The 121,896-nt window shown below is 43.3% G+C and overlaps 1 protein-coding gene and 1 pseudogene across 10 annotated transcripts; both read right to left on the bottom strand.

Annotated features, from left to right (window-relative positions):
• Positions 1–2,880: 2,880 nt before the first annotated feature.
• LOC106611119 (fermitin family homolog 2) lies at positions 2,881–93,361 on the bottom strand. 9 transcript variants are annotated; one of them, XM_045723545.2, is made up of 17 exons: positions 93,067–93,361; positions 91,283–91,440; positions 43,906–44,139; positions 35,135–35,266; positions 30,378–30,410; positions 28,530–28,755; positions 28,252–28,354; positions 27,848–27,955; positions 20,651–20,785; positions 20,066–20,115; positions 10,811–10,935; positions 10,555–10,661; positions 10,076–10,300; positions 6,976–6,996; positions 6,314–6,438; positions 5,935–6,076; positions 2,881–5,723 (listed from the first exon to the last, which is right to left on the bottom strand). In XM_045723545.2, exons 2-17 carry the CDS (start codon positions 91,437–91,439, stop codon positions 5,550–5,552), a joined length of 2,097 nt encoding a protein of 698 aa, XP_045579501.1. In that variant the 5' UTR covers position 91,440; positions 93,067–93,361; the 3' UTR covers positions 2,881–5,549. The 9 variants fall into 9 exon arrangements, with proteins under 9 accessions (XP_045579501.1, XP_045579502.1, XP_045579500.1 ...); XM_045723546.2 differs by having other exon boundaries at positions 93,156–93,328; XM_045723544.2 differs by lacking the exon at positions 93,067–93,361 and adding an exon at positions 91,536–92,219.
• A 2,676-nt stretch (positions 93,362–96,037) lies between these two features.
• Positions 96,038–117,927, bottom strand: LOC106611105 (phospholipase DDHD1-like; annotated as a pseudogene). Its single transcript, XR_014378648.1, has 13 exons — positions 117,477–117,927; positions 114,643–114,669; positions 113,620–113,748; positions 112,826–112,973; positions 102,691–102,800; positions 102,137–102,243; positions 101,764–102,026; positions 101,507–101,582; positions 101,223–101,372; positions 99,636–99,700; positions 99,359–99,531; positions 98,241–98,438; positions 96,038–97,970 (listed from the first exon to the last, which is right to left on the bottom strand). The product of XR_014378648.1 is annotated as a phospholipase DDHD1-like (transcript).
• Positions 117,928–121,896: the final 3,969 nt, after the last annotated feature.

Raw genomic sequence — 121,896 nt, 5'->3', positions numbered from 1 at the left:
CTCTAACAATCACAATCAAACTGTCCGGGACGAATGAGATCCTTAGAAGATTGCACTGTCTCTACAACACAGTTCTTATGATGGCTTTTCCTCCGCTGTCCGTTTCAATGGCAGACACCTCATTTTCAATATGTCACACCAGTCATTCAGCCAGAGGTATAGGCTTACATCTCCCAGTCCCCAGCAAGCAGCAACCCACTCAGTTCTGTCCCCTTTTATTGTTTTGCTGCCAGATAACTGGCCGGTCAGCTAATTTAGCAGACCAATGGCCAGACAGCCCCTGGGTATAATAAAGAGCTGAGGATCCAATTCTATTTTCCAACATCCAATTTGGTCTTTATTGCAGGTGTCACATCGAGATGTTCTCATATCCACACTGCAGGGGGCTAATGTAAGACAGACACAGGGTGCTGGAACCGGGATGAATGGTGGAGACTGAGCTTATTGCCTATTATGTTTCGATGGAGGGGGCTGTTAGAGAGGTTTCTGGATGTGAAGGGGCAGATCATGCATCATAGATCATTGGAAATAGATGATCTGACACAGGGGAGAGTATAGTATTGGGGTGGCAGCATAGCCTAGTGGTTAGACCGTTGGACTAGTAACCGAAAGGTTGCAAGATCGAATCCACGAGCTGACAAGGTACAAATCTGTCGTTCTGCCCCTGAACAAGGCAGTTAACCCACTGCTCCTAGGCCATCATTGTAAATAAGAATTTGTTCTTAACTGACTTACCTAGTTAAAGAAATAGACCCAGGAGGTGGTTGGCTTTGACAACTAGAATAAATGTTTGACTCAATGTTTCTGACTCATTCTCAAAAAATGAAAAGTTGCTTTTTAAGGGCAGTCGCTCTTTAATGACAATGCAATCACTGTATTTACTAAGGGAGCATCTGGACAACAATAAAAACATGTTTCCCCAATATGGGAAGTATTGTAAGATGTGAAATAGTCAGTCCCATGTGAAATAATTTACCAGTTCCAGAGAATTACTGTTGTTAACTGATCTCTCATTTGTCTATAATGGTCTGGTGTAGGTCTATTGACGTAGTCATGAGGGAATGTAAGCAGTACACACATTGGAAACACATCAACTCAAAGCATGGGAGTGTGTGGAGAAAGCTGAATATCTCCAGCCAGCTGATAACAGAAGTTTAGAATGCTGATGAACTTATCTAAAGTCAGGTCTGATACGTAGAATAACCTACAATAAAAACTATGCTATACCTGTAGATGTTTCATAACAAAACTAGCTTACCAGTACGATTTGTTTTCTAGGCTAACAAATATCTTTCAACCATTGATTGTCAGTCAAGTTCCAATGAGTCAACCCTTATGTCCATTACCTTAGCCAGGTATGAAGACAGCTGAGGAGATATGCTTCTTAGAAAGTAAAGAACAGTGGAAGACAGCTGGCACATCAGTGTTACAAGAGGTGTCAGATATTGTCTGTGTGTCATTGAATCCAAGCAGTTTAAATCATTTAAAATCACTTCAAACTCAACTGAGTATTTTCTTTGAGCGTCCTACTCCTTCTGCTCTTATCGTGGTGGACGTCACCCCGTTGTCCCATGAGGTCACAGGAGTTCCTTGACACTAGGTGGAGTGGCGACTTGTTGAGGACAGCCACTTCCCATTCAGCGTCACACACAATGGAAATACTCCCTCTGGAGAAGACCCAGGGAATGTCGGGATAGGAGTCAGGATAGATGCCTCGTTTTGAGATGAGGACAGATGCATGCAGAAGATTCAACACACATGCATATACACAGATAGTAAGCGCACGCTCTCTCATACATGAACGCGCTAACAACTTCTACTTTAGTTAAGTGAGAAACATGCTCCCAACATCTTAAATAAGCAATGAAAGTGCATTGAATAGTTCTTGAAATGCTATTGACATCTCTTACAAGGACAGGATGTTCCTGTAGATTCCATTGTTCCCAAAGCTTCACCATTAACACCACACACCTCAGCACTGGATTGGAGGGTGGATACCGTACCAGTTGACAAGCAGAGGGATACTGAATAAAATTTGATTTGAATGTAATTGCCCAAGAGGGCCATCTCAACTGTCACCATAAAGGATATGACATGCTCAGATCTTACTGTGATGCCGTGAACATGCTAGACTACGGAACGCTACACATTTTGTTTTCTAACTTTACTGCATGATGTGCATGTTGACGATTTAAACAAAAGAAATGTAGAATGACAATGTATAATCAAGAGACATACCCTGACACACAAACCCTCTCACCATGTATCCTCCATGTCACCTGCCTGAGTCACAGCCCACCACCCCTCTCTACAAGATGCCAAGACACCATAGGCACCAGGTGGCCGGAGTGCCATCTCCATGGCAACCCTGTCTCCCTGGCGCGGTGGGGATCGGGCGCCAAAAGCCTGGCTACAGAGACGGACGGTAACACTCTAAACATTTCATCTCCCCATCAATCTGCCGCTATGTTTCTGATGGATGCCAAGTAACGATGGAAGCTGCTTTAAGAACAGTGAGAGTAGACCTTTAGAGTAGTTTGGATCCAGTCCTGGATGTGACTGCAGCAGAGGGTGGAATAGGGGATGGTTACATACTGCCCTCTGGTGGAGACAGGGAACCTTCACCCCATTTCAATTGTCGCAGAAAAGGAAAATACAATACTGTAGCTTTATAGCGAGTATTCGATGTTTTCTGGTCTGTAATGTGTGATCACTGACTCAACGTTTGAATAAATAGTAAGGAGAGGGTTTGTACTTACTGTCAGCAGCATATCAGCATTTCAATTTAAAATCACACTGTCCATGTTATTCTGTATAAAAATAGTCTACGAACACATAACATGTCCTCAATTGGAGTACAATATTATAACTCAAACTTCATTAAATAAAAAGTTTAATTTTATTTTATTTTTTTAAATAAATGCATTTTTTTACAGTCTGAAAATAGCCGGCCATGCACTGCTGCTCTGGACATTGGAGGCAAACAAAACTGTTATAGGAGGAAAAAACTAGGCTAGTTTGCTTCTTTTACTTCAGTTCACTTACGGCTGTTTGTCTCAAACTCCAAGGTCTACTTTAACAAAAAGGGTCTCCTTCATACCAAAAACATTATTCAATTAAAAGCTACAATAGTGATCAAATCTGAAAATGAAGTGATAGATTTTTGAAAAGGCACTGAACAGCAGAGTAAGGGTTTGGCAGCCTAGGGATGTGTCATTGGTGGTAGTTTACAGAGCTAGAGTGTAAGATCAGTGCCAAAAAAATGCAAGAAAATAAAATAACAATGTAATTCAGTTTATAGGAGAGGCAACAAGAAAAAAGTACATTGAAAAGCCCTTTTAGCAATGTTTGCGTAGTAATAATATCTAGTGTGAGAAAAATCTTAATTAAATCCCAACCAACCTGGAGTTTGAGACTAGTGTTATCTTCATATATATATATATATTAAAAACTCAATAAGACCGTAACATTGGCAGGCGCACATTTTCATACTACACAATGTTGACAGATGGCTTTCCCCTCTCCTTTCTGGAAACAAAAACACTTCCCCAAAAAAAACAAGAAAAAAAAGCAGCAACAAAAGAACTGTACAATTCTATAAAACCTGTGTTTTTACATTAGTTACAAAAAACAAATACTTCATTTAATGTTCGTTCATACGGAGGGCAAAGAAAAAAGACGTTGCATAATTAATTCTTCAAACTTGGTGACCCATTGCTGGTGCGTAATAATATTAATAACGGTGCTGAATAATAACACTATACGGTGTAAGATAAAGAATGGCATTTAAAAGAGGCGGCTGCACTTGGGAACGCTGTTATTATTGGTAGTATCCCTCCAGTTGTACTACACATGCACAACGCATTTGCAAGGGTCTGAGTCTCAAGGCAGAGCTGAGGTCTTTCCTTCATGCTGTGGACGCTGGACAACCCTATATGGCTGGCAGCGTGTATCTGTTCCATGACAACATTCTTATTTGCATGTTCAGTAATTGCCTCAGAACTTGCCCATGATACCCATTAAAATTCCATCTCAAACAGAGTATCCTTGAGTGACCCCTTCAACCTTGAGTAGCTATGAGAACTAGGCATGGTTATTCAGCGGTTTACAGATAAGAAACTACAGGATATTCACCCTGCTTGAGCTCCTGTTGTGCTGACATGTTAACTAATGCAGACAGATAAACGCTACTGTAGGTGTGTGCCAAGGCTGTTTAAACTCTCCAGGCACACTTGTTAGCTGTTGCATGTAGTGTTTCACACAGAGGATAGAAGACTCACTGGAGGTATGCTCAGACAAAAAAAAACTATGAATTGAACTACAGCTTATTCATTAAGGGATGCTCTACAGACTCTCCCCTAACCCTAACCTTAATCCTTATCCTAACCCTTATTCTAAACTTAACCATTACCCTAACTGTCACCTCAGCAAGCAGTTGCTTATCAACAGATAGTATGTCCATCTGTAGAGCATCTACAGATGGGAAATCCAGACTATCCAAATAAAGTGTGACCAGGGATCATACATATACTGGAGAAGTGCTTACTGCGGAAGTGTGACTTCATATGGACTAGTTAGATCAAAGTGAGAATCCTTCATCGAGTGGAGAGGACACGGTGCCCAATTCTCTCCATGAGCTCTGGGTTCCTTAGCCTTTCCTTATCGACGGAAGGAAATGACCTCATATCACTTCCTGTCTCCGCTGAGAAAGTAAAAGTGTGTCACTGTTTTGCCGATACTCTTACTTTGAGGATTACTACTGCCTATAGTCACACCAGATGGAGTGAATATGTGGATGTACAATACGTGAGAGTGAGGTGGCACTCTGCAGCATAAATTAGACAGAGTATCATATCACAGGATGTCAGGCAGTACACAAACCACCACACCACTTCAAAGACTCCGAACAGCACCACACCTCACCAAAATGACAACAATAGAACCAGAAAACGAAACAGGGATAAATAAATAATGTGATTCTTCATAAGAACTCATACATGGTTTTGTGGGCTGGTCAGATTATGATGACGCCATAGCTGAGAGCTTGAAGGGTCAATTTGATCAGTTCCTTCAGTGGAGTCGGAGTAGAAGGGGGGGATTAAGAAAGAGTCTTTGGAATGGAGAGGTCTCCTGATGACATGTGATAGGTTCTCATGGACGTAGCTTTGTGATAGCTGCTTGAGGAAGAGGCTGCTGTCCCCAGTGCATTGGAGAGGGATGGGTGAGTGGAGAGGGGTCATGGGGGGGGGGGGGGTTGACGACAACTCCCAACTTCCTGTCAAATAATGTGGGCGATGGGGGAGCCACAGGCAGGGTTTGGAGTTAGTCTGGGCTGCAGCGTTGCGCAGAATATTAGTATTAATGCAACAAAAATAAAGGGCATCAGTTTTTTAACAACAATGGCGATAATGGGTGGCCGCATGGGGCTCTAAAGCATGGTTCCATTTAAAACCACCAAAACTTTATAACAAATAAAATAAACCCATATGATTTAGCCTCCACCCTCCCTCCCCTCTTGACCCTAAACTCTGACCCAGGGGGTCAGGTAGTCAGACCCAGCCGCTGGTCAGCTTGTAGAACATCTCCTCGTCCAGAGACTCGTTCTGGTCTTTGGCGCGTGTGGACAGGAAGATGTAGCCTCCGATGAACTCATGTACCACCTTACAGTCCACCTCCGCACATATGAAAGCCAGGCTAGGCTCGTCTGCAAACTCCACCGTCACCTAGGGCCACAGAATGATCACACAGTCAAAACTATAGGAATCTACAAGGTTCATTTAGTAGAACAGAAATTCTCCTTTTAAAATTGACCAACCATGTGAAATGCCAAGCTAAGATGATGAAGCTAAAACAAATTGGTGGTAACTGTTCAGAGTATTAAATGCCTTGTCTTTAAAACAGTGTATTTTCTGGTCTATAAGCTGAAATCCATACCATCTTGATCTCCCAGTTGACATTCCACTGCTTCATGTTAGCAAACCTCCAGGTCTTGATGGCGTCTCCGGTGCTGGCGTCCATCCGGATGAGACGGTTGTAGGTGATGCCAATCAGCTCGTCCCTCTTCCCACCCTGGAATCTGTGAATTACAGAATTCCAAGTGAGCTCACTGCTTGGGATGTGCTTATTGGAAGTAATAAGCTTATTGGATTTCAACCATGCATCTTTGAAATCTGACACAATCTCTGTTAGCTGTAAAAGAACAATCCCAAACACAGACAGAGGCAGGTGGGCAGACAAGAGAGACCTGGGGGAAGAGATCTGTTATATCAATAAAGGAGTGTATGAAGAGACTGGAGAAGAGAGTGGGACTCACTTGGCCAGGAAGTGAGTGATACCAAACTCAGGCAGGGACTGCCACGCCTGGATGAAGCGCATCTTGGCCTCGATCAGACTCATCTGGGCCACGTTCTGGTGGGCCTCTAGGATCCGGGCCGAAATCTGATGACCACACAACAAAAGACTGTTGAACACACAGGTCACAGACCACCACTCTGAAACCAAGCCCCAGACACACACCCACCCACACAGACATAGGTCTACTGTGCACACATGGCCCTGTCCTATAACCTCCCTATAAACCCCCAAACCCCTCCCCATAGATATAGGAAGGCACAGAAAGTAACCAAATTAAAGTATCAACAAACATTTGAGATATGTGACCCTCCACAGAGGCCAGTCTAAGGGCCCATGAAGTGCCTCCCCACCCTGGTGTATGAGTCAGTGGGATGAGCAGAGAGATGCTGACCTGGGTCTTCAGGACAGACTCACCACTTTACTATATTAGCTTCACATTTAGAGTGTTAGTAGTTGAAGGAGAAATTAGCGGGAATGAGGATCGGACAAAACACAAGCTAGCAATCACCCTTGACCGGGCAGTTTGTTTTTCTAATGTTAAAGGTGAAACTAACTATTGAGACTGTTACAGATCTACTGGTAAATCAAACACGACCCGAAGACAAACCCATCTCCACTTACCAGGTCCCTGATATAGCCTGGCTGAAGAGGGAGGGAGGCAGACGGAGGGATGGGAGGACAGCGCAAAAGGAGGGAAGACAGAAAACAGAAGGAAAGAACAAAGAAAAACAAGCAAATGAGAACAAGGCCAATGAGCAAAGAAAACAGCTTCAAAACAACATAGCATAATCAGAACAGGCTAAATTAACAGGAACATTTTGATCTCTCCATGGGGAGAGAAAGCAGCAGCAGACTCCATGGGGAGAGAAAGCAGCAGCAGTCTCCATGGGGAGAGAAAGCAGCAGCAGCAGCAGTCTCCATGGGGAGAGAAAGCAGCAGCAGCAGCAGTCTCCATGGGGAGAGAAAGCAGCAGCAGTCAGTGTCAGTATCTGTCAGGGCAAGCAGAGGGTTTAGGACACAAATTATTACAAACTGATTTAATTGATTTACAAGTTTGAAACATTTCATTGGAGCTATTATGACAGTAAATCTTGTTTATTTTAGACTTAAGTAGCTACTGTACTGTAGGGCAGGCCATTCATCTTGTGTATGCAATTCCTTTCATGTCCACACGGTGGGAACACATACCAAGGTACCACACAGCTCAAGTAAACACCACTACAGCCCTCTGCATTAGGTTATTTAACAATATCCTGTTGTTTGTTATTGTGCCTGCCCAGTTTGCTTTCTCTTATGTAAAACTATGTTTAGCTAGGAAGCTAGGAATCCATCTAGCCTAACTCCCAGTGATCTATAAATTCCTTTGCATATCTGCTGGGAATTGCAGCGTGAAAGTCACATCGGGGGAGTCGGAGGAGAGGAAGTAAAGTATGGAGAAAAAAAGGAAAGAGCAGAGGCAGCACCCTGCAAGCATCTCTCCCACAGCACAGCTGACTGACGCAGTGGCAGGTTGACCTTTATTGTCATGAGTCATCATGAACGCAGAACTGAGCAATTTGCCCTTAAATAGGCCAGCTGCAATGAAAACATTTGCTATTTTGTATAAATTCATGACAACAAAAATGTGCTTTTTGGTCTTAATTTCAGGTTAGGGTTAGACATTAGGGTTAGCAGTGTGGTTAAGGTTAGGTTTAAAATCAGATGTTATGACTTTATGGCTGTGCCAGCTAGTGACCACTCTGCAAAGCTTTCACCAGAATAAGATTCATGACGAAAAACATTGACCTGCGACTGAGTAGCTGAAAGAGTGGCTTTTCCCAGCCTGGTTTCCCGCTCTGCATTCCCAGACAGGACTCATTTCCTGAAGCTCCCAAACAAACAAACTCACAAACATACTGTATGTCCACAAGCATACAATACATGCACTCTCTCACATACACAACAACTACAGTACATACACACAGTTGCATGAAGGACACACACACACACACACACACACACCTTCTCTGAACACACTGCCAGCGGCCTTGTCCAGGCAGAGAAGTTTCATGTGGTGCCTTAGGGACATCCCCTGCCTGCCTGGCTGGAGCTCAGAGCCCCAAACTGAGACTGGAGCTGGGCCAGAAGCGCTGGGCCAGAACCACAGCCCCATACAGACAGACCCGCAGGCCTGGGGAGAGAACCTAGGAGGGGTGCTACTATGAGATCTGAGGGGAGGGCCATTTTTTTCCTCACACATGCATACTACACACATGCATACTACACACACACACACACACACACACACACACACACATCCTGTTTTTGTGCAGCAATGCAGAATAAACCAGTCTGTCTCCTTCTTTGGGACAAAAACACCATTCCAGTGTGATCCAGCAGACACGGTGACTGTTTTTAGGATGTCGACCCTGGATAGACATTTCCTGTTTGATTAGCTCTCTCCTCCCTTCTCACTCACACTATGAGTGGTCTTTCCCTATGCTCTTCTTCTAGACGACCCAGATTCACGTCAGGCTGAAGCTATGGTTACAGTCCAAACCCAGACTAGTACCGAGACATCACTTAACCAACACACACCAAAAGAACCTCCCACTTTTCCTATACAGCTTAAATCAGAACCACATTGAGTGAGTAAGCGTGGGAAGACCACTCCCCCTCTCATTGTTACCGGTATACGCATCAGCCTGTTATTTATGTTGGAATTTTCTAAATAAAGAGCACAATTTTACTGTTACTTAAAAATGTAAGTTCATCTCTGCCTATGAGGGCCTAATGCGTAAATGTGACTTCTCGTCATTGGTTGGCTTTTGGTGGTTTGTTCGGATTTCTCAGTAAGACAACTCCTTTAGGTTGCGTCTCTTTCTCTGGCTGTGACTCGCAACCTTTAGTAATATATCCGTTTCCTCTTCTCCTTTCCTTATTGTGTGTAACTGGTGTGAAATGGCTAGCTAGTTAGCGGTGCGCGCTAGTAGCGTTTAAAATCTGTGACGTCACTCGCTCAGACCTTTAAGTAGTTGTTTCCCTTGCTCTGCAAGGCCCGCGGCTTTTGTGGAGCAATAGGTAATGATGCTTCGTGGGTGACGGTTGATGTGTGCAGAGGGTCCCTGGTTCAAGCCCAGGATGGGGCGAAGAGAGGGACAGAAGCAATACTGTTACTTGAGCACAGATCTGGCAGGATATGGATGGGTGAAATTAACATGGTGGACCTTTATCCAGTCAACTAGCTTCCTTTCAGAGGAAAATGACAGAAGGGAGACTAGGGAAGGAAGCTGATTAGAGTAAGGAGAAAGCCTTTGAGCGTGACTTGTGGTAATCCTCTCTTTTAGACTGCTGTCCTGGGTTCCCCTTGGAGAGGGAGGGATAGAGGGCGGTTGCATTCCTGTGCAGGACAACCCAGATGCCAGGAGGCACCCCAGGCCAGCTGGGAAGTAAACAACAACCTCCACCCTGAACACTGCTCTGCCCACCTCTTCCCCCTTCGTCTCTCTCCATCCTACCTCCATGGAGGACCAAGACTATCCTTAAACCTTCACCTGACTAACATCAACTCATCTGAACATGATTAAGTGTTGTTTTTTGTTGCCATAGCTTTTGTCAGTTCCCTTGCAGTGTAGCAATATGCATCTGTATGCATGCGTATTTGAATCCAGGGAGTGATGGGCCAATCATCTATTGTCTACATTGATGGGGTCTCCTCTCCACACAGCCCCTGGCTAGTTACCTGCTTGTTCTTGTACTTCTTCAGGTAGCGCGGCGACACCAGGCACTCAGAGTTGATGTCATTGGTGACAGCTGGCTCAGCGATGAACTGCGGGTCAGGGTTCATGTGCTGCATCTTGAGGAAGGACAGAATGTTCTGGACCTCCAGGTTATAGGAGCTGTCTGCCATGGTCTTCCCCTTAGAGGCCAGGCGGCACGCTGCCATCCAGTGGGCATATGGCTTCTCCTGCAAGGGAAGGAGGGAGGTGGTGGTTATGCTGAGGCCAATGACGTACAAGGCTTTTCATTAGGTCCTAGAGTACTTTCCGATGTGGTAACTGCAATATTTTCACCTAAACTCCAACTATTGACACAAATCTGATCAGTCTTAATATGTTTCTAAGTCGCTTTTAAATGTAACATGAGTAAATGTATTGCATTCTTGACATTGGGACAGATGGTCCTCCATGCAACCAGAGGAAGCCAGAGAGCCACACTCACAGCGTCACACCGCAGCCAGATCTCGTTCATGCCGTCAGCCACTGGGATTAGCAACTTGATGTTGAATTTCTGACTGGAAATGTTCACATCTGGTGTTACCTCGCAACCTACAAAGACAAGGAAAAGTTCTGAGGAAGGGGACAGGAGGGGGTCAAAACCATCCATCATACACCACTGGGGATCACACACACTTAGGTCATAAAGGAACTGTTGCCTTCTTCAGTGTGTGTGTGTGTGTGTGGGGGGGTCCTGGTACCTCTCAGATTCATTTGGAGGGAGGGTGTCCCATGAGCCTCCTCTTTGCTCTTGTAGCAGGAAATTGTGATGTCCTTGAATGTGCACCAGTACTGCTTGTAGCCTTTCAGTGTCAGTTTTTTGGGCCTGGAAAATACATAGAAGAGGGAGAGCGATAGAGGCAGAGAGAGAGCGAGCGAGAGGCAGAGAGAGAGCGAGCGAGAGAGAGGCAGAGAAAGAGAGAGGCAGAGAGAGAGAGAGGCAGAGAGAGAGAGAGAGGGGCAGAGAGAGAGAGGGAGAGAGACAGAGACACAGAGAGAGAGACAGAGAGAGAGACAGAGAGAGGCAGAGAGAGAGGCAGAGAGAGAGGCAGAGAGAGAGGCAGAGAGAGAGGCAGAGAGAGAGGCAGAGAGAGAGGCAGAGAGAGAGGTACATGGGAATAGAACCGCAAAAGGTATTTTTATGTGCACCAGGTCATCAAGCACAGACTTATCTGCAACGGGTCAATTTGATGGAAACATCTCTGGTGGGAAAATGTTTTCATGCAGATTTTGGAATATTCGCATGAGAATCTGTCGCCAGTTGGATGGAAACCTAGTTCGTCATCGGTGTTTTTCAAATCAAATCAAATTTTATTGGTCACATACACATGGTTAGCAGATGTTAATATGGGCGTAGCGAAATGCTTGTGCTTCTAGTTCCAACAGTGCAGTAATATCTAACAAGTAATCTAACAATTCCCCAACAACTACCTAATACACACACAAATCTAAAGTGGTGAATGAGAATATGTACATAAGTATATGGATGAGCGATGGCCAAGCGGCATAGGCAACGTGCAATAGATGGTATAAAATACAGTACATACATGTGATGAGTAATGTAAGCATAATAATATAATACGTAAACATTATTAAAGTGGCATTATTTAAAGTGACTAGTGATCCATTTATTAAAGTGTCCACTGATTTGGTCTCAATGTAGGCAGCAGCCTCTCTGAGTTGTGGATAGGGGGGTGCTCCCTCTGCTGTTTCCTGAAGTCCACGATCATCTCCTTTGTTTTTTTGACGTTGAAAGAGAGGTTGTTTTCAAGACACCACACTCCGAGGGCCCTCACCTCCTCCCTGTAGGCTGTCTCGTCGTCGTTGGTGATCAAGCCCACTACTGTTGTGTCATCTGCAAACTTGATGATTGAGTTGGAGGCGTTCATGACCACGCAGTCGTGGGCGAACATGGAGTACAGGAGAGGGCTGAGCACACACCCTTGTGGGGCCCCTGTGTTGAGGAACAGTGAAGTGGTGTTTCCTACCTTCACCACCTGGGGGCAGCCCGTCAGAAAGTCCAGGACCCAGTTGCACAGGGCGGGGCTGAGACCAGGACCTCCAGCTTGATGATGAGCTTGGAGGGTACTATGGTGTTGAATGCTGAGCTGTAGTCAATTAACAGCATTCTTACATGAGTATTATTTTTGTCCAGATGGGATAGGGCAGTGAGCAGTGATGGCGATTGCGTCATCTGTGGACCTGTTGGGGCGGTATGCAAACTGAAGTGTGTCTAGAGTGGCTGGTAAGGTGGTGGTGATATGATCCTTGACTAGCCTCTCAAAGCACTTCATGATGACAGAAGTGAGTGCTACGGGGCCGTAGTCATTTAGTTCAGTTATCTTTGCCTTTGTGGGTACAGGAACAATGGTAGCCATCTTGAAGCATGTGGGGACAACAGACTGGAATTGGGAGAGATTGAGTATGTCCGTAAACACACAGCTGGTCTATGAATGCTCTGAGGACGCGGCTAGGGATGCCGTCTGGGCCATTAGCCTTGCCGTCTGGGCCAGTAGTCTTGCGAGGGTGAACACGTTTAAATGTTTCACTCACGAGAGGGGGCGCAGTCTTTGTTAGTGAGCTGTGACGGTGGCACTGTATTATCCTCAAAGCGGGCAAAGGCGTTTAGTTTGTCTGGAAGCGTGACGTCAGTGTCCGCGACGTGGCTGTTTTTGTAGTCCGTAATTTCCTGTAGATCCTGCCACATACGTCTCGTATCTGAGCCATTGAATTGCGACTCCACCTTGTCGCTTTACCGGCATTTTGCTTGTTTGATTGCCTTGCGGAGGGAATAACGACACTGTTTATATTCAGCCATATTTCCAGACCTCTTTCCATAGTTAAATACGGTGGATCGCGCTTTCAGTTTTGCACAAATGCCGCCATCCATCCACAGTTTCTGGTTAGGGTAGGTTTTAATAGTCACAGTGGGTACAACATCTCCGATGCGCTTCTTTATAAAACGCACTCACCGAGTCAGCGTATAGGTCAATGTTGTTCTCGGAGGCTGAGCGGAACATATTCCAGTCCGTGTGATCAAAACAATCTTGAAGGGAGGCTTCCGATTTGTCAGACCAGCGTTGAATGGTTCTCGTCACTGGTACATCCTGTTTGAGTTTCTGCCTATAAGACGGTACCATCTGGATGCAAACCTAGCTAGTTGTTACAGCGGGACGCAAACCTAGCTAGTTGTTACAGCGGGACACAAACCTAGCTAGTTGTTACAGCGGGACGCAAACCTAGCTAGTTGTTACAGCGGGACACAAACCTAGCTAGTTGTTACAGCGGGACGCAAACCTAGCTAGTTGTTACAGCGGGACGCAAACCTAGCTAGTTGTTACAGTTGGATGCAAACCTAGCTAGTTAGTGTTTTTGCTACATTTGTAAATTGTGTAGCTGGTATGCACTCAAAAGGGAGATTGAAGTTTTCTTTTTTGTATTAATTTCATTCAGGGGTAGGTAGATAGACGTTTAGGTCTAAGCCGTGAATGACACTGACGAAGGCTTAGGCCGAAAGGTTTGTTGTCCATCTACCTACCCCTGAATGAAATAAATATTAAAAGAAACCTTGAATCTCCTTTGAGTGTGTACCAGCTACATAATTTAGGAATTCTATTACATTTTGGTTGACACACCTGCTCTGAGCGCAGTGGCCACACAAACTTTGTTACATCTTCAGCCTCACCAATCAGCTGGCCCTGTGAACAATCCCATCCACAAACACAATCCACACAGCCTAGCTTGATACCGAACAGACAACAGCTCTCCAATTTGGGTCCAAACCTTGTTTCCTGCTCCCCTAGTATTAGATTTAACATCCCAGGGACAATGCATTCTTTAAAGGAGCATGGCCTGTCATTAGAAGGCATCAAGGAAAGACGAAAGGAATTCAACAGAGGCAGTCTGGAGCGTTCGCAGGAACTGGCTAGTTGGCCTGTAGCCACTGATCTAAGGTCAATTTATTTTCTTCAATTTAAAGTTTTATTAAGTTCTTGTTTTTCAAATCAACCAACAAAACACATTCCACGTTCACAGATGTGACAGACTTAAAAAAAAAATATAATAATAATTTAAAAAACCTTGCAGCAGCACTATCAAGGTTCTTAGTAGCCATTTCCAGCCTTAGCTGAGACGACGAACAAATAATTTGTTTTTCCAGCACCTTACACAACATGCATCTGCTCATTTCCCTAATCACCCCATTCACTCTGTCCAATTTGAAATATAGTTGCGTAGTGGAGACCAGAGTCTATCAAACTTGGGATGTCTCTTGCGGAGGTCATAAGTGAGCTTTTCAAGAGGAAGAAAGACAACAATCTGGTCAATCCACATTTTAAATGTAGGAGAAGTATTAGAAGCCCACAATAGAAGAATACATTTCTTAGCAAAGTATGTGACAGTCAAACAAATTTTCTCTGTCAGGATCAAGAACAAAGTCCTTCTGGGCATTAAGAAGATAGATACACAGGGTCATATCAAAGTGTACATCAGTATTTTCTGTGCAGCAGTATGTATAGATTGCCAAAATCTGGCACTCTCTATAACTCCAAAATACATGCATATACGTTCCACTTTCAGAGGTGCATCTTTTACAGTTAAGAGAAATGTACGTTTTCATTCTATGGAGTCTCATTGGGGTGTAATAAAATGTGTACAAAAATGTGTAATTAGATTTTCATTTTTACATTAGTAGAGGAGCAGTATACCCTGTCGCAAACCTCCGCCCATAAATCATTACTGATAGTCCTTTTCCCAGATTATTTTCAAAGGAGTAAAGGAGGAGCCTCCTTTCTCAGAAAGTAGTCTATAGATATAGATTTTGCCTTTATTGGATTGTGCTGTATCAAGAAGGGTCTCAACTTCATTCAGCTGAGCTCTAAACCTCCTCTTGCAAGTAAATGAGGAAATGATGTGTCTAATTTGAAGATATAAAAAAAATTGATCTTGGCACATTGAATTCACTGCAGAGCTCTTGAAAGGATTTCAGTGTAGTGGTTTTCTGATGAAATAGGTCTGAAAAGATCCTGATTCCTAGAGTATGCCAAAGATTAAAGTTGGCATCACTCAGGGCTTTTGGCAAGTCTGGGTTGCATACTATAGGCGAGTGAGAACATATTGGGGAGGAAATGCCCAGGTATTTCTTGCAGTCCCTCCTCACTAGTAGGGTGCTGTAAATCAAAGGTTTTGGCTATGTTGCCCTCTTCACTAAAGTTATTAATGAATATAATTGAGCTTAGGGGCAATGAACAGGATTGGGCTTCTATCTGAATCCACGTTGAGTCTTGTCTGTTTGTGATCCATGTTAGCATTTTGCGGATTTGGGCAGACCAGTAGTACAATTGAAGGGAGGGAAGGGCAAGACCACCCTTAGATTCAGGTTTCGATAGAGTGGAGAACTTGATCCTAGGTTTTGTATTGCCCCATACTAATTTGGTGATGCTTTGGTTAGTTTCTTTGAAAAAGGAAACTGGGAGATAGCATGGGAGCATCTGAAATAAATAGTTCAATCTAGGGAGGATGTTCATATGGATGTTAATTCTTCCGACTAAGCTAATTGGGAGGGAGATTCAGGTTTGGAGATCATTCTTGATTCGATCCAGGAGTGGGAGATAATTTTCCTTGAAAAGGCAATTCGGATCTGGTGTTACAAAGATCAAGGTATTGAAACTCCTGTCTTCCATTGGAACGGACAGAGTGTCATCATAGAGCTGGTGATTGTAAGATTGAGAGGGCAAACAGTGGATTTGTTAAAATGTATCTTATATCCTGAAAACTTGCCATACTGAGCAATTGTGTCTAAAATTGGAGGGATTTATCAGGTTTGGATATGTAGAGCAAGACATCATCCGCGTAGAGCAAAATCTTGTGCTGCAGGCCGCCAGCAGAAAACACCCACAACACTTGGATTGCTCCTTATCGGCTCCGCCCCCAACAAGTAGAGCAGGGGGGACAGCGAGCACCCTTGTCTTGTACCCCGTCCCAAAGGGAATCTGTCAGAGTTCAGACCGTTAGGAGTCACCATGGCATTTGGATGAGAGTATAGGGACTTTATCCATTTAATAAAGTTTGGGCCCATATTGAACTTTTCTAAGACTGAGTACAGAAAGCTCCACTCAATCCTGTCGAACGCCTTCTCAGCATCCAGTGGTCTTCTGTTCGTTTACTTGATCAATAATATCAAAAAGACGGTGAATGTTATCAGAAGAGTACCTGTAATAAATCCAGTTGTTTGGTCCGCTTTTATTATTTTTGGAAGAAGAGTGTTTAGACTTTTGGCAAGCAATTTGGTAATTATTTTGTTGTGGAAATCCAACAAGCTTATGGGCCGGAAGGACGAGCAGGATAGAGGGACCTTGTCTTTTTTGAGCAGCACTGTAATGAGGGCTGTGTACAAAGAGTCTGGGAGAGCTCCGTTTTTGCAAAAATCATCCAGCATTGGCATGAAAATAGGGCTAAGCTGGGGCCAAAAAGCTTTGTAGAACTCTGGGGAACCCATCTGGGCCTGGGGACTTATTAGGTGGCATGGAGGTAATTGCCTCCAGGACCTCCTCAGGAGTGAAGGGGGAGTTGAGATCTTCTTGGTCAGTCTCTGATAGTTTAGGTAGCGAGATTCCCTCTAGGAAGAAATGGAGTTCTGAGAGAAAACATACGGATGCAGAAGTATATAGTTTGCAGTAAAAATCATGAAAAGTATATTTTTTGGCTCATATGTGACCTCGTCCTCTGCTGCTCGAATGGCCATGATTGTACGCTCGGACATATATATATTTTTTAAATTGGTAAGCAAGCAATCTACTATGCCTATTGCTATACTCGTGGTATTTCTGTTTAGTAAAGAAAACTTATTTTTTCAGTTTGGCTTTGGCTGCTTTAAGTTGACTCCAGGAGGTGCTGTCCGGGGATTGTTTATGTACTTCTTCACAGCGTTCCAGCTCCCTCTCATGATGTAGCCTGTGTGCTTCCATTGCTTGTTTCTTTGAGGAAGCATATGCATTTAAATGACCTCAGTGTGGCTTTGGCAGCGTCCCACATTGTGGCCGGAGAAACAGGAGAGTCTTTGTTGTCTTGTGTGTAGTTGTCTATCCATGTAGTTACCAATGTATGGAACACTTCGTTTGAGAACATGGAGATGTTGAATTTCCAGCTCTTTGCCCTCGGGATGTTTTTGCAGAGGTCAAAGCAGAGGTGAACAAAGGCATGATCTGAAAGTGCTATGGGTCCGATTGTACACGTGGCTGAATTTATGAAAATCTTTGGGATAAAAATGTAGTCTATACGGGAGTAGGTGTTATGGACATTAGAGTAGTATGTACAGTCCATAGATGAGCTAGTCTCTCTCCAGATATCTATCAGTCCCATCTCTTTAGTAAGAGAGTTCAACATCTTTGCAGATCTAGGATTTGTGGTGGGGACTTGATGATTTGTCCAGGGTTGGGTTGAGGGTACAATTAAAATCTCCAGCCACACTCCAAAGGAAACACAATGCTCATTGAGCAGGGTTATCATTTTGGACATGAAAGCAGGAGTATCTGTGTTAGGGGCGTATATGTTTAAGATAGTAATTGGTTACCCATACAGTGACCCAGTTATCAAAGTAAATCTCCCCTCCGGATCAGATATGTTTTTGTCAATTATGAATGGAACATGCTTATGGATACTGTTTGATTTGAAAGATGAGAAATACACCTGTCCCACCCAAGCTCTGCAGAGTTTAGCATGTTCAGCATCACAGAGGTGTCTCTTGTAATAGCGCAATTTCAGCTTTTTCCTTTTTTAGAGCACATAGTATTTATTGCATGACCTAGACCATGGCAGTTCCATGTCAATAGATTTAAGGTACTAGTCAACGTCATCGAACAGTAATTAAACTCTAGTGCAAGTCATCTTATGGGTAAATGTGGATAATAGTTACAGCTGCAATCACATAAAAGAAAAAGAAATGGTGTACATAAAAGAACAATCTCTAAACACCCCAGCCGAGTTCCCAAACAACTCGACATATCCTGTTGGATCTATTAGCCCCACCCTCAGTCTCAATTCTATGTTCCGAAAAAAAAAGGGAACAGTTAGCAACGCACAACGTCTCCCCCTCCCCACTAAAGAAATGCCTCATCTCCGCCCTGCATTGAGTAAGTGACAACGTCCAGACCACATAAAAAAAAAAAAAAAAGAGGGCGAAAACAAAATCAACAGCCCAGCCTACATATATCTACCCCAAAAGGACATAGGGCTAATCGTTTGGACCAAATAAAACAGAAATGTTAGGGAAAATCCTTAAGAGGGATCTATAGGATAAGTGGTTTGTTTTTATTAAAACGTAATATCAACAGGATAAGGCAGTAGACATAAAATTGACACATTGAGCTTCTAGCTAGGTCTGTAAATGTATTGTAATCGACAGCCTATAAATGGTGGAGGCCTAATATATATTTTTTTACATTTTTAAAAAGGCTAAATAAAGTAGGCTGAAACGTTAGTAGGCCTAGGTTAGGCTATAGAGCCTATCCCTCTCTCAGCTAAAAGAAAATAAATACAAATTAGACGGCTATAATGACATTTAGTGGGGCGGGTGGGTCTTTGGATGGCGGCTATATGTTGTCTTACCTCCATCAGTAATAACAGTAATCGCTTTTAGTCATTGGTCCATTTCTCGATGACCAGGATTGTCCTTCAAAAAACATTTAGCAATCTTCTGGAGTTTTGAAGTGTCGCAGGGCTCCTTGGTGAAGAATCCTGAGCTCGTTTGGGTATTTGAATCCCTAAAGATGCCTCGGTCAATGGAGTATTTCTTCACGTCGTCAAACAATCTGCGCTTTTGGCATATTCCAGCTGACAGGTCCTGGTGTAAAGCGAGTTTGGCATTTCCCACTGTAATGGTGTTGATTTTCACCGCCTGTAGGACTCGTTCCTTGTCAGTGAATCTCAGGAAACGTAAGTGATTGGGCACGGTGGTTGTCTGGCTGCTGGTGGGGGCCTCAGTGCTCAGTGAGCTCTCCAGTTCTATAGGCCTGTCGGTGGACAGGTGGAGCCACTCGGGGAGTTTGTCTTGCAGGTAGCGGATCGGTGGCATGTTTCCCTCTTCTTTTTCACCCAGATTTAATAGAACACAATTATTCCTTCGCCCCGCTTTCCAGGTCCTCTGTTTTCTCTTCCAGATGCTCCATTTTCTTTTTAGCATATGCTATGGTTTCCATGGTGTTGGTCAGTGAGTTTTCCATGGATAGCATCCTCTGCCTCATCCAGGCACCCCGCGTTGATGCTTATCTTGTTGTTGATGTCAGGCAAAGCATTTTCCAGGGTTGTCACCTTGCCCCCTATCGCACTGAGCTGAGACTTAATGCAATCTAATTTGATGTTGAGCTCTGTACATTGGGATCTCAGCTCAGAAAGGATGTCTTCGTCAGAGTGCGAGGTTGGCATTTGTTAAGCCTCGGGGGGGATGGGTCCTCTTGCTCCTGGCTAATGTTTCTTGGAGGCTTTTTCCGCGGCTAATGTTCGAGTCCTGGTAAAAATGTCACCTGTAATGTCGCCTTTTGTAGCCGCCATGACTTTTTGACTAAAGCTAAAGGAGTTAACTTGAAGTAGAGGTAAGATTAAGAATTGGAAACTACTTGTGTGGAGCTCTTAGTTCATGCGGCCATCTCGTTCAAGGGTCACGTGATCCCCCCCTAAGGTCAGTTTTGAATTACTCCCTAATGGTTTAGATTAGGGTTGCAAAATTCTTTCAATAAATTCCCTGGTTTTCAAGAACTCCTGGTTGGAGGATTCCGGATTTCCTGCTTATTCCTTCCAGATTCCGGGAATCCTCCAACCGGGATTTGGGAAAATCAGGGAATTTAATTGTAAATTCCTGGAAATTTGCAACCTTAGTTAAGATTAGGATTTCAGGATGATACACTTATTCTAGAGCTGTGATTAAAGACAACTTCTACAGCAGAAGCAGTTACTGAACTTACTTGAAGACTTTGACGTAGTCGGCCAGTTCAGGAATGGACGTGATATCACCCTGAGAGGAAGAGAAGAACCAACACCTTTATTGATGAAAGGAGAAGGGCAGGATTCTGCACAACTAACAATGACCTCAAGTTTGGCTTCAGCGTCGCATATAAAGGAACAGTTGTGTAATCAAGCTTTAACTTCCTCAGATAAGCTGTATAAACTACAGTCATTTGGGGAGGGGTACGTTTAACAATGGCCACGTGATACCAACTACAGTATTTAGCCTTCTGAACAAGCCTCTTGCATTGCAGTAAAGTAACATTCAGTGAACTAAAGTAGTACCAGGGTGTTGTAGGCCTTTCCTCCCTCCCTCCAGGGTGATCTCCAGGTCTGACAGGGTTAGGGTTAGTATAGGACAGTAAGGTGTAGTACCAGGGTGTTGTGGGCCTTTCCTCCCTCCCTCCAGGGTGATCTCCAGGTCTGACAGGGTTAGTATAGGACAGTAAGGTGTAGTACCAGGGTGTTGTGGGTCTTTCCTCCCTCCAGGGTGATCTCCAGGTCTGACAGGGTTAGGGTTAGTATAGGACAGAAAGGTGTAGTACCAGGGTGTTGGAGGTCTTGCCTCCCTCCAGGGTGATCTCCAGGTCTGACAGGGCAGCGTCCACCTCATCCACCTCCTTCTCACTGTTGTTCATGTGGTTTCCTGACGACATGATGGACAGCTTGTTGATGTGGTACTGGGGGACAAATAGAGAAGGGGTTAAGGTTTAGCTTACAGTCCTTTACCCTATATGCCATGAAGGTGACATGTCATTTCAATACCACATGATCAAATAGTCTCTTGTTTTATATTGAGAACGTCAATAGAAAAAAAGTAAACTTACATTTCACTTTTCTGTTTTGCGCCATTGGGTTTTGTTTCTATGTACACTACCGGTCAAAAGTTTTAGGGCTCAAATAAGCAAAGAGAAACAACAGTCCGTTTAAGACATGTAGGTCAGTCAATCCGGAAGATTAACAATTTTGAAAGTTTCTTCAAGTGCAATCGCAAAATCCATCAAGCGCTATGCTGAAACTGGCTCTCATGAGGATCGCCACAGGAATGGAAGACCAAGAGTTACCTCTGCTGCCGAGGATGTTCATTAGAGATACCTGCCTCAGAAATTGCAGCCCAAATTATTGCTTCACAGAGTTCAAGTAACAGACATGTCTCAACATCAACTATGCGTGAATCAGGCCTTCATGGTCGAATTGCTGCAAAGAAACCAATACTAAAGGACACCAATAAGAAGAGACTTGTTTAGGCCAAGAAACACAAGCAATGGACATTAGACCGGTGGAAATTTGTCCTTTGGTCTGGAGTCCAAATTGAAGATTTTTGGTTCCACCCGCCGTGTCTTTGTGAGACGCTGTGTGGGTGAACGGATGATCTCTGCATGTGTATTTCCCACCATAAAGAATGGAGGAGGTGGTGTTATGGTGTGGGGGTGCTTTGCTGGTGACACGGTCTGATTTATTTAGAATTCAAGGTACACTTAACCAGCATGACTATCACAGCATTCTGCAGCGATACGCCATCCCATCTGGTTTGCGCTTAGTGGAACTATCATTTGTTTCTCAACAGGACAATGACCCAACACACCTCCAGGCTTTGTAAGGGCTATTTGACCAAGAAGGAGAGCAATGGAGTGCTGCATCAGATGACCTGGTCGCCACAATATCACTGTAAAACAAAGTATGTGTACAGTGTGTAGCAACCATGTCGAGACACAGTGGCTTTGGGGGGGAAGGGTATGATTTAGTAGAGAAAATGGGTGGGAGGGTCTAGATGCTGCAATCTCAGCAGTAACTGTAAATGTGTCTTTAATAGAAGCACATGTGAGTAGTGCAAACTTGGGACATCGCGTGCAACATTTCTACACTGATTCACAATGGAAATACCATCTCGTCTGTTCCGAATCCTGTTTGTAATATTGGGGAGAGTCCCTGACCTTGCCTGGCCATTCACTCATTATCATGTGGACCAACGAGAGTCAGTCTCAGAACGGTCTGATCCACCCCACAGTGGCACTAAGCCTATGACTCACCAACACTCAATACAACTTGTTGACAAATGGTATTTATACTTTCAAGCCACCCCACCTCCCACTAGTCCCCTTCGATATATGAATGAACAGCTGCCTGGAGGGAGTGAGTGAGTGAGTGAGGTGGTGTGGGGGTGAGAGAGGTAGAGGGGGCTGGAAAGGAAAAGAGGCGTATTTCAGGACGCTGTGGCGGAAGCGCCCATAGCCAGCTAGGGTTTCAGAATGTAGGACAAAGGCTTCTCCCTCAATGTCACCATGGCCTTTTCTCAATTAGATTTGCTCACCTCCTGCGTCCTCTCTTGCCTCCTTTTGAAAAAGGTCAAAGTTAATCGAGGAGAGTCGGCGAGGAGAGTGAAAGTGGTTGGAAATTTGTTTGCTTGAAATGAGATGGTCATTCTCCACTCGCACGCCATTACACAAATTATGTTTACAGGGGGTGGATCCCAAAATAAATGTGTAGAGTGATCCCAAAAAAATTGTTAGGATAAACATAAGTATCCTCAATGAAAAGTGGCTATCGAGAGGGGAGGACACTCCTGTTTACCTACTAACAAACTGCCACAACACTCAACCACTTATCGGTTTCCGGGTGACAGAGGAGAGAGGACAGTCTTTTGCCCAAATGAGAATCTCCCCATACATCTACCTCTGACACCCACACTACACTGTGTTTCTGGTGCACGCATGTGTTTCTGGGATGTGTTTTACTGGTGTGTGCGTTGTATGTATAGGGTTGGAATTTGGAGCAGAAGGCTGATTGGCAGACCATGCCCTGTGCTTTTATTCTCCACCCTATGGGCAGGACTCCAAATACAGGCCTGTTTACTGAGCTGGACATGGCGGGCTAATCGCTATACTTAGACACGCTGACATATCCAGGTGATAGCCTGCGAATGCCAGCCAGCTCCCTGGACACAGACCACTTAATGTAATAAACCCACCCCTTCTCTTCAGGGAAACCTTAGGCATGACTCCAACAGCTACCTTTAACTTAGCACAGCTATCGCACTCTCTTGCTAACAGACAGGTAGCGACAGGCTAGCTGTTAATCCAAACAAACTGCAGATCAGCATCTCCTCATAGGGGTCGAAACACTAAACCCTCAACCAATGGTGTATTAATAAACGTCTCGGCCCCTGTCGGAAAACGTAGCATGGAAGTTAACAGCTTTCAGTGTAAATGGGGATAGAGGAATGTGTAGGAGGCTACAGGTCCGGTTGGAGTGGGTGGTCCATCCGGTAGTTGTGGGGTGAGTCCAGTAGCCTTAGTGCTGAGCAAATAATAAAAATATATGTTATTTTTCGGTTTTTAAAACAACTCATTCACTGATGTCGGTTCAATTAATTGAATTCCATATTTTTTTTTTCTCTAAAGATAAATCTGATCAAGCCCGAACTGTGTGATGCAATAGGGAGTTGTAGTTTCCAACAGGCCAATACTCAAAATAGTTTAGCACAGAAAATGTGGTAATTAACTCCCAATGACCAGTGGCGACTCGTCATTCAGCAAACTGGTCATTTTTTAGTAACTGCAAAACACCCGTCTCAACGTCAACAGTGAAGAGGCGACTCCGGGATGCTGGCCTGGGGCCCTGGGGTCATCCTTATGACATTTTGTGCTGCCATCCTGCCCTGGTTGTCATGTGGTGACAAGGACCATATTATTTTTCTGTTCTTTGACAAAAATGTCTTTCAGCTTGGGGGATTTCGTTATCTGAAGATGATGCATCGGGCTCTGGGTTGTATTCTTCCTCATCTTCTTCTTCAGATACCTCTTCTAAATCATTGTTCACTTGTTCCTCCTGGACATCTGAAAAATATCTAATCTACGTCCTGTAGGGCACTGAAACGTGCACTCATGGCTTCAGTAAAGAGAGAACTGGAGGGACTGTCATCTGCAGCACCTTTATAGCCTCCGACTGCATTCCCCGTTAGTAAACAATGCTTTCAAGAAATGTTTGTCTGAAATTGTTTATTTAGTCTGTGAACTTCAGTCATATGTGGGGTCGTGGAGGGGAGATGCTGCACATGCACAATAAAGTTGGGTCTGGGTTCAATCAGTAGCACACAATCTCAATTTCTCATTGTGTGTGTGTGTGTGTGTCTTTGTGGTGTGTCAATTATTTTATAACTGACAGGTCAAAAATGACCCTAAGACAATCTTTGTACCCTGGTGGTGTACAGCTTTCATGAAAATATGAACAAAGGCGATGTTTCACTTTTTCTAATGTTGGGGTCACTCTAGGAAAAGTCATCAAATTTCAAGTTTAAAAAATATATAATTTAGGGGGTTTTCTCTGCTGTTAAACATGGTGTTGTGTCATTTTTTACCCTTAAGACAACACAAAGGTTAAGCAAGTCAGCCATATCAGCTGTTTATTTTTTTAAAGGCAGTAAATGAGGATGAATTAACTGTTTTTCCTGCCAGACAAGGCTCCGCTGATAGCCAGGTATAGCAGTGGTAAGGTGTTGGGACTGCTGTTGGGACAGCTTTGCCCCACCAAGATTTACATGCTAAAAATCACCACTGACAATGACCATAATCCACTGTGCACCTACTTGTCCAGTCTGTGCATTTATTGTACGCCTGCTATGTTAGGATAGCGTGGGGCAGACACGGAGAGGTTGAGAAAAGAGAAGAATGCAGGGTAGAGAGCAATTGCCTCGCAAGGTATCTCTACCTGAAAAGACATGATCTAAGTGAATGATAGCTGGTGTTCAGCAGTCATAAAAGTATGCCTTATTTACATTGAATAACTACTAAAATAGTGATTTTATCAGACAGCATACAGTAGGCAGCAGCTCTATAGAGATCAGATGATGACTTGGAATGAAATAATAAAACTAATGTAATATACACAACTGAGATATTTTATTCAAATAATGTAAATAAATGGTCAATAAGAAGTAATGGGCTGACTACCATCATGGGACTTTAATTCATTGTTTCATTCTGTGTTGCTACAGCATTCAACCCACTTGATGCATTATACATTTCATATAAAAATGTATCAAAACCCGAAAACCATGTTTATTTTGTAATAACTGAACCCGAAAGCACTAAATCGCTCAGCACTAGTAGCTGTGGTTACTGTAATTTCCGGACTATAAGCCGCAACTTTTTTCCCACGCTTTGAACCTCGCGGCTTAAAACAATGACACGGCTAATATATGGATTTTTCCCGCTTTACATTTTTTTTGAAAGGAGATGACTTCAGTGGTTTCAGTGCACAGGAGGAGGAAGATAGTGACCAATGACTTTCTTGGTAGGCTACTGTTTACTGCAATGTTTTTATTTATTTAGCCGTTTCGTTAAAGCCTATTTATTTTTGTTACTAGCCGTGTTTTGTTAAAGCCTATTTATTTTTGTTACAAGCCGTGTTTCGTTAAAGCCTGTGTAAAGTTAATTTGTTTCAATGTACCGGTAGGCACCTGCGGGTTATAGACATGTGCAGCTTATTTATGTTCAAAAGAATATATATTTTTTAAATTCAGTGGGTGCGGCTTATATTCAGGTGCGCTTAATAGTCCGGAAATTACGGTACTCTATAATTACCCGTTGGGGTGAGGACACGCTGGTACCCCCAGGTCCTGTCACTCAGGCTTTACGAGGGTCGGAAATAGCAAGGGGCTAAGGCCCAGGCGTCACAGACAGGATCATTTTGGTTTCATTGCAGTTGTTCCATGCAAACATACAATATTGCATACAGTTAAAAGGACAATCGTGCCACTTTTCAACCTCCTATTCATTATCGCCAGCACCAAACAAGTGTCTATATACAATACCAGTCAAAAGGATAGACACACCTACTCATTCAAGGGTTTTAATTTATTTTTTACTATTTTCTACATTGTAGAATAATAGTGAAGACATCAAAACTATGAAATAACACATATGGAATCATGTTGTAATAAAAAAAAAAGTGTTAAACAAATCAAAATATAATTTCATATTCTTCAAAGTAGCCACCCTTTGCCTAGACAGCTTCGGACACTTGGCATTCTCTCAGCCAGCTTCACTTGGAATGCTTTTCCAACAGTCTTGAAGGAGTTCCCACATATGCTGAGCACTTGTTGGCTGCTTTTCTTTCACTCTGCGATCCAACTCATCCCAAACCATCTCAATTGGGTTGAGTTCGGGGGATTGTGGAGGCCAGATCATCTGATGCAGCACTCCATCACTCTCCTTGGTCAAATAGCCCTTACACAGCCTGGAGGTGTGTTGAGTCATTGTCCTGTTGAAAAATAAATGATATCCCATCTGGTTTGCTCTTAGTGGGACTGGCATATTGCTGCAGAATGCTGTGGTAGCCATGCGGATTAAGTGTGCCTTGAATTCTAAATAAATCACAGACAGGGTCACCTGCAAAACACCCCCACACCTCCTCCTTGGTGAGAACCACACAAGCGGAGATCATTCATTCACCTACTCTGCGTCTCAGACACAGCGGTTGGAAACAAAAACCTCAAATTTGGACTCATCAGACCAAAGGACAGATTTCCAACGGTCTAATATACATTGCTCATGTTTTTTATCCCAAGCAAGTCTCTTCTTATTGGTGTCCTTTAGTAGTGGTTTCTTTGCAGCAATTCAACCATGAAGGCCTGATTCCCGCAGTGTCCTCTGAACAGTTGGTGTTGAGGTGTGTCTTATTTGGGCTGCAATTTCTGAGGCTGGTAACTCTAATGAACTTATCCTCTGCAGCAGAGGTAACTTTTCGCATTAACTGACCTTCATGTCTTAAAGTAATGATGGACTGATGTTTATCTTCGCTTATTTGAGCTGTTCTTGCCATAATATGGACTTGGTCTTTTACCAAATATGGCTATCTTCTGTATACCACCCCTACCTTGTCACAACACAACTGACTGGCTCAAACGCACTAAGGAAAGAAATTCCACAAATGTACTTTTAACAAGGCACACCTGTTAATTGAAATGCATTCCAGGTGATTACCTCATGAAGCTGGTTGAGAGAATGCCAAGAGCTGTCAAAGCAAAGGGTGGCTACTTCGAAGACTCAAATATTTTCTGATTTGTTTAACACTTTTTTGGTTACTACATGATTACATATGGGCTATTTCTTAGTTTTGATGTCTTCACTATTATCCTACAACGTAGAAAATAGTGAAAAATCCTGGAATGAGTAGGTGTGTCTGAACTTTTGACCGGTTTTGTATGTGCTAAAAAGATAAATGTCCTACAAAATGCTTCTCTGTGACGTCACAGGGTAGGATTAAAAGTAAGAATAACTGATTTTCAAAACCTGCAACGAGTTTCTAGCCAGAGGGAGGGTATTTTCTCTCCCCACGTCACTGTGAATCTCAGTGTCTTAAAATCACGTTTTTTAAAATGTAACGTTTTCACATATGTAGACACTGGTATTGTGCAGGAGATAATGAAAACGAGGTTGAAAAGTGGTGGATTTGCTGAACCATGTTTCTGAGTTTGAGTACTGAAGCAGACCAGACACCCACCACATCCAAGTCTAACCCCTGGGCAACGCGCCCATTCAATTCATTAGTTGTTCTGCCGTGTTCTGTTCAACGGGCAGTGAGCCCATAGAGAAGATAACTACTGGAGGGCTTAGTAAGCAGTCCTCAACCAGGCCAATTAACATCACACGCGCGCGCATATATACACACACACACACACACACACACACACACACACACACACACACACACACACACACACACACACACACACGTCTCACCTGCAGGGCGGCGAACATCATCATCTCCTCCTCAGTGCACTCTATTTCCTCCAGCAGGATGGCCCACTTGGCCTGCTCATAGAGCTGATTCACCCTGATGGCATCGTACTGCAGGGGGGAGAACACATAGCACTAAGCCTGCCTCTTCACAAGTACATAGCATAGACCCACACACAGCACTCAGACATTCCAGCTGAGAAAACAGGACGGCCCAGAGGGGTACTTCCTCTCCACTCTACGCCCCCCAAAATCTGCCAGCTGCAGATGTAAGCTGGTGGGGAGTGTGTGTGTGTGCATATTTTGTTTGTGGTGTGTAAGCTGTTACACAATTCAGAGAAACGCAATAAAAGTTAAGAGAAACCCTAAAGTCTCATCTGATGGAAAAACAAGTCCATGTACTGTACCTTGGGGTTGAGGTCGAAGAAGCTGTGGTATTTAAACCGCAGGAGGAGCACCTCGTTCTCCTTGACATCCTGCTCCATCAGAGACCTGGATGAGTCCAGCCACCTTCACACACAGGAGAAATAAAACACACCATATTTGACAGAACAGTGACTGTCACACTTCTGAAAGAAGGTTCCACAAACAGAATGACCTCAAAGTCTTAAAGTTGTGAAACAGGGGCCAGTTGCACTACAGCAGAGAAGACTGGTGCTAGATGGTTATTATTAGGGCGACTCACCCCTGGTTGATCTTGGCCTTGTCCAGGAGGGACTGGGACTTGTAGAGTTTAGCCAGGATATCGGGTGAGGATATTGGCTGGCTGACAGCAAGGATGCTGGGATTGCCCTCAGAAAGGGGGCTGTCTCCGAACCAGGCGGTGGTGGGGGACAGAGGGCTGCCGTCTCTGGAGTCATAGGTGGGGGTCATGGTCTTACTGTACAGGCCTGGACTGGAGTAGATGCTCCCTGCAAACCAGACAACACGTTTTGTACCCTGGGTTAGACTGAGGAATGTTGGGCACAATTCCATTTCAGTTTGAGAGATTGATTGAAATTCCAATAAAAAAAAATATTTTCAATTCTTAGATTGGAATTTCAATTCACTTCCTAAATTGATCCCAATTGTGTAAGTGACATCCACCAAGACAAAGACACACATCACAAGTACCATACCCGCAAAACACTGAATATGATAAAACACGGTCACAATACAGTCCCCTGCAACAGAAGGTACTAAATGTGTGAGTGTCGTGCAAAGCACAAGTGCCTCCAAATAAAAAAGTGAACATTGTTCCACAACACACACTTGCAGCCTGCACCGATCTGACAGGTGCTCTTGATGCCCTGCCAATGCTGTTGATGATGCGCTTTATGCACATGGTCCACAACCTGAGAGGTGCACAGAGCAAACTATACAGCACAACCAGCAACATATGGGAGGGGCAGTGGAGGGTGTTACACGAAAGTGTAAAAGCTAGCATCTCTGATTTGTTTGTGTTCCATTTAGGGGAAAACGGTGGATGTGTGTTTGGAGGGAGATATTGGGCTCCCTTGGCTGGAGGAGAAGTGCTCATGTATAAATAGTTTTGTGTGTATGAAAAAATAGAGTTATATTCAGATTTAAGCTATTGATAATTGAACTAAGACATAAATAACCAATGTGAAACCATGACATTTCCTGTTGGCTAGCCTGTCCAGAATGTTTGGCTGTAGTAACAGCCCACACGCTGACCAGGCCCCATTGGCCTGAAAAAGCAGGCAGGCCAAACCACTAACCACAATCTCAACAAGAAATGGCCTGTGTGTGTGTGTGTGTCTAATACAGTCAAAGTAATGAGAACAGCAAGGGTTTCTAGAAGGCTCTATAAAGGTTGACTCGTAAATGCAGGGAGGGAGGCAAGGCAGGTCAGCTAGAGTGCTGCTCTCCCATACGGTCACAGGAGGAATCGCAAACATCTAGGGAAAGCTGATAAGAGTATATACTGTCAGGCTAAAGTGGTTACTCCCAGCCGTTGACTTTCAGCGGGATAGTGCAAATGGGCTGGAGGGCACCAACTATGTTAACATTTCCTAATCCTTCAACCCCTTTCACTGGGGACTGCTAGGGTCTGGAGGGGTAGACCACCCAGCGCTTTGTCACCTAGATGTAAACTAGGAGGTATCGTCACCATATAAAAGTGTCTCTGTTTCTACACATGGCTTCTGTATGGATTTGGGATGGTCCATTTGAAATTGGGTGAATATATTGCAGTGGACATACCATCCTTCTTCCAACCACTTAATCATTTTATTTCACTCTTCCTGGTACCTGCTGAGCAAAACATGAACAGATTTCTAGCAAAACAAACACATAGTGAGCAAAGCTTGTTTTAGTGAGCTTGATTCTGTTGGAGTGAGGCAAAGCCTATCTTGTAACCAGAGTCAGCTGATTTCCTCAGTCAGGTGACAAGGGCAGCAGCTGGCTTCCTATGGATACAGCCTTGTCAGGTGACCAGACCATCACTCCAGCTGAGGGGTGAGGGGGGTAAGGGAAACGGGAGGCCGCGAGGAAGGGGAGAAAGCAGACAGAAGACCAGGAGAAACCTTACCTTTGACCGGCCCAATGTAAATTATCTCAGAGGCTGGAGTGGGAAAAGAGAAAGAGAAAGGAGGAAGGGAAGGAAAGCAGAGGAAAAGGAACAAAAACAAGAGGACAGATTAAAGAGATTTTAATATCTCTTGTTTTAATAAGACAAGAGGAAAAAGGAAGAAAAAGTAGGGAGTATAGTAGGAGTTTTTTTTAAAGAACATGGATGAGAATGAGTACCAGGGAAGGGCACTGCCAGTATGCCAATCTAACCAGCCCTAGATTAGATGAGGTCCCTTTGCTCCCTCAGCAGAGGAGAAAGGAACGTGGTATGACAAACCATGGACAGGTCCTATCAAATCTCCAATTGAAAAGCCAGGCAGGGCAGGGTGTTCGTTAGAATGACCCAGTGTACATAACACACCTACTGACATTAAAGTCCTGGACATAACTTTACATGATGAGAATATTGTAGAGCTGATCATCTGAGAGGAACAGCAGAGTAGCAGACCCCATGGCAGAGAAGGAGCAAGCATGGTCTTAGTCCTAGTTCTGTGTCATAGTCAACTGTTAGTAATATGGATAGTAACAACATTCATGTTTCTGTTAATGGAATGTGGGTGGGGGGTCTGGGATTTTCCAGTGACACTGTAGACGTGGGTGGAGATGGGTTGTGGTTTTAGAGTCAGAACGGACTCGTTCTAAACACGATCTGGATCAACCCCATACATCCTGCTTGGTCTAGGGTGAACTTTGAAGTCATATCTTGCCAACTGATCTTGACCGCAGTATAGCCCATTCACCCGGTTTCCTCTGTGGTCCAGTGAGTGTGTTGGGAAGGAGATAAGGAGTTATCAGGTCAAGGTCAGAGGCAACAGAGGGCCTCATTCAGTATGGGTGGAATGGGCAGGACTGTAGGGAGAGGCAGTGGCTGAGCACCATACAGATAGCATCAAGTGTAAGGAAGAGGCTGTGTGTGCATGTGTGTGTGTATTGCATCGAAAGCCTGGACCTTGTGATTCCCATCAGGCGGCCACAGCCCTTCCCAGAGGGGAAGCAACACAAGTCAGCAATTAACTCCCAGCAGCTCGGCCATGAAACACTGCACATTAAACATTTACTCACTCCTACCATCTGAGCTGGGGGGAGGTGTGTGTGCGCACACATTTTTCTGCAAGTCTTTTTTATCCTAAAGCGATTTTGACTCTTTGCATAGAGTTATAGCTTGGCCTAATTCATTTTAGAAACCCCTGGCGAACAACTAACATAGATAAATAGAATATCAGTGTGAGTAGTACACAGCCACTGCCTCTCCCTACAGTCCTGCCCATTCCACCCATACTGAATGAGGCCCCCAGTACGAAATGTTTTATTATAAAAAATAAATTTAAAAAAAACAAGAAAATTATATATATATATTTTTACAAACCAAAAAATGTATGCAATGCAATTCACTACTGTAAGTCGCTCTGGATAAGAGTGTCTGCTAAAATGACTAAAATGTAAAAATGTAAATGATATTTGGGGCAATACCAGTCACACCCACCCCTGTTCAAAAGAATGGGGGTCACATAGAAATGTCCTTGTTTTTGAAAGAAAAGCAAATTTTTTGTCCATTATTTATCAGAAATGCAGTGTGTTGCCAAGAAAATGAAGATCTCATACAACGCTGTGTACTACTCCCTTCACCGAACAGTGCAAACTGTCTCTAACCAGAATAGAAAGAGGAGTGGGAGTGCTACCAAATACTAATTGAGTGCATGTAAACTTCTGACCCACTGGGAATGCGATGAAAGAAATAAAAGCTGAAATAAATAATTCTCTACTATTATTCTGACATTTCACATTCTTAAAATAAAGTGGTGATCCTAACTGACCTAAGACATGGCATTTTTACTAGGATTAACCTCTCTTGGGTAGGGGGCAGTATTTTCAAGGCTGGATGAAAAACTTACCCAAATTAAACTGCCTACTACTCGGGCCCAGAAACTAGAATATGCATATTATTAGTAGATTTTGATAGAAAACACTGAAGTTTCTCAAACTGTTTGAATAATGTCTGAGTATAACAGAACTCATATGGCAGGCAAAAACCTGAGAAAAATCCAACCAGGAAGTTTGACCTCACATGGTTGTAGTCATTTCAAATGATGTTCTATCTAAACTACAGTGGCTGTGATGTCATATTGCACTTCCTAAGGCTTCCACTAGATGTCAACAGTCATTAGAACCTTGTTTCAGGCTTCCACAATGCAATGTGATTGAATAATACCCGGAACAGTAAGTGGTCGGGCTGGGGTCATTGACTTACCTCGTGCGCGCTCACATAGGGCTAGCCATTTTTCTTTTTCTTCTGTAATGAATCTGTTATTGTCAGGTTGAAATATTGTTGAAATTCTACGTTAAAAACACCCTAAAGATTGATTGTGAACATGGTTTGACATGTTTCTACAAACGCTGAGGGAACTTTATAACTTTTCATTGACGGTGGATAGATGCATTTTGGAATGGTGATCTGGACGCGCCATCAAAACGGATTTATGTCGATATAAATTATGGACTTTATCAAACAAATGAACATTTCTTGTGGGAGACCTTCCGAGTGCATTTAGCCGAAGATCAGCAAAGGTAAGATAATAATTTGTACATATTTCAGCGTTTTGTGGATGCTGTGGCTGGACGGCTAACTGAATAGCTTGGGGCTCAGTACTCAGAATATTGAACAATGTGCTTTCTCCGTAAAGTTATTTTGAAATCTGACAAAGCGTTTGCATAAAGGAATAGTTCATCTATACTTCTTTAATTAATTGTTATATATTTTGTCAACGTTTATGATGAGTATTTCTGTAAATTATGGTGCACATGCACCGGAAATTTTGGAGTGAATACATTTTCTGAATGTCACGCGCCAATGTAAAATGTGTTTTGGATATAAATATGAACTTGAGGGAACAAAAAAATGCATGTATTGTCTAACATAATGTCCTAGGAGTGTCATCTGATGAAGATCGTCAAAGGTTAGTGCATAATTATAGCTGGTTTTGTGCTTTTGGACGGCTACCCTTGCTTGGAAAATGGCTGTCCTTGCTAGGAAAATGGCTGTGTTGTTTTTTTGCTGTGGTGGTATCCTAACATAATCTAATGTTTTGCTTTCGCTGTAAAGCCTTTTTGAAATCGGACAACGTGGTTGGATTCAGGAGAAGTGCATCTTTAAAATGGTGTAAAATAGTCGTATGTCTGAGAATTGAATTGTGGTATTTTACTTGTTTTTGTATTTCGCGCCATGCGATCCCATTGGCTGTTGGCTAGGGGTTCCGCTGGTGGAACGGGGTTCCGCTAGCGGAACGCCTAGACGTAAGAAGAAGTTAAGGAGAAGTGCATCTTTAAAATGGTGTAAAATAGTCGTATGTTTGAGAAATTTGAATTATGAGATTTTGGTCATTTTGAATTTGCCGCCCTGCTATTTCACTATCTGTTGGGAGTGTGTCCCGCAGGTGGGACGGTCACGTCCCACATTCCCAAGAGAGGTTAAATGTCAGGAATCGTGAAAAACTGAGTTTAAAATGTATTTGGCTAAGGTGTATGTAAACTTCCGACTTCAACTGTATAATATAAATAAAAGGTGTAACTCAAGGAATTAGGGAAACTCTGCTTTTATTCTAATACTCAGGAAAAAGTCAGACTACTTCACAGGATCACCCATGGAGTCAAATGGCAATGGGAACCAACAAGCATAGAGTTGACATAAAACATTGGACAGAGAGCCAAGAGTCAGAGGTTGTTGACTTAATGTCCCTTCACTTTTTTTCCCCCTCACTCTGCCATTTTTCCCCTCTCCTGCCACTCTCACCCCTTCTGTCCCCTTTTCTCACATTCTCACCCCCTCCTTGAGCCTACAGGCTGTGTATGTATGTTTGGGATGGTGGGCCAAGTCGATACAGGGGCAGGGCTGGGACAATGGAGGCCCATTCACACTGCCTTAGCATTATCAACGCTGGCTAACACTGCATAGATACCACAGCACAGCCCCATGTTCCTCCTCCTTCCTCACATCACTGTAGCAAATTCACTGACAGGGCTAGCAGGTGGGAGGATGAGTGGTGGCATGTAGCTATTGCTCTGCAGCCTGGTTTGGGTTTAAAATGGCAGGATGACCAACTATGCAAGGAATCCCAACCATTCACTCCCTCCCTGTCAAGGAGTAAGGAACCCAGAGTCTGCAAATCATACCCTTACTCCTCAAACTCAGTCTTATTTAGGCAGATAATACCAACAAAAAAACAACTCATTTTGTTGTTGACTGTTTTTAAAACCCTATGGGTGGTTACAAGTAGAGGGATTGATAGATGCTCCAAGAAAGACAAAGGATGCTGCTATTCAACCGGTTATTGGACTGTGAAGACATGATTCCATCGTGGACATTCCAGGAGTGGAAGTGTAACCAGAATTCTCCAGATTTACACAGACCTTTCATGGTGGTGTAATGAAAGGATTTTCCTCCAATCAAGGTAAGATCCCTGGTACAGTAGCATCCCTTATATTATTAATGTCTTTCATCAGAACAGCATGTGAGAGCCACAGAGCCAGGCCTGTGTTAAAGACATAGATTAGCCCAGCTGCTAACCGCTAACAGGGATAGTATTTAGACAGTATCCACAGGCTGGACAGCATATGCTAACTGGGTTAGCATCCATAGGCCCAGCCAGTAGGACACTATGGAGTAGAAGGCTGTTGGAGATGGGGTTCAGGGTGTGTTTGAGGTAAATTTGTGAAACTTACTACCTGATCCAGGGGTGAGCAGTGGCCCCTCCAGCTCCAGAGCCGCCTCCTCAGCCTCCTCCAGCTTTTTCTTCTTCTTCTTGGGGTCGCGGGGCTTACGCAGCAGAGACGCCTCTTCTGGATGACGGATGTCTAGAGGGAGAGCGCGAAACAGAGACTGAGTCACAAGAAATCCCCAAAACAGTGTCCCGGTGCTTCAAGTCTGACACCTACAGGCTCCTGAACAGCTTATCCCCATGCCATAAGACTGCTAAATAACTAACTAGCTAACAACATGACTACACAGACCGAGTTGAGCCCTGTATTTTAATTCTTATGTCTCGATGCACACTAAAAGGGCACTACACACTTACGCACCCTGACACCAACACACTCCATTTGCTCTCACACACACACACAGCCACATACAATCATCATATACGCTGCTGCTACTCTGTTTATCATATATCCTGATGCCTAGTCACCTTACCTCTATACATACAGTGCATTCGAAAGGTATTCAGTCCCCTTAACTTTTTCCACATTTTGTTACAGAAATACCTTATTTACATACGAAATCAGACCCTTTGCTATGAGACTTGAAATTGAGCTCAGGTACATCCTGTTTCCATTGATAATCCTTGAGATGTTTCTACAACTTGATTGGAGTCCACCTGTGGTAAATTCAGTTGGACATGATTTGGAAAGGAACACACCTGTCTGTATAAGGTCCCACAGTTGACAGTGCATGTCAGAGCAAAAACCAAGCCAGGAGGTCGAAGGAATTGTTTGTAGTGCTCCGAGACAGGATTGTGTCAAGGCACATATCTGGGGAAGGTACCAAAAAAAGAATGTCTGCAGCATTGACGGTCCCCAAGAACACAGCGGCGTCCATCATTCTTAAATGGAAGAAGTTTGGAACCACCAAGACTCTTCTTAGAGCTTGCCGCCGGGCCGAACTGAGCATTTGCGGGAGAAGGGCCTTGAACCCTGAGTAAAAAAGGCACATGACAGATTCTCTGGTCTGATGGAACCAAGTTCTAACTCTTTGGCCTGAATGCCAAGCATCACATCTGGAGGAAACCTGGCACCATCCCTACGGTGAAGCATGGTGGTGGAAGCATCATGCTGTGGGGATGTTTTTCAGCAGCAGGGACAGGGAGACTAGTCAGGATTGAGGGAAAGATGAACGGCGAAAAGTACAGAGAGATCCTTGATGAAAACCTGCTCCAGAGCTCTCAGAACCTCAGAAGTCAAACCTTCACCCCAGTCTAACAGGACAACGATCCTAAGCACACAGCCAAGACAACACAGAAGTGGCTTCGGGACAAGTCTCTGAATGTCCTTGAGTAGCCCAGCCAGAGGCCGGACTTGAACCCGATCGAACATCTTTGGAGAGACCTGAAAATAGCTGTGCAGCGACGCTCCCCATACAACCTGACAGAGCTTGAGAGGATCTGCAGAGAAGAATGGGAGAAACTCCACAAATACAGGTGGAGTTTGTAGCGTCATACCCAAGAAGGCTCAAGGATGTAATCACCGTCAAAAGGTGATATCAGTTTATTTAATTTGCAAAAATAAAAAAATACACATTTTGCTTTATCATTATGGGGTATTGTATGTAGATTTATGAGAGAAGAAAGTACATTTTAGAGTAAGGCTGTAACATTACAAAAGTCAAAGGGTCTGAATACTTTCTCAATGCACTGTATCTACCTGGATCACTCCAGTATCCCTGCCCATTGTAAATATGGTACTGGAATTGACCCTGTATATTGTATGCTTACTTGGTGTTCTTATTTCTATTTTGTTGTTTCAGCATTACATTGTTGATTACTGCAATGTTGTGTTAGAGCTGGCAAGAAAGGCATTTGACTGTACTTGTGCATGTGACATTAAAACTTGCAACACTAACCCAATCCAGAGACCCTGTGGAGAGCATTCAATGAGAGAAAGAATGAAATATGGGGATAGCCAGAAATATAGTGAGATAAAGAGGGGGGATAGAGAGAAGTGGGAGAGCCCAAGAATCAAGGCGGTTGTCAGAGTTCAGCTTAAATCCCCAAAACATAGCCTTGTAACAAGGCTAACCCAACGCAGACCAAGTGATTGTTTACAGATTGCAGGTAGGAGTCTTTCAACTCCAGGCCTCACATGAACCACACCGTTGACTTAAAGAATTAGAATAGGAGGTAGGCAAACCCAGCACAAAGACGACATGAGAAAGACAGAACTAGAAAGAGAGCGAGATGGAGAGCATCAGAGAGCTGTGCACAAGGGGAGGACCCCAACACCCCCCTAACCTTCCCCAAACATAAAATAACAGTTAAATTAATAATAAATACTTTTTGGGGGTTTTGTTCCACAAAAACCTGACTGAAGACGGGACAGCCGGGCATTCGTGCGGTTGAGTCCGTTTCCGCGGTAACAGACTCTTTACAAGGTGATGAAACTTTGTTACTCCTTGCTGAAAAGTTAGTGCTATACGGTATCCTTGGTACATCTCTAAACCCTACCCATTTTAAATTTCAACTTCAAAATGGGGTAATGTCAGAGTGGTGAGGTCCCAATAATCACAGATAGCACGGACCCTTGCTGAAACAAACATGTTATAGCAAACACGTATTTGGTTGCCTCGGCAACGTCCCCCTCCCTGCAGCAGTAGCAGCACATGCAGTCAGGAAAGGAGAAAATGTGCGTCATAAAAAAAAGCTAGCAATTAAAACAAATAGAAAAATGCTCTTCAAACAATTATACCGGTGAGCGCGGTCATGTCACTGACCAATAACAGTCATTCAAAATTCCATGACCGTCACAGCCCTACACGTACACACACTAAATATGCTGCAGTGTGAAGTGCAGCAGCTCCTCTGATATCACACAATGTCAGTGTTTAGCAGCAGTCACTAAATAATGAGCTGGTTGTACTAACAAACAGCGCATGTCATAACACCATAGACTCTAGCCTAGCACTTCTTCACAACATACTGGATGAGAGACTAGCTGAGAGGCAACAGATGGCATAAACAACTACATATCAGATCTTGTGTGTCTGTACATGCGTGTGTATATCAAAAGACTAGCTGAGAAGTAAACAGTCACATTGCAGTTCACAGTTTGAGGGTGCGTGTGTAGGACTGTATCTGTGTGTGTGTGTGTGTGTGTGTGTGTGTGTGTGTGTGTGTGTGCGCAGATGCAATTAAACTATGCTGGGAGCTCTGTTTAAAGTCTCCTCTGACAGACACAGATACTGCAGACCTGATATAATGACTAAAACAGAGCTGCATACTCCTCCCTCTGTGTTGGCTGAGGAAAACAGGCAACCATCACTCAACATTCATCTCCCTCGTTCAGGACATTTTTGGGACGGCTCTGAGGAGCTGGCTGAATCTGCCAGAATGCATCTGGAAAAGATAGATGTGCACTGTCTAGATTCTAAAAGCACAGCTGGGGTGAATGGCTGTGCTGTCTGTTTTCTATGCTTCTACTCTCATTTAAGAGATGGGTGGTTGTGACTGGAATTTAAATGTCATTTTGTCCTATATTTGGCAGTTTTAAAACTCACTCCCTATTTTCCATTGCTGGGGAAGAACATGCATGTGTAGGATTGAGGGAGAGTGTAGTTTGTTTAGTTTGTGTTACTATAGCAAAAAGCACTAAGGTTTTAAGAACTACCAGATGGTAGCTCACTCACCCCCTCTCTCTAGCCTTTCCTCCCTCTCTCTTGCATTGCAGCACAAGCCCTGTGCCCTTATACAGCCATTTGAGTGCAGGCGGGCTACCTAGCCTTAGCACTGCTGAGCACAGAGGAGTGAGTCAACAAGTGTGTCAATGGGAGTTGCACCAAAGCTTCAAGTTCTGTTGTTACCCACCTAACTGTTTGGTATTGGAAATGGCTGATTGCTACCTTTGACCCCAGCACCTGCAAGAGATGGGCTGAACAAAGAATGGACAGAGCCCTTCTTTTCATCAGTCACATGAAAGGAGGAGAGGAATGCAGGCCCCTGATGCAGCCTGCCAATACTGAGAAGGAGGAGAGGAGAGGGGGAGGCAGAAAAAGGATAGGGTGCAGGACGAAGTGATAATGCCATACCAACCAGAGCTCTGCAGGAGGTGCTGAAGTTGACGAAAGACACTGAACTACGGTCAGTTTTGCATTCTATGCACTAGTGTGACTTCGGGTAGTTGAGCTGATCCTAGATCTGTGGCTAAGGACAACTTCTACCCAGAGCCAAGCAGAATGGGGTCCCAGAGCAAGGCTGCAAAGCTCGATAAGTGGTTCAAAAACATGACACTCACAAAATAAGAAACATCTTAAATCAAATCCTTTTGACAATATCCAGGGTGCCAGCTCAGCAGTAGAGTAGTAAGAATAGATGTCTCATCGCTATGGGAGTGAGACCCACCCCACACAACCATTTACATTTTAGCAGACACTTATCCAGAGCGACATGCCCTTTCTGCATTATGACTAGGGACAGGAGCTTTTGTGGATGGACAAACTAACAATACAATGTTAATAGATTAATATTCAAGCTAGTGTGTTAATTGTGGGTAGAAATAAAGCTGAGGTCAAACCACACTTATATTTTAATCAACATCCAGGCCTTGACACTTTGGACAGTGAACCAGACCACAGTGTGACGGTCCACAAATGAACTGGACCACAGTTGACCGCAGTGAACTGTTAATAGAACGCTGGTCAACTACACCAGAGGACAGAGCCTGGGAACTGACCTTACACATCTCCCTCTTCTATATCTCCATCCATCCCCATCAGTTCCACGCTCCCTCCCTCTTGTCATCTATGCAGCTTCCCCATAGGCCCACTTCAGGGCAGGGCCGACCTACAACACAGTGACTGGACAGTGACAGACTCAGCAGCAGTCTCTATAGAACCATAAACTGAGCAGGGTGGGGTGGGGAGGCTAAGTGAAGCAGGCCAGCCAGCCAGCCAGCACTGAGCAGAGTGGAGAGCCTAAGTGAAGCAGGCCAGCCAGCTCTGAGCAGAGTGGAGAGGCTAAGTGAAGCAGACCAGCCAGCTCTGAGCAGAGTGGAGAGGCTAAGTGAAGCAGACCAGCCAGCTCTGAGCAGAGTGGAGAGGCTAAGTGAAGCAGACCAGCCAGCTCTGAGCAGAGTGGAGAGGCTAAGTGAAGCAGACCAGCCAGCTCTGAGCAGAGTGGAGAGGCTAAGTGAAGCAGACCAGCCAGCTCTGAGCAGAGTGGAGAGGCTAAGTGAAGCAGACCAGCCAGCTCTGAGCAGAGTGGAGAGGCTAAGTGAAGCAGACCAGCCAGCTCTGAGCAGAGTGGAGAGGCTAAGTGAAGCAGCATGACTGACATAACACTAACTGCTCCTCTAGACCGTCCCATTGGTCAGAACCTGATAGAGACTAAGGCCTACCTCTAACACCTCAGGCTGCCAGGCTGCCAGGCCAGCTCCCACAGTCAGTTATGTACAAGTCAGATGTGATGGCCAACATTTCCTTGGTGGAATGGAAGAGGTGTGAGTGCTGTGTGAGTGCTTGAGGGCCCTATAACAATCACGCTCTCAGTGTGCAACACCTCCACTGTAAACTAAATCAGCATGAAGGAAACAAACACCTTGTCGAAGAGGACAGAATGTAACCATACATTTAAACCAGAACCAGGGAGTGTCTTTCCACTTATATCAAGAGGTCACTAGCTATAATAATAGTGCATCAATCCAATTCATCTAACAAACCACCAGTAGGCTAAAGCAGTCCCCTCCCTACACCCTTGTGTAGTGCCCATACTGGGCTTCCCTTTGCAGACAGACAGGGTGGTAGAGATGCGCACCAACATTTTTGCTGCGGACTGTGATCTTGCCGTCTCTCCTGTGAGGCAGATGTGCCGCACAACCGTGTCATGGTTGATACCTAGTCTGTCGCCCACTATAGATCAGTTTTACACACCTGGCCCAGGTCTGTCCTCTTGGGCAAAATCGGGTAGTAGCACTACTGGCACATAATGCCAGCTTTAAACAAATCAGGAAAAAACGTTTACTAGATTGGCTCAGAGTATGAAGGATAAACATGGTATTTCACCATCCAAATTCTGAAAATGTCTCCCCTTCACTGACTGAGACAAGCCAAATAAACAACATTGTGCAGGATCACAGAGCTGCCAGTGACTCATTGATAGTACTAAGACAGTTAGAAAGCTGGAGCAGAGTGAAGGGGTCATTTTACTATGGTATTCTGATGAGTCTCACTGCCTGCACCATCTAGATGGACTGTCTGTGGGCTTGGCTGACTGGCCTCTAGCCAGCTGCTGTGGACAAGGGAGTAAAGCAGCAGTGCTGTAATAATTTGATTGATCCCCCCTCTCGAAATGTGTGTGTGATTCACATGGCTAGAGACTCCAGCTCTGTTACGCATCTGGTAAAGGGGGAAAGAGAGAGGAAGGGAGCGGGACAAGAGAGAAAGAGGGGGAATGAGAAGTCGAGAGAGAGAGCGAAAGAAAGAATGTGTTTGGATGTTAGCAATGCGTGTTCAGATCGTGTATATTGTTTATGACGGGAAAAAGACAGAGGGAAAGAAAGACAGAACTCCTGTGGTGAAGGCCTGAACTTGGTCTGCACCAGGAAACAGCTACTGCATGACCGAAGTCAAAAATATAAAAAAATCCCCTGCCTCCAAATCAATCATTATGAGGAAAGCGAGAGATAGAGAGGGGGAAACAGACAAGAGTGGGAGTCAGTCTGAATCGTCAGTGTCTTGTACAGCTGCAAAGATAATACATCTCTAAACCCGCTCCCTCTCCCTCTCCGCCTGTCTGCAGTGTCAGCCAGTTGGAAAGGCCTCCAGTCTTCCCTTCTTGGCCCTGCTTATTCCTCATTTCATTCCCCATGCTGTGCAGCACTCTGTCAGTCACACACACACACACTCACAGGAAATGATTAAACTGAAAGTTCCCTAGATAATGAAAAATAAAATAGTTCCAGAAGAGGTCACCATAAGAATGATATGATTGAAAACTTCCCAGAGAGAGACGCACCGCGTGTACCTCCCCAGCCACCGTAAGTCATGCGCCAAGTCAGCCAAGAGAAATTTGTCCTGAATTTCTCAAAAAGGAAAAACAGATTTATTGTGGCAGAGGTAGACACATTCCTAATGAGGACTGAACAGCAGAGGGGAGGGTGCTGCTACTAACCCTTTTCATTTAGTTATTTAGCCATCTCTGAATAAGAGTCACCCAGTTTATTTATACTCGAACAAATGTTATTTGTCCTTTCTCATTTCAAAGAAAAGGAATTCATAGAAGGCCTCTTTTTGACTCTATAAATAAAAGTTCTCGTTTAGCAAAATAAAAAACAAGGTTCCAGTGCTACCTGGGAGAGCCAACCATAACAGTAAAACAGCCATAACTTCTGAACAAAGGCCAGAAAGTGCCTGATGGAGGTTTCATATAGAAATCCTCACCTGCAGCTGCTGTCTTCATTGAGACAGAGGGCTCTGGTTGGAGCCGACATGGAGTGACCGAGATCCGTGTTACAAGGTCAGGAGGGCATTAGGCTCCGATGTTCGACCTTTAACATTAGCTGACAGGGCCATAGGGCAGAGATATGGATAGAGGAAGGCTGTCTGCTGACCGCCCTGTAGCCGTCAGGGAGCAGGGCCTTGAGGGCTAAATCTAGACAGTAGCGTGTGTGTATGCGAGACAATATCCATCTCTGAATGTTTGAGTCAGTCAGGTGCGTTAGACTGATAAACTTTGTTGACTAAACAGGATTCAGGCAATTATTCACAGCTGTAGTTCAAGGACAGGTCTAGCAGAGGCAAGGTGCCTCTGCTAGGAGAGGTGACGCAAGCGTTGATTGCTGATAGCTCAGGCTCTGTTTGATAAACACAACAAAAAGCTAACGGAAAAAAAAGAGGAGCAGCAGCAGACATGCCTGGCTCAATGGGAGGCGGAAACACTTCCACTAGTTTACCTAAAAATATCAACAGTCAGTATTATGGCAAGGTTAGAAAGAGTACATACTGTACAGCAGGGATCATCAACTAGATTCAGCCACGGGCTGATTTTTCCTTGAGCTGATGGTTGGGGGGGGGGGAGAATATAATTACAAATCATTTGTAGACTGCAAGAAGCTCAAACAGTGGCGCAGCGGTCTAAGGCGTCACTACAGACCCGGGTTCGATCCCGGCCGCGACCGGGAGACCCATGAGGCGACACACAATTGGCCCAGCATCGTCTGGGTTAAGGGGGGGGGGTTTGGCTGGCCAGGATGTCCATGTCCCATCGCACTCTAGTGACTCCTGAACGCTGACACGGTCGCCAGTTGTACGGTGTTTCCTCTGACACATTGCTTGCTTAACCCAGAAGCCATCCGCACCATTGTGTTAAGAAGCAGTGCGGCTTGGCAGGTTCGTGTTTCGGAGGACACACGGCTCTCGACCTTCGCCTCTCCCGAGTCCGTACGGGAGTTGCAGCAATCACGAAATTGGGGAGAAAAAGGGGTAAAAAGTATTTATTTTTTATAAAAAGCCCAAACAGATATGTTTGACTAAAACATCATTTCAAACCGTATACGATCACGTCTGTCTATTATGCGTGGGAATACTTGAGAACAGATTTCTTCAATTAAAAATCACTTTCCTAGCATTTTTAAAGTCTTATGTCCAACAATGTAAATGCAAAAAATATATACTTTTTTTTGCTCAGAAAACTTGGGGGGACCGCGGGCCGCCAGTTGGGGAACGCTGCTGTACAGGACCATTGGTAGGATAGGTGCATTATTGAGTGTTGACAAAATGACTGGTGACTTACTGAAAGTCTTGCAGATGTCAGAGACTGCCTTGAAGACACGGTCGGAGAAGTTGACCTTGACCTTCATGTGTTTCATGTTGGGCAGCTGCAGGCGCAGCAGCTTGTGCTGGGGGGTGAAGAGGAGCCGGGCGTCTGCCTGGATACCATACTTGTCCAGGGTCCAATGGGTCTTCAGCAGCCACGTCTTCTTTTTCTCCCACCACAGGGCATGGTCCGACCAGTCCTTCTTCACATCTGATGGACGAAAAGAGAGGGTATTAGTTTGTCAGTCACTGACCAGCACAACATTTATTTGTTTGTTGCAGTGACTAAAACAAAATCCTGAGTCGAAACACTTCAGAGCAGCTGATAAGAAACTGGATGACAGTTTCTTAACTATCAAAAGTTGAGGAACACAAACCTGTAATGTGTATGGAATTCACTGACTGGAATGACTTATGTCCTGCCTATGGCCAAAATACTATATTCATTCTAAACGTATGACACTAACAGGCGTCATTATGATCAAACTAATTGAGACAATGCAAATGAAAGGAGAGCCTTGTATATGTGTCACTCTGACAGGGTGATGTGACAACACCAAATGTGTCCCTCACGGGCAGAGTGTCACGTTTATGACCAGGGGGGTGAGGTTGAGAGAGAGGGCTCCTGAGGTATTTAGAGAAAGAGGGGGTGGGGAACTCAGTGAGTAGGAGTGGAAGTGTTTGAGGAGAAGGGGAAGAGTGTGAAAGAGGACTGCTGTTTGATTGAGGGCATTTCCATCGAAAAGGACCAATGAGCACCATCATGTGAAGTTTATAGCTTTCATTTTGATATGCTCCTAAGAATCTATATTTTGGTGAAATGAAGGCATAGATAAAAATGTAAAAAAAATAACATTTCCCCCATCTTAAAAGCGACTGGGAGACTAGTCAGGATCAAGGAAAAGATGAGCTGAGCAATGTACAGAGAGATCCTTGATGAACACCCCAGTCTGAGGTCCTGAGCAGGTTAAGGTTCAGCTTCATAAGTAAAGGCTTTGATTTCTGGATTAACAGATGAAAAAGGGGTCTTAGAAAACATTACCAGAAAAGGCTTAAAAGGGTATCAGAAATATATCAAAACACAATGTCTACATGTAGGCCCCTGCCAACTAATATATTTAGTTTGATAAATGTTTTACCTTCTGTTAGTTTAAGAAATATTGCCTTATATATTTTAGTAACAGAATTACATCTTCTAATGCCTCTCCCTCACTGAGGGAGGACAATGAAAGTTCACAAAAGTAACAAGTAAATGGTAGACCTACCAATTAGTCTGATTTTACTGTTATCAAATTTGTTTATGAATTATTAAGGGATTAAAATGTGGAATTCCATTACCAAATCAGTATCAGAATTTCCAAAAAATCTGTAGTGGAATTATTGCAACTGAATTGGCTACAATGGGAAATCATAAGTCACCTCCCTTCCGCTGGCATACTGTTATGTTCAGCTGATAACTGTTTTATTTGGTTTTGTTGAATAGTAGTCAAGCCAAGTGTTAAAACAGTCAGTCTGGACAACCGCTCCCCCCCTTCCTTTCTCACTCTCCAGTTAATGTCACCTCTCCCAGCTCTTACAAACACCTACCCATGAGCCCCCTCTCTTTCCATTTACTGTAACCAGCATGCTTACCCACTGTGCACTGACCGACACCGGAAGTCCATGGATGTTGAAAAGTAGTTGAAATTTGGCCAGTAAACCCTGGCCTTGATGTTAACATCGACAGATGGACTGGACCAAATCTGAACCGATCATAGACGTACAGAATAGAGGTCGACCGATTAATCGGCACGGCCAATTAATTAGGGCCGATTTCAAGTTTTCATAACAATCGGAAATCAGTATTTTTGGACGCTGATTTGGCCGTTTTTTTTTTTTGTTTTTGTTTTAGACCTTTATTTAACTAGGCAAGTCAGTTAAGAACACATTCTTATTTTCAATGACGGCCTAGGAACAGTGGGTTAACTGCCTTGTTCAGGGGCAGAACGACAGATTTTTACCTTGTCAGCTCAGGGATTCAATCTTGCAACCTTACGGTTAACTAGTCCAACGCTCTAACCAACTGCTTTACATTGCACTCCACGAGGTTACGCGAATGCAGTAAGAAGCCAAGGTAAGTTGCTAGCTAGCATTAAACTTATCTTATAAAAAATAATCACTAGTTAAACTAGTAATATCGTCAACCATGTGTAGTTATCTAGCCTGTCCTGCGTTGCATATAATCGCTTAGGTACAAGTTGCTCCAACCATAAACATCAATGCCTTTCTTAAAATCAATACACAAGTTTATATTTTTAAACCTGCATATTTAGTATTGCCTGCTAACATGAATTTATTTTAACTAGGGAAAATGTCACTTCTCGTGCAAACAGAGTCAGGGTATATGCAGCAGTTTGGGCCGCCTGGCTCGTTGCGAACTGTGAAGACTATTTCTTCCTAACAAAGACAGCCGACTTCGCCAAACGGGGGATGATTTAACAAAAGCGCATTTGTGAAAAAAGCACAATCATTGCACGACTGTACCTAATCATAAACATCAATGCCTTTCTTAAAATCAATACACAGAAGTATATATTTTTAAACCTGCATATTTAGCTAAAAGAAATCCAGGTAAGCAGGCAAAATTAACCAGGTGAAATTGTGTCATTTTGCGTTCATTGCACGCAGTCAGGGTATATGCAACAGTTTGGGCCGCTTGGCTCGTTGCGAACTAATTTGCTAGAATTTTACGTAATTATGACATAACACTGAAGGTTGTGCAATGTAACAGGAATAACGTTTTGTTTGAGATGATAGTTTCCGGATTCGACCATATTAATGACCTAAGGCTCGTGTTTCTGGGTGTTATTATGTTATAATTAAGTATATGATTTGATAGAGCAGTCTGACTGAGCGATGGTAGGCAGCAGCAGGCTCGTAAGCATTCATTCAAAATAGCACTTTCGTGCGTTTTGCCAGAAGCCCTTCGCAATGAATTGCGCTGTTTATGACTTCAAGCGTATCAACTCCCAAGATTAGGCTGGTGTAACCGATGTGAAACGTCACTCGCTCTGAGATTTGGAGTAGTTGTTCCCCTTGCTCTGCATGGGTAACGCTGCTTCGAGGGTGGTTGTTGTCGATGTGTTCCTGGTTCGAGCCCAGGTAGGAGCGAGGAGAGGGACAGAAGCTATACTGTTACACTGGCAATACTAAAGTGCCTATAAGAACATCCAATAGTCAAAGGTATATGAAATACAAATCGTATAGAGAGAAATAGTCCTATAATTCCTATTATAACTACAACCTAAAACATCTTACCTGGGAATATTGAAGACTCATGTTAAAACCTCTATGGGCTAGGCGGGACGAATTCGTCCCACCTACGTAACAGCCACCTGTATCCAGTGGCGCGATTTTTGAATCGTTTGAAATACTATTACTTCAATTTCTCAAACATATGACTATTTTACAGCTATTTAAAGACAAGACTCTCGTTTATCTAACCACACTGTCCGATTTCAAAAAGGCTTTACAACGAAAGCAAAACATTAGATTATGTCAGGAGAGTGCCCAGCCAGAAATAATCAGACACCCATTTTTCAAGCTAGCATATAATGTCACCAAAAACCCAAACCACAGCTAAATGCAGCACTAACCTTTTATGATCTTCATCAGATGACACACCTAGGACATTATGTTATACAATACATGCATGTCTGTTCAATCAAGTTCATATTTATATAAAAAAACAGCTTTTTACATTAGCATGTGACGTTCAGAAAAAGCATACCCCCCGCAAACTTCCGGGGAATTTACTAACAGTTTGCTAAATTACTCACGATAAACGTTCACAAAAAGCATAACAATTATTTTAAGAATTATAGATACATTACTCCTCTATGCACTCGATATGGCCGATTTTAAAATAGCTTTTCGGATGAAGCACATTTTGCAATATTCTAAGTACATAGCCCAGCCATCACGGCTAGCTATTTAGACACCCAGCAAGTTTAGCCTTCACCATAATCACATTTCCTATAAGAAAAATGTTCTTACCTTTCCTGTTCTTCGTCAGAATGCACTCCCAGGACTTCTACTTCAATAACAAATGTAGGTTTGGTCCAAAATAATCCATCGTTATATCCGAATAGCGGCGTTTTGTTCGTGCGTTCTAGACACTATCAGAATGGTAATCCACGGTCGCGCGCATGGCGTGACAAAAAAATGTCTAAATATTCCATTACCGTACTTCGAAGCATGTCAACCGCTGTTTAAAACCAATTTTTATGCCATTTATCTCGTAGAAAAGCGATAATATTCCGACCGGGAATCTGCAATAAACTAAACAGCCTAATGAAAATACTCCACGGGGGGCTAATCGCGCACGCGCCTCATTCCATTGTCACCTAATGGGACACTTGAATAAGGCGATAATCTGTTTCAGCCTGAGGCTGCCTCGTCAACCTTCATGATTTTCCCGGCTTCTGAGAGCCTATTGGAGCCCTGGGAATTGTCACGTTACAGCTAAGATCCTTACTCTTCAATAAACAGATGCAAGACGCACGACTCCTTGTCAAACAGGCCACTTCCTGCATGAAACCTTGTCAGGTTTTTGCCTGCCATAGGAGTTCTGTTATACTCACAGACACCATTCAAACAGTTTTAGAAACTTTAGGGTGTTTTCTATCCAAACCTGAACAATAATATGCATATTCTAGCTTCTGAGTTGGTGGAGGCAGTTAAAAATGGGCACATATTTTTTCCAAAATTCTAAATACTGCCCCCTAGCCCAAACAGGTTAAAAGGAACCACCAGCTTTCATATGTTCTCATGTTCTGAGCGAGGAACTTAAACGTTAGCTTTTTACATGGCACATATTGCATTTTACTTTCTTCTCCAACACTTTGTTTTTGCATTATTTAAACCAAATTGAATACGTTTCATTATTTATTTGAGGCTAAATTGATTTTATTGATGTATTATATTAAGTTAAATTAAATGTTCATTCAGTATTGTTTAAAAAAAAAAAAAAAATTTTTTAAAATGGGCCGATTAATCGGTATCGGCCTTTTTTGGCCCTCCAATATTCGGTATCGGTGGTGAAAAATCATAACCGGTCGACCTCTAGTACAGAACCAGTCAAAAATGTGGATACACCTACTAATTCAATGTTTTTTTACATTTACTATTTTCTACATTGTAGAATGATAGTTTTGATGTCTTCACTATGAAATAACACATATGGAATCATGTAGTAACCAAAAAAAAGTGTTAAATCAAAATATATTTGAGATTTGAGATTCTTCAAAGTAGCCACCCTTTTCCTTGATGACAGCTTTGCACACTCTTGGCATTTTCTCAACCAGCTTCATGAGGTAGTCACCTGGAATGCATATCAATTAACAAGTGTGGCTTGTTAAAAGTTAATTAGTGGAATTTTTCATTCTTAATGTGTTTGAGCCAGTTGTGTTATAAAGATGGTCTTTTACCAAATAGGGCTAAGTCCATAATATGAAAAGAACAGCTAAAATAAACAAAGAGAAACGACAGTCCATTACTTTAAGACATGAAGGTCAGTCAATCTGGAAAATTTCAAGAACTTTGAAAGTTTCTTCAAGTGCAGTCGCAAAAACCGTCAAGCGCTATGATGAAACTGGCTCCCATGAGGACCGCCACATGAAAGGAAGACCCAGAGTTACCTCTGCTGCAGAGGATAAGTAAACTCAGCAAAAAAAGAAACGTCCTCTCACTGTCAACAGCATTTATTTTCAGCAAACTTAACATGTGTAAATATTTGTATGAACATAACAAGATTCAACAACTGAGACAAACTGAACAAGTTCCACAGATATTTGACTGTGGAATGTGAAATGGAATGTGTCCCTGAACACATGGGGGGAGGGGGTGGGGGTCTAAATCAAAAGTAACAGTCAGTGTCTGGTGTGGCCACCAGCTGAATTAAGTACTGCAATGCATCTCTTCCTCATGGACTGCACCAGATTTGCCAGTTCTTGCTGTGAGATATTACCCCACCTAGAAGTTCCCGGACATTTCTGGAGGGGAATGGCCCTAGCCCTCACCCTCCGATCCAACAGGTCCTAGACGTGCTCAATGGGATTGAAATCCAGGATCTTTGCTGGCCATGGCAGAACACTGACATTCCTGTCCTGCAGGAAATCACGCACAGAACGAGCAGTATGGCTGGTGGCATTGTCATGCTGGAGGGTCATGTTAGGATGAGCCTGCAGGAAGGGTAACACATGAGGGAGGAGCATGTCTTCCATGTAACGCACAGCGTTGAGATTGCCTGCAATGACAACAAGCTCAGTCCGATGATGCTGTGACACACCGCCCCAGACCATGACGGATCCTCCACCTACAAATCGATGTAACGCTCATTCCGTCGACGATAAACGCGAATCCGACCATCACCCCTGTTGAAACAATTTCACGAAGCGTCAGTGAAGAGCACTTTTCGCCAGTCCTGTCCAGCGATGGTGGGTTTGTGCCCATAGGCGACGTTGTTGCCGGTGATGTCTGGTGAGCATCTGCCTTACAACAGGCCTCCAAGCCCTCAGTCCAGCCTATTGTGGACAGCCTGAGCACTGATGGAGGGATTGCACGTTCCTGGTGTAACTCGGGCAGTTGTTGTTGCCATCCTGCACCTGTCCCGCAGGTGTGATGTTCGGCTGTACTGATCCTGTGCAGGTGTTGTTACACGTGGTCTGCCACTGCGAGGACGATCAGCTGTCCACCCGGTCTCCTGTAGCGCCGTCTTAGGCGTCTCACTGTACGGACATTGCAATTTATTGCACTGGCCACATCTGCAGTTCTCATGCCTCCTTGCAGCATGCCTAAGGCACGTTCACGCAGATGAGCAGGGACCCTGGGCATCGTTCTTTTGGTGTGTTTCAGAGTCAGTAGAAAGACCTCTTTAGTGTCCTAAGTTTTCATAACTGTGACCTTAATTGTCTACCGTCTGTCAGCTGTTAGTGTCTTACCGACCGTTCCACAGGTGCATGTTCATTAATTGTTTATGGGTCATTGAACAAGCACGGGAAACAGTGTTTAACCTGTTATGGCTAGGGGGCAGTATTTTCACGGCTGGATAAAAAAACATACCCGATTTAATCTGGTTACCACTCCTACCCAGTAACTAGAATATGCATATACTTATTACATATGGATAGAAAACACTCCAAAGTTTCTAAAACTGTTTGAATGGTGTCTGTGAGTATAACAGAACTCATTTGGCAGGCAAAAACCTGACAAGGTTTCAGGCAGGAAGTGGCCTGTCTGACAAGGTGTCGTTCTTCTTGTCTCTGTTTATTGAAGAGTGAGGATCTTAGCTGTCCCGTGACACTTCCTACGGCTGCCATAGGGTCTCAGAAGGCGGTAAAAAGCTGAATCGTGGCTTTGCAGGCTCTGGCTGAAACAAAGTAGCGCGTTTGGGTAGTGGCTGGTTACAGTACTGTGAGACTCAGGCTCGTGCCCGCATCGACCGAAAGCTTTGTTTACTTTCCTCAGTTTAGCTAAAAGGAGATTCCTGGTCGGAATATTATCGCTTTTTTACGAGAAAAATGGCATAAAAATGGATTTTAAACAGCGGTTGACATGCTTCGAAGTACGGTAATGGAATATTTAGATTTTTTTTGGTCACGAATTGCGCCAGGCGCGCGACCCTGATTTACCATTTCAGATAGTGTCTGGGACGCACGAACAAAACGGCGCTATTCGGATATAACGATGGATTATTTTGGACCAAACCAACATTTGTTATTGAAGTAGCAGTCCTGGGAGTGCATTCTGACGAAGACAACAAAAGGTAATGAAACTTTTATAATAGTAAAGCTGATATTGGTGAGTGCTAAACTTGCCGGGTGTCTAAATAGCTAGCCCATGATGCCTGGGCTATGTACTTAGAATATTGCAAAATGTGCTTTCACCAAAAAGCTATTTTAAAATCGGACATATCGAGTGCATAGAGGTCTGTATCTATAATTCTTAAAATAATTGTTATGCTTTTTGTGAACGTTTAACGTGAGTAATTTAGTAAAATGTTAGCGAATTCCCCGGAAGTTTGCGGGGGGTATGCTAGTTCTGAACGTCACATGCTAATGTAAAAAGCTGGTTTTTGATATAAATATGAACTTGATTGAACAAAACATGCATGTATTGTATAACAATGTCCTAGGGTTGTCATCTGATGAAGATCATCAAAGGTTAGTGCTGCATTTAGCTGTCTTCTAGGTTTTTGTGACATTATATGCTAGCTTGAAAAATGGGTGTCTGATTATTTATGGCTTGGTACTCTGCTGACATAATCTAATGTTTTGCTTTCGTTGTAAAGCCTTTTTGAAATCGGACAGTGTGGTTAGATAAAGGAGAGTCTTATCTTTAAAATGCTGTGAAATAGTCATATGTTTGAAAAATGGAAGTTTTTGTATTTTAGAGGAGTTTGTATTTCGCGCCACGCCCATCATTGGATAATGGAGCAGGTGTTCCGCTAGCGGAACGTCTAGATGTAAGAGGTTAAACCCTTTACAATGAAGATCTGTGAAGTTTTGGATTTTTTTTTTTTTAAAGACTGGGTCCTGAAAAAAGGGACGTGACTTTTTTGTGCTGATTTTACATTAATTAACAGCACCTCAGATTGCAACCCAAATAAATGCTTCAGAATTCAAGTAACAGACATCTCAACATCAACTGTTGAGATGAGACTGCGTGAATCAGGCCTTCATGGCCGAATTGCTGCAAAGACACCACTACTAAATGACACCAATAAGAAGAAGAGACTTGCTTGGGCCAAGAAACACGAGAAATGTACATTAAAATTGGTTGAAATCTGTCCTTTGGGTGAGTCCAAATTTAAGATTTTAGGCTCCAACCGCCGTGTCTTTGAGACGTAAAGTAGGTGAACGGATGATCTCTGCATGTGTGGTTCCCATCGTGAAGCATGGAGGTAGTGTGATGGTGACACTGTCAGTGATTTATTTAGAATTCAAGGCACACTTAACCAGCATGGCTACCACAGTATTCTGCAGCGATACACCATCCCATCTGGTTTGCGCTTAGTGGGACTATCATTTGTTTTTCAACAGGACAATGACACAAAACACACCTTCAAGCTGGGTAAGGGCTATTTGACCAAGAAGGAGAGTGATGGAGTTCTGCATCAAATGACCTGGGCTCCACAATCACCCGATCTCAAACCAATTGAGATTATTTAGGATGAGTTGGACCGCAGAGTGAAGGAAAAGCAGCCAACAAGAAATCAGCATAAGTGGGAACTCCTTCAAGACTGTTGGAAAAGCCTTCCACATGAAGCTGGTTGAGAGAATGCCAAGAGTGTGCAAAACTGTCATCACGGCAATACATTTTGGTTTGGTTAACACTTTTATGGTTACTAAATGATTCCATATGTGATATTTCATAGTTTGTCTTCAATATTATTAATAAAATGTAGAAAATAGTAAAAATAAAAGATAAACAGTTGAATGAGTAGGTGTCAACTTTTGACTGGTACTGCATGTTTCACAAGTCTAGATGGCACAGTACAATACAGCGAGTAGAGCACAGTACTGAGTACAGCAAGTAGAGTACAGTCCAAGACAATATGGTAGTACAGTATAATACAGTAAAGATAGTACAGTATATTGTACTGAACTATACAAACTGTATTGTACTCCACTGTGATTTCCAAACTTGTGAAACATGAGGAGAATGACATTCATATCCATAATTATGCATTTCTGTGTAGTATTTATCAGGGACCATGACGTAATTACGCTACTGTAATTCCATTACCGGGTGTAAATCGACTTAACTTACTTTAGTTCAGTAAGAAAATAGTTTCTTTCAAACTCAAGGGGCCATGTCATGGCTGACACCACATTCTTTCTGCAGAGCAGATATTTAACTCAGTTGCATCTGCACAGAAATTGTTAAAAAAGTAGTCTTTGTGCAGAGAGTCAAAGCATCATTTGTTTACCATGGAATTGCCCATAACACCGTGGGGATATCAGGTTTAAACCTCACTCTTTGTTCCAGAGTCACACAGTGATCCCAGTAATGCCAGAGACATGTCACAAAAAAACCTCACCTCCCAGTACACTGACGGGGGTTCACAACAATGACTGGGTCCTTTGAGCACCGTCTTCAGAAAGAAGGTAAAAACCCCAAGGATTTGAGGCAACTGACAGCAGCTGGTTAAGAGAATTACTTTGCTTTCTATTCTAAATGCAGTATTGTGATGACCTGTGTTCCCTTTGAACCTCTAATACCCCAGAAGCAGAGCAGAGCAGTTTTCCTGCTACTATACAGATGAAAGATGGACAGCCTGCTCTATTAACTGTGTGTGTAAGACGAGTCTGTAATCATGACGTACCCATTGTGAGATTCTTCCCCCCATAATTCTTTTTTTTTTACATGGATGACCAATTTACGGGCGTATCAGATGTTCCCCACAGCAATGACATCACTCCGGGATGCAACCAGAAAGCCACCTCCCGTCACCCCCCCTTCTCTTCCCTCATCCCACTCCCGCTCTCCTGGACGCATTGAGTGAAGCACTGAGTCAGTTTCTAGTGGACTAGGAGGTTGATCCAGTCAGTCTTTTTTTTTTACACCTTTATTTAACTAGGCAAGTCAGATTAATAACACATTCTTATTTTCAATGACGGCCTAGGAACGGGGGTTAACTGCCTTGTTCAGGGGGGGATTCGTTTTTGCAACCTTCCGGTTACTAGTCCAACGCTCTAACCACCTGCCTTACATTGCACTCCATGAGGAGCCTGCATGGCAGGCTGACTACCTGTTACGCGAGGGCAGCAAGAAGCCAAGGTAAGTTGCTAGCTAGCATTAAACTTATTTAAAAAAAACGAACATAATCACTAGTTAACTACACATGGTTGATGATATTACTAGTTTATCTAGCGTGTCCTGCGTTGCATATAAATAATGCGGTGCCTGTTAATTTCTCATCGAATCACAGCTTTCTCATCGTTGCGAACTAATTTGCCCGAATTTTACGTAATTATGATAACATTGAAGGTTTTGCAATGTAACAGGAATATTTAGACTTAGGGATGCCACCCGTTAGATAAAATACACAACGGTTCCGTATTTCACTGAAAGAAAAAACAGTTTGTTTTCGAGATGATAGTTTCCGGATTCAACCATATTAAATGACCAAAGGCTCGTATTTCTGTGTGTTTATTATATTATAAGTCTATGACTTGATATAGCAGTCTGACTGAGCGGTGGTAGGCACCAGCAGGCTCGTAAGCATTCATTCAAACAGCCCTTTCGTGCGTTTTGCCAGCAGCTCTTCGCAATGCATTGCACTGTTTATGACTTCAAGCCTATCAACTCCCAAGATTAGGCTGGTGAAATGGCTAGCTAGTTAGCGGGGTGCGCGCTAATAGTGTTGCAAACGTCACTCGAGACTTGGAGTAGTTGTTCCCCTTGCTCTGCATGGGTAACGCTGCTTCGAGGGTGGCTGTTGTCAATGTGTTCCTGGTTCGAGCCCAGGTAGGAGCGAGGAGAGGGACAGAAGCTATACTGTTACACTGGCAATACTAAAGTGCCTATAAGAACATCCAATAGTCAAAGGTATATGAAATACAAATCGTATAGAGAGAAATAGTCCTATAATAACTACAACCTAAATCTTCTTACCTGGGAATATTGAAGACTCATGTTAAAAGGAACCACCAGCTTTCATATGTTCCCATGTTCTGAGCGAGGCACTTAAACGTTAGCTTTCTTACATGGCACATATTGCACTTTTACTTTCTTCTCCAACACTTTGTTTTTGCATTATTTAAACCAAATTGAACATGTTTCATTATTTATTTGAGGCAAATTGTATTTTATTGATGTATTATATTAAGTTAAAATAAGTGTTCATTCAGTATTGTTGTAATTGTCATTATTACAAATAAAAACAATGTTTAAAACAAAGAAAAATCGGCCGATTAATCGCTGTCGGCTTTTTGTGGCCCTCCAATAAATTGGTACAGGTATCGGCGCTGAAAAATCATAATCGGTCAACCTCTAATTCAGACCCTTTCACTTTTTATTACATTACAGCCTTATTATAAAATATCCCCCCCTCCCCCCTCAATCTACACACAGTACCCCATAAAAAAAACAGAAATATCCCATTTACACAAGTATTTAGACCCTTTACTCAGTACTTTGTTGAAGCGCCTTTGGCATCGATTACAGCCTCAAGTCTTCTTGGGTATGACGCTACAAGCTTGGCACACCTGTATTTGTAGAGTTTCTCCCATTTTTTTCTGCAGATCCTCTCAAGCTCTGTCAGGTTGGATGGGGAATGTTGCTAAACAGCTATTTTCAGGTCTCTCCAGAGATGTTCGATCGGGTTCAAGTCCGGGCCACTCAAGGACATTGAGAATTGTCCTGAAGCCACTCCTACATTGTCTTGGCTGTGTGCTTAGGGTCGTTGTCCTGTTGAAAGGTGAACCGTCACCCGAGTCTGAGGTCCTGAGAGCTCTGGAGCAGGTTTTCGTCAAGGATCTCTGTACTTTTCTCCGTTCAACCCTCAATCCTGACTAGTCTCCCTGTCGCTTCCGCTGAAAAACATCCCCACAGCATGATGCTGCCACCACCATGCTTCCCCGTAGGGATGATATTGGCCAGGTGATGAGCGTGACACTTGGCTATCAGGCCAAAGAGTTCAATCTTGGTTTAATCAGAGCAGAGAATCTTGTTTCTCATGGTCTAAGTCCTTTAGGTGTCTTTTGGCAAACTCCAAGCGGAATGTAATTTGCCTTTTACGGAGGAGTGGCTTCCGTCTGGCCACTACCATAAAGGCCTGATTGGTGGTGGAGTGCTGCAGAGATGGTCGTTCTGGAAGGTTCTCTCATTGCCACAGAGAAACTCTGAAGCTCTGTCAGTGACCATCGGGTTCTTGGTCACCTCGCTGACCAAGGCCCTTCTCCCCCGATTACTCAGTTTGGCCAGGCGGCCAGCTCTAGGAAGAGTCTTCTTCCATTTAAGAATGATGGAGGCCACTATGTTTTTGGGGACCTTCAATGCTGCAGAAGCGGTTTGGTACCCTTCTCCAGATCTGTGCCTCAACGCAATCCTGTCTCGGAGCTCTACGGACAATTACTTCGACCTCATGGCTTGGGTTTTGTGCTGACATTATATAGACAGGTGTGTGCCTTTCCAAATCATGTCCAATCAATTGAATTTACCACAGGTGGATTCCAATCAAGTTGTAGAAACATCAAGGATGATCAATGGAAACAGGATGCACCTGAGCTCAATTGAGTCTCATAGCAAAGGGTCTGAATACTTATGTAAATAAGGTATTGTTTTTTGATACATTTGCAAAAACCTGTTTTTCGCTTTGTCAATGTGAGTTACTGTGTATAGATTGAGGAAAACAATTCAATCCATTTAAGAATGAGGCTAACGTAATAAAATGTGAAGGGGTCTGAATGCACTGTACATCTGTAGTTATACAAGAGCACATTCAGCAAGAACCCACTTCAGCCCTCTCCTCAATGCTGCCCTGCTCTGACCTCTTCTGCCTGTCAATCAATGGCCGGCTGCCATGGCAACCTCAGACCAGCTAGTGCAGTGCTTAGTCACACAGTGGCATACTGTGCTGTGTTGACAACCTTAATCCCTCTCAAGGTGAGTGACATGGGTAAATTTACAGTGTGCACTGAACCAAACTACTGGCTGAGGAAATGGATGTTAGCAGACCAAACCAATCCAGTCTGGGGAGGCAGATTAGGAGAAACTGGTGATTTACCAGGACGATAAGGGAAAGTTAAAGAGAAAGCGGAATCTCAGCGTAAACCTGGTTCAGATACTATAGTGCATGGTATTGTTGTACGGTGTAAGGATACTCTTATGGGGTAGTAAGATACTATTGTTAAGGATAGGTCTGTGTGAATGGATAGGATGATGGGTAGGCAAATTGTTTGTCAAGCTGTTGCTTGGAGTTGTTACCTATAAGGGGGCACTTGACTGAAAACATTCCAAGCTTTCTGTTCTATTCCTTTAAGGCCAGGCTAATAGGGATTTTTCCTTTACTCTCAGACAAACTTAATCAGTTGAAAGTATACATAAATGCAATATATTGTATTACAAGTTGAATTTATTTTAAAATCAAAATATGCAAATTAGGCAACCTCCTTAAATGTGTGCTAATTTGCATATTACGAGAAACCGTTTTTTCAATACATTGCTTCAAGGCTGAATGTTTTTTTTTTAATATAGTGTGATAAGACACTAAAAATGGTCAGGCTTACTGATCAGTTCCTCAAAATTGTCATTTCATGGAATTAGTTAAAAAACACTATTCCCATGTACTGTATGACGGATGCATATCATTTACAGAAAAATAACAAAATGAAAACGACAAGATATCAAACAAGCCTCTAAAGTCTGACTTTAAGATCTAAGAACCTGTGTGTGGAATCATGTGACTGTACGTCCTTTGAAGACAGAAAAACGAACTGGTGCATGGGGAAAACGGCTGATAAAAGATAGGCTGATGCAATTAAAACGTACTTCCAATAAATATGACCATTTAGGTCACATTAAACTGTTGTACATAAACATCAAATACATTGGCACATTTAATACATTTGTTTCAAGCAGTAGAGCATATGCTTAGAATACTGGTCTATTGGGCAAATATGACATTATGGGCAAATTCTCACATCACTTTGTCACATACAAGGATTTTGTATGGCTATTGATGTGCGCAGAACATTAAAAATCAGCCATGCCTGCCCAATATGTAAGGCCATCTGAGTTGTTGCTGGTGCCTCTTTACTTTCTTGATTGTCATAGGACCTGCGCCTACGCTTGACAAACTCAAATGAAGCAGCATCAGCTCTCACAACGCCTCTCTGATTGCTTCCAGTGTCACCAAAGTGCTGTGAAGCCACAATTTGTCCATCACATTTGATATAGCAGTGGCTCCCTCACTGAACGTGGCTACTGCCATACTGGATGCTGTGTCAATGCGGCTTTTGCCCACAGAGGTTTTGGGGGCCATGCGACCATAGAGTTCAGACATTCATTTGCATTCTGGGTTCCTCCATGCTACTTTCTTTTGAAGAGGTAATCATTTGACATCCTATGATATACAGGTACCATTTTCCGTGCAACCTTAATTAAAAAAATGTATGGCCTCCATGGTTTGTGACTGGGTGGATCTTCACCTTTTTCTAGCACCAATGCACACACCTATCCCATAGTTGGAAGTGAATCCTCTAGTGCCAAGTGCCATCAAAGGATACATGAATATCTATGATGGCATCCTCATCCTCCTTCAGCATCTCTGCTATGTCTGGGTCTATATCTGTGTATACTCTTCTAATTGACTCGAGCACTCTCCAAATCCCTGCAACTAAAGTGGAGTGAAAAAGTACTTATGTCTGTCGACATTTAGTCCTGCAGTTACGACTAATATCAGCATGCATTTACTTTATGTAAAGCTAATTTCTCAGTAATAAAAAGTAGGCTACACTGTACGCCTATGTGACAGTCATTTTATAGTTATGTTTTCCTATCACTCAGTTTTAGTCACTTTGAATAAGTTTGCTGGAGCAAGGATATAAATATTATTTATACACAGCAAGTCACCTGACAATAATGGGCTATTCTCCTTTTTATTTATTTACCTATCATGTCTCTGATATGAGCTGAGAAGCAAGGAAGGAATCCCTAGAACATTGCTTATTTCTTTAGAGCTGCTTAACCAAGTCCAAGTTCGTGAGCTAGAAGAACCATCCTCACATTTATATAAAATGCCACATCTCCCATGGAGCACTCTTGCAGCCTGAAGGAAGTGTAAACACTCCTAAATGCACCACGATCACCTTACAGTGTAGTGTGCACATTCTATCATGACAGAATCCCTGGTTGGTGGGGTCTATGGTGATTTTCAGTCCAGTGTTAGACACTTAGGGCAAATCAAATCATGTACAAGTTGGTTTATTTGTGACATGCAGAATATTAGCCACTGTTGGCTGGCTGATCGCTGCCATCCTCATCTCACTTGCGTCGCGACGCGTTGCTGCCGGCTACCTCCTTTTCCTCCTTTTCCTATACTGCCACTGCCTCAATCGCAGTGGTGTAAAGTACTTAAATAAAAATACTTTAAAGTACTAAAGTTTTATTCACAGTGTAGGTATATTCTTCGAGATGTTCCAATTGTCTTTCTTTACGTATTCTCTGCAGGAAATATTTTCAAACAAGGAAGTGCTACGCAGCACGTGAGGCATTGTAACCAATCGGGTTGCCGGAAAGGGCCTTTAAATGCCAGTAACCAATAGGTTGTCAGGAAATTACTCCTCTTTCAGCATGAGGTCTACAAAGGCTATAGCCATGTACAGAATAGCTAACTGGCAGCTTCATTAAATAGTACCCGCAAAACACCAATCTCCACGTCAACAGCGAAGAGGCGACTCCGGGATGCTGGCCTTCTAGGCAGGGCTGCAAAGAAAAAGCCAGACTGGCCAATAAAAATACAATTTAAGATGGGCAAAAGAACAGACACTGGACAGAGGAACTCTGCCTAGAAGACCAGCATCCCGGAGTCGCCTCTTCACTGTTGACGTTGAGACTGGTGTTTTGCGGGTACTATTTAATGAAGCTGCCAGTTGAGGACTTGTGAGGCGTCTATTTCTCAAACTAGACACTGACGTACTTGTCCTCTTGCTCAGTTGTGCATCGGGGCCTCCCACTCCTCTTTCTAGTCTGGTTAGAGACAGTTTGCACTGTTCTGTGAAGGGAGTAGTACACAGTGTTGTACGAGATCTTCAGTTTCTTGCCAATTTCTCACATGGAATAGCCTTAATTTCTCAGAACAAAAACAGCCTGACGAGTTTCAGAAGTTCTTTGTTTCTGGCCATTTTGACCCTGTAAACGAATCCACAAATGCTGATGCTCCAGATACTCAACTAGTCTAAAGGAGGACAGTTTTATTGCTTCTTTAAATCAGAACTAGTTTTCAGCTGTGCTAACATAATTGCAAAAGGGTTTTCTAATGATCAATTAGCCTTTTTAAATGATAAACTTGGATTAGCTAAGAACGTGCCATTGGAACACAGAAGTGATGGTTGCTGATAAAAGGGCCTCTGTACACCTATGTAGATATTCCATTAAAAAAAAGTTTAAAAAAAGGCTGTTTCCAGCTACAATAGTAATTTACAACATTAACAATGTCTACACTGTATTTCTGATCAATTTGATGTTATTTTACATTGTTAGCTTGGAAAGACAGTACCGTGCAGTATCGAAGAGCCCTCACTGCTGCTCGATCATCCTATTTTTCCAACTTAATTGAGGAAAATAAGAACAATCCAAAATGTATTTTTGATACTGTTGCAAAGCTAACTAAAAAGCAGCATTCCCCAAGAGAGGATGGCTTTCACTTCAGCAGTAATACATTCATGAACTTCTTTGAGGAAAAGATCATGATCATTAGAAAGCAAATTACGGACTCTTCTTTAAATCTGCGTATTCCTCCAAAACTCAGTTGTCCTGAGTCTGCACAACTCTGCCAGGACCTAGGACCAAGGGAGACACTCAAGTGTTTTAGTACTGTCTCTTGACACAATGATGAAAATAATCATGGCCTCTAAACCTTCAAGCTGCATACTGGACCTTATTCCAACTAAACTACTGATTAAACTGCTTGGCCCTCCTATGTTGAAAATAATAAACGGCTCTCTATCCACCAGATGTGTACCAAACTCACTAAAAGTGGCAGTAATAAAGCCTCTCGAAAAAGCCAAACCTTGACCCAGATAATCTAAAAAACGAAAAAAAAAATAAAAAAATTTAAAAATAAAAAAAAAAAAAAAAATCCGCCTATATCGAATCTCCCATTCCTCTCAATTTTTTAAAAAAAAGCTGTTGCGCAGCAACTCACTGTCTTCCTGAAGACAAACAATGTATATGAAATGCTTCAGTCTGGTTTTAGACCCCATCATAGCACTGACAGTGCACTTGTGAAGGGGGTAAATGACCTTTTAATGGCGTCAGACCGAGGCTCTGCATCTGTCCTCCTAGACCTTAGTGCTGCTTTTGATACCATCGATCACCACATTCTTTTGGAGAGATTGGAAACCCAAATTGGTCTACACGGACAAGTTCTGGCCTGGTTTAGATCTTATCTGTCAGAAAGATATCAGTTTGTCTCTGTGGATGGTTTGTCCTCTGACAAATCAACTGTAAATTTCGGTGTTCCTCAAGGTTCCGTTTTAAGACCACTATTGTTTTCACTATACATTTTACCTCTTGGGGTTTGTCATTCGAAAACAGAATGTTAACTTTTACTGCTATGCGGATGACACACAGCTGTACATTTCAATGAAACATGGTGAAGCCCCAAAATTGCCCTCGCTGGAAGCCTGTGTTTCAGACAAGGAAGTGGATGGCGGCAAATGTTCTACTTTTAAACTTGAATCTGACAATTAATCTTGACGGTTGTACAGTCGTCTCAAATAAAACTGAAGGACCTTGTCGTTAGTCTGGACCCTGATCTCTCTTTTGACGAACATATCAAGACTGTTTCAACGACAGCTTTTTTCCATCTACGTAACATTGCAAAATTAGAAATATTCTGTCCAAAAGTGATATAGAAAAACTAATCCATGCTTTTGTCACTTCCAGGTTAGACTACTGCAATGCTCTACTTTCCGGCTACCTTGATAAAGCACTAAATAAACTTCAGTTAGTGCTAAATACTGCTGCTAGAATCCTGACTAGAACCAACACATGTGATCATATTACTCCAGTGCAAGCCTCCCTACACTGGCTTCTTGTTAAGGCAAGGGCTGATTTCAATGTTTTACTGCTAACCTACAAAGCATTACATGGGCTTGCTCCGACCCATCTTTCCGATTTGGTCCTGCCGTACATACCTACACATACGCTACTGTCACAAGACGCAGGCCTCCTAATTGTCCCTAGAATTTCTAAGCAAACAGCTGGAGGCAGGGCTTTCTCCTATAGAGCTCCATTTTTATGGAATGGTCTGCCTACCCATGTGACAAACGCAGACTCGGTCTCAACTTTTAAGTCTTTATTGAAGACGCATCTCTTCAGTAGGTCCTATGATTGAGTGTAGTCTGGCCCAGGAGTGTGAAGGTGAACAGAAAGGCACTGGAGCAACGAACTGCCCTTGCTGTCTCTACCTGGCCGGTTCCCCTCTCTCCACTGGGATTTTCTGCCTCTTACAGGGGCTGAGTCACTGGCTTACTGGTGCTCTTCCATGCCGTCCCTAGGAGGGGTGCGTCACTTGAGTCACTGACGTGGTCTTCCTGTCTGGGTTGGCGCCCCCCCTTGGGTTGTGCCGTGGCGGAGATCTTTGTGGGCTATACTCAGCCTTGTCTCAGGATGGTAAGTTGGTGGTTGAAGATATCCCTCTAGGGGTGTGGGGGCTGTGCTTTGGCAAAATGGGTGGGGTTATATCCTGCCTATTTGGCCCAGTCCGGGCTTATCATCGGATGGGGCCACAGTGTCTCCTGACCCCTCCTGTCTCAGGCTCCAGTATTAATGCTGCAGTAGTTTGTGTCGGGGGACTAGGGTCAGTGTTATATCTGGAGTATTTCTCCTGTCTTATCCGGTGTCCTGTGTGAATTGAAGTATGAGCTCTCTAATTCTCTCGGAGGACCTGAGCCCTAGGACCATGCCTCAGGACTACCTGGCCTGATGACTCCTTGCTGTCCCCAGTCCACCTGGCCGTGGTGCTGCTCCAGTTTCAACTGTTCTGTCTGCGGCTATGGAACCCTGACATGTTCACCGGACGTGCTGCCTGTCTCAGACCTGCTGTTTTCAACTCTCTAGAGACAGCAGGAGCGGTAGAGATACTCTCAATGATCGGCTATGAAAAGCCAACTGACATTACTCCTGAGGTGCTGACCTGTTGCACCCTCGACAACTGTGATTATTATTTGACCATGCTGGTCATTTATGAACATTTGAACATCTTGGCCATGTTCTGTTATAATCTCCACCCGGCACAGCCAGAGGAGGACTGGCCACCCCTCATAGCCTGGTTCCTCTCTAGGTTTTGGCCTTTCTAGGGAGTTCTTCCTAACCACCGTGCTTCTACACCTGCATTGCTTGCTGTTTGGGGTTTTAGGCTGGTTTTCTGTACAGCACTTTGAGATATCAGCTGACGTAAGAAGGGCTATATGATTAATTTGATTTTAAAATATAAATGTTCTTGTTTTTGAAAGCAGTTTGTCTAAGTGACACCAAACTTTTTGAACGGTAGTGTATTTGTACATTTTATGAAAGTAATGGTTGTAAAATATCCCAAAATCTAAAAATTAACAGATCGAAGCAAATTCACAAATTTTGCCTGTGGTGTCTGGCCTTAAGGTCCAATGCAGCTGTTTTTATATCAAATAATTTCTGGGTAACTACTAAGTAACTTACTGTGATTGTTTTCAAATAAAATTGTCAAAAATAAACAAAAATGGTTTCTTAGCAAGTGGAGAGGGGAAAAAACTGAAAACTAGATGTATTGGCAGAGGTTTCGAACTCTTTCTTACTGGTCTATTAACTAATTTACTACATTTTTCACCAGGTAGGCCAAAACTCCATCCCACCAAACCAGGCTGAAACTTCAGGCGGTCTTTTCAAACAGCTCTTACACTAAAAAAGGGCATTATCATAATTTGTACAATTCCACAGTATTATTCCAACCTCAGTATATAGATATAACACAGGGAAATCAAGTTTGACTGCACTGAGCCTTTCAACCAGTATGGGGTGCTAGCTGTCATCAGTACGTTCTCGGATGCCTCAGCTGTGGGGCATACAACTTCATTGCCCCAATCCCTAAACCTGTTCCTCTAGTGTATTTTTGAAGTCTGGCTATGCCACGGAGGAAAGAGAAAGGAGGGAAAAATGTACTTGGTATGTCTTTTTAATAGCAAATGTTCCCTCATGCAACCTAGCAATTTCTGGTATCTGTGCACTGTGTGGTCTATGCATTTGGCAACTCAGGTCTTAACCACAGTCCAACTTGTAGCTATAGCAGTTCCTTTTGGCTTAATGTGTATGCAACATATAGCAGTCACCCTCACTCGCCGAATGATGTCAGTTTCTCTCCACTTCCACAGAGGGCTGTGCTGCTGCTGAGGTCCTATCCTCGCCAAACCCAAATTGGTCGGTGTTTACATTATTACTTTGACATCACTGAGCTGAGCTTGGGAGAGGGCTGGTCCTGAGCATCTGGCAAGCAGCCTTAATAAAAAGCTTGGTAATTCAATCTGTAAAGAGAAGAGTGGGAGGAAAGGGGGCCAATGGCATCTCCCAGCTAAAAATACTGCCTGCCTGCCAGGCCTGACGCAACACAGATGAACCAGGGGGCTTAAGTAATTGGGTGCATTAAATGCAGACCCAGAGTCCTTGGGTAGAGGGAAGGAGAGGGGGATGGATAGAGAGAGAGGGATGGATGGAGGGAAAGAGTGAGAGAGGTTGGAGAGGGGGATGGATGGAGGGAAGGAAAGAGAGGTTGGAGAAGGGGATGGATGGAGGGAAGGAGAGAGAGATGTTGGAGAGGGGGATGGATGGAGAGAGGGATGGATAGAGGGAAGGAGAGAGAGAGGTTGGAGAGGGGGATGGATGGAGAGAAGGAAGGAGAGAGAGAGAGGTTGGAGAGGGGGATGGATGGAGAGAAGGAAGGAGAGAGAGAGGTTGTAGAGGGGGAACTCATGTATTATGACCTCGGAGGGCACTTGTCATAAAAAGTGTTTTGTTAAATTGATATGCACGCAAACTATCAGCTTTCTGTACTGTGTGTAATTATGAGAGTCAAAAAAAAGTGCCCCTTTACAGGTAAACACTCCAAAGCAACGGCTTGACAAACAATTTCCCCACCCAAGTTCTGTCAAAGTGCTTTCCATTCACTATCACGACCATGGCAGTGCTAACACAAACTGTTCATAAACCAACCAAGCCCTTCCCTTTCTCACTCTCAAAATGTACCACAAGAACATGAGCCTCCAAATACAGAATTTCAATATAACAGTACAACAAAATAGCCAAGATAGAATGAGATAAAGAAACAAAAAGTGGGTTTTGTTGTAGCATTGATAAGACAGCAGTGCTCTGAAAACATTGAACACTTTTCTCCTTTTCACATTTTAGTCATCTTATCCAGAGCGATGTACAGTTAGTTAGTGCATTCATCTTAAGATTGATATGTGGTTGCCCCACCAAGCTCAGGCATAGTAAGTACACTTTTCCTCAATAAAGTACTTATCAGCAAACTAGGAGAGGGACTCAAGTATCGGATCAGGATTTTATTTGTGTTTTTCAGACATTACTCTGAACAGTCCCCAACTAGGACCGGTTGTTGATTTCATTTCTGAAGCTGGCCCTCCCTTTCTCCTCCCTCCATTCCAGGTAGAGTATCTGTAGTGTTCACACTAGGAGAGACAAAGAAATAAAAAGGAGAAAGAGAAAGGAGGACAGGAGAGAGACAAAGAACATGGGAAGAGAATACTGGGGGATGGCTTTGGAGAGAAGTGGAGGTTTATTATCCTGTCAAGTGATGGTAGCAGATGTCAAGCTAAAATTCACACGGTGTTACTGACAGTTTACAATGCCCATAACAAGTAAACGTAGACATAAGCAAATGCATTTCTGACAGACCAGACATTTCAATTTTTAAAAACACACACATTACACACGTCAGCCTGGGTCACCTCACAAGGGGCGAAGCCAAGCAGCAAAAACGTTCACATAAACATCAAACAAGCTCAAGTACTACCTCCTCCAATTCTGTGCCTTCTGAGTGATGCAACCCGAACGGACCCTCACTACATTACATTAGAACTTAATGGTTTAAAGAACAGCAACAGTCATGTCTGTAAAAAAAAAAGAAGCCCTAAAACAGAGGCCCAGAGTGATGCCCATTGAACCCAATGGCCTTGAAGGAACTGAATCGTCCTACAGTCCAACTAGAGTTAAATGATTGTTCTGCCTCTAGAGAAACATTACTGCTCTATTCCTGGCAGCTCTCTAATGAATTAAGCCTGACCAAGACAACCTAGTCTTTCACGTATACACACACGATGTGGATATTCATAGCAAAAAACATTCATGCACACCATCTTCTCACAAACATTTGTAGATGGCTGTTAACATCATTACAACCTACTTGAGGTTGGTCACGTTGCACGGCGTGCATTTCCCTGGCGACTGCCTTCTCAGAGGCTGTGGTTCCGCAGGGGTAGTGGTGCGAGGCGAGCAGTGTGTTACAGAGGTCGACCGATTAAATTCGGAATGGCCGATTTCAAGTTTTCATAACAATTAGGTAATCTGTATTTTTGCCCACCGATTTGCTGAATGTAAAAAATATATATATTTTTACTAGGCAAGTCAGTTAAGAACACATTCTTATTTTCAATGATGGCCTAGGAACGATGGGTTAACTGCCTTGTTCAGGGGCAGAATGACAGATTTTTACCTTGTCAGCTTGGGGATTCAATCTTGCAACCTTACGGTTAACTAGTCCAACGCTCTAACCACCTGCTTTACATTGCACTCCACGAGGAGCCTGCCTGTTACGCGAATGCAGTAAGAAGCCAAGGTAAGTTGCTAGCTAGCATTAAACTTATCTTATAAAAAACAATCATAATCACTAGTTAACTACACATGGTTGATGATATTACTAGTTTATCTAGCCTGTCCTGCGTTGCATATAATCGATGTGTTGCGCATTTGTGAAAAAGGACTGTCGTTGCGCCAACTTGTACCTAACCATAAACATCAATGTCTTTCTTAAAATCAATACAGAAGTATATATTTTTAAACCTGCATATTTAGCTAAAAGAAATCCAGGTTAGCAGGCAATATTAACCAGGTGAAATTGTGTCACTTCTCTTGCGTTCATTCCACGCAGAGTCAGGGTATATGCAACAGTTTGGGCCACCTGGCTCGTTGCGAACTAATTTGCCAGAATTTTACGTAATTATAACATTGAACGTTGTGCAATGTAACAGGAATATTTAGACTTAGGGATGCCACCCATTAGATAAAATACACGTTTTGTTTGAGATGATAGTTTCCAGATTCGACCATATTAATGACCTAAGGCTCGTATTTCTGTGTGTTTATTATATTATAATTAAGTCTATGATTTGATATTTAATAGAGCAGTCTGACTAAGCGGTGGTAGGAACCAGCAGGCTCGTAAGCATTCATTCAAACAGCACTTTCGTGCGTTTTGCCAGCAGCTCTTCGCAATTCTTCAATCATTGCGCTGTTTATGACTTCAAGCCTATCAACTCCCAAGATTAGGCTGGTGTAACCGATGTGAAATGGCTAGCTAGTTAGCCGCGTGCGCGCTAATAGCGTTTCAAACGTCACTCGCTCTGAGACTTGGAGTAGTTGTTCCCCTTGCGCTGCATGGGTAACGCTGCTTCGAGGGTGGCTGTTGTCGATGTGTTCCTGGTTTGAGCCCAGGTAGGAGCGAGGAGAGGGACAGAAGCTATACTGTTACACTGGCAATACTAAAGTGCCTATAAGAACATCCAATAGTCAAAGGTATATGAAATACAAATCGTATAGAGAGAAATAGTCCTATAATTCCTATTATAACTACAACCTAAAACATCTTACCTGGGAATATTGAAGACTCATGTTAAAAGGAACCACCAGCTTTCATATATGTTCTCATGTTCTGAGCAAGGAACTTAAACGTTAGCTTTTTTACATGGCACATATTTCACTTTCTTCTCCGACACTTTGTTTTTGCATTATTTAAACCAAATTGAACACGTTTCATTATTTATTTGAGGCCAAATTGATTTTATTGATGTATTATATTAAGTTAAAATAAGTGTTCATTCAGTATTGTTGTAATTGTCATTATTACAAATAAATTGTTTATTTTTTTTTTTAAACGGCAGATTAAATCGGTATCGGCTTTTTATGGTCCTCCAATAATCGGTATCGGCGTTGAAAAATCATAATCGGTCGACCTCTAGTGTGTTATCACACATGGCTGTCCTCCCCTCATAGCCTCCAGCTGACCAACTCCTATTGGAAATACTGACTAGAGCTGGGACAATAAATCAAAAATGTCCGACACAGACCAAACTGACTACTTACAGTGCATTCGGGAAGTACTCAGACACCTTGACTAATTGCAAAATGTTACGTGACAGCCTTATTCTAAGATTTATTAAATCAATTGTTTCCCTCAATCTACACAACACCCCATAAGTGAAAACAGGTTTAGACATTTTTTGCAAATGCAGTAAAAATAAAAAGCAGAAGTACCTTATTTACATACACTACTGGTCAAAGGTTTTAGAACACCTACTCATTCAAGGGTTTTCCCTTTATTTGTACTATTTTCTACATTGTAGAATAACAGTGAAGACATCAAAACTATGAAATAACACATGGAATCATGTAGTAACCAAAAAGTGTTTAACCAATCAAAATATATTATATATTTGAGATTCTTGAAATAGCCACCCTTTGCCTTGATGACAGCTTTGCACTCTTGGCATTTTCTCAACCAGCATCACCTGGAATATTTTTCTAACAATCTTGAAGGAGTTCCCAGATATGCTGAGCAATTGTTGGCTGCTTTTCCTTCACTCTGCGGTCCGACTCATCCCAAACCATCTCAATTTTGGTTGAGGTTGGGGGATTGTGGAGGGCAGGTCATCTGATGCAGCACTCCATCACTCTCCTGCTTGGTCAAATAGCCCTTACACAGCCTGGAGGTGTGTTGGGTCACTGTCCAGTTGAAAAACAAGTGACAGTCCCACTAAGCACAAGCCAGATGGGAAGGCATATCGCTGCAGAATGCGGTGGTAGCCATGCTGGTTAACTGTGCCTTGAATTCTAAATAAATCATTGACAGTGTCACCAGCAAAGCACCCCCATACCTCCTCAATGCTTCACGGTGGGAAATACACATGCGAAGATCATCCATTCACCCACATCGCATCTCACAAAAGACCCGCGCGGAGGTTGGAACCAAAAATCTCAAATTTGGACTTGTCAGACCAAAGGACACATTTCCACCAGTCTAATGTCCATTGCTCGTGTTTCTTGGCCCAAGCAAGTCTCTTCTTATCGGTGTCATTTAATAGTTGTTTCTTTGCAGCAATTCGACCATGAAGGCCTGATTCACACACAGTCTCCTCTGTACAGTTGATATTGAGACATGTCTGTTACTTGAACTCTTTAAAGCATTTAGTCAGGCTGCGATTTCTGGGGCTGGTAAGGCTCTAATGAACTTATCCTCTGCAGCAGAGGTAACTCTGGATCTTCCATTCCTGTGGTGGTCCTCAAAAATAAATAAACACCCTTGAATGAGTAGGTGTCCAAACTTTTGACTTGTACTGTGTGTGTAATATTTTTTATTACCTTTATTTAACTAGGCAAGTCAGTTAAGAACAAATTATTATTTTCAAATGACGGCCTAGGAACAGTGGGTCAACTGCCTTGCTCATGGGCAGAACAACAGATTTTTACCTTGTCAGCGCTGGGATTTGATCTTGTAACCTTTTGGTTACTAGTCCAACACTAACACTATTCGCTCTAACCACCACCAGCAATTCGATACTGTAATTTTATTGCAATTAGATCTTCCAAACATATTGCTCATCGTATGTCAACTGGAGAGGGACAAGAGAGCCATGAGAAAATGTTTCAGTCATGGATAGGGCTGTGGCGATCATGAAATTGTATCAGCCAGTGAATGTCAAGCAACTACCTGCCGGTTTCACTGTCATATCATTTAGCATCTCCTGGCTTCCAGACACAGCCTACAAGCCACTGATGCAGACCTTTGGAACATCTACATTTTTAAAAAGCCTAATAAATCCATGTAATATATCCTACACCATCACAATAAATCTATGATTTATTTTAAACAGGTCTAAAGAAACATGATATGAAGACAATTGAGTCTATTTCAGAAGAACAGAACAGCATACTCTGAGTTGTCCTTATGTTAGGTCCTGATCAAGATATGCCATATGGCTGTGGGCTACACTAGTTCATTTAGCAGACAATATTTGCTTATAATTCCGTGGCATTATTTTATAGTATGAAGAACACAATTGAACATGCCCTTTCTATTTTATTCAGCTATGTTCTCCAAAACGATTTAAGTGCGCACATTCTGTGTTGAGCGGTTAACAAAGAAACAGGTCCTCCTATATGCTTCATTTAGAGTTCTTCATGTAACTTTATTTGTGATATAGCCAAACGTTTGTATGTTTTGATTTTCTAATACATTCTAAGGCTGCATGATGTGACTAATGATGACTTGAAAAAAGTCTCATGAAAGGCATGAGCTCTGCTTTGCTTTTTGAACAGGCTGTACACACTTCAGTCTCATTCACAATTTGACAAGCACTTGATAATGTCTTGAATTTCCCGGCTGCATCCCTTTTGTGTCGCCATAATGCCCCCTAAAGAAATCCATGCCTTTTGCGCCTGGGACCGTTGTGCCCATGGGCTGAATATAATAATAATTATAATTCCCTTCTCCTGCCTGCTCACGTGATTGGGTCCTTCTGACAGGCTACAAGTGAAGACAGACACTTCGGGGACTACGCGCGTGCTTATCCAATTCTGGGGCGCATATTGAAAGAACTATCCATATTTACTTTTCATCAGCCAACAAGATGAGGCCTAACAAACAGCAAAAGCACTAGCCTATGTCAATCTAATATCGCCCATAGTACAAAAAGTTGACCGATCCTGTGCAATAAATAAATATTCCAAAACAGAGTCTCTGGGACAGTTGTGGGATGCAATAGATCCCAAATTAATACAACCACTAGCATCAAAAAAACGGTTTTAAGCAATGAGCCTGATGCAACAGATGAGAAAGCTTATTATGTTAACCTGTTAGGGCTAGGGGGCAGCATTTGCACGTCTGGATAAATTTTTTTTACCCGATTTAATCTGGTTACTAATCCTACCCAGTAACTAGAATATGCATATACTTATTATATATGGATAGAAAACACTCTAAAGTTTCTAAAACTGTTTGAATGGTGTCTGTGAGTATAACAGAACTCATTTGGCAGGCAAAACCCTGAGACATTTTCTGACAGGAAGTGGATACCTGATGTGTTGTATTGACTTTAAACCTATCCCATTGAAAAACACAGGGGCTGAGGAATATTTTGGCACTTCCTATTGCTTCCACTAGATGTCACCAGCCTTTACAAAGTGTTTTGAGTCTTCTGGAGGGAGATCTGACCGAACAAGAGCCATGGAACGATGATGTCCCATTAGACACCTGGCGCGCGAGTTCATGTTGGGTACCCTCGTTCCAATACGTTATAAAAGAGTATGCATTCGTCCACCTTGAATATTATTCATGTTCTGGTTAAAAAAGGCCCTAATGATTTATGCTATACAACGTTTGACATGTTTGAACGAACGTAAATATATTTTTTCCCCTCGTTCATGACGAGAAGTCCGGCTGGCTTAGATCATGTGCTAACAAGACGGAGATTTTTGGACATAAATGATGAGCTTTTTTGAACAAAACTACATCCGTTATGGACCTGTGATACCTGGAAGTGACATCTGATGAAGAGAATCAAAGGTAATGGATTATTTACATAGTATTTTCGATTTTAGATCTCCCCAACATGACGTCTAGTCTGTATCGCAACGCGTATTTTTCTGGGCGCAGTGCTCAGATTATTGCAAAGTGTGATTTCCCAGTAAGGTTATTTTTAAATCTGGCAAGTTGATTGCGTTCAAGAGATGTAAATCTATAATTCTTTAAATGACAATATAATATTTTACCAATGTTTTCTAATTTTAATTATTTAATTTGTGACGCTGACTTGACTGCCGGTTATTGGAGGGAAACGATTTCCTCAACATCAATGCCATAGTAAAACGCTGTTTTTGGATATAAATATGAACTTGATAGAACTAAAAATGCATGCATTGTCTAACATAATGTCCTAGGAGTGTCATCTGATGGAGATTGTAAAAGGTTAGTGCATCATTTTAGCTGGTTTTATGGTTTTGGTGACCCTGTCTTTGAATTGACAAAACATTACACACAACTCTTGTAAATGTACTGTCCTAACATACTCTAAATTTATGCTTTCGCCGTAAAACCTTTTTGAAATCGTAAAACGTGGTTAGATTAAGGAGATGTTTATCTTTCAAATGGTGTAAAATAGTTGTATGTTTGAAAAATTTGAATTTTGACATTTATTTGGATTCAAATTTGCCGCTCTTGAAATGCACCTGCTGTTGATGGAGTGCACCACGGGTGGCACGCTAGCGTCCCACCTAGCCCATAGAGGTTAATAAACTAAACAATTAGGCTATTTCTTTACATTATAAGCGCAGCAATGCACAATGCATTAGGCTATATGCGCGAATGTTCCATTATCAGGAAAGCACCATTATCAGATGACAGCAAATGTGATTACTGTTGTTATGCTTATATTATAAAAAGGTGCATTTATATGGTGAAAATTATCTTCCCCAAACTTCAAATTCACGTGTTGCGCATGTATGCCAGTTAGGCTCTACACCCGTTGTAAAGCGGATTAATGTGCTTCATTTTAAGAAGTTATTTGGCCACTTTAGTTGTGACACAAACCTTATCAAAACATATAGGCCTATGGGCTAGGCTACATGTGGTGTGTGACTATGATTTGAGAAATAAAAAGAAAGTATGCAATGTTTCTTTCCTCACGCTGGGCATCATTCACAAGTGACAATATCATTCACAAGTGATGGTGACAATATTAGCCTATCACACTATTCTTGATATAACAATTGTTTTACATATACTAAATAATGTGTGAAATGTTTATTTATGTAGAATGGACCATTATCATGCACCTGTCTCGAAACAGGGGCAGCTGGAAAAAAAAATACATTATGCACTTAAATAGCGTGCATAGATGTAAATAGCTTTTCACGTGGTTCATTTTAATGCCAACCAGGTAGGCAATACTCCTGTTGTAAAGAGACGCAATGTGCTTAATATTAGGAAAGTTGAGTAATATAGTAGTCCTAACCTATAAAAAGCTGATGGGATCCTCCTCTTTTTAAGAGGCCATCACTCTGTTTTCTCACGCAATTGCATCGCCAATAGAAATGTTGCGCAACATGAGCTCACATGAAGTGTTTGATTTGATTTTTGAACACATTTGCATTGATGTCAGAGTGATTAGAGGGACAAGAGTGCTGAGTACCAGGCAGTTAGCAAGTTTGGTAGGTCACTAATAACCAACAGTGTCAGAGCTTGGAAAAGTCTAATTACTGTGACTAAACCATCACGTGGAATTTGACTTATTACCGCCACACCGGCGGTCACACGGTCACAACAGCTCTAGTCATGGAAATAAAAAAGGTGTTGAAAGCAAATTGGCTCCCCATTAAAACAAATAAGATGGAGAACAAGCTATGGAGGAAAAATAGTGGAGTTTTGATGCAGGCACAGCCAACTAGCATAAAAATAATATTGCGAGTCAAAACGATACATTGTCAAAAATAATGTCCCAATATGTAACTGTAGCGAAACCCCCCCCCCCCAAATCACCGAATGCAGTTAAATCCTACAGGAAACCCCTACAATATAGTCTATAAAATAATGTGTGCCTCTGAGCAGTCATTGTGAATCTTTAGACAGTCACAAATTTGATAGGCCTATGCACAATTCACTACATAAGCATCTCGGTCACAGACATGAAGTCTTAATTGAGAGAGACGTGAGGGAAAAATGCTATCTTCTGTCCTAGAGCCTAGGTTATTTTCCAAGCTGCTTATATCAGTTTCATTTGTTCTGAAATCTTGTCAGCGCAACCATGTAAAGGTGGCACAGCACCTCTCTGAGTTGAGGAGAATCCTGGCATAGTGACCATATCTTGGTTTTAAATGCTTTAAATGACAATCTGATTTGTGCAGTCTTTCACAGGATTCTTAAGCTAAATATGAATTATTCCTGATATTGAAACTTGGTAGATTTTTCAGGAAAATATTAATCCCTAGTGCACATTGGAGGTAATGAACTTATTGTTCAATGTATCATTATAATTCAGTCAGTCAATTTATCATGATATGGATTTTTGTCCATATCACCCAGCTCTAATACTGATAACACTTTACATACAGCCAACAGGTAGAACACATTATACATATTCATTTTATCAGCCATAATTTGAGAGTCACGTAGAACTTGCCAAATAGTACCAGTATGGCAATGTGTAACATAACAGCATTATCGATTCAAGTTAAGTGATAGAGCAACATTCAATACCATTGCCTGCTTTACCATGAGCCCCCTTTGTTTAAATATACCCTGACTATGTCTGTAGCAGGGGGAGGGACCAGGTTAGGTCATACTAACCAGCTGAGAGAGACACCAGACAACTGTCTTGCATTGTTGTTCCATTAGCTTAACTGTACACATGGTACGTAGACAGTCTTTACTGTAGCATCTATAGCCAATAGTTCTAGGAGTTCCATGTCACGCAAGTCACCCAACACTAGAATGGTGATAGGGAGATGTGACAACGGTTGTTTTTTTTAAACATTTTAGTCATTTAGCAGACGCTCTTATCCAGAGCGACTTACATTTGAGTGCATACATTTCTTATTTTTTTCCCCGTACTGGTCCCCTGTGGGAATCGGACCCACAACCCTGGTGTTGCAAACACCATGCTCTACCAACTGAGCCACACGGGACCGGGATCTGTTTGTGTGGCATGTAGATAAAATGTCACGACATGGTGTCACAGTGCGAGATGATACTGTGATACATTGTGTTCAATAGCCTGGGCGTTGCAGAATAATGTATTCAGAGATATGGTGCAAGCACGTCAGAAAAGGCTTTTGTGAAAAGATTGGAGCCCGGCAAGCAGACAAACTTGTTTTGGTAAAAAACTAGGAGTGATCTGTAGATAGTGACTGAAGAGTTCTGATAAAACTGAGCAACACTGTTCACATTTGTCACCACACAACATTGCATACAGTCTAAGATGTAGCAGGGTATAAGGTAAATCCATTTGAAGTCAATCCCATTTTGACAGTACGCCTTTGATTTGAACAAAACCTTCCATACCTATTCGCTCATAGTAGAAGTACACAACATTTGACTTTTTAGACCAGAATGCCAAAACATTCAAGAGATTAAACTACTCCATTGACCCCTTTTGCACACCCCACCACACTGGAAAAGAAAAACGCTTGAGATTGACCCAATTTGAAAAGTTTACAAAAACAGGGTTGGCATATTATTTTATAATTTCTTGAAAACATAAATTCAATAATTTATATAAATTAACCTTTAACGTCAATTATCTAAAACGTGTAAACTCTTACAATTATTTTCATATTCACATATGTCGTACCTTAGGCCCTATTTTACATAATCTGAGGTTGTGATGTGCCCACCATCGGTTGAGACAACATGCTCTTGAATACAGGGTGGGTGTCATGTTCAGGCAGATAATTGTACTAAAATGGGAATACAAAAAATAGTAAATTCAACTTTAAAAAAAATTGTAGCACAAAGATGGTTAGAGATCCAGACATCAGAGAACGTTGACTTGAATGGGAATATCTGTTGTTTGAAATTATACTGTCAATCCTCCATAGGAAACCTATTGAAACCATAGACAACCATTTAAGCTCAAATTTGACAGTGGGTAGACCGGCGGCCATCTTTGTGGTAGTAATTGGAAGTTAAAATGTCAAATGGTGTACCAGATACATTGCAGTGGTCTGAAGGGATAGGTCCATTCTATGACACCCACCCTGTATTCAAGAGCATGATGTGTCTCAACCGATGGAGGGCACAACAAGCCTAATGATGCTGTTTTTTAACCGGGGGGGGGGGGAGAACTTAGCTTATTTCTGAAGACCAGCCAGCCAATTGATGAGTGTACTGTAATGGTGTATCATGCACTAATACATTAAATATAGATACTGTATAACCTTTGTGTCAATTTTCTCAGAATTGGCTGTTGCTAATACCTGACCATGCATGTATGTTACACAAAATAACACAGGGACCTTCAGGGCAAGCCTCCTTTTGGCTATGGACATGAGATACACAGTACAGCGTAGCGCAGTCAATGGCTATGAACTGACACACACACACTTTTCTTCAGGAAAGAAACAGAGGGATATATATATATATATATATATATATATATATATACACACACACACACACACACACATCTCTTGTAGAAGTCATGTGCGTCCAGAAGGAACAGAGGCCATAGGCTAGATATTGATCCTGGTGATTTTATTGTCTGACACTCTAACCCTCATCTGGGACAGGTCTGATATAAGACCCTGCTCAACAGAATTACACACACACACTCTCTCCAGGTAAAGTCCCTGGCTACTATACATGGTTGAGCAGGCTCCTGATGCCACTAGCTGCAAGCAGAGAGCCCACGCTCAGCCTTCAGCCTGGCTGCAGCTCGTGGATTAGAAGTGTAGCCGGGAGTATCCAGGAGGATTTTCCTCGCAGGCTCGCCCAGGCTTTCCCCAAAGATGCACTGTGTGTTATGGTCTGGGAGAATCAGTGTAGAAGACCCATGAGCTACATGATACCTTACAGCCCAGGAGGATACGCTCAGAGCTAGAGCGAGACAGAGGAGGAAAGGAGAGTGGTGTGTCCAACTTCTAAAGCCCTGGAGGTTCATAAGGGGAGTGGAATGGCCTTACCTACGGACCATCACTGCCAGGATTCACTGAGTCAGGCCTGTTTCAGAGAGAGAGGTGAGGGGAGACGGAGAGCTCTGCCGTGGGGGTTATTAGATAACAAACGAGAGGCTCGCCCAGTCCTCCTCGGAGACTGATAGTTTGTATCCATTTATGTCATAATCCAAACAAAGCAAAACAATGGGGGTGCTCCACCCTGACGCAGCTTTATACAATTAACCAGCTGGGTTCAGAGTCAGGCCCCAGTCCTGTAATCACGTTATAGCCAGTCTCCTGGCCCAGGATCAATGGAGCACAGAGAGAGGCCATCCAACCCCCCAAGGCACTGAAGATGGATATGGGAGAGATCTGCCACACTCACTGACAACCCATCATCCTAATGTAATGTCCCCCCCTCCATATACTACCACTATGATTTATCAGAAAAAGAAAAATATATATATATATATATATATAAAATCAACCACCTTTGCAAAAGTATCAGTGAAACCCCACAAAAAATATATAATAATAACTATAGGCCTAGCTATTTCCAATAGGCCCTAGGTATCCTGATGTTAACAGGCTAAGGAGTTGCTAGCGTAACAATGTTTCTCTGACAGAAGGGAACAGCTGAGTGGGATGGCTAGTTTGGCTACCCAGGTAAACAGACAATTTTTTCCAGTGATTGCGCCATACCACACCTCACCCAAATAAGAGGGACAGTGAATAGGCTTACAGCTCTTAGTGAGTGACTAACCAACACTGGGGACCAGAGAGGTTGGAGTTTAGAAGCCATCGTTGGTATGAAAGGGAGGGAAAACAGACCAGGGCTGCATATCATCCCAAAGTTGTTACCTCTTCTACCCTCACTCACTCCCAGGTCTGACAGGAGGTGAAAGCAATAGAACAGTTGTCCGATGTATAGAAGGGAGTAAATGAGGATAGAGTTAAAGGTGACAGGGTTTTGGATTGTAACGTAGTTTAGGGACCAAAACGATAAAAGCCATATCGATTTACTTCATTGACCAGCAGGTGCTTGGTGTTTCTCTGACAACGTGGCCTGCAGACAGTTCCTTACCTGGGTGTGAGGATAGCCAGGCAGTAGCGTTGGGGATTGCCAGGGACCTCAAGATACTTAGGTGCCGATACGATATGTATTGCGCTTCGATACTGTGATTTCATTGCAATTTGATATTTCAAACATATTGCTAAACATGTCCGCTGCAGAGGGACAAGAGAGACCCATGAGACTGTTGATCAATCAGGGGAATAAAAGTGCTGAAAACAAGCTATGAAGGGCTTTTGGTGCAGGTACAGCCAACTAGCGCTAAAACAATATTGCGATATTGTCAGACCGACATATCATCAAAAATAATATCCCAAAATGTACCTGTAGCGATTTTTTTCCCCCATGACTACCAGGCAGCACTAAGAGAGGAGAGTGGGACAACGTAAACAGAATCAGATTCCCAGAGGTGGAGCCAGGAAAGGCCTTTCTGCTGCATGTTTGAGATGCCAAACATTATTAATTAAAAAATAAAGCAAGGACACAGAAGGGTCCAAAAACCAACAATTAGTTAACGAGGGAGGGAGAGAATAGAACTGCGAGTACTAGATAGAAATCTTAGGGAATTTTTGGAACCGCATTGCAATGTACGCTCAATTTAGGGTAGTAATCACAATTTGTAGTGTAGTGCTCCGATTTGGGGGGGGGGGTAATGAAGGCTAAATCCCAGCAGGATCTTGCTACGTAACAGGAAGCTCTGGGCAGGGCAGGGCTGTTACTTAGCCTAAATACTTCCTGTAAGATAGATTAGAGCAAAGCAGAGTGGGGCTATCGCCTGGTCCGGTGAGCCCCTCTCTCTGCAGGGAGCTATGGTTGTGGAGGGTTCTGACCAATGGACAAGAGTCCTTCACAGTCACGACTCAAATCTCTACGTGTTACCTCATTTCTGAGTCATGGCAACATGATAAGTGAGATGACAAAGCATGTATATCAAACAGAGGGATTTGCAATACTTCCTGATTCTATAGAAGGGAGATTCTCTCTTTGTAGGTAGTAAAGACCCTCATTCCAAACCAGAGAAAATTCTGGGAAGTATCCGTTCAGAAAGCCCCTAAACAAGGAGAGCAAAGATGAGGGGCTGTTAAGAACAAACTTTCACAGGAAGTCACACATCCTGCGTTAAATCGCGTCCGTTTCCTCACAAACCCCCTAATACATTGTCAAACCCTGACCATCTCCATTGTCAAACACCGACAATCTTCCTCTGGTCACTACCACCAACGGACAGGCCGGTTAGCGGGGACACCACCCAAAACCCCACACGACATCGGACCATTCAAACCTGCCATTCTGATTGGAGTACTTGGAAGTCTAAAGAAGGACAGTTTTATTGCTTCTGTAATCAAGACAACAGTTTTCAGCTGTGCTAACATAATTGCAAAAGGGCTTTCTAATGATCAATTAGATGGGACTCTGTACGCCTATGTAGATATCCCATTAAATCAGCCGTTTCCAGCTACAATAGTCATTTACAACATTAACAATGTCTACACTGTATTTCTGATTAATTTGATGTTACTTCAATGGACAATTTTGTTTTGCTTTTCTTTCAAAAACAAGGACATTTAAGTGACCCCAAATTTTTGAAAGGTAGTGTACATTTCTATAAAAACGGTAGTGTCCATTTATTAAAAAAATGTAAAAAAAGAAAAAAAGGAGGGCAACTACTAAAACAATACCGTACATGGCTTCTAAATATACACCCCAAAAACTATTTCAAGGGACATGGGTTCTCAATAAATAAAACCGCTATAGAAAAAAAGTTGTCAGGGCACAGGCTCCTCATACGCAACACATTTTCCAAAAAAGGGGGTAGGTCGAAAGTGAAAGAAACAGAGTGAACAAAAGAGAGCGGGGCAAAGAGCTGAAGCATGCAGCAGAAGGTATTGGGATGACGGCATTGCAGCTTCCAGAGAACATGCCAAACCCTGGAAATAATTTCATTCTCCACAGAAGACTTTTATGGAATTCTAGCGCCGTCTCACGTCACAAAAACCACCTCCCTCTATCGTCCCCCCCCCCCCCTCCTCTCAGCCAGCCCCCCGCCACTTCTCCATCCCTTACAACACAGATCTAGGATCAGCTTACCCTCGAATCAGAACCACAACCATTAGGATGGGAAAACAGCATTTAAGGGCAGCTGAACCTTACTCCCCTCTACACAGCTGTCAGGATGAAGCTAAGCAGGGGCTACACAACACTGATTGGGTCTACTATTCAGAATCAAAGCCAAAGCCCCTTTGACTCCCAGTGGGAAAGTTCTACACCCACCCAGGTTGGAGGGGCAACGTTACTTTACTCAAACACGCCTTTTACATAAGTGTTTTGATTTTCCTCCATGCTCTCCCCCTCCCTCAGGGTAGTGGTACTGTATACTAACAAAGTAACTCCTCTACTCCCTGAAGTCAGATGTTTGGCTTTTCTCACAAAGCCTTTTCTTGGAGCCCTGATAAAGAAAACAGGGACTTTTTCCAGGATGGTGCAACATTACAATGCATTCTTAGAAAAAAGATTGCGCAGAACAAAAGTTTGCCGGAGTGTTTGCATCCCCATGTTCACAGGAAGGGGCAGGCCATACCGGTGTGTGTGTGTGTGTGTCTGTACAAAATGTGCCTCGCTCAATTCAATGACGTCTGTGTTAGCGCATCAGGATTCCAGGGATTGCATTAGCATTGAGTGCTAGTAAAAGTTGGGCCAACTGCCAGCCAGGCAGGCCTCCACTATATTGGCTAACAATAAGACCTCAAGGCCAGTGGCTGTCCTGTCCCTTCATGGACACTGTGTAAAGGCCTGTGTAAAAGGCCAGGACAGATCTTGGCACTGTTTAAACATTTTGATAATATGGGTATTTTCTGGTACTCATGTCAAAGAATTCAACATTTTTAACCAACAGTTAGTGCTTCATGGTGCTCACTTCAACAAAACCCAAAGAAACCAAAGTGTTTTTTGGACAATAATCATGTTATTACCACCTCATATGCCATGAAAGGGACTGGGCAATCACTACCAACGTACACTACCGGTCAAAAGTTTTAGAACACCTACTCATTCAAGGGCTTTTCTTGATTTTTACTATTTTCTACATTGTAAACTAACTTCATAGTTTTGAAACACCACACATGGAATCACATAGTAACCAAAAAGTGTTAAACAGATTAAAAGATACTTGAGATTCTTCAAAGTAGCCACCCTTTGCATGACAGCTTTGCACACTCTTGGCATTCCCTCAACCAGCTTCACCTGGAATTGTTTTCCAACAGTAACCTCTTACATCTAGACGTTCCGCTAGCAGAACACCTGCTCCAATATCCAATGATATGCGTGGCGCGAAATACAAACTCCTCGAAAATCAAAAAAACTTCAATTTTTCAAACATATGACTATTTTACACCATTTTAAAGACAAGACTCTCCTTTATCTAACCACCCTGTCCGATTTCAAAAAGGCTTTACAGCGAAAGCAAAACATTAGATTATGTCAGCAGAGTACCCAGCCAGAAATAATCAGACACCCATTTTTCAAGCTAGCATATAATGTCACAAAAAACAAAACCACAGCTAAATGCAGCACTAACCTTTGATGATCTTCATCAGATGACACACCTAGGACATTATGTTATACAATACATGCATGTTTTGTTCAATCAAGTTCATATTTATATCAAAAACCAGCTTTTTACATTAGCATGTGACGTTCAGAACTAGCATTCCCACCGAACACTTCCGGTGAATTTACTAAATTACTCACGATAAATGTTCACAAAAAACATAACAATTATTTTAAGAATTATAGATACAGAACTCCTTTATGCAATCGCTATGTCCGATTTTAAAATAGCTTTTCGGTGAAGGCACATTTTGCAATATTCTGAGTAGATAGCTCGCCATCACGGGCTAGCTATTTTGACACCCACCAAGTTTGGTACTCACCAAACTCAGATTTACTATAAGAAAAATTGGATTACCTTTGCTGTTCTTCGTCAGAATGCACTCCCAGGACTTGTACTTCAATAACAAATGTTGGTTTGGTTCCAAATAATCCATAGTTATATCCAAATAGCGGCGTTTTGTTGTGCGTTCAAGACACTATCCGAAGGGTAACGCGCCCGGCGCGTTTCGTGACAAAATTTCTAAATATTCCATTACCGTACTTCGAAGCATGTCAAACGCTGTTTAAAAATCAATTTTTATGCGATTTTTCTCGTAAAAAAACGATAATATTCCGACCGGGAGTCGTTGTTTTCCTTCAAAGACTGAAAATGAAAACATGGAGTCGTCTCGTGCACGGGTCCGCCAGTCTCATTGTTCTCAGATCGACCACTTACCAAATGCGCTACTGTTTTTCAGCCATGGCCTGCAAAGTCATCATTCAACGTTCTGGCGCCTTCTGAAAGCCTATGGGAGCGTTAGAAAATGTCATGTTACAGCAGAGATCCCCTGTTTTGGATAGAGATGATCAAGAAGGCCAAGAAATGGTCAGAGAGGGCGCTTCCTGTTTGGAATCTTCTCAGGTTTTGGCCTGCCAAATGAGTTCTGTTATACTCACAGACACCATTCAAACAGTTTTAGAAACTTGAGTGTTTTCTATCCAAAGCTAATAATTATATGCATATTCTAGTTTCTGGGCAGGAGTAATAATCAGATTAAATCGGGTACGTTTTTTATCCGGCCGTGAAAATACTGCCCCCTATCCATAACAAGTTAAAGGAGTTCCCACATATGCTGAGCAATTATTGGCTGCTTTTCCGTCACTCTGCGGTCCGGCTCATCCCAAAACATCTCAATTGGGTTGAGGTTGGGTGATTGTGGAGGCCAGGTCATCTGATGCAGCACTCCCCTTCTTGGTCAAATAGCCCTTACACAGCCTGGAGGTGTTTTGGGTCATTGTCCTGTTGAATAACAAATGATAGTCCCTCTAAGCGCAAACCAGATGGGATGGCGTATGGCTGCAGAATGCGGCAGTTGGAACCCCAAATGTATTTATTTTTTAATAAAAAAAAATATATATATTTTTTATATAAATAAATCACTCAGTCTCCACTGAACATTTAATGTTGAGATGTGTCTGTTACTTGAACTCGGAAGCATTTATTTGGGCTGCAATTTCTGAGGCTGGTAACTCTAATGAACTTATCCTCTGCAGCAGAGGTAACTCTGGGTCTTCCTTTCCTGTGGTGGTCCTCATGAGCCAGTTTCATCATAGCGCTTGATGGTTTTTGCGACTACACTTGAGAAACTTTGTTCTATATTGACTGACCTTCATGTCTTTAAGTAATGATGGACTGTCGTTTATCTTTGCTTATTTGAGCTGTTCTTGCCATAATATGGACTTGGTCTTTTACAAAATAGGGCTATCTTCTGTATACCACCCCTACATTGTCACAACACAACTGATTGTGTCAAACGCATTAAGAAGGAAAGAAATTCCACAAATGAATTTAACAAGGCACACCTGTTAAGTGAAATGCATTCCTGGTGACTACCTCATGAAGCTGGTTGAGAGAATGCCAAGGCTGTGCAAAGCTGTCAAGGGAAAGGGTGGCTACTTTGAAGAATCTCAAATCTAAAATATATTTTGATTTGTTTACCCCTTTTTTGGTTACTACGTGATTCCATAGTTTTGATGTCTTCCCTATTATTTTACAATGTAGAAAATAGTAAAAAATAAAGCAAACCCCTGGAATGAGTAAGTGTGTCCAAACTTTTGACTGGTACGGTGTATTTAAAAAAAGAAAATCTAGGCACCGTTAATACTTCACTAGGATTTGTTAGGATGACGAAGGCCACTGAAACCCCTTGAATTAGATGGAGGTGATGCCCTGCAATGGAAACTGCTCATGAGGTGGCAAATGATCATGGTTTACTGTGTGACATTGAGTAAGATGAAGATGACGACAATGGTAACTATCAACGCAGCAGCAAAATCTCATGTTTGAGTGTGAAATCAAGTTAGACCATTTTAACCATATTTGATGATGAACCCGAAGTTGATAGTGAGCCAAAGTCTCAGATGTTTTACAGATAAACTAGACGTCCTACAATGGTTGATATAGTACAGTGTGACAATTGTTCCATCTTCGTCAAATAAAGTCCACAGCTAATGTTGTTTAGTCAGATGTTGGTTTCCCTTCTTCGATTCCAACAGAAACGCTTTCAAAAGGAAGCACTTTGGATAAGAACAAAGTAATAATGTCCAAATTTAGCAGACACAAACAAGTGAAGTAGTGAGTGAGGGGGCGATCAGAGGGGAGGGTTCTTCATCATGCAGCCTGAAATACCGTACTCCTCAGATCAGGGGGGAATGAACACTAATCAATGGCAAAGTGCTTTCCTGGCATTTCACAGTTGAATCCATTCTGCTGTACTGTTGTTACTAGCTCCCCATCTGAGCCTCTGATGTAAAGGGGTTAGTCACTGCTTATAGTAGGGGATGGAGAGACTGAGGGAAGACAGAACACATACATGATGCATGTTAACACATGCCCCCACCCACCATACACAACAAAAGAACTGTGCTGGTAAAGGGTTGTGATTTGAATGTGGGCTGTAAACAGTAGCTGTGAAACCACCATGAGGAATCTTAGCTCAGAATGTGAGACAATGCAGTGCAACGCATGCCACGGACTGCACCCTTAGACATGAACAGAATCACAAGGGATTTTGAGAGAGACTGGGACAGGACACCCTTTAAAACAGGCTACATGTGCACCACCAAGTCAGAACAGTAGGCTAAGTTATGAAAAGGGACAAATTATTAGGGTGAGGCACATGGGCTAGTAACAGAACCACCACATGGTGTCTGTGTGCCAGAAGTACGTGGCATCTGCGTGTGTGTGTTGACAGACTACCTTCAAAAGGATGCCCTCTAAATTAACCTCCCTACACCAAGACAACCATCTGACTATCATTCAACCAATCAGAGTCCATATGCCTACATGTGGCCACTTGAATGCAGTTCAGTCTGTACTCAACTATTCAACGATGTCACCAGTGAGAGGTGGGTGGACCAGGAGGCATGAAAAGAGGTCACGTACAGCTGGGAGAAAGTGCACACACACACACAAAAGAGGTGGTGTCTTTTCCCACAATACACCAGTGTCACACGAGAGGGGTTTGTCCACAACAGTTTCATCATATGAGGCTCCCATGGTCCCACTCTATCCAGTGGGAGTTGTTGATTTACACTAAATGTGGATAATACTTGATCATTACGTCATCATCTCATTACCACTACTGGCTATACCACTGCTGGTCATATGTACTATATTTGAACCAGGCCAACAGAGTAGCCATGTGTCAAGTCTGCAGGGAGACTGGGTTAATGATTACAATGGAAAACAACCTGACTAGACCTATTTGAATGTTCCCATGACATCTAAGGTGCACCCAAACACCAACATGTCAACTATGGGGGCAGTTTGAGGATAACCATAGCAGCTACTTGAACTTTTTAACTTGCCAATCATTTAAAATCAAATTGTATTTGTCACATGCACCGAATACAACAGGTGTAGACTTGTAGTGAAATGCTTTACTTACAAGTCCTAACCAACAATGCAGTTAAGAAAAATAAAAAACAATTAAAGAGCAGCAGTAAAATAACAATAGACTATATACAGGGGGTACCGGTACAGAGTCAATGTGCGGGGACACCGGTTAGTCAAGTTAATATGTAGGTAGAGTTATTAAAATGACTATGCATAGATAATAACAGAGTAGCAGCAGCGTAAGGGGGGGGGGGCATTTGACTAGATGATCAGGAGTCTTATAGGCTGGGGGTAGAAGCTGTTTAGAAGCCTTTTGGACCTAGACTTGGCGCTCCGGTACCGCTTGCCGTGTGGTAGCAGAGAGAACAGTCTGACTACGGTGGCTGGAGTCTGACAATTTTTAAGGCCTTCCTTAGAGGGGTAATTGAAACAAACACTACACAACGAGATGGCTTAAGAAGTATATATGACTGGAGGGATAAGTCAGTTAGCTCAACCTGCAGTGCTTCTACAGTTCACGTTGGATTTTACTTTTATCAAGAGGAGATACTGAAGCCACTGGTGATTAACAATTATTTGGACAATCAGCAGATGTGGCTGTTGCTCCTCTCAGATGGGTCTCCTCACATGCAGACAAACACACAACCCCTTTGCTACGCCACAGTGTTGCTTTTACTGCTTTCACATAGGATTTACGGTATGTCTTTATTTTTTTTTATATATGACCCCATTACAAACAGGCCCATTTTTTAACCACATTCTTGCCTGCATATGCTTTTTATACCTTGTGTGCATACCGGTGGCGAGTGGTAGTAGGGGTGTGCAGATGTGGATAATACTTGATCATTACGTCATCATCTCATTACCACTACTGGCTATACCACTGCTGGTCATATGTACTATATTTGAACCAGGCCAACAGAGTAGCCATGTGAAAATACACCATCAAAAAGAAATCCATTATTAATGTGTTTCGGCAGGTCCTAAGAAACATAAGACTAAAAATGTATTTTCAAAACAATACCATATTTTGTTTCATTATGTTACGTCTAAATGAATAAAATCAATAGTTCATTAAAACAGACAAGACAAACCTACCCCAATCAACACATATTTTGTAGTGAGAATAACAAAATACATATTTTTCCCCACACAACTTGCATCATGGGAACATGTAAAACATGTTTGTTTTTTTAAATAGATATTTTGAAACAGAGCCCAAGCCCATGTTTTTTCATCCACGTTTCATCCCTTTACTACCCTCACCCCACTATGTTAGGGAGCAGGCATAGGGTCTTACATTGAGAGTATCTTCATCATGATACCCAGAGAAAATTGTAACAATCCTATTTTCAAAAGCTTGCGACTCATGCTCATATTTCACAACCTTCGCGGGCTTGTGTAGTGGTCTATATGCGATCGATCAAAATAAATAGATCTACACTTGATTTAGGCTACATTATTGCATGCTAAATGTTCCTGATCAGTGAGATGAGCAAACGAATAGATGAGCTATGCCACCTCCACTTATTTTCCCAGACAGAAACCAATGAACCAAATAGCCTATACATATGGAGATTCAGTGAAACAAAATCCCATTGATTGAGACAATTAAGTGGGGCTCCCGAGTGGCACTGCATCTTAGCGCTAGAGGCGTCACTATAGACACCCTGGTTCGAATCCAGGTTGTATCACAACCATCCGTGATTGGGAGTCCCATAGGGTCGCGCACAATTGCCATCGTCCAGGTTTGGCCACTGTAGGCCCTCACTGTAAATAAGAATTTGTTCTTAACTGACTTGCCTAATTAAACACAGGTTACATTTTTTTTTTTATATATATATATGAAAAAGTGAAGTCGCAGGCTTTTGGTAGGGAGTAGGCCAAGGATACTAAGAGACTGCGAGTGAAGAGCAAAATAATACACTTGTTAAGCTATAAAACATGCTGGCAAAACATAATAAATGAGCCAACTAAACAAGATGATCATGAGCAGAACTCACCTCAACTAAGCTAACATTTCCACAGCTTAATTGTAGCCTAACCAATATCCAAACAAATAGTGAAAAAAAATCTAAATAAAATAAAAACAGATTGCTTTGAGACAAGCGTGGGGACTCGTCTTGATAAAGCAATCAAAGCTGTGCTGAAATGATAATCTAGTTCACCACACGTGGGTAAGCTATTCCTTCACATTTATTACAAACGATTGGATAACTGGGAGTTTGGAATTTACAGATACCATCTGTAAATAGCCCATCCAACTACCTCATCCCCATACTGTATTTATCTTGCTCCTTTGCACCCCAGTATCTCTACTTGCACATCTATCACTCCAGTGTTTAATTGGTATATTGTAATTACTTCGCCACCATGGCCTATTTATTGCCTTACCTCATTTGCACACACTGTATATAGACTTTTCCTACTGTATGTTTGTTTATTCCATGTGTAACTCTGTGTTGTTGTATGTGTCAAACTGCTTTGCTTCATCTTGGCCAGGTCGCAGTTGTAAATGAGAACTTGTTCTAAACTAGCCTACCTGGTTAAATATTAAAAATAAAAAAAATACTGTTCAGATATTGAGAAGAGGAGGAAAAAAGGTTGGTGATATGGTAAAGTTGTGGAAAAACATGTACAAAACATTAAGGACACCTCTTTCCATGACAGATTAAGTGAAAGATGTGATCCCTTATTGAGATCACTTGTTAAATCTACTTCAAAATCAGTGTAGATGAAGGGGAGGAAACAGTTTAAAGGTTTTTTTTAAGCCTTGAGACATGTATTGTGTATGTGTGTCATTCAGACGGTGAATAGGCAAGAAAAAAATGGTGCATTTGAACGGGGTATGGTAGTAGGTGCCGGGTTCACCGGTTTGTGTCAAGAACTGCAACGCTGCTGGATTTTTCCACACGCAACAGTTTCCTGTGCATATCAAGAATGGTCCACCACCCAAAGGACATCCAGACAACTTTAGGAAGCATTGGTGTCAACATGGGCCAGAATCCCTATGGACGGCTTTCAACACCTTGTAGAATCCAAGGTGGGAGGGGGATGTAACTCCATATTAGGTAGGTGTTCCTAATGTTTAGTATAATCAGTGTTCGTTTCAGTTTGACAAGAACAACTGACAGTCACGGTCAGCTGAACCAAATTATTATAAACCATGGACATCAAACCACACACACAGCTTGAATCCACTGGAGATAACTCACAAAACCAAAAGTAGCCAGGACCAAGCACAACATGATTCACAGAATCAGAATAGTATCATAAATACAAACTATTGACCAATAACAAGAGCAGTAAATTAATTAAATACTCATGCTGTAACAGAAGGGAAGCCTTCACAAGGGGAACTTACAGCTTCACACATCCACACACACACACACACACACACACACACACACACACACACACACACACACACACACACACACACACACACACACACACACACACACACACACACACACACACACATCTTCTGGTGATGTGCAGTTTGCAAGCGATTCATCCTTTTTGAACGACTCTTTTTACTGACTCGAGAGTCAAGATTTGTTTTTCTGAGTGACAGCAGGATTAATACGCACTCCTCCGGCTCAGCGGCTCCTTAGACTTGCTCCGACCAACAATTGCCTGTCATATATGCGCGCAGGAAAACGGATCATGCTGCCGGCAGCACAGAGAAGGAAAATACACATTTAGAACTGATAATTGATCTCATGGAGTAGGAACGAATGTAATGATCAGATTATTGGATGTTATGAGGGACACAGCTTTGTAAAACCAAAACATACACACAGCCTTTGCTCAACAAACTCAAACCATTGGGGTGCTACAGTTCGCAAACGATAGTGCTTATCACCCTCACAGCAGTCAAGCAATGCATTCCGCCAAGAGTCATTCACAATATAGTCCGGATACGGCCACAACTAGACCTTCTTTGAAATGCATCAAGAAATCATCTTATTTGTATGCCTAGCAATCAACACACGTACATTGTTTAAAGCACCCTTTTACAAGTCTCATTCACAAATGACAGCTCCAATAAGCCCCTTATGGTGAACGAGAGGCTTGTAAAATCATGACTCTTGAGTTTTCAGTTCATCGTTCACCGGGAGGGGGGGTCCTGCGTACTCTGGGCAAACTAACTCCAATGAATGGAGTCAAAAGATTTGTTCTTTTGACTGATCGAGACAAAAACATTTGAGTCAGTAAAAAGAGCCTCACTAATGTTTCCCCACATGGTGCAGCAGCAGTGCTGCATGTGAGCATGGTTAAGATGCAGCACAAACGACCACAGAGAACAAAGGCCACAATTATACTGAGCTTTAACAGAAGGGCTAAAAAAGGGAAATGTGCAGACCAGGGAATAAAATCTTGTGCAATGGAGAAATGTTGGGTATTCGCACGCCTAAGACACTGTCAAGTCCCAAACTGCACTGCCATCATGACGTTTTTCACCATGAAACAACCCAGTGTTCCGCATGCTGAAACAGAGTTCATTCCCACTCGGTCCAATCTCTCACTCAGAAACTTGGAAAATGGCAGCATAATTCCATTGAATGTTGCTAATCATGTGATAGAATGTGAGAAGTTACAGTATATCCATATCATAAAACATTACAAGCCAGATAGATTCTGAATTCCCATTTAAGCCAACAGAGTAGCCTGTATATTTAGTATACGTCGCTCACAAGTTGCTATTATCTGTTCATGGTGTTTAGATGAAGTCACATTCCAGTTGTCAGTTGAGCAACAACTTTGCAAAGAAAATAATTTACTGTCTCACAAATATGACTAGATAACTGGCAGACATAATCCAGCTGCAGATGGGAGGCTGAGGGGACAGGGGCCAAAGAACATTGCCTCGTGACCAACTATGGCCTTCCTCCCCCTTGGTCAACCACATAAGGAAAACAAATGTAGAAATTGGCCATCTGATTAGAAGCACAAATCAACAGAAAATACAAAATAAAACATTGACAAATCAATATGCAAATGTTTCTATTCCAATACTTTGAATAAGATGGGGAATAAAAACAGGACATAAGCACATTTCTTCCAGAAGAAGCTGGACATAAAAAGAGTGCAACACCATTGAACATCTCTTACCGAGTTTCTCCACGAGTTTGAGCATGACCCCACCAATGTGGATCTCGCCGGTGACCCTCAAAGACACGTCCCTGTGGAGGTCTGTCACGTGCATCTTCAGTTCCCACGTCCCGTCCGCATAGCAGCCATCGGGCATCCGTATACCGTCCAGCGCCATCCTTACACAAATCACACAATTAGGAAAAACTGCCCAAGAATAAATACTTCCATTCAACTGGTAAAAAAAGATGTATCAAAATTGTGCTTGCCATACATTTGTGAAGTTTGTCATATGCAGACTGAAAGTGACTTGAGGAAGCACAGGACACCATAGCCGATCTAAATGTTTTGATTAAATGTTGTGATTGTCCATAACTTCAACAGTTTCTGTTTCTTGAATCATAAAATGTAAATTTTCTTATAGGCCATTTGAAGCATGCTTTGGCTCTAGCCAAGGCTTCATTAGCTCTTGAGAACACAAGGGGCACAAGATGGCTCACAGCCGGTCCTTGTCTTTGGTTCTCAGCTGATGGTATGGAGGATAGCTGGCTCCATGTGAACTACAATCCCGACGTTGTTTTAACGTTTAGAAACGTTATTAATCCGCGGTAGCGATACGGTTTTGGAAACCTTTGGAACTTAACTTTCAATTAGGCAACAAAGAATCTTTCAAATAAAAAAAATTAAAAAAAACACCTACTGTGCGCAATTTAGCAGTCGCACGCGGCTGTTTTCACTCACTACCTCAGCTATGACATTCTCTCACCTTGCGCTCGCATTTCCATTGGACCATTCCATCCACATTTGCGGTTGGATGGCATGTTTATCCAAATACAGGCAGTTGTAACTTTCCTGAACTGTGACAGTAAGTGTATCTGTTGTATATGAAAAATGATATGCAACTTAAGTTCCAAATGTTTCCAAAGCTGTATTGCATGCGAGGCATATTTGCGTTTAGACAGAGCATTTGGGCAAGCGTCGGGGCATTTGCCTCACAAGGCTGAAGGGACATCCAATGGCTCAATGTAATTGGAGTCATGAATAAGTCTTAAAGCGGCAATCAGCAATTGAAACACGAAATCTACGCCCCAGATTCGACAAAAAAAACAAGTGGTTGGAGGGATGGGGTTGGAGAAATGTAACCACTCAAATTCAGACATAACTAGAGATGCAAGGACTGACCATCCATGATATCAACATTATAGTTTGAACAATGTTTTGAGGCTATAGAATGTGTTTACTTCAATATTTGGAAACAGTCAAACGTATATTTTGGGTTCTGATTGAGTACGACAGTTGAACTAAGGTCATGAGGCATTACATTATCAATGGGTACATACCAAAAACAATTGATATAACAACTGCAGATTGCCCCTTTAGGGCTACATGTGAAGGTCGCAATTAATCGATAACCAAAAAAGAACAAAGGGTACCGGCCTAAATTATGGCAAGCTGAACTTCAATAAAAATATTCTCCCGTCTGCTTTTTCTAACGGTATAGACATCCTGACAAATATGAAGTTGATTACGTAAGCAGCCCCATACAAGAACTCATGAGAGCACACAATCTGGTCAACCAGTGTAACTCACTTAAATATGTCCATACATGAGAAAAACTAATACGTTTGAACGAGTAAAAGGGAGTTCGAATCATACATTATTTACCAGATATAGCAGGCCTTATAATCTGCAGTTGGCGTACAAAAAAAATCAATGTTATCATATTCCCGAGCGGCAGAGTGCGCAAAAATAACTACAATTATTGAGCTTTGAGGACGTAAATTATATCGGTTGTGTCCACTCACCTTCTCAAATACACCAACCAAATCCAAAAACACACTTAAACTTCCGATGTTTCGATAGTCAACCAGATTTTCTAAATAATGTAGACTACCTGGGTCTTTTCAAAGAGAATATCCCAAAGAACTCGTCCAATTGAAGTATCCCAAAGTGCCTCCTGGCTTCAGCTAATGGAGTCCAGCCGTCTCTCTTTCTCCCTCCCTCTTTCCACCAGATAACGTCACTCACTGCTCCAGCTCCAATCGACTTTTCCTTTCAAACGGTTCAGCAGTTCCCCTCTCCCAACGTTACCCGCCCCGTCATTCCCCTGCTCCTTCCATACTTATTTTATTTTTCATTGGAAAGGGACTTGTGTGACGCGGGAAATTACATACAATGTCATTTTTTATAATCTCGCAGATCTTTTCTAACCCCTAGGTTTAGAGTTTCAATGTTGTCCCCAACCACGCACTCGTATTTAGACATACATTGGAAAAGTTAAAACTATGCTTTTGTATGTCGTGTTTTATTCCATGCTTTCATTCATAACTGACCCACTGTGGAAAATTCAACAGTTTGGTAGGGAATAACAAGCGCATAGAACCGCTGCTGCATGCCTTTTATGGAAATAGTATGGCGTTTGCGGTGGTACATCCGGGGACCGCTATGGGGTCCCCGCCTAGGGAATTACACACAATTACTAATTTAGAACACACCTTCTAAAGCCCCCCATCTACAGTATATAAAATCCAGCGACTGAGCCCACTAGTCTTAAATACGTTGCACTATTAGCTCTCACTGGTAAAGATGTTACAAAATGTCCAGCCATAAATATGATTTGGATATCGGTGCTGATCACTCCTATTGATGAAACACGTAAAAGGTTTAACATAACAGGCATTGCACTTGTTTTCCTTAAACTGTGTCCTACCCTCTTATCAGACCCACACATTCTTTCTGTTCATTCTTTTTCTTGAGCTAAATAAAATAACAAGAGTATCTCTCTCCCTGTATTTTCATTTCTGGTACATCATTAAAATACCAACATCAGGAGTGGATTGTAGGCCTACACTTTGACAGATCAACAGTTTGGCTGTGAGTTATGGCTGACTGAAGTGAAAAATAATCAAACCCCTTTGATGGATCCACAACCTCAGCTTTGAAAGAATACCCTGTTGAGTGTTCATGGATAGTAGTTATTAGTCATTGTAAACTAAATAAAATACACATCAATGTGTGGAATTGTACAGATTTTTCTATCCACACACTGCCTCCACCACTCTAGAGAATTATATATTTAGCCAAACTACTCATTTGTTTGGCTTTGTTGATATGCATTCAAAGCCATAGCAACACAAATGGCTAGTTTGGCAAAGATTGAGCTGCTGTCCATTTTTTTCCATTGCATCTGCTATTCTGTACAGCAGCACGCTCTCCTGCTCCAAGTGGTTGGCGGTAAGGCATGAATCATCAGGGTTTCTGTCTCTCCTCCAGTGTTCTGCTCTCACTAGTGTCAGCTCTCCAGCTCCAGCTAAGGAGTTTGGGCCTCAGACTATGGTCTGCATTGAAACAATGTATAACCTTTCTCTCCTGCTGCTCTGACCCCCTCGTTAGAGTCTGGCAGCCGACCCATTGCCTTATAAAGGCTGTTTTAATTGCCGGGTAAACATTTGAGTCAGATGCAGAGAGCGCAGGAGAGTGGAGCTGGGACTGGTGTTGCAGAGGAGAGGAGAGAGACGGTACACTTAGGTGGAGTGGAGCTTGCTGTGGAGGTCCCTGGTCTGGTTTCGCTGTATAATGTCTGGCTTTCACACAACACTAGTGGTGTCACTAAAATAGTCTCAATCAATTCCAGACAGTTAATTACTGATGAGGAACGTGTACTGCGTCTTCTAATGAAGTTCACAACAGCATCTGTAATCAAGTGGATATGGCACTGTCCAATAGAAATGTTACTTTGTACAAATCAAATGACATATAGCCTACAATCACTGTTACGGAAAACCATCCTAGACATGGACATATAAACATACAGTTAGAAAGTATATTACAGCGTTATAGCATAGTGTACACACAGTAGTTTACAATTCACTGCCAAAGTATTTGCGTGTGATTTAACTAGGAGTTAGTACTGCACAAACTAAGAGAAGGGCAACTCAAGTACATCACCCTATAAATCCTTTCTTATAGCTCAGACATAAGGGCCACGGCAGGGCTGATCAGTAGTAACTAGTAACTGAGTAACTGTCTCATGCTAATTGCCTCATTGTTAATGGAGAGAGGAAATAGACTTGGAGAGGTCTGTGATGACCAGATTGGTCAATGGGGCCATTGTTTTACTACATGGGGAGGTATGCCATCTTGTGGACAAACCTAGAACAATGGGAATTGCAGTTTTTTGTTGTTGCATTCACTTAACTAATCCCATCTCTGCTTTATAGATATTTCTTAACTGCATTTGGATTCTACATCAGTACCACATTAGATACATAAAAAGTGTTAGGTCCACATCTTCAATCACACAAAGCTCTATTCATTAACTATGAATCAGCTATTGTGGTGTGGGTGGAAAGTATGTGTGGGGCCGAGGAAAGAATTTGATGTACGGTTCAAAGGAAACAAATAGCAGTATTGTGCTCCATCAAAACCGGGAGATGGAAACTAGCGAATCTTTCCCATTTAATATTTGGAGAATATCTTCCTGCCTCAGCCTCGTCCCAGACCTCACTCCCACACATTTAAGCACTTTTCATTCAGACAGACCAGACGGTCCAGACGTCAGTACTTCCTCTCAGATATCATCCTTGGGACATGACAGAACAACTTTAGAAGCAGCAGATGGGAGAAGAATACAGAATAAAAGAAGCCATTGTACATAAAACATTTTTTTTTTTAATAAAAAGGAAATAGCGTTTCAGATGGCAGTTTGAATCCATTTCAGGCATGGTGGGTTATTGCCCAGCTCTAGGGACAGTCACTTTTCCAGCAGAAATCCTTTCAAAATCAAACTAACAAAGTTTTAAACAGTCTTATTGAAAAAGGTTTCGTTCATTCAGTCGAGCCAGGCAATGCAGACATTCCTAGATGATGGTACCTCTCATTCTGTGGACATTATCTGAAAGGCGAAAGCGCCAGACCATCTGATCTGATTGAAGCTTCAGGATTTCAGAGGTCTGTTGGGAACACTGCAATAACCCCCAAGAGAGACACATTCACATTTAAAATGACCACATGGGATGCAAAGTGATTCAGGCATCATGTTTCTTTTTGCGAGCCATTAAAAAAGATATACTGAGATTGTTTAGTTTTGCATATTGTTCGTGCAAAAAGCATCTAAAGCTGAGTAACTCTGACCTGAAGCCCTTTACTAGTGGGAAAATGCCCTTGGATTTCAACATGCTCTGTTCATACTAGCTTAGCCACTAAGAGTGAAGCAGACAGAATAACTTAGTGACATTAAAGAGATATTTGGCCACCTGCTGGATTCCGGGATCTACGTTAACACTACTACAGATTTTTAAAAAAATGGTAATGAAAAACGTATTGGATAAAAAAATATATAAATCAAAAAGAAAGGATGTATCTCGGTATCAATGCAAATAGTCGGCACCTGAAGGTCACTTTCTGTTTATTACCTTCTCAAGGTTTCTGAGAAGAGTTTCTACTGGCTTGAACCTCTGAGTGACAGCTCCTCTGTCCAACCACAGACTGAAACATTGACATGATCTCTCTTTTGATTGGACACTTGAATTGCATACAAAAGGAGCTTATCAGACTTCAGACTATCCATCTGAACTGAACTGATTTCACCTGTGTTTTGGTTAGATTGAAAATTTGCCCTGTAACATAAAATAGAGGCTACATTTCAGATCGCCGTACAGGGATCTACATTATTCCTGGTAGGACTAGAAGACAAACTTAATGACAATAAGGTAAGTTACACTTATCAAGCTCGACTTTCACATGGATGTACGTCTGTCACTTGAATGTCCTACTGACATTGTGTGAGCGTCATCTGAACGTCAAGCCGTTGTTCCTCACTCACTGGAGCCAAAGATGTACCTCATAACAAAAACAAACAGTTTGCCACACAGCACCATTCAATTATTAAACCAAAGACACATTTTACACCATGCCCAAACCAGACGCGTCACATGCTTTGCAAAATAAATGTACACATACATGTTATTCAATCATTGCACCCATACTGCCAACAAGCGTCTGCGTTGCCAGGCGCTAAAATAAAAGTTGATTCTATTTGTGATGCAGAACGCGCTGCAAGTTCTGCCTCTCCCATCTTCTCATTGGTTTTTAGAAGCATATACCCACGCGCCATCTTCTCATTGGTTTTTAGAAGCATATACCCACGCGCCATCTTCTCATTGGTTTTTAGAAGCATATACCCACGCGCCATCTTCTCATTGGTTTTTAGGAACATATACCCATGTGGGTGATTGAAAGATGAATTGAGGTCAGTTGTGGTGATGCACCTTATTATGAATGCTAAGTTGCCAATCTCCATATAAAGTCCAAAGAAAAAGAAGCCTGGATTGAGAGATGACTAGAAACGATTCGGTTGACCGTTTTATGTGTGGATTAATTGTAGGAGTAGAGGACCTTGCAATTCAGATCAAATAACAACTCAATGTTTATATCCCAGGACAAATTAGCTAGCAACTGCAAGCTAGCTAGCTAAATTGCCATAAATGTTTAATACTTTCGACCTGTCCCCAAATTAATATAGTTGGTTCAGAGTTTGTTTTGATATTTCAACCTGCGTGTCGTGATTGTGTTTGGTGTGGGGGGACAAAATCAATTTGGGTGATAAAGATGCTGTATTGTGTGAGTGTGGACATGGAGTCTGTGTGTTTACTCTGGGTCAGGACTGTCTTCTGTGGGTGGCGGCACGTTGGCCTGCGCTCTATTTCCACTGTAGAACAGAGATAGATTTACTGTGAGAATACATTTTAGACCATCTACTGTATACTGCACAAACTTAACTGCTACAGATTCAAAAGGGTACTTAACTCTGATGTGAATTAGCATTATGTATTCATTCTCCTTTTTCTATATATAAAAACTCTGGGGGGGGGGGGGGTTCAAGGGTGGCAAATATTATGAAAAGGCACTTGTTATGACATGGACTACAATACAATTATTCCTGAAAGTGTAATTGGGGTTGAAATGTAGCTGAACTAACCTGAGGGGTCTATGAGGGTGGAGGGAGACTGGGACAAGGTGGACGGAAGGCCGTAAGCTGATTGGCTGTCGACTGTCCTCTTCGGCTCCTCTCCCTCTGGGGTCCCGCCCTCGATGCCAAAGGACACTCCGGAGGGCGCGGAGCGGGAGAACCGGGAGAACAGTATCCCTCCTATCCCCTTCCCTATACTGGCCACTCCTAGAGCGAGACGTAAAGGCAGCGAGAGAGAACAAGACACAGAGAGAGGGGAGAGAGATTCATTTTAGACAGGGTGCGACAAAGGTGAGTGAAGTCGACCCTCGACTCTAGACATCCGGGTCGCCTCCCCGGCTCCGGCTTAACGGGTTTTGTAAGTAATAGAACGTCAGTTTGGCATAGAGGAACTATGTCACTACCTTATCCGCTTTGAATAAAATAGTATCTAGCAAGATGAAGAGATTATTTTTAATGAGTGCAACTAACTTCACTAAAACCGCTGCAAAGCTTTTCCCTGCCAAATTTGGTTTCCAATCGTGACGTTCTGGCATGTCTGCCTCGTGATTTGTTGGGAGAGTTGTCTGTCGGAAGAGGATCCACCCTCTTCCGCTTATGAAAGTTGCCAAGAGTCCGTCATTGAAACCAGACCCTAGTCTGTTGCCTAGGGTGGAGGTTTGGAGACTAACCCAGTAGTACGGCTCTGGTCTTTACATGCTCTCTCCACAAGATGGCAGTGTTGCCTATGTCATAAATGATCCAACAGGTGGGTCTGTGATGGAAATACTGTTGAGTGAGTCCAATAATAGACGTCAACTCCATCACAAGATGCTGGGTACATGCTGATGTACTTTTGAATGGAACAATCTGCTTTGTCTGCTCAGGACATGTTGTGGTGTCTAGAAATATCTGCTGTACAAATGATTGACTGTAAAATCTATGGGAACCTGCTGAGTGAGGTAATCTTACAATGAAGTTTAATTATTTCCCTTCTAGCTTTGGACCACCTCGAGTTTGAATCTGCATCATGTGCACAGGTAATGAAGGCACTCATATTCAAATATTTAAGGTAATAATAATGTGCATGGTGATTTAAGGCAAAAAGGTTCTATACAGAGAATCAACCAGAGGACTGACAGACGTACCCAGGATGCTGGCCTTGCCCATGCTGGCGATAGACTCTCCGTAGTATTTCCTGGCCAGAACAGGGGAAGTGGAGGGGCTGGGGATGCTCTCTGTGTCTGACGTCGGGTCCTTCTGTGGGTTGATGAAGGTTGGCCGGATCTCATCATATGGCGTGGGGTCTACAGCACTACACCTGGGAGAAGAAAAACACCTGTCACTGTCCATACAGAAGGTAGTAGTTTCAGCAGTTTATGTGTAACATACAGATTCACCTTGGGAGAATGAATGATCTCTTACCAGTGTATCTGTGCAGGTGTAATGTTGCTCTAATGTTTAAGGATGAGGGGCTTCATTCTGTAGGCCTGCAGCAAGGACAAACCATTCACAGTCAGTCTAGCACCTTGTCTTTCCTCTGGTCAGGAAAAAACCCTGGGTCTAATCCTCCTGTAAGGGAAATGTTAATGTTTGTGATATTCTTATAACTAATTTCTGTGTTCCATTCATGTACTGTTCTAAATAACTCATTTCTGTGTTCATGCAAGTGGCTGACTGTACAAATCCTCACTATCAGTAGCTGCAATTTGGCAGTAGGCCCAGATCTTGTTTTGAGAACAAACGAAAGATCTCAGTTTGAAGGTCTCAGCTTAGAGAGGAGAAGCCTCGTGAGGTATTTGCCTGTCACATGTTCTGAACCAGTATTGGTCGGTCACATGTTCTGAACCAGTATTGGTCTGTCACATGTTCTGAACCAGTATTGGTCTGTCACATGTTCTGAACCAGTGTTGGTCGGTCACATGTTCTGAACCAGTATTGGTCTGTCACATGTTCTGAACCAGTATTGGTCTGTCACATGTTCTGAACCAGTATTGGTCGGTCACATGTTCTGAACCAGTATTGGTCGGTCACATGTTCTGAACCAGTATTGGTCGGTCACATGTTCTGAACCAGTATTGGTCGGTCACATGTTCTGAACCAGTATTGGTCGGTCACATGTTCTGAACCAGCATTGGTCGGTCACATGTTCTGAACCAGCGTTGGTCGGTCACATGTTCTGAACCAGCGTTGGTCGGTTTACATGTTCTGAACCAGCGTTGGTCGGTTTACATGTTATGAACCAGCGTTGGTCGGTCACATGTTCTGAACCAGCGTTGGTCGGTCACATGTTCTGAACCAGTGTTGGTCGGTCACATGTTCTGAACCAGTGTTGGTCGGTCACATGTTCTGAACCAGTGTTGGTCGGTCACATGTTCTGAACCAGTATTGGTCGGTCACATGTTCTGAACCAGCGTTGGTCGGTCACATGTTCTGAACCAGCGTTGGTCGGTCACATGTTCTGAACCAGCGTTGGTCGGTTTACATGTTCTGAACCAGCGTTGGTCGGTTTACATGTTCTGAACCAGCATTGGTCGGTTTACATGTTCTGAACCAGTATTGGTCGGTCACCTGTTCTGAACCAGTATTGGTCGGTCACATGTTCTGAACCAGTATTGGTCGGTCACATGTTCTGAACCAGTATTGGTCGGTCACATGGATGAAAAAAAACGGTAATGATTCATTATGCTAAATCATGCAAATATAACTTGTCTGTGTATAGCCGTATGGGACTGCCCAGACAGAGCTCCTGATTGACATGTGTACTGTGGTGCATTGAGTTGGTTGGAACCTCTCCAGTGTGCTGACAATAAACTGAATGACTAATTTAAGATTGACTTCGAGTGTCCCTGTGTAAGAATTTTCACGACAATCCATAAGATGATGAAGGCTCTTAGATGAGCTGTGAGGTAAGGAGAATGGCAGGGCTAGAGTGAGAGAGACAAAAAACCGAAGTGATTCAGCCCTCCAGGACTGTAAATAATAGTGTGTGTGTTTGTCTCTGTGTCTCACTACGGGGTCTGTGGGGTCAAAGACGTTGAAGAGCCTCTGGCAGATGGACCAAGGCAGAATGTGGTCCTGTTCTCCACTGTTCCCTGGTCTAATCCCTCTCAGGGCCAGGAACACCGCCAGGGGAGAGCCCATACAGAAGACATTCTCCACCTCGGGAAGAGGAGGAAACAGACACCATCTTTCCTTCAGTAATTTGCTTAGTCATCTTGTCACTTTCTGCCATTATCACCCTGGATCTTGTGTCCCGGGTTGAAGGGATTGCTTTTGAGCAGTTAGCAGTGTACCTTCAATTTCAGAGCAGGGGGTGCTAGTGGTTTGGAGGCCTCCAGGCCTTGAAGCTGATCTTCCAGCTCTCGTAACCTGAGGAGTAGAGAGTGAGTTTCAGTAATACTGTTAGTATTCAGACCATTATCAAAATACCTACACCACTCACACCCCACTCCTTCCTACACACACACACTCCCTAACTGTCTGTAGACACAGTTTAGGTGGCAATCTCAACTGTGACAGAGAGACAAACACACACCACCACCCTGCCTACCGGTTCCTAGTGAGCTGCAGCTGCTCCAGCAGGCGTCTCTCCCCGTAGGAGACACATCTCAGGTCCAGCTCCTCCTCCAGCTCCTGGTGCTCCTGCAGACTGAACCTCACCTGGTCCCAGCCTGTCATGATGTCAAAGGTGATCACGCAGCCCAGGGAGTGCGACACCATGGACACCTTGCCCCCCTTCTCCTCAAACTCAGTGTTCCTGGAGCAGAACAGGGCGTAGAGGCGGTTCAGCTCTGATGTTAGGCCCCTGGTGATCTGGAGATAAAGAAAGGGTGGTATCAATTAGCCAGGGCCAATACGGTTGTCAAGTCAGATGAGGGCTTAAACCCAATGTGTGTGTGTGTGTGTGTGTGTTTCAGTCTCACCTCGTCTCTGTACAAGGGACTGGTGTAGTACATAATGTCCATGGCACTGCTGTTGAGCAGGTCTCTCAGTCCTTGCACCTTGTCTGGGGTGATGGAGTCCACCTTATCTACAGATTCACACGATTCAACCATCAATAACATATACAAATATATGTCTGACTGTGGATAGTTTTTATGAGTAAGCCTTTGTTTATCCTCTATACTTCTACAGATCTATTTGTATTAAGATCAACCTTCCATTCACTTGGCTAAAACCGTTAAGGCCTAAGACCTGTATAGATATTGAATACTCAGTACTGTATGTGCATCGTAGACAGAATAGGAAATAAAGGGCGTAGGAGACAGGACAGGAGTAGGGCAGAGGACAGCACATGGAACTCCATGTAAGAGATGTAGCCTAGCCGTCTGGCTTGTGGTTCCACAAGTGTGACCTAAATTCACCATGCCATCACAAGGTGGGTGTCACCTCCTGGAAGCTAGTGGATGACAGCCGCTGCTCTCTCAGCTCAATTGGGATCGAGGACACACTGCGCACGAGCAAACACACCCCTTACCCCCATCCAGTGCCAGTTTGGAGCGCCACTCCACAGGCAGGAAGTCCACATACTCCTCTGTGAGCTCTGAAAAGTGCTCCTCCTCCATCTTCCTTACTGCCTCTCTTAGCCTGGACACAGACACGGATGACAAAGACGACACACACAGACAGTTTACTTGCTATGTGCATAAGAATAGTTTCTTGCTGTTCGGTCTTGAAAAGGGTCTTATTCTCTGGCTAGCCTTTAATCTACGTGTCCTAAATCTCTAAAAACAGAGACAAACAGCGCATCAACCCAACATCACATTTCATTGCAAGTAATCATCCTCGCAGCAGGCTACCAGACGGTACCTCATTACCGCTGGGTGAATGAATGAATAGCTTTACAATGTGGTCCATACACTGTCTAGTCTACCCCTCTCCAAATCAACCAGGGAATCCTTTGTGCCTTGTGTTTGCTCTGCCTTTCACTTAATGACTGTGTTTGAGAGGGATGACGTGTGTCCATTTCACCACTCACTGACGCAGTCCATTTACTCTCAATGGCTGCTAGCAGGCTACGTTAGTACTATGTTAGATACACAAACAATGGGAGAGTGGCTGCTGTTGACATAACAGGGACGACCTGGGAGTGACATCGGCCTTAGGTGAACTGGTCTGTGACTCTGCCTGTCACTAATGCAGACTTTCATGCAGTCTGTCTGGTGGGCTTCTATGCACCTGTATAGTAGGCTTTTATGCTAAAGAGGCTAGCAGGATAACCTAGTGTGGGCTAACACAGTTTATCTCAAGTGGCTAACTGGTGAATGGGGTCACAGTACAGGCTTTAATGGTCTTAACGCAAACCCCCTTTGACACATGAGGATCATACAGAGAGGCTGTCCTTACTGCCCTGCCACCCAGAACAAGCAGCCATTATTGTTAGTGGAGAGGTGAGAGGTATGGAAGGAGAAGTGAGGTGAGAGGTATGGAAGGAGAAGTGAGGTGAGAAGTATGGAAGGAGAGGTATGGAAGGAGAAGTATGGAAGGAGAGGTATGGAAGGACAGGTGAGAGGAGAGGTATGGAAGGAGAGGTGAGAGGAGAGGTATGGAAGGTGAAGTATGGAAGGAGAGGTGAGAGGAGAGGTATGGAAGGAGAAGTATGGAAGGAGAGGTGAGAGGAGAGGTATGGAAGGAGAAGTATGGAAGGAGAGGTGAAACGAGAGGTATGGAAGGAGAAGTATGGAAGGAGAGGTGAGAGGAGAGGTATGGAGAGAGGTATGGAAGGAGAGGTGAGAGGAGAGGTATGGAAGGAGAGGAGAGGTATGGAAGGAGAGGAATGGAAGGAGAGGAGAGGTATGGAAGGAGAGGAGAGGTATGGAAGGAGAGGAGAGGTATGGAAGGAGAGGTGAGGTATGGAAGGAGAGGTGAGGTATGGAAGAAGAGGAGGAAAGAGGAGAGGTATGGAAGGAGAGGTGAGAGGAGAGGTGAGAGGAGAGGTATGGAAGGAGAGGTGAGAGGAGAGGTATGGAAGGAGAGGTGAGAGGAGAGGTATGGAAGGAGAGGTGAGAGGAGAGGTATGGAAGGAGAGGTGAGAGGAGAGGTATGGAAGGAGAGGTATGGAAGGAGAGATGAGGTGACGTATGGAAGGAGAGGTGAGAGGAGAGGTATGGAAGGAGAGGTGAGAGGAGAGGTATGGAAGGAGAGGTGAGAGGAGAGGTATGGAAGGAGAGGTGAGAGGAGAGGTATGGAAGGAGAGGTATGGAAGGAGAGGTGAGAGGTGAGAGGTATGGAAGGAGAGGTGAGAGGTATGGAAGGAGAGGTGAGAGGTATGGAAGGAGAGGTGAGAGGTATGGAAGGAGAGGTGAGAGGAGAGGTATGGAAGGAGAGGTGAGAGGAGAGGTATGGAAGGAGAGGTATGGAAGGAGAGGTATGGAAGGAGAGGTATGGAAGGAGAGGTATGGAAGGAGAGGAGAGGTATGGAAGGAGAAGTATGGAAGGAGAGGTGAGGTGAGAGGAGAGGTGTGAGAGGAGAGGAATGGAAGGAGAGGTGTGAGAGGAGAGGTATGGAAGGAGAGATGAGAGGAGAGGTATGGAAGGAGAGGTGAGAGGAGAGGTATGGAAGGAGAGATGAGAGGAGAGGTATGGAAGGAGAGATGAGAGGTATGGAAGGAGAGATGAGAGGAGAGGTATGGAAGGAGAGGTATGGATAGAGGGGGAGGAAGAGAAAAGATGGTGGTAGGTCGAGAGAGAGATAGAAAGGAAGAGTGTTGTCAATTGAAAGTGTTTGAGTGGTTGTGACATACGAGAGCGAACCAAGCCTTTAGAGATAGAGGAGAGAGAGAAGAGAGCTGGCTAGATGAGGCTGGTCTTTTCTCTAGGCCTGATGGAAGGCCAATAGCCAAATCCCAGCAGTGTAGAGAATGAGGCTTAGAGTGAGCTGGCCTGACTTGGTCTACTTTAGCTACCTGCTTAATGGCCCTAAGCCCGCGGCGGAGAGAGAGACACAGCACCCTCTGTGTTACTCAGGTCGTTGTGTTATTCCAGAACCTGCGGTAATATATACAGCTTGAGAGCTATAAGTAGGTCTCATCTGTCTGGGTACCTAGAATAGGTCTTATACAGTAGTAATAACACAGGAATACTCAGAATACTGCAGGTACAGTTTAATACATTACATGACCAAATGTATGTGGACACTTGTTCGTCGAACATCTCATTCCAAAATCATGGGCATTAATTGTTTCAGGGACTTGCTTCCATTCAGCCACAAGCATTAGTGAGGTCGGCCACTGACGTTGGATGATTAGGCCTGGCTCGCAGTCTGTGTTCCAATTCATCCCAAAGGTGTTCAATGGGGTTGAGGTCAGGGCTCTGTGCAGGCCAGTCAAGTTCTTCCACAGCAATCTCGACAAACCATTTCTGTATGGACCTCGCTTTGTACACAGGGGCATTGTCATGCTGAAACAGGAAAGAGCTTTCCCCAAACTGTTGCCACAAAGTTGGAAGCACAGAACCGTCTGGGATGTCATTGTATGCTGTAGCGTTAAGATTTCCCTTCACTGGAACTAAGGGGCCTAGCCCGAACCATGAAAAACAGCCCCTTACTGTTATTCCTCCTCCACCAAACTTCACAGTTGGCACTATGCAGTCGGGCAGGTAGCGTTCTCCTGGCATCCGCCAAACCCAGATTCATCCGTCGGACTGCCAGATTGTGAAGTGTGATTCCTCACTCCAGAGAACATGTTTCCACTGCTCCAGAGTCCAATGGTGGCGAGCTTTACACCACTCCAACCAACGCTTGGCATTGCACATGGTGACCTTAGGCTTGTGTGAGGCTGCTCGGCCATGGAAACCCATTTCATGACGCTCCAAACGAACAGTTCTTGTGCTGACGTTGCTTTAACCATATCTACATGTACATACTACCTCAGTCAGCCCGACTAAATGTAGCCTCGCTACTGTTATTTTTCACTGTCTTTTTACTGTCGTTTTTGTTTCTTTACTTACCTATTGTTCACCTAATACCTTTTTTGCACTGGTGGTTGCTCTGTAAGTAAGCGTTTCACTGTAAGGTCTACACCTGTTGTTGTATTCAGCACATGTGACAAATAAACTTTGATTTGATTTGATTTCCAGAGGCAGTTTGGAACTCAGTTTGGAGCAGACGGCATGATTTTTACGCATTCTGTGAGCTTGTGTGGCCTACCACTTCGCAGCTGAGCCGTTGTTGCTCATAGACGTTTCCACTTCACAATAACAGCACTTACAGTTGACCGGGGCAGCTCTAGCAAGGCAGAAATTTGACAAACTGACTTGTTGGAGGTGGCATCCTATGACGGTGCCACGTTGAAAGTCACTGAGCTCTTCAGTACGGGCCACTCTACTGCCAATGTTTTCCAATGGAGATTGTAAGGCTGTGTACTCGATTTTTTTTTTACACCTGTCAGCAACAGGTGTGGCTGAAATAGCCTAATCCACTAATTTGAATGGATGGCCTACATACTTCTGGCCATGTATTGTATCTATTAGCTATGTAACGGTTCACCAAGCCCACGGTTCGGTACGCATTGAGGTTTTGGGGGGTCACGGTTCAGTTTCAGGACAGTGGAAAAATTAAATGGCATTCACAATGTTCAGCATTCACAATGTTCAGCATTCACAATGTTCAGCATTCACAATGTTCAGCATTCACAATGTTCCTTGCATTGTCTGTTGTGACTGGAGCATTATGTTGGGCCTCAAGTTTCCACTCTAATGCTGCGTCTGCGACCATGTGGGAGGTGGGAGGTCGTAATATCACTTAGGCGCATTCATGTGATTTGAACTTGTTGAGAAATGCTGATTGGCTAATGGCCAACAAGTTGTGTCAACCACAAACTAGAAGTACAGATATCATGCTTGTAAACAAATTACAGAGTTAAAAAAAATACATTCATAGATTGCTTTTTATAAATAATGTGTTGTTGCATTTAACTGTCAAAAAAGCTGTTAGAGGCCATTTCCTTAGTAGGTGATGTCAGAGGTCAGCATGTGGAAGAAGTGGGTGATAGAGGAGTTTCCCATTAGTTTTAACCAGTTTGAGGCCCATTCAAGTGGATTTTTCCCAGTCGTATGTGGTAAATTCCCACTTTCCACTTGGTTACGAACGCACCATGACACTGCCTCCTTCAGTGCAAGATGCGGACTCTCATAAAGGTGGTGTGTCTGTGGCACGGTACATCTCCCACTCCGGGAAATGTGACATGCTGTCACTGTTAAATAAGCGCAACACAGGGTGCATTGGCCAATTAATTAAAAACTTTGACTTTGGTTTGCTTAGAATAGAGCAGGTACTACCTGTTTGCTGAAATGGGTGCAAGAGGGAAGTTCATAACGTGTCTTAAGCACTTTCACAAGGTGCTAAAACCCCTTTCTCAGCCATCGAGAATGGGCACATATCAGCAGCTATAAACCAAAGTCGGTAAAAAATATAAAACATACTCTACCTATCGCTCTTGTAATTTCTTTGGCCCGGTCAGAATCAGCTGCCAAGGGCAAGCTTGAATGCAGAGGGGAGACAATGTGTTGTTTCTTTGCGTTTCCGTCTTACTCTGATGGTAGGAATACTGGGGTGATGACGTAAATGGGTCAACATGTTTGAGGTGCTGGTAGCTGCATAATCTATTCTCGTTGAGCAACATACTATTAAAAAGGAAAAATGTTGGTATTTGTTTCATTAGTCCATTGTTGACATGGCCTCAAAATGTTTTGCATGTGAGTAATCACGTTTTCAGGATACTGTATGTAACTTTCAAAATACAGAAATCATCCCTGTATGATGCTGCGTTTTACATCATATACGCGGCATAATTTGATGCAAACAGCATCATACGGGGATGATTTCTGTATTTTGAAAGTTGCATATCTTGAAAACGTGATTGCTGACAAGCAAAACATTTTGGGACCATGTTAAATGTGCAACAAGAGGGGAAAAAATTAAATGAAAAAATAACTCTGGACCACCTTTACTCCACACACAGAGACACATACAAAGCTCTCCCTAGCCCTCCATTTGGTAAATCTGACCTCCTGAATTCTGCTTACAAGCTAGAATTAAAGCAGGAAGCAACAGTAACTCGATCAATAAAAAAGTGGTCAGATGAAGCCGATGCTAAGCTACAGGAATGTTTTGCTAGGACGGACTGGAATATGTTCCGGGTTTCCTCTGATGGCATTGAGGAGTACACCACATCAGTCATTGGCTTCATCAATAAGTACATCGATGACATCGCCCCCACAGTGACCGTACATACATACCCCAACCAGAAGCCATGGATTACAGGCAACATACACACCGAGCTAAAGGCTAGAGCTGCTGCTTTCAAGGAGCGGGACCAGAACCCGGAAGCTTATAAGAAATCCCGCTATGCCCTTCGACGAACCGTCAATACAGGACTAAGATTGAATTGTCCTACACCGACTCTGACGCCCGTCTGATGTGGCAGGGATGCAAACCATTACAGACTACAAAGGGAAGCACAGCCGAGAGCTGCCCAGTGACACGAGCCTACCAGACGAGCTAAACTACTATGCTCACTTCGAGGCAAATAACACAAACATGCATGAGAGCACCAGCTGTTCTGGAAGACTGTGTGATCGCGCTCTCCACAGCCGATGTGAGTAAGACCTTGAAACAGGTCAACATTCACATGGATTACCAGGACGTGTATTGCGAGCATGCACTGACCAACTGGCAAGTGTCTTCACTGACATTTTCAATCTCTCCCTGTCCGAGTCTGTAATAACATGTTTTAAGCAGACCACCATAGTCCCTGTGCCCAAGAACACTAAGGTAACATGCCTAAATGACTACCGACCCGTAGCACTCACGTCTGTAGCCATGAAGGGCTTTGAAAGGCTGGTCATGGCTCACATCAACACCATTATCCCAGAAACCCTAGACCCTCTCCAATTAGCATCCCGCCCCAACAGATCCACAGATGATGCAATCTCTATTGCACTCCACACTGCCCTTTCCCACCTGGACAAAAGGAACACCTATGTGAGAATGCTGTTCATTGACTACAGCTCAGCGTTCAACACCATAGTGCCCACAAACATCATCAATAAGTTAAGGACCCTGGGACTAAACACCTCCCTCTGAAACTGGATCCTGGACTCCCTGACAGACCACCCCCAGGTGGTGAGGGTAGGTAACAACACATCCGCCACGCTGATCCTCAACACAGGGGCCCCTCAGTGGTGCGTGCTCAGTCCGCTCCTGTACTCCTTGTTCACTCATGACTGCACGGCCAGGCACGACTCCAACACCATCATTAAGTTTGCCGATGACACAAAAGTGGTAGGCCTGATCACCGACAACGACGAGACAGCCTATAGGGAAGAGGTAAGAGACCTGGCCATGTGGTGCCAGGACAACAACCTCTCCCTCAACGTGATCAAGACAAAGGAGATGATTGTGGACTACAGGAAAAAGAGGACTGAGCACGCCCCCATTCTCATCGATGGGGCTGCAGTGGAGCAGGTTGAGAGCTTCAATTTCCTTTGTGTCCACATCACCAATAAACTAACATGGTCCAAGCACACCAAGACAGTCGTGAAGAGGGCACTGAAAAGATTTGGCATGGGTCCTCAGATTCTCATAAGGTTCTACAGCTGCACCATCGAGAGCATCCTGACTGGTTGCATCACTGCCTGGTATGGCAACTGCTCGGCCTCCGACCGCAAGGCAATACAGAGGGTAGTGGGTATGGCCCAGTACATCACTGGGGCAAAGCTTCCTTGCATCCAGGACCTCTATACCAGGCGGTGTCAGAGGACTCCAGCCACCCTAGTCATAGACTGTTCTCTCTGCTACCGAACGGTAAGCGGTACCAGAGCACAAAGTCTAGGTCCAAGAGGCATCTAAACAGCTTCTACCCCCAAACCATAAGACTACTGAACATCTAATCAAATGGATACCGAGATTATTTGCATTCCCCCCCTTTTACACCGCTGCTACTCTCTGTTGTTATCATCAATGCATAGTCACTAATAACTCTACCTACATGGAAATATTACCTCAATTACCAACTAACCGGTGCCCCAGCACATTGACTCTGTATCGGTACCCCCCTGTATGTAGTCTCGCTACTGTTATTTTACTGCTGCTCTTTGATGACATGTTACTTTTACTTCTTATTTAAAACTGTTGGTTAGAGGGGCTCGTAAGTAAACATTTCACTGTAAGGTGTATTCAGCGCATGTAACTAATACAATTTGATTTGCTGAGGTAGTCACCTGGAATACATCTCAATTAACAGGTGCCTTGCTAAAAGTTAATTTGTGGTATTTCTTTCTTTCTTAATGTGTTTGAGCCAATCAGTTGTGTTGTGACAATGGTAGGGGGCGTATACAGAAGATAGCCCAATTTGGTAAAAGATCAAGTCAATATTATGGTAAGAACAGCTCAAATAAACAAAACGAAACGACGGTCCATCATTAAGGCATGGTCAGTCAATCCATCAGTCAATCCGAAACTTTGAAAGTTTCTTCAAGTGCAGTCGCAAAAAACATCGGGCGCTATGATGAAACTGGCTCTCATGAGGACCGCCACAGCAATGGAAGTCCCAGATTTACCTCTGCTGCAGAGGATAAGTTCATTAGAGTGACCAGCCTCAGAAATTGCACGGCAAATAAATGCTTCAGAGTTCAAGTAAAAGACACATCTCAACATCAACTGTTCAGAGGAGACTGTGTTAATCAGGCCTTCATGGTCGAATTGCTGCAAAGTCGTCACTAATAAAAGGACACCAATAAGAAGAGACTTGCTTGGGCCAAAAAACACAAGCAATGGACATTAGAACGGTGGAAATTTGTCCTTTGGTCTGGAGTCCAATTTGGAGATTTTTGGTTCCAACCGCCATGTCTTTGTGAGACGCTGTGTGGGTGAACGGATGATCTCTGCATGTGTATTTTCCACAGTAAAGCACGGAGGAGGTATGGTGCTTTGCTGATGACATGGTCTGCGATTTATTTTGAATTCAAGGCACATTTAACCAGCATGGCTACCACAGCATTCTGCAGCGATACACCATCCCCATCTGGTTTGGGCTTAGTGGGACTATAATTTGTTTTTCTACAGGACACTGACCCAACACACCACCAGGCTGTGTAAGGACTATTTTACCAAGAAGGAGAGTGATGGAGTGCTGCATCAGATGACCTGGCCTCCACAATCCCCCCCGCACTCAACCAAACTGAGATGGTTTGGGATGAGTTGGACCACAGAGTGAAGGAAAAGCAGCCAACAAGTGCTCAGCATGTGGGAACTCCTTCAAGACTGTTGGAAAAGTATTCCAGGTGGAGCTGGTTGAGAGAATGCCAAGAGTGTGCAAAGCTGTCATCAAGGTAAAGGGTGGCTACTTTGAAGACTCAAATATAAAATATACACTTTGATTTGTTTAACACTTTTTTGGTTACTAAACTCAGCAAAAACTCTCACTGTCAACTCCGTTTATTTTCAGCAAACTTAACATGTGTAAAAATGTGTATGAACATAAGATTCAACAACTGAGACATAAACTGAACAAGTTCCACAGACGTGTGACTAACAGAAATGGAATAACATGTCCCTGAACAAAGGGGGGGTCAAAATCAAAAGTGACAGTCAATATCTGGTGTGGCCACCAGCTGCATTAAGTACTGCAGTGCATCTCCTCCTCATGGACTGTACCAGATTTGCCAGTTCTTGCTGTGAGATACCCCGCTCTTCTACCAAGGCACCTGCACGTTTCTGGACATTTCTGGGGGGGAATGGCCCTAGCCCTCACCCTCCGATCCAACAGGTCAAAGATGTGCTCAATGGGATTGAGATCCGGGCTCCTCGCTGGCCATGGCAGAACACTGATGTCTGGTGAGGATCTGCCTTACAACAGGCCTCCAAGCCCTCAGTCCAGCCTCTCTCAGCCTATTGTGGACAGCCTGAGCACTGATGGAAGGATTGCGCGTTCCTGGTGTAACTCGGGTAGTTGTTGTTGCCATCCTGTACCTGTCCCGCAGGTGTGATGTTCGGATGTACTGATCCTGTGCAGGTGTTGTTACACATGGTCTGCACTGCGAGGACAATCAGCTGTCCATCCTGTCTCCCTGCAACGCTGTCTTAGGCGTCTCACAGTACGGACATTACAATTTATTGCCCTGGCCACATCTGCAGTCCTCATGCCTCCTTGCAGCATGCCTAAGGCACGTTCATGCAGATGAGCAGGGACCCTGGGCATCTTTCTTTTGGTGTTTTTCAGAGTCAGTAGTAGTTTTCAAAACTGTGACTTTAATTGCCTACCGTCTGTAAGCTGTTAGTGTCGACCGTTCCACAGGTGCATGTTCATTAATTGTTTATGGTTCATTGAACAAGCATGGGAAACAGTGTTGAAACCCTTTACAATGAAGATCTGTGAGGTTATTTGGATATTTACGAATTATCTTTGAAAGACAGGGTCCTGAAAAAGGGACGTTTCTTTTTTTGACTTTACATGATTCCATATACATTTTAATGAGGCTGTAACTTAACAAAATGTGGAAAAAGTCAAGGGGTCTGAATACTTTCTGAATGCACTGTATTTGGAAAGTATTTAGACCCCTTGACTTTTTCCGGTGACAGACAGAGACAGACAGACACACACGAGTGCACTCACATGCCAGTGTTCTTGATGATGCGTCCCGTGTCCATCTTCTGTCCAATGCCGTGGACCACGAAGACAATGTATGTGGTCTGGGGGGGCTTGTCCTCCAGTGAGGCCTCCTCCACGTAGCCCCGGTGGAGCCACGTACCACTGCTGGAGGCTGGGGGGTGGCGTGGGAGGGGAAATGGTCAGGAAAATCAAAGGCTCCCAACAGTAGGCAATTGCACATTGCCCAGATTTTACCCAACAGCAGTTTGTTGATGAATGTTTCCTTAATTGCCTTGAATCATAATTACCTTGATTTAAGGAAAGCCTCAATCATAGGAAACATTCAATTTCACCCCCTGCCACAATGAATTGACAGAACATATACTAGACATAGATGGTGATGAACATCGTAGATCCTCCTATATTTGAAAGGAACATTGGGGTGACAGTTTACGTGGGACAGTAGGTGACTCTAGGCCTCCCACTGTGTGTGTGGCCCTGCAAGCTTTCCTTGCTAACACTGCTCTACACACTAAGCCAATGGGATTTTCTGCTTGCCATCTGGCCAGCACAGCGCTAAGGATATTTCCAGCGACCGTGGGTTTGTGTGTCATTCAGAGGAGATTGAGGTAACTCCTGCCAGATCCACCTCTTAATCTTCACCAACTTTGATGGAAATATGGAGCTTCTCCAATCCGGTCTCATCTCCACAAGTGACCGCCGAGGAGGTTGTGTCTAGCTAGGGGTTTACTGGTATTGGGGTGGGGAAGGGGGGGGGGGGGGGGTGTGCAACAGAAGAGTGGTCAGTCAGCAGTGACCTTTGGAGAAGCCCAGTTTCTGGGTGACTGTGCGGGCGATCTTGGAGGTGGTGGCATCGCTGTAGAGGTAGACCTCGTCCACACTGTGCCAGTCCACGTGGGCACGACTCAACTTCAGACTATGGACAGCTGCAGAGGGAGGGAGGGCAGAATAGTGGAAGGAAAGAGGGAGGATTGGGGAAAGGAGGGAATGATGGAGGAACGAGAGAGAGGTAGGAAGGGATGGAGAAAGGGAAGCATGAGAGGAAGAGGGAATGAGAAGAGAGAGCAAGCAGAAAAAGGAGGTGAGGAAAGATGAACAAATGACGGGCGAGAGAGAAAATACACTCATCAAAAGGGTGATTACAAACTCCTAATTTTGCATTCAACTCAACAAGGAGAAAGTTTGGTCTAGTCTAGCGGTCGATCAAGTAAAGACTAGTGCATTGATCTGCAGAGAGTTACTAGAGAACCAGAAAATAACATATTGTAGAAGCACACAGGTTCACAGAGTCTGCATATTTCAACTATTTCCCGCCCATGTATTGCTTGAGTGTCATTGACTGTGTACAATAGACAATGTGAGATACTACAGTACCACACAAGTCCCCAGTGGGGCTCCATGGTAATCTCCGATGTGGATGGGCTACACTGAGGCTGTGCAGAACATATCCTTGACAGAGGACTATATTATATTCCAGCCTTGTTATCTTAGTGGGCACACAACAACAGGGTAAGTAAGAGTGGAAATATGGCATGTATAGTCTAAACAGGGGGAGCGGAATTGGAAACGGTTAGCTGAAAACAAGAAAGATAAATTAAACCAGTTGACTGGGGTGAGCCGGTCACATTGAGGTTTGAATGACACTTCAGACAATGTAATGTGAAGAGGTGACCGGTTATTTTGACACACCAGTCACCAGACCGAACCCTGCGGTGCTCACAGCCAATCAGGAGGGATTAGAAGGACAGTGTTATAGAGTCCAGGGCAAAGGGATTCAAAGGAGAGGTGGACATTAGGGGGACTTTCCCAGTGACCTGTACTTGTGTAGGCCTCATCCTTGATGTGTCCTCTCAGGGAAGAGAAAGACAGAGAAAGAGGATAAAAAGAGAAATGTGAGACATCAAAGCTTCCTCTGTTTGAATTTCTTCTGTGACTGCCGCCTTTACATTGTGCCAGCCTGGGAAGGAGAGACAGAGAGAGAAAGAGGGAAAGAAAAAGAGAAAGGCAGAGAGAGAAATAAAGACACAGAGAGAGACACAGACAGAGTGTGAGTGATGAGGGGGCCACTTCGCATGAGTGTCACGCCGGTATCACTGCCTCTCCAGAGCGTTCGCTTCCTCAGATCGTGTCCAGATCACTGCTGGTGCGGTGTTCAGCAAACTCAAATAATGCACAGTCAGCTCCGTCCGATCTACAGAGCAGGGGTGACCGAAGCCTGAAATCACCTCTTCTTCCTCTTTCTCTCCATCCTACCACCTCCTAATATGAGGCATCTGAGGATAGAGTTCCAGAACCAAAAGGGGGACTAGAAGTGTTTCTGTGACAGTCACACGGTGGAGTAGTAAAGCAGGGCCTTCCAGTTCTAATTTCATCCTCGTGGTGAGGACTGAGGAACAGTCATGGGTACTTCGGTTGATCAGTTTCCATTTGGGGCCCCTCCTGATGAGGGGAAAGTGATTCAGATCCAAAATGACAATGAAATGACAAGCAGAGGCTCAGGAGTTAACCAATGAAGAAGCTGTGTTATAGGTAGTAGTTTCCAGGTAACCCATCAGGGATAAGAGAGGAGGGATGTGCAGAAGGCATGGAACTGAATCCCAAACAAGCATCTTTTGACAAAGTGAAAAGAAAAATCAATCCAGTCGATGGTCACGAGAATCGATTGCATTGGAAAACCTGAGGGTAAAAATATTTCAGCATTACATTACATTTACGTCATTTAGCAGACGCTCTTATCCAGAGCGACTTACAAATTGGTGCATTCACCTATGATATCCAGCGGAACAACCACTTTACAATAGTACATCTATATCTTTTTTTGGGGGGGGGGGTAGAAGGATCACTTAATCCTATCCCAGGTATTCCTTAAAGAGGTGGGGCATTGCAAAACTTTGCACCAGGTTAGAGTAGCACATTTTCATTTGAAATCACTTGGGATAACAAGCATGCTTCACAACAAGTATCACACCAAGGTTGGGATCAATTCCACTTTCTAATTTATATGGAATTGACAAACCTGGTGGCGGCGGCGGGCGGCAGGGATATAATGATCTGGGGAGTACAGCAGGGAAAGACAGAACCTTACCACTTAGCCTACACCTACTGAGTCCACTGTAAAACAGGATGTCTTTAGGAGGCAGGAGGTACTCAGTAGTACCCATCAGCCAGCCATCATATAAATAAGTCATGGCTGACTGGGTGGGGAATGGAAAAGGTGCTCATGTTGCCAAATGAGATGGGAAATGAGAATGACTGAGGCTCCTAGAGACAGCATCCTGTTTTACAATGCAGCCCAGACCAGGGCAAGACAGAGCAGAGCAGGGAGAGATAGGGAGGAGAGCCGGGATCAAAGCACACCAGAGGATCTAGCAGTCAAACACCGAGAGGTTAAGAAGTTTACATGGGAGGCTTCCCAACTACGCCCCGGAGAGCCAGGGAGGGAGAGGGAAAAGAAGAAAGAGTTGTAGATAGATTTAGAGACAGTGTGAGAGACCAACAGCTAGAACTAGAGCGAGAGAGAATGACAGTAAGAAAGAGAGCGAGAAAGACAGCCTCTTGCATCTTTGTACCTGAGGTAGGGAATTATGTCACTAAACTAGGGCAAAAGTGGTGCTATTGTTAGGATGCTACTCTACTCAGCACTGTACTGTCTACTTTAATTGGCATGGGAGAGTTACAGTTTGACAATTATGCACAAGGCCTAACTATGGCCTGCCAAACATCTCAGCTATGTTCCTAGCCTTGTAGAGCCACATAGGGAGTACACTACTCCGTGTTAGTTTTCTACGGTTGCGTTCATTAGGAACAAAAACAGCAGAGAACATTTTGTGCCAACTGAATGCAACCCATGTCTTTCCAGGTTACCAGACTGTAACTTACTGCATGTGGATACTCGGGCTAGTTTAACTGAACTCTGCAGACAGTGCAGAGACTCTTATTGCCAGCGATAGAGGAACCGTTATTCCATCCATAGAGGCAATGTTTGACCTTAGATTGCAGACTGCAGTCTATGGGGGCCCGAATGGCGACTCTGTTGCCTCTAAAAGAGAGTTTCGTTCATTGTCTGTGCTCACACTGCTACAGGGAAGAAAAGGCGGAGAAGGGGAGGATTTCTGGAGAGACAGCTTATTAAGCTCAGATCCATAGTTTTCCTATGTGGATTTCGAGAGCCTGGAAGGATGTTACTAGCTAACTGACGCTCCACCTACTTAGCTCTACCTCCACTAACAGACAGACCGGAGCAAGATCCTCCAAAAGTCCAGAAAGCAGCTGCAGCAGTAATTATGACAAACTCTGCATCACAGAAAGGGGGAAGTTCTAGCAACTAGGCCCAATTTAAACTAAATGAGTGAGGAGGAGTCTAATCTAGATCCGGTTCTTCTAGAGCGGGTTGGGATGTCTAACTGGGTTTTGAACGAAGATCTAGTTCAATTGAAACCTAAGACCTAAGATCTTTGACATCCACCTCATACAGCCCACCCCTGACACATACAGCCTCTACATTGATGTTTACTGAATCAAGGTCTCTTTCGTCTGTGGAGTCCGTTCTCTCCATCGAACCCCTGTCCTATGGACCCTAGTTCTCGGCTCCAGCACTGGTCCAGCTCGCTCGACTCCGTTCGACCCCCCCCCCCCCCAGTTGTCGCTTCCACACCGCTTGTATTCTCTTCCTCATACCCTTCATCCATGCCCACAAAGCCCTGGCGCTTGGTCATGCCAGAGTTCCGTTCGCATAATTTACGGAACATGACCTCCATTTTCAGGGAGTCGTGTCCAACGAAAGGCTTCCAGGTTTTTTTGTCCTCCTTGTAAAACCACCGCACCTCTTCGGGTCCCAATTCTGTGACAATCTTGTTATACCGGTGCCTTGAACTACTCGATCGAGTCCTCTTTATCCTTTCCAACACCGGGGCGACGTTCCGGTCATTTTCACTGAAATATTGAGCACCGGACTCTATGGGCTCTATGGGAGGACTCCGGTTGTTGTGACACCCGGGGTAAGCCTCCTCTAGGCCCAGTATCATACCACCCGGGAGAACCCGGTGGCGGCCTCGCGGCAGGTGCCTATCCAGACCTGGCTGAACCGAGTGCATCCCCGCCTGCATCGTTTTGCCCATAGGCTCTTCATAGCAGCACACAAATACATTGTTTTCCAAGTCCCAGTCTGTGTTGTCGTTACCAACAGATGAAAAAACCCGGTTCATAGGGCTCGGTGGAGAACTGCTTAGCAAAGACATATTATTTGTAAAACTGCTCGACATAACTATTGAGCAAGCTAGCTTGTCATTAGCTAGCTAGCCGACCTCTATGCAGTAATCAGAAAGCAGCCTTGGTGCTGGCATCTGCTATAGCTGAGCTTCTAGCTAAATCCAACTACTTGTTTCGAATCCTCTTCGCTATTCCGGTTAAAACATGTATAGTTGAATGTCACCATGTTGCTAAAAGAATTGCTCCATATTCGAATTAGTTTTGATGGGAGGAATCACTTGAAGCCATTGTGGTCTGGTCAGTGGTTGGGTTGTAAGTTATTTCAGTTTTGCCCAAAGGATTGTGTTGTTAGTGTCTGCCTCTTCTTCAATTAGGTTTAACGACGGTTGGTGTCCAATAAATGATGCATTACGGCCACCTACTAGACTGGAGTACAACTCCCTTATACTTTGATAAAATACTTACATTCCATTCCTGCAGTACAGTTGATAACCATTGCTATAAATGCTAAAAATCCAATCTTACTGAAACATATATCTGTTGTTGGCCTATCCCTCTGTACTGGTACAGATCTAATACTCACACCACTCCTCTCAGGATCCCTCCCCCTTGACCCATCTTCCTCTACTTTCTTCACTGCCTCAGCATATGATAACTTCTGCACTACTCTAACCCTGGAAACCTCAACCTGCCTCACTCGCACAGGACATTTCTAATCCCCAGCCCCATGGGCACCCCTAAAATGAACACATACCGCTACTTTCCCAATGCTACACATTCCTTTGTCTCATGCCCTTCTGCACACTTCTCACACCTAGGAACCTCCCTCCTACACACTGCTGCCACATGCGCATAAGCTTGACACCTATAACAACGTAATGTATTCGGCACAAAAGCTTGTACAGGATAAGTTATATATCTTAACATCACTTTGTCGGGCAAAGACTCAAAATCAAAACTCAGAAGAACAGACAATGACTCTTCTGTTACCCTGTCTGCGTCGCACCAAACAACGAGCATCACAAATACCAGGAATCTTCCCCTTCAGTTGGTCATCTTTCACATTACCACAACCCCAGTAATCACTCCTTTCAATGGCAGCCTTTTTCTTGAGAGCAAAACAATTCACATTTCTTGCCCACATTCATTTAACCAGAAGAAATACAACAACAACAAAACATTCCCACACCCTGAAACCACAAATGGATCAGCCAAAAGGCAGGGGTCCACTTTTTCCCAAAACTTCACTCCTACTGTCACAGACTCATCTTAATCCTGACCCTCAGTGTAAGCCTCGGGCTCCGAGAACTTTACCAGTGTCTGCCTCTCCACAGGTGGCCTCTCTTTCAAAAAAGCCCGCCTTGGGGAAGATCCAGGACCAGAGCACAAAGCACCGCCCCACACGAGTTGTAATCTTTCAGAGACTGGAAAAAATGTGTCAGCTTGTATATTTACTGTAGCAATTAATCCGCTGATAGGAACATGGCTCAAAAATGCTGATGGCTCTATCGAACAAGGACAACCATATCTACTAGCACAAAATCGTTTAGTCCAATCAGGATCACATAGAGCCTTCACAACATGCCACAACGCAGGACTACATTTATTTTCAGATTATTATTATTATTATTATTACTTTTGTTTTATACTAACAAATATCAACAAACAAAAGAGGAATAGTCACATGCAAACAAGCATGCATACAAACTATTAACATTGCCAAGAATCCTAAACAAACAAATCATATTCATTAATAATACAACAAGTTTTAATTGCCTTTTTGTTTATTTTTATTTTCATATCTCTAGCAACAAATGGGACCTAAAAGACGCCCACAATTCTCATGACCGGTACATACGGGTACTTTGGTATACCTAACGATCCCGCCCCTTTCAGGGGGGAAATAAACGCAAGATGTCATAGACGTCAATGTAACTTCACATATTTTACACACCGGTATTTTATTAGCTCAAACACATAAATCGATTATTGTATGTGCAACAGACATGAAGAGCGATTACTTTGCAACGTTGCCCACCATCGAGCGTTCGCGTTACACAGAAAGTTAAGATTGATCCATCTTCCCTAATGCCTCTTCAGTCTCCCTCCTTCAAATTGGAGTAATGACCCTACGCAGTAGCAAGACATTTCCTATCCGGACATCTACTCCTACTTGATAGAATTTCCAGGTAAGTTATAAGCTATAAATGACCATTCCTGGCTCTATATCAACATAAATATATATATATATACAGTACCAGTCAAAAGTTTGGACACAACTATTCATTCCAGGGTTTTTCTTTATTTTAACTATTTTCCACATTGTAGAATAATAGTGAAGACATCAAAACTATTCTTCAAAGTAGCCACCCTTTGCCCTGATGACCATTTTGCACACTCTTGGCATTCTCTCAACCAGCTTCATGAGGTAGTCACCTGGAACGCATTTCAATTAACAGGTGTGCCTTGTTAAAAGTTCATTTGTGGAATTTCTTTCCTTCTTAATGCGTTTGAGCCAATCAGTTGTGTTGTGACAAGGTAGGGGTGGTATACAGAAGATAGCCCAATTTGATAAAAGACCAAGTCCATATTATGGCAAGAACAGCTCAAATAAGCAAAGAAATTTTAACGTTTCTTCAAGTGCAGCCGCAAAAACCATCAAGCGCTATGATGAAACTGACTCTCATGAGGACCACCACAGGAAAAGGAAGACCCAGAGTCACCTATGCTGCAGAGGATAAGTTCATTACAGTTAACAGCCTCAGAAATTGCAGCCCAAATAAATGCTTCCGAGTTCAAGTAACAGACACATCTCAACATCAACTGTTCAGAGGAGACTGCGTTAGTCAGGTTGAATTGCTGCAAAGAAACCACTACTAAAGGACACCAATAAGAAGAAGAGACTTGCTATAATCTCTACCCGGCATAGCCAGAAGAGGACTGGTCACCCCTCAGAGCCTGGTTCTTCTCTAGGTTTCTTCCTAGGTTCTGGCCTTTCTAGGGAGTTTTTCCTTGCCATTGTGCTTCTACATCTGCATTGCTTGCTGTTTGGAGTTTTAGGCTGGGTTTCTGTACAGAACTTTGTGACATCGGGTGATGTAAAAAGGGCTTTATAAATACATTTGATTGATTGACTTGCTTGGGCCAAGAAACACGAGCAATGGTTGTTAGACAAGTAGAAATCTGTCCTTTGGTCTGATGAGTCCAAATTTGAGATTTGTTTCCAACCGCTGTGTCTTTGACAGAGTAGATTAAAATAGTAAAAATAAAGAAAAACCCTTGAATGAGTAGGTGTGTCCAAACTTTTGACTGGTACTGTGTGTGTGTGTGTATATATATATATATATATATATATATATATGTGTATGTGTATATATATATAGTGGCAGACCACCGAAAAGAAAAGGTCTCCCCCAGGAGACCTTCTCCGGGATACCATCTTCTGGACTCCGGGTCTTGCTGTATCCTGTGGGGAACAAAACTGAGCTCCCTCTGTTATCCCTGGGACTGAGCACGACTATACGTGAGTAACCTCTCTTCTCCCAGTCCCCTCTCCTGTGTGCTGCCCTTCTGGCAGCTTTATGGGACTCGTCCAGCTGATGAGCAATCAGCCCCTTGATTACTCACCCACCACAATAAGCCCCAATTAGTCCTGGCTGGAGAGCCCATCGAGACCTGGCACTGAGGGAGCTGAGGGAGCCATCGCCTTGTGATGTAGACTCCATCTGTCACCAGGCCTCAACGAGTCTCCCCCTGGTGGCTGTCCTACTGTACACTTCTCTCTCTCTATGTATGTATGTATGTATGTATGTATGTATGTATGTATGTATGTATGTATGTATGTATGTATGTATGTATGTGTGTGT

This window comes from Salmo salar, chromosome 09, assembly GCF_965601325.2.
Source record: "Salmo salar chromosome 09, fSalSal1, whole genome shotgun sequence".
NCBI classification, from domain to species: domain Eukaryota; kingdom Metazoa; phylum Chordata; class Actinopteri; order Salmoniformes; family Salmonidae; genus Salmo; species Salmo salar.
Note: the sequence above shows the minus strand (reverse complement) of the source record. Positions and strands in the feature narration are given on the sequence as shown.

Bases quoted from the DNA above. Each gene is read 5' to 3' on its own strand.
- LOC106611119 (XM_045723544.2), bottom strand. The intron at 44,140-91,282 runs GTAAGAGATGTT...TTCGTCCATCAG, and splicing joins CAAACTCGTGGAGAAACTCG to ATGTGAAGAAGGACTGGTCG. The intron at 28,756-30,377 runs GTAAGGTTTCTC...TCTGGTTTGCAG, and splicing joins TTACATTGGGCCGGTCAAAG to GGAGCATCTACTCCAGTCCA.